This window comes from Eurytemora carolleeae, unplaced genomic scaffold, assembly GCF_000591075.1.
Source record: "Eurytemora carolleeae unplaced genomic scaffold, Eaff_2.0 scaffold898, whole genome shotgun sequence".
Classification (NCBI taxonomy): domain Eukaryota; kingdom Metazoa; phylum Arthropoda; class Copepoda; order Calanoida; family Temoridae; genus Eurytemora; species Eurytemora carolleeae.
The window spans coordinates 1-144,179 of NW_019396904.1; the positions used below are offsets into that span (position 1 = coordinate 1).

The 144,179-nt window shown below is 33.0% G+C and overlaps 7 protein-coding genes across 8 annotated transcripts; 1 reads left to right on the forward strand and 6 right to left on the reverse strand.

Moving 5' to 3' along the window:
• Positions 1-854: 854 nt before the first annotated feature.
• LOC111709944 (lysine-specific demethylase 5A) lies at positions 855-15,186 on the reverse strand (the record flags this gene model as incomplete). The annotated part of the gene is given in 20 exon segments (XM_023483925.1): positions 855-962; positions 1,231-1,344; positions 1,761-1,911; positions 2,308-2,375; positions 2,697-2,876; positions 3,498-3,588; positions 4,197-4,355; positions 4,899-4,991; positions 5,723-5,835; positions 6,315-6,376; positions 7,550-7,647; positions 8,431-8,518; positions 9,018-9,225; positions 10,252-10,356; positions 10,703-10,823; positions 11,118-11,482; positions 11,616-11,679; positions 11,895-12,029; positions 12,461-13,875; positions 15,096-15,186. Coding segments are annotated over 19 exon segments (2,439 nt in total), but the record flags the coding sequence as incomplete, so codon positions are not given.
• An 11-nt stretch (positions 15,187-15,197) lies between these two features.
• On the reverse strand, positions 15,198-18,505 carry LOC111709946 (zinc finger protein 766). The gene is made up of 3 exons (XM_023483927.1): positions 18,048-18,505; positions 17,506-17,662; positions 15,198-16,096 (listed from the first exon to the last, which is right to left on the reverse strand). The coding sequence occupies exons 2-3, from the start codon at positions 17,654-17,656 to the stop codon at positions 15,234-15,236; spliced, it is 1,014 nt and encodes a 337-aa protein (XP_023339695.1). The 5' UTR covers positions 17,657-17,662; positions 18,048-18,505; the 3' UTR covers positions 15,198-15,233.
• A 2,426-nt stretch (positions 18,506-20,931) lies between these two features.
• Positions 20,932-29,247, reverse strand: LOC111709945 (uncharacterized). The gene is made up of 4 exons (XM_023483926.1): positions 28,906-29,247; positions 24,212-24,391; positions 22,912-23,938; positions 20,932-22,151 (listed from the first exon to the last, which is right to left on the reverse strand). The coding sequence occupies exons 3-4, from the start codon at positions 23,465-23,467 to the stop codon at positions 21,307-21,309; spliced, it is 1,401 nt and encodes a 466-aa protein (XP_023339694.1). The 5' UTR covers positions 23,468-23,938; positions 24,212-24,391; positions 28,906-29,247; the 3' UTR covers positions 20,932-21,306.
• A 1,130-nt stretch (positions 29,248-30,377) lies between these two features.
• LOC111709943 (serine-rich adhesin for platelets) lies at positions 30,378-44,599 on the reverse strand. The gene is made up of 7 exons (XM_023483924.1): positions 44,492-44,599; positions 42,578-42,712; positions 39,530-39,687; positions 36,534-38,292; positions 32,730-35,217; positions 32,047-32,270; positions 30,378-31,496 (listed from the first exon to the last, which is right to left on the reverse strand). The coding sequence occupies exons 2-7, from the start codon at positions 42,708-42,710 to the stop codon at positions 31,456-31,458; spliced, it is 4,803 nt and encodes a 1,600-aa protein (XP_023339692.1). The 5' UTR covers positions 42,711-42,712; positions 44,492-44,599; the 3' UTR covers positions 30,378-31,455.
• A 1,922-nt stretch (positions 44,600-46,521) lies between these two features.
• Positions 46,522-53,425, reverse strand: LOC111709948 (procollagen-lysine,2-oxoglutarate 5-dioxygenase 3). The gene is made up of 9 exons (XM_023483928.1): positions 53,211-53,425; positions 52,685-52,800; positions 51,081-52,352; positions 50,919-51,019; positions 50,280-50,364; positions 49,852-49,907; positions 48,645-48,759; positions 48,068-48,164; positions 46,522-47,349 (listed from the first exon to the last, which is right to left on the reverse strand). Exons 1-9 carry the CDS (start codon positions 53,391-53,393, stop codon positions 47,194-47,196), a joined length of 2,181 nt encoding a protein of 726 aa, XP_023339696.1. The 5' UTR covers positions 53,394-53,425; the 3' UTR covers positions 46,522-47,193.
• A 6,440-nt stretch (positions 53,426-59,865) lies between these two features.
• On the forward strand, positions 59,866-63,600 carry LOC111709949 (zinc finger protein 883). The gene is made up of 2 exons (XM_023483929.1): positions 59,866-59,940; positions 61,521-63,600. Exon 2 carries the CDS (start codon positions 61,534-61,536, stop codon positions 63,472-63,474), a length of 1,941 nt encoding a protein of 646 aa, XP_023339697.1. The 5' UTR covers positions 59,866-59,940; positions 61,521-61,533; the 3' UTR covers positions 63,475-63,600.
• Positions 63,601-78,865: 15,265 nt separating this feature from the next.
• On the reverse strand, positions 78,866-92,084 carry LOC111709950 (uncharacterized). Of its 2 annotated transcripts, none has more exons than XM_023483930.1 (11): positions 92,001-92,084; positions 89,975-90,045; positions 88,771-88,846; positions 87,768-87,848; positions 87,209-87,302; positions 86,201-86,287; positions 85,639-85,746; positions 81,743-81,807; positions 80,007-80,077; positions 79,685-79,769; positions 78,866-78,946 (listed from the first exon to the last, which is right to left on the reverse strand). In XM_023483930.1, coding segments are annotated over exons 1-11 (807 nt in total). In that variant the 5' UTR covers positions 92,003-92,084; the 3' UTR covers positions 78,866-78,879. The 2 variants fall into 2 exon arrangements, with proteins under 2 accessions (XP_023339698.1, XP_023339699.1); XM_023483931.1 differs by having other exon boundaries at positions 79,685-79,745; positions 92,001-92,083.
• Between the last annotated feature and the right edge of the window lie 52,095 nt (positions 92,085-144,179).

The window sequence follows — 144,179 nt, forward strand, 5'->3', positions numbered from 1 at the left end:
AACTCGTTAATAAACTTTTGTGATAAATTCATATGTTCAACAATCTTGTAAACGATAAATGATACGTAAATAAATATCTAGATTTCAAAAAAGAATTTATAATTTATGCGGTACTGAAAAATTTAAAAAAAATAAAATCAAAGTTTTAGTTCGAGATCTCAAACGTTCTTTTGGTTTGAAAAGAAAAAGCTTTCAATGAGAAACTACTTTACGGTAAAAAAATGGAGGTTAAAAGAATATATGTTATAAACCTATTTTACTATTTATTCAGACAAAAAATATTCTTTTCAATTAAAATTTTATTTGAGTAAAATTTAGATATTTAAAACTGAAAAGACCCCAATGGTCCAATATCCTTTTTTTTGGAGATACAAATGAAAAATTAAAACATGTGGATTCCTTATTCACATTAATGGATAGGGTTAAAAAACCTCTTCCTAAAGAATTTTGTTTGACGATAGCAGGCCCATTTTCACAAGAAGGAAGGAGGGGGGGGGGGGGCTGGTCACAATAAATAATAAATTATCACTTTTACAATCTAGTAAACATATTTTTGTGATAACTGATGATTAATTTTAATTGTGAGCTTGTTAATATTTTTATTAAAGGACAACCTTGCAATACGCACTTTCAGCAGACCAAACGTATTCATGGTCAGTGGAAATAAAGGATATGGATATAAAAATGTAAAACGTGAAACCCCCTTCATAGATACAACTAGGTAACATAACCAGAAACCAAAAATGAGACTAATAAATGCACTATCTTACTATCTATCTATATATATATATATCTAGATAATCTAGTTAAAAAAAACTTTCAATCATACTTCTTAGGGACACCCTGTACCATACCTCCTGTTTAGAAACTTTGGCGGGTAATGTCTCCAACTGATTGACGAAGAGCTCCAGCTCCTCCACCGTTAACCTCCATTTAGCATCAGCTCCCAATCTTGTCCGAACCTTTAACAATAAATTAATAATAATGATAAACATCTAGATAAATAATAATCTTGGTGAACAATGAACAGTTTACAGTGTACGCCTATTACAACCGAAAAGTAAAGAGATAAAATCTGCCTCTAATAGCATCTTATTCCATATAGAAAAATCGACATCGGCTGGCAGGTTAACCTTTTTTAAATTAATTTTATTCATTAATTTTTCCAAATTCAGTGAAAAAACAAATGATTATTCAAGAAAATTTAAACCCTAGCCCAATAGAACTTACCTTTCCCTGAGTACTGCAGAGCTGTTGAGCCACCATCTGACATTTATCCGCTTCCTCCACCACAGTCTGTAGAGCCAGGAGCAGCTCACTTCCTGGATACTTCTTCTCCTGAGCCTAAGCAATTCATCAATCAATCAATCAATCAATATTTTCTCCCAAGTGGTATACAGGATCATTATTATCAACCAAAGTTAAGGAATTGCTCCTAATTGAATAGAATAAAGCTTTTTTTAAATTAAATGTAATGATGAGACAAGTAAGAAAGCGGGTAGGACTGTGAGAAGAGAAAGGAGATTTGATGAGGAGTTGGGGTATTGAGCTGAGTAACGTCAATTCTGAAAAAAAACCGAAGCCGAATTTAAAGAATATGAAGTCGCGGTTCAAACATGGTTGGTAGAAGGTATTTCAATACAGGTTTCGAGATTTGTGCCAGGGCTCAATTGGAACCGGCTATTGGCAATTCAGCAACGCGGTTCAAATTCTTTAAACTCGGCCTCTGGTTATATTTTACAGCTTACATCTCTACTAACCTTTGAATAGAACTCCTTGAGAACTGAAAACTCTAGTCTCTCCTCTCCTCTAGCATCTAGAGCTGATCTAACTTCTCCGGTCCAGGTATCATACGACTCAGCGTGGTTCTTTAATCCACGGAGTAATACAGCCAGTTCATCCATAGTGTACCTAGAGTTCATACAGTACAATAGTATTTCAGCCAGTTCATCCATAGTGTACCTAGAGTTCATAAGTACAATAATATTTCAGCCATTTCATCCATAGTGTACCTAGAGTTCATAACAGTACATTATTATTACAGCCATTTTATCTATAGTGTACCTAATGTTCATGCAGTACATTAGTAATAAAGCTAGTTCATCGGTAGTGTACCTAGAGTTCATACAGTACATTAGGATTAACAGGTAGTTCCTCCATAGTGTACCTAGAGTTCATAAAGTACAATAGTATTTCAGCCAATTCAAAGTACTGTAGTGTACCTAGAGTTCATACAGTACATTAGTAATACAGCTAGTTTCTCCATAGTGTACCTAGAGTTCATACAGTACATCAATCAGTACATACCTGTATCTGAGTATAAGCTGTGACGGATTTACGTCCATACTCTTGAAATGCCGGAGACAAACGATCTCCTGAACAAATTTCATAGTTTAGAAAGAGCATATTTAAACAGAATCCCTAAAAGCATGAGGATATATTATTTAGATGGCTGTCAATGGTAGATGGGGCTATTGCACACGTTACCTCTACTCGCACATAAAACTATTCAATGCACATGTCATGCTAAGTCATTAATCCAGAATTTATTAAAAATGTAAAAGATGGATTGGTGGAAGGAGTAGATAACTGGGAAACATTCGTGTTAACAGGCAGTCAAAATAAATAAATCTTGAAACCCTTTCTCGAGATCTTTCTTAATTTGTAAAATATTGTTTTCTAAACATTCATTCTACCTGATCATCCCGACCGTTCACTACAGTGAGCGCGGACATAAATATGGTTGTTTTACAGAGCGCGCACTGGCGCTCGTCTTCAGGAAGAAGCTCAAAAGCTTCTCTCTCTGCCGCGCGAACTCCTCCCTCAACCAGTTCTCCTCTCTGGGCTCTCTCCGTCTCTACCATCTTCAACATGTCCTGGAATAAATTTTCTAAAGATTTTGTTTATATATTAAATATAGATTTATCATACAGACGTAGTCAGTTGTCAGTCTAGTACCACCTTACCTTGTTTACAGATATTTATGAACATGATATTTTGTAAATGGTTTATCGGCTGTTCTGTGACAATCTTAACTTGCAACATGCTGATTTAGACAGTATTTAGCTGTTCTGTAATAATCTTACCTTATTACATACAGCTAGAACCACATGTCAGTTGTTCTGTCACCAAATTACCTTTTAATATAAAGCTGTAACCAGTAGTCAGCTATTCAGTAACCATCTTACCATGTAACAAACAGCAGGATAGTCAGCTGTCCTTTAACCATTCTACCATATAAGAAACTGCTGCAATATGAAGATGCAGCTGTTCTGTAACCTTCTTACCTTGTGACAAATAGCAGCAACCTGTAGTCAACTGTTTTGTAACCTTCTTACCTTGTAACAAACAGCTGAAACCTGGAGTCAGCTCTTCTGTAACCATTTTACCTTGTAACACACAGCTGCAAACATTTGTTTTCAGCTGTTTAAGTAACCATCTTACCTTGTAACATAAAGTTGCAACCTGGAGAGTCAGCTGTTCTGTAACCATCTTACCTTGTAACAAACAGCAGCAACCTGGAGAGTCAGCTGTTCTGGGCGTGATGCCATCTTGCAGATCAACTCATCATGGCAAAACACACAGAACCTAAAAATTCATAATAAATTTAACAAGGAATAATATTTTTTTTATTTTTTACCTCCCATTTTTTTATCATTTTGTTTTATTAGCCGCAACTATAATCACTACGATTGTACAATATACATTGTGTTGAAAATTAAACCATCTTGCTTACAACTTTCCCCCATGTACGCGTATGCTGATCATGTTATTTACGTTCAAATGTCCTTTTCTGTTTTTTTTTGCTTTAACCCGAATTTAACAAGATTTTTTCTTTTAAAAATGTGTCTTTATCACCAACTACATACACATTTTGCGATATATAAATAACTTATTCTATGCGAAACCCTATTTATTTTGTTTTACTGTTAATTTTGATGTTGTGTCGTATAGAACCAATAAAGATTTATATAATAATAACATTGTGTTGAATTATTCAAAAAATATTATAGTTCATCTTTTTATTGATAAATTTGCTGAATTTCACATTTTTAATCTTAAAAAATATTTTTCATTTCAAGCATGACAAAAACCATTTCTAAACATATTCAAACCCTAACAAAATAAGTCCCACTTTGTTCCGCCATATTAAAACCTTTTGATCCACAAAAAGTACATTAAGAATAAATAAGAACCTTCTCATTAGGCTGTAGTGCTCAACACATTTACGCCCGATCTCGAGCCAGTCCGGCGGAGCAAAATTAACCGCCTCCGCCATATTGTATCCGTGGTTGAACCCGGCGTGATACGCCCTGGGAAATGTGATGATAAATTCTCCCGCGTACTGGTCCATCCTAAAATGAGCAGTTTATTATATATTTGAAAAAAGTTTTTATAACTAGATAAGTTTTGGACAATAGTTGATTTCTTATTCTTGACTTTTTGAGATCCACTGTGGCATCTATTAGACGTTATACATTTTTAAGAATTAATGCTTGATTTTCCCAGCGCACAGAAAGATAGCGCCGTAGTATCTCCTGTTAATGGGACTGTTCGGCGTAATTTCAAGTGGCCCTCGACATGGCAATACACAGAAAGCAATGAGCATTGGTAAACGGTACCCTTAAAATCTTGATCTGATCAATAATAAGGAAGATATTGCCGTTTTGCTAGTTGTAACAGTGTCCAATTCCGATAATTCCTGTATGTTTTCCTACAGTAGAAATGTGCAACTCACTTTTGTAGTGAAGCCACAATTGAAAATAATCAGTTTACAAAATTGTAAACATTGATATTTAATTCATACTGGATCAGACCAATCCGACATAGCTTTAAATGTTACCGTTGTGAATCGGGCATTGCTTTCTATGAATGGAGTCTCTTTAATGATGACTGACCTGTATACGGGTATACCGTGTGCAGAGAGTACATTAGGGTTCATGGTCGTCACAATATGATGAAGAAGGTCAGGTTGGGTTTCAAACAGTTCTCTACAAACATTTTATGTTATTTATTCCATTGATTTCATTGAGCAGGCATATTTTCCCCCCATATAGACAAGAGGAGAAGGGGAAAGGGGGTTATAAAAGCTCACGTTTCCCACTCTCCCAGTCTGAAAAGGGTTAACACGTGGTATAAATATGTTCTTTTCTACCAAACCACTTCATTCACATATTCTTTTTGATTAGAAAAATATTAATGGAGGGAAATGAAAAGTGTTTTTGCATAACATTAAACTTGAAAGGGTCACATCTTCCCACCCATAAGAACCTAAAAAAAAATTTAACGCCTTATAAAAAAAACAATTTCATTCCCTTCTTTTTCATTAGAAAAAAATTGTCTGAACCCGGCAACTAATTCACACGCACTACTAGGCATAAATATTACTAGTTTAGACGTATCCGTCGTTGTTCGTTCCCGATTTTTTTTTGTGTGCGATTGCCCAATGTTCATATACCCCAGTCCTTGTTTTCAGACCAAAAATATATTCAGATTTCGCCAATCTGATTTCAGATCTTCTATTATTTCTTATTTCTTATATATGTACTAGCTTGGGAACCCAATTTTCCTTATAAAATTAAACCCACTTAGCTAAATTTGTTAATCCAGACTGAGAAAATTCCCAGGGGTTCCTGTGTTATGATCTAACATCCAAACAAACACCCAGACAAACATTGATTATTGTTTTATATGAATATATTTTTTAAGTTCAAGAACGTACTTAGCACTGCTACGCATAACCTCCTCGGCCTTCTCTGCGTACTTAGCAGGAATCCCGTACCAGGTCTTCGGTTCACCCCAATGCAGGTAGTTTATACTCGGGGTCCAATGGTCCTAAATATTTTATACGTTATTTATTTATTTAATTTGCTGGTTTTATTCCTGGCCCCAGACAATCCCACTTCACAGAACTTCCCCTGTAATATTCATGTTTATAATCTAGATGTATGTATGAGGGGCGTATACAGGGTGTGGGGGAGAGGTAAGGGGGCTGAGTCCCACCACCTAGGGAAGTGAAAATATGGTTTACGAGAGTGAAAGGGGGGGGGTCTAAGATGCCACTGGGGCATTCACATTTTTTATTGCTATTAGAAAGCATATGTAACGAGGAGTGCCGCAGGTGAAAACTTTTGAGGAATGAAAACTTAGAATTTTAAATCTTTCCCTAGGCAAACCAGGACAATCTCAAAATTTGAGAGCTGAAAATTTCGCCTTTTTAATCTCTTTTGAAATCTAAAAAAGTTAGTGAAGCCCCCCAAATAGTAGATTATGTATGTATATTGTTTATTGTAGCGTAATTGCGTAGTCCGTACCTCGACATGCCAGCAGAATGTAGAGAAGCACATACCGACATACAACCATGGAACTTTCATTCCTATACAAGCTTTGCTATAAGAACAAGTCTTATATTTAAAATAAGTTCTATTCCATATAAAACAAGTTTGCTATTTAAAACAAGTTTTCCATTTAAACCAAGTTTTCCATTTAAAACAAGTTTTCGCTTAAAACAAGTTAACCATATAAAACAAGTTAACAATTTTAAACAAGTTTTCCATTTAAAACTAGTTTTCCCTTTAAACAAATGTTCCATTTAAAACAAGTTTTCTATTTTAAACAAGTTTTCTATTAAAACAAGTTTACCATTTAAAACAAGTTTTCCATTTTAAACAAGTTTCAATTTTAAAAAGTTTTCCATTTAAACAAATTTCAATTAAAAGCTAGTTTTCTATTTAAATCAAGTTTTCTATTTTCTTTTTGTATATCAGTCTTTCTCAGTGAGTCAAGATATCATTGTAATTGAAACATAGAATCCGGACCCGGCTTCAAAATATAAGTCCCCGGTTACGGATCCTGATTTTCATAAAAAGAATTATAAATACAAATGACAAATCGTTAAATCTGAGTTCCCACAACCCTGTTTAGGAATCTGATCTAGAAACCTTTTGATCTAAAGGGAATTTGATCTAAGGGTAATCTGATCTAATGAGAATTTAGTTTAAAAAACATGGAAATTAATCTTAATTCTTTTTAGATCCAAGTCCGTACTTTTCGAAATTTTTTGGAATTTGATTTAAAAATGTGGAATCTGATCTAAAATATTCTTTTTCGAATGACATTTTTCATGAACATTAAGTGGGGAATTTCATCTGAATTTTTCTCCAATAATTAGGAATTTGCTCTAAAATATGTAGAATTGGACCTGAAGTATGTAGAATCTGATCTAAAGATGCTATTTTGTTCATTACAGACTCTTAATTCTTCACATTTTAAATATAATTCTACACATTATAGATCAAATTTAGCACATTTTAGACTTAATTCTACATGTTTTAGATCTAATTCAACACTTTTTGGAAACATTTTCATTATTATTCAGTGAGAACAAATTCCACATTTTCCGGAAAAAGTGGGAATTTGATAAAAAAAAAATGTTTTAGATCAAAGTCCAATATAGGTCTGATTCTTTTAGGTCAGATTCCCTTTTTATCAAAAGGGTTATAGATCAAATCCCAGTGCACCCCAACAACCAACAAAAAAGTTCTAATACCTGAGATATCAATATCTATCTGTTTAAGTATCGAGTTTGCAACAACAGGGAGATTATTAAGATTCCATTCGGCCTTAGCATAATCTACATCATCCTCACTGCAGATATTTCAGTTCAATACTTCAGTTAATTTATATTTTATTTAAATATATTTTTCAAGCGACCCTTTATACCTAGATGACAATGCCATATTTACACGGCCAGAGAGCACGGGTTTCAAAAGTTCAAATGTGAATATTTATTTTCTGCGACTTCTAGAAAGTAAATATTAATATTTCTTATATCTAAAACACCTTCCAAAGCAAGTGTTTCACAATTTTAAGTGTTCCTGTAGATTAATAAGAATAAGTCTTGATCAGTCAAAGGTTTAAAGGGTAAATTTGTTGATCAAACATAAACTTTACATTGGAGAGTTACTTTAAATTACGCCTACAGTCCCTTTAATAACAATATTCATATTGGCAATTACCCTTTATTAAAACTATTCTTGTTGGCAATTACCCTTTATTAAAACTATTCTTGTTGGCAATTACCCTTTATTAAAACTATTCTTGTTGGTAATTACCCCTTATTAAAACTATTCTTGTTGGCAATTACCCTTTCTTCAAACTATTCTTGTTGGCAATTATTATTATATTATAACAATCTAAACTATTAAATTACATTATTTCATTCAATCATTAAGATTTAAGATATTTTCCAATCCATTAATTCTATTTGTGCAATTTCCACCCATTTTAAATACCTATAAGATTAATGAAAAAGTTTAGATTTTTTGTTAAAAACATGTTAATTGATTGACCCTAATTAATATTGTCCGGCGTTAGAATTGTTTAACAAGAAAACAATGTTTAACAATTGGATTGAACGGGATTATCTGCCTAAGATGTTTGGATCCCAAGGTTGGGAATCCTGATCCATGATCCATAGTATGCAGATCTGCTCCATATTCAACCATAACATCCTCATCTTCATAATAAACATACTTTTAATGTCAACGTACTTTTAGTGTCTGATGACAACATTTTGAATCACTAACTGTCGTGCAAACTTAAAAGATTTCCATAATGTGGTTTGCCCCCATTGTTGTTTTAAAAATGACAAATAAATATTGGACGTAAAGAGAATTTTAGTTTTATCTGATACAGTGAAATCTGAACAAATTCTAATTATCTCTTGACAATTTTAGAAGCACAAAAAAAGGCAGACCATATTTTAGAATTGCCAGGACTAGGGATTTTTATTAATTGCTGAAATTTTTTTTCAAAGATCAATGACGACTTTCAAAATGTCTCTCAACGTATATAAAAAATTCAGAAAAAAGCAACAACAAAAAAAACATTCTTTAAGGAACTTCTAAGGGGAAAATTTAAAAAAATCCGGTTCTGACCTTTCTTTTAATGTCCTGTCCTGTCCTGTCCTGTCCTGTCCTGTCCTGTCCTGTCCTGTCCTGTCCTGTCCTTTGTACCTATATTTTCTAATATTCTCCAGTATTCCCGTTCCACCAGACTCATAGGTATAAGATGCAGGGGCATATTGAAGTAGTCTGACTTGAACTGGTCCGCCATCTCCCCGAAGCTCTGGAGGGTGTACTCCTTCTGTGCCTGCTCGAACCCGAAGGCCTCCATGGGTTTACTCACCTCGGCTAGTATACACTTGGGACATCTCCAGTCCCCCTAAACATTAGTTTGCTTGTATTTTAATGTTAACAGGGTAAAGAGACTGTACGTGTAATTTTTAGTGAACTTCCATTTATAAGGAAGAATGTCCGATTCACAACAGTACCCTCGGAACCTTTGACTAATCAAGGATGACAAAGATATCCTTCTTAATCTTCTGAACCGCTTGGTTATAGGCTGTTGTTTATTTAAGAAATAGTTTGCAAAAATTAACTTTCGAATGTTTAAAAACCGCTTTAAATGTAAATAGTCTATATTTTCAAGGGACGCAAGTAAGTAACGGATAAGATGTGCTAAGTTCACACTGTACTCAAGCGCAGCGTACACCGGTTTAACACACAGAGCTCTATAAACCTCATTTAACAAATAAACAAAATCTGCGGAGGTGTGTACAGCTTTCCGTAAGTGCTTTATAAGCATCTCCTTAATTTATCCCCTAGTATCCATGCTTTTCTGGCATACACACTGAATCCTAAAATTCAGGCCAGAACTGAACCACTAGATCCCATATAGACCAGGTCAAGTGAAGGAGCTCAAACCTGTTTTTATTGTATTTCAACCTGTCGTTGTACTTCGTCTGTAGGTTGATTGTTAATGATAATCTACTCGATAGACAGTCAAAGGTTTATAGGGTACCGTTGTAAATCGGGCATTGCTATCTTTGCATGGAGGGTCAATAAAAATTACGATTACAGTCCCTTTAATCTTGACTTTTGTTGGCTAAACTTCATCTGAAAGCCTATGGTTTAGTACAATTAAAATAATAGCAAAAAAATGTTGCGGATTTTCATGTCTACTTGTTCCGGTAACCCCGGCCCATGTTTAAAATCATTTTAATTGTTTTAAAAAAAGTTCTAGTGCTGCCCTTCTTGAACAAACCATTCCATACAGGGAATCTGATCTGTAAGAGAGGGATGGGTGCCGGAAGAGGGGGGGTGAATATACCTGCGGTATCTCTGCTAGGGGTGGCATAAGACAGATGGTATGATCTGCAAGAGGGGGAGGGGGTGGGGTGTAATGTACCTGCGGTATCTCTGCTAAGGGTGGCATAAGACAGAAGGTATGATATGAATCGTCACAACCATCACAGAGCAACATTTTCTCTTCAACATCGCCTTTTCCACAGTTCTTAACAGTTAATTCACTTTTTTATCTTTCTATATAATAAAGCTCTTCGCTCATATATATTTATATGTTAGCTATAGCTGCCCAAACAGCTTGACCGAATAGGCTGAACTTTTATGTTGGAACTCATGGGTTCCCGGGGAGTAAAAAAGGCTAAAAATCGATATTATTTTTTATCAAATTTTTTAAAATTAAAAATTTTATTTTCATGTAAATTCAAAAATAAAAATTCCACAGGCACTTCAGCTAGTAATTTATAAAAATGGCGGGTAACAAAATATATATAATAATGATATCTATCTATCTTGTTTCAACTTCAAGATCAAATAATATTTAATAATAAAGTTACCTGACACATATACTTAGCGAGTGGATCATATTCAAAGTTTAGTTTAACTCCTCTTGTTTTCTCCATTTTATCCTGGGTTGGCATTCCTGGCAGCTTAGGACCAGCACCATAGAACTGTAACCTAAAATAAAATACATTAATTAACTAACAGGATGATTGTTGATGTACTTATAAATAATAAATCAATGTTCTTCTATCCGAAACTGTGAGTTGTGAATTTTAATAATAAACCATTTTGGTGATTCCGCTACAAAACCTGAATTAAAAATTCAAGATGCTCTTTTGTTTATTTCTCGAATTTTTTACTATTTACGAAGTCTTCCTTATTGTTCATTTTAATACTAAAAAAAAATTAAATATCGTTTATTTATGTCTGGTATTTTTCTCTTTTTTTTAGGGATGCAATTTCTACTACCTGGCTAGCTCCTTGGAGAACATCTTGGAATCGTCTTCCGCCTTCTCCGTCTTGGACATTTTCGCATTCATCCGCCCCTTCTTCTCCTCCTTCAACTGCTTCTCCAGCTCCTGCCGCTGCCTTTCCGACTCATCCTTGGCTTTAGCCGCCTCCTCTTTCTCGAATATATCCAGGGGGTTGAGGATCCTCTCATAGTGAGACTTCAGTAGTGCTCCTATCTTAGCAGCGTTGAGAGGACTGTATCCCATTGTGGTGGCAACTGCTCCCCATTTCTTCTCGGAGGTTACCTTCGCCATCCCACCGGCCTTGAGGACATACTTCTTCAAGGTGAACAGGTCGAGGGCTCTCTTCTCAACAATAGGAATCTAAATATTTCAGGGTTTAAAAATTTACATCCTTCAAGAAACAAAACGAGAATAAAACCAATTTAAAACTGTTATTTATTTTATTTTATCTTCTATTATTCGACATAAAAACTCCTTAACATTTTATTTTTACCTTTAATGAAGATCCTTGCAGCTCCCAAAACTTTGCAACTTGATCAAGAAAATTCAGCTTTATCCTATAATATTTTAACTACAAAAACTAAGAATAATTTGCAGAGGGGCGAAAATGTTTGAATGGATAATCCAGTTAAAAAAAAAAGAAATAAGATTTTAATGTTCAGGAACGTATCTACTATAAAGTGTTTTTACTCAGGGTGGGTCACGCTAATGTTAATACTATGGACGGATCCAAGGTTCTTAAAAACAATACTTTGTAATAAAAATACTGGACCTTGTGTGAGCTTCCAATTCGTTTAATCGTTGAATCCTGGGGGTGAACTTGAGTTTATCAATATCCACAGCAAACTGGGGTTTCCAATCCTCAGGAGGAACAATCTTACAGATACCATAGTTCTCTGCTATCTTCCTAAATATAGAACAAACTTGGTCAATAATAAATCAAGAGATATCTGCAACTCCTCACCAAAAAGAAGAATAACTCCACTTAAATTAAACAAAGACTATCAAGGACAAAATTGTGTCCTACATATAACTAATTTAAGCATTTCTGTGTGTTTTTATCCAACATATAGACAAATCTGCTAAACCATTATTGACTCTAGAGAAACAGACTAATCAAAAAAAATGTATTCCTAATTTTTTTACGAGAAATTTTACTTGCTAAAACATAAAAACAGTGAAATCTAATAATAAATGTAATTCTTTTTAAAGTGTACACAAGAAATAGTTTTAAAGACGGGAAAAATTAAAACTATTTCAAGAAAGAGATATGCGAAGCGTCCAGGAAGCCTACTACGACAATAAACTCCCTTAAAGTTCGCCTTAAAGTTCACAAACCTTATCTTATCGAAGTATGCCAGGGCATCCTTGAACTCCTCTGGTTTAGGCGAGAACACTGGGGCCTCAGAGGGAGGGATAAAATCATAATCATATTCATGATGAGATGTCGTCATTCTTAATCTTTACAACTTTAAGATCAAACCATTTTACAATTATCTGAAATAGAGTTTTATGTACAATAATATTAGGAATTAACTAGTCAGTTCATGGGGATCCGGATTCGATGGATTTCCTTTTTGTTTTAACTGGAAAAATCCGAAATCATTGGATTGATTTTGAACAGAGCGGAGCAAGAATACGGATCCATTGGATTAATTTTCTTACAAAACTAAACGATCCGGATCGGCATTAAAAAAATATATCATCACCATAGTAATAATTTTAGTCATGTACAAAATTGATAGGAGGGGGAGGGGTCCAAAAATCGTTCTCTAGGACAGACTCTAGATTTAGAATTAAGAGTAAAACTTAACTCATTACGTCATGCCTCCATAAGCTTTTACAAATCATTAGAGATGCCTGCAGTCAGACAGTGCAGTCTACAATACCGGCTGGAGAATAATTTAAAAATTTAATTATACAAGAACTAATCGACAAATAATGACGTACTATTGCTAACAAAGTAATACATTATTCAAGCTAATAAATACTTAAGTGTTTCCAATAACATGACTTAACCTTTTAACAATTTGTTTCACATCTTTTCTTAGAAACTTTATTGATTGATTTAAGTTTCATATTTACGAAATTATTTGGTTTGGTTTGAAATCTTTGAATCAACACCGCAGTAACTTTCTCAAAAGGGGCGCTTAATCTAATAAGTGAGTGCAGACGATTGTGTCGTTCATCAGTTTATCCCGCGTAATTTTCAACATAGAAAAAAATATCAAATTGTATAGGTAGATGCGCTTTCAATTCAAAATTGTATTTTCATTGGGTAATCCACAAAAAAGTAATTTACTCTCCAATGTCGTCTTCCTTTCCGATTATTAAACTGAACATTTCTTCAAATCATAACATTTGATACTTAACATTAAAACATATCAATCGTGTTTTTCCATTCAAACACTTTTCTAAACAACGGCAAGTGTTATACAATTATGGGGGGATGAACTGATGCATGTCAGGGATTTCCCAAAATGAAGGTTAAAGTCTCTAAAGTTAAGAAGAAAGGAGTCGTGATGCTACAGTACTACCCTGAGGATGAGGCTGTAAAGAAGACTTAAAATAAGTTAATAACGATCAATCCTGAATATAGTCTTTTAATGGCTATTCAGTGATTTGACAAAGAAAGAAACAAGTTGAAGGTTGCAGGAAATAATATGAGTATAAGGAAAGCGTCATCCTTTGTGGGAAATGCCAATACTAACTGGGTCCGGTAAATGTGCATTTTTCCTCACAGCAGAATTCATCTAAATAAATTAATATCATATTTACTGCAACGTACCCTAAGGTTAGGAGTTTGTACGGAGAAACTATACCCAGAAATAAAGTACAAATCAAACCATATAGCCAAAATATATAACCATTTTTATCAAAAAAATTACCATCTTTTGATTGAAAATACAACGAACTTTTTTAACTAAAATTAAAACAAACCATTTTTCAACCAAAAATATAAACATTTTCTTAATCAAAAATATTTTCACGTAAAAATTATTAAGATTGAACAAACATTCAAACCATTATTTTCATTCTAAAGGCTTTGAGCGTTTACATATAGATATTTTATTTTATGGATGTTTGATCCGAATCTGGTATTTTATGCTTTTTCTTATATAATACTTTTGAACAATCTACATTTTTCATAAATAATTTGTGTTTAACTATCTAACTTTAACAAAAATGGTTTTAATGCTTACATTTTTGCGAACAATAGGTGTCAAAAATACTTTTAGTCCTTATAAAAAATGGTTATATTTTTGGTTAAAATATGGTTTTATTTTTGGTTTAAAAAACGGTTATATTTTAGGTTTGTTATATTTTTGATTAAAATATGGTTGAAAATGGTATACTTTTGATTTAATACAGTTATATTTTTGTTAACAATGGTTACAAGTTTGCAAAAAAATATTGGAACGGTTATATTTTTGGTCGAAAATGGTTTTAATTTTAGTCGAAAATGATAAGATTTTTTTAAGTCAAAAATGTTTTATATTTTTAGTCAAAAAAGATGATATATTTACTACTTAATTGAAAATGGTTATATTTTTGGTCAAAAAATTGTTAATTTTGAGTCGAACATAATTAGATTTTAAATGAAAATTAGTTCTTTTTTTGGTCGAAAATGTTATTGTTTTGTCAAAAATCGTTGTTTTAGTCAAAAATTGGCTATATTTTTGGTCGAAAAAGTTTATATTTTTAAGTCACAAATGGTTTTATTTTTAGTTGAAAATTGTTATATTTTTGGTTAAAAAAAAGTCAAAAAAGGTTATTAATAATTAAAAACATTGGTAATATTTTAATTTGAAAAGGGTGAAAAAATGTGAAAATTCAGAGGTGACCCCGGAATCTTTTAATTCTTTGCTAGCATAAATGGTTAATTTATTCCTTTCTGTTCAAATCCTTTAAATTTTCCTTAAAAAGGACAAAATTTTCTTCGTGGGTAACTCTGTATTATGAATTCACATACCTGTAGTCGGAAAGGCCAAGATTTCTTATATCTCAGAAAAGACTGGAAACTTTGTAAACCATCCTCAAATAAATTGTTTCTGTTCTCTGATTTAACATTATCTCTAAAACATAAAAAACATCTTTATTTTTTACCTCCTTAGATGTCAGGTTCAGATTTTACATAAACTTCTTGTTTAATAAATCCTTCTTGTTTCTCTAGTTTCACAATATTCTCTACATCCTCCTTTATCCTCTTAGCATGGACTCCAGTCTGATCCATATCCTTCCTCTTGTTCTCGAACTTGTGTGCACTCTTATAATGACCAAGAAGTTGAAACTTAGAGCCAACATATCCACATTGATTGCATTGATGCCCACCAATACCATGTTTGTCCAGCTGGTGTTGTTTTAGATCTTGTAACTCAGCCCCAATGTAATTGCATTGATTACACTCATGCCCTCTGTATATCTTCAGCATTTTCTGAATAGCGCCCAAAAGATTACGTAAACGATAAGGATACCAGCCAATGCTATAGTTTGGTTTATATAACTCAGCTCCAACATAATTATATTCATCGCAAGGATCCACTCCAGTACCATGTTTGTCCCGCTTGTGTTGTTCCAGATGTTTCAACTCGGCACCAACGTATCCACATTGATCACAAGGATGCCCTCCAATACCATGTTTGTCCAGCTTGTGTTGTTCCAGATGTTTTAACTCAGCACCAACGTATTCACATTGATCACAAGGATGCCCTCCAATACCATGTTGGTCCCACTTGTGTTGTTCTAGATGTTGTATCCTAGAGCCAACGTATTCACATTGATCACAAGGATGCCCTCCAATACCATGTTGGTCCAGCTTGAAATCTTCTACAATCTGTTGTTCTCCTTCTTTACATTTAGATGTATCTGGATACTCTGATTCCATCTTTATCTCCTTACACTCCTCCAGGTTCTCTTCTCTAGGATTCTGGTGATTTGCACTTTCATCTTCTTCAGTTTTAGCTCCAGGTTCTTCTAAAAATATAACCATATAATAATCTACCCTCTACCCACATGTGTCCTTAACTATGATTAAAAAAAAAAGTTCCAGCATAAGTTACTAAATATTTTTTGTTCATATACATCCAAAGATGAAATCCTGCAAGTTTCAAAATCCTAGCCGTACGTCCTGAGATTTTAAGCCAATTTTTATAATTTTTGCTTAAACTGTTAGACGCCGTCATATGTATTTTTTTAAACGATCATATCAAATGCTTTAAAAATTGTTCCAGTCATTTTCTGGACCCTTAAAACATATATCTAGACCTTCGAAAAGTCAAAATCGGTTTAAAACTAAGACATTTAAACCCCTAAATGGTGAATCTTTGCTCTCCTCACAATTTAAAACATAATTAACAAAAATATGTTTATTTGTGCCTGGAATTGTAAAAAACAACACACTTAAGGAGATTGTTAGAATACTCCTTATTGATCATCTCCCTCTTGTAACCTGCTCCAGTCCAAGGCTTGGTAAAGTCTTTGTGTACGGCCTCTGAGGCCTGTTCAGAGTGACGGCCTAATCCTAGTCCATCATTTTGACGCACAAAAAAGTCTTCTATGTGGTCGAGGACAGCATGGACTTTGGGGGTGACACTGATTCCCAATAGTTTGTAGGATGCCTCAAACTCTTTGATTGCCACTCTGTAGTCAGACTTTACTTCCTTTCCAAAGCACATGTCTTTGATGGTCTTGAAGTCTTTGAGAACTTTGACAACCTGTTAAACTTCATTGTTTTCTTTTGGTAACTATCTTCTCCAACTTGCAAGCTTTGGACTGGAGCAGGTTACAAGAGGGAGATGATCAATAAGAAGTATTCTAACAATCTCCTTAAGTGTGTTGTTGTTTACAATTCCAGGCACAAATAAACATATTTTTGTTAATTATGTTTTAAATTGTGAGGAGAGCAAAGATTTACCATTTAGGGGTTTAAATGTCTTAATTTTAAACCGATTTTGACTTTTCGAAGGTCTAGATATATGTTTTAAGGAACCAGAAAATGACTAGAACAATTTTTAAAGCATTTGATATGATCGTTTAAAAAAATACATATGACGGCGTCTAACAGTTTAAGCAAAAATTATAAAAATTGGCTTAAAATCTCAGGACGTACGGCTAGGATTTTGAAACTTGCAGGATTTAATCTTTGGATGTATATGAACAAAAAATATTTAGTAACTTATGCTGGAACTTTTTTTTTTTAAATCATAGTTAAGGACACATGTGTACCCTCTACCCTCTACCCTCTACCATCTACCATCTACCATCTACCATCTACCATCTACCATCTACCATCTACCATCTACCATCTATCTACAATCTACAATCTACAATCTACAATCTACATATTAACGGGAAAAAGAAATCTATAAAATATAAAATTTCACCTTTGATATAACTAATCATCATGTCAGTTTTGACAGTTTGATCTTTAAGCATGTTATTGGAGTCCATACTAAATTGAACAGCATTGAGCTCATTAACAATAACCTTCTGCTCCTCTCCTTCCTTTTGTTTCATCAGGTTGATTTCAGACATTCTCTTCTAAATAAACATTAAATAACAACAAATAAAAAATAAATATTTTTAAGTAAAATGGAGAATTAAAGTATAAAAAAACATATATCTAAAGTTTGAATTAAAAAATATTTCTAGGCTAAAATTTGACTTAGAGTCCTGTTGTGACCAATGCATACATGTAGATTAATTAATACCGGTCCTTGAAGTTCAGTGTTTGGATCAATAGTATTTGATCTTATTTGTATACACAATAACTAACATAAAATAACATCTATAGTTCAGATTATGAAAGATATTCTCAAAAATTGTTTCAACTGTTAATTTTACAAATTCAGAATAATTTTTTTTACCGTCTAATTGTCTAATATCTAAAACTCCTTATGCATAATAAATATTGGAATTCACATACCTGTAATTGTAGAGCTACTTCATGGAACTGATACAAGAAATCTAGAAAACCTTCCTCAAATTCATTGCGTACTTATCATTGTCTCTAAAAATAAATAAAATCTTTTTTAATAAACGAGGCAGTAGGCACACTCTCTGTAGATGCCAGGTTCAGATTTAATTCAAATGAACTTCTTGCTTAATGAATTCCTCTTTTACTACTTTCACAAAATTCACATTATTCGTTTAGTCTTCCTCTAATTGCTCTTACACTTGTATAAACTCTTGTGTTGTTTTAGATGTTGTAATTCAGGGCCAACATATTCACATTGATCACAAGCATGGCTTCCAATACCATGTTTGTACATTTGGTATTGTTTTAGCATCAAAGTAATTGTATTGATTACAACTATGGAGGAATTTCCCAAATGCCTGGGTAGTGGGTATCTAGGAAGTTTCCCAAATACCTACAGATATTTGAGGGTGGTATATTTTTAAGATTTTGGAAATTTCTCAAATGACTGGAAATTTCCAAGATACCCAGGCATTTGGGGAATTCCCCAAATACCCAGAAATTTGAGGAATTTCCCAAATACCTAGGTTTTTGGAAAACTCCCCAAATATCCAGTTATTCGGTAAGGGGGTTACTTTATATACATAGATTAATCACTAATATAGTCTCTTTATTAGTCCGCCAATTTAGACACCATTTAATTTCCTTGTTAGACAAACATTAGGCATACCAGGGACGTATACAAATAGAAATAACATTTACCTCTTATAACCTAATAACCCGCATTGCGCACATATTTAACAAGATTGCCCCCCCCCCTTGAATTAAATTAAAAAATATTTATTTGTAGAAAGTCGAAAAAAAAAACTCCCACTTATTAGCAATCTAAAATGACGAATTGATTAAGTAAGGAAGGATCGAGGTACGAATAATACTGATAAATAACAAACTTCAAACATTTTCATATGTTTCCAATAGTGATTGATTTAAATGTTTGCAATATTTACGAGGTAGATTTGATTTCTATCATTGTTCGAGTTAGTTGTGTAGTTAGTTATGTTTCAAAGTACAGGGTTACCCACAAAGGATGAGACTGTAAAGAAACCGAAAACTCTTAAAATATGACGATCCCAAGGTTAGATTATATATTCTGCCTTAGATATAGTAATATAATGGCTTATGTAATGATTTGGGAAATAAACAAAAAAGTTTACAGTTGCAGGGAATCGTGAATATAAGAAAACAGACAGAATAAATTCTATTCAATCGTCTCTGAATTCTCATCCTTTGTGGGTAACCCTGTAGATAATTTTAAATGGTTTTCTTAATATCGTCTTCAATTTTAGTCCAGGCGTCTCCATGCATACTTCTCTGAGTTTCAGATTCCTTAAAAATTAACATTTAAATTATTAAATTAATATACACGCTGTAGTGCATGAGGACACACCTCCCTTGCATGTAAACACCTCCCCTAAAGTTTTAACCATTTCAACACAATGTTAGACATAAAAAGCCATGTTAAAACATTAAAACTTATAAGTTGACATATATAAAATGTATTTAAAGGGGGTAAAGGCAAAAAAGTTATTTACTCTCGAATGTCGTCTTCCCTTTAAATTATCAAAGTTAATATTTTATCAAGACAAAGATAATTTTTAATGTTTTTTTCGATCAAAATAAATATCGAAAAATGTTATAACATTGCCTTTTAAAACTTTAGGGGGAGTTCGCTCCATGCAAGACACCGGGATTAACTTACAATTTTCATGCATCAATCTAATTTTACTAATACTGAATAACATGTCAGATTTGTCAGATAGATCCTTCAGCATGGATTCTTCCAGTGAATGAAGCATGTTCATGTAATCGATAATTTGCTGTGCAGCCTGCAGAGTTCAAACTAGGAATTTTGTCAGACCAAATAATCTAAAGTTGAAACATCAATTCAGGTTGCAAAGATATCGAAACTAGAAATTGTGAGTTTGTGGCATAATCTTTATCAATTATTTCAAATTACTAAAAATAAAAAATTAAATATCTAAAACTAGCTAAAATGTATTTGTAATATTATTTGTGTTAATATTAAAAAAATTTAAATAATATCTAATTCAGGAGAACTTTAAAAAAAAATGAAATTCTAAAAATATTAAATCAACTTTAATCAAAATTGTTCAGCATTCTATTTGATAAATGCAGAATAATTTTTTGTTAAAGTTCTTAATTCTAAAAAAATATTAATGTACCTGTAGTTGTAGAGCTCCCCATATATTGGAACTAAAACGAGATCTAGAAAAACATCCTCAAAACAACTGTGTCTATTCTCTGCTGTAACATTTTTTCTGAAAAATAAAAAACATTTATCACAACAAACTTCATTTAGATGCCAGGTTGTGTTGGTTAGATGTTGTAAGTTAAGCGAAAACATGTTAACTAATATGGACTCCATGCATGATTAACTGGTGCTTCTTCAGTTGTTTAATACTACTGCCCTTAAAAGCACATTGATCACAAGGATGCCCTCCAATATCATGTATACTCAGCTCGTGATGTTTAAGTTCTTCTACTTTTGCGCAAACATAGTCACATTGATTGCAAGGATGCATTACAATATGTTTTCTCAATTTGTGTTTTTGTAGATGTAGTATTTCAATGCCAACATAATCACATTGATCACAAGGATGCCCTCCATTACAGTGTTTGCTTAGCTTGTGTTGTTTTAGATCTTGAATCTCAGTGCCAATGTAATTACATTGATCACAAGGATATTTTCCAATACCATGTTTCTCCAGCTGGTGATTTCTTAGATCTTGTAACTTGGCGCCAACGTACTTACATTGATCGCAAGTATGTCCATGTGCGCGCAACTGGTGTCGTTTTATATCATTTAACATGGCACCAACGTAATCACACTGATCACAAAGATGGCCTCCAATATTATGTATGCTCAGCGTACTATACTACCAATACCATGAATTCTAAGCAAGTGTTGCCTTAAATGATTCTCACAGGCTCCCTCGAAATCACAATAAGGACAAGGATGCCACTCAATACCAAGATTTCTCAACCTCTCCTTCTTTGCTCGTTTCTCACTGGCGCTCTTAAAATCACAATCTCTGATAGAACGCCCGCTGATAATCAATGCCTTCCTCTTGTCACTCCGTAATATTCTTGTACTGGCTTTTTTAGGTTTCTGAGTGCTACCCTGATAAAAGTGACCAAAAGAATTCCCACCAGTACAAATTTCCCTACTCCTGTGATGCTGGGATAGTTAATGACTGGTGCCGTGAGAAAAGTGGCCAAAAGGATACCCCCCAGTACCATTTCCTCTACTATTAAGATGTACTATTGGTTTCTGGCTGGCGCCCTGATAATAATAATCACCACAGTACCCCTCAATACCATGTTCTCTACTCATGTGGTTCTGGGAAAGTTTCTGACTGGCGCCCTGATAATAATTATCACCACGATACCCCTCAATACCATGTTTTCTACTCCTATGATTCTGGGAAAATTTCTGACTGGTGGCCTGATACAAATAATCACCACGGTACCCCTCAATACCATGTTCTCTACTCATGTGGTTCTGGGAAAGTTTCTGACTGGCGCCCTGATAATAATTATCACCACGATACCCCTCAATACCATGTTCTCTACTCCTTTGATTCTGGGAAAGTTTCTGACTAGTGGCCTGATACAAATAATCACCACGGTACCCCTCAATACCATGTTCTCTACTCATGTGGTTCTGGGAAAGTTTCTGACTGGCGCCCTGATAATAATGATCACCATGGTACCCCTCAATACCATGTTCTCTAAAAGTGGGATTTACTAATGGTTTCTGGCTGGTGCCCTGATTATAATGATCCCCATTGTACCCCGCCATAACATGTTCTCTACTCATGTGGTTTTGTAAAAGTTTCTGGCTGGGGCCCTGATAATAACATTGATCACAAGGGTAGTCCACAATACCATGAATCCATATCTTGTGCTGGTTTAATAATGATTCGTAAGTACTCTCATAAGAACATAGATCACACGAATATCTCATTCCTTGAGACTTGCTTGCATCATGATTGGAGTCAGTCCCTACAGCCACACTCTCACTGGTTAATTCTAAAACAAGTAAACGAATTAATTAATTAACTAATTATCAAGTACATTGATATGACCAGGCTAAAGTAGGTCCAAGTATAATTATCAGGCCTATACGGCGAAGAAAATGTTGGACTGGAATTGGTATGTGCATAATTTAGATTAATGTGATGTGAAGACCTTTTATTACAGTGAGTGTTCGCGAAAAATGAATATATAGGGTATAGGCTTACTGCGATAAATAATCGCTTTTGATCGCTTCTAATCTTACCTCTATCTGTTGCATTTATAAGGAGAAAATTGTATAAAGTTAATATTTCATAATATTTGTTATTTGTTTTATATACAATGCACTTACAACGACGTTTTTTCCTGCTAGGTGTCTCTGCCACCTATATTCATTAAAAGCATCAAGAGCAGACACCTAGCGGCCTACTATTTTGGCGTTTTAAGTGCATTGTATACAACAAATAAAACATATTGTGATATATTAACAAAATACGAATGAGTCGAAAAAAATCGATGACTGTAGGTTGTAATGTCTGAATGATTTGTTTGAAATTAAATTGATTTTTTACGATCCGAGTCGTATGTTGCAACTTTCTCAATTTGTATGGACGTTACGTTCTCCAGTATAAGTCGTTATTAACTATTTTCTCCTTATAGACGCAAGAGATAGAAATAAGATTAGTAGCGATTAAAAGCGCTTATTTTTCGCCGTAAGCCTATACCTCCTTTCATTTTAGGCGAAAACTTCCTTTAAAGGAAAAAATTATCTCACCTGTTATTTCTTCCTCTGGTTCTTTTTTAACAATGTTCTTCAGATCATCTACTATCAGGTCTTCGACTTCTTCTTTAAAATCAGTTGCCTCTGTATACTCTGATTTAATTTTACATTCATCTGCAATCTGTTCTTTGACATCTTCTTTGATATAAGATACCTCCGTATACTCCTTCCAGTTCCATTCCCCCCCAATCTGTTCTTTGACATCTTCTTTGATATAAGATACCTCTGTATACTCCTTCCAGTTCCATTTCTCCCCAATCTGTTCTTTGACATCTTCTTTGAAATCAGATACCTCCGTATACTCCTTCCAGTTCCATTCCTCCCCAATCTGTTCTTTGACATCTTCTTTGAAATCAGATACCTCTGTATACTCCTTCCAGTTCCATTTCTCCCCAATCTGTTCTTTGACATCTTCTTTGAAATCAGATACCTCCGTATACTCCTTCCAGTTCCATTCCTCCCCAATCTGTTCTTTGACATCTTCTTTGAAATCAGATACCTCTGTATATTCCTTCCAGTTCCATTCCCCTCCCAATCTGTTCTTTGACATCTTCTTTGAATTCAGATACCTCCGTATATTCCTTCCAGTTCAATTCCTCTCCAATCTGTTCTTTGACTTTTTCTTTGAAATCAGATACCTCCGTATACTCCTTCCAGTTCCATTCCTCCCCAATCTGGTCTTTGACTTTTTCTTTGAAATCAGATACCTCCGTATATTCCTTCCAGTTCCATTCCCCCCCAATCTGTTCTTTGACATCTTCTTTGAAATCAGATACCTCCGTATACTCCTTCCAGTTCAATTCCTCCCCAATCTGTTCTTTGACTTTTTCTTTGAAATCAGATACCTCCGTATACTCTGATTTAATCTCCCATTTCTCCACAATCTGGTCTTTGACATCTTCTTTATAATCAGATTCCTCAATATACTCTGAATCTATATTTATATTCTTCCAGTCCTCCAGGAATTTTTCTTCAGGATTCTTAAGTTTCGTACTTTCATTACTTCGAACTCTGGGATATTCTAAATATACAAGTATACAATTAAAAGAATGTTCATTCAAAAACAAACCAAATAAAGGTCTCCAATTATAAACCAAAGTTATAAGCTTGTCGATATAGTGGTCTTACTTTAAAATCAAAATTTGCCAGAGAGTTTAAAATTTTGTAGACTAACATATGTTCGATGTTCATGGAACCTCACAAATATTGTATGAAAGAAAAGTGAACGAGATAAAATAATCTGTATACATCTTTTACCTTATAATAAGCCATACGAAATACAATACTAGTTCACCTTTAATAATACTGAGTAACATGTCAGATTTGTCAGATAGATCCTTAAGCATGGATTCATCCAGTGAATGAAGCATGTTCACGTAATCGATGCTTTGCTGTGCAGCCTGGGGCTCATCATCAACCCCATTCTTCTCCTCTCCTTCCTTCTGTTTTATCAGGTTAATTTCAGACATTCTAACTGAAAATATACATTAAATAGATAAATATTAGACTTTAAAATTCAAATGTATCAAATGCAGAAGATTAAAGTTTAACATACAAGAATCAAAGTGGAGTATACAAACGACCAAAGTTTTGCACAAAAGAAATAAGAAACCACAGTGGAGTTTAAAAAGAATCAAAGCATCAAGTGTAAAAGAAATTGTACGGTGGTAGGCGATTATATCAATATAATAAAGACGACTTTTGATTTCAATTTTGATTTATATCCAGCTTTAAACAGCATGAATAAACAAAACATGGAAACAAAGAGAAGCTGTAAATTAAAAAATCTTCTCTTTAATTACTTGTCGACTTGTAATTCGAAGAAAGCTTGTTAACAATTAAAACTTAAATAAAAAAGTAGTCTTCATTATATTGATATTATCGCCTACCACGTAGTTCAGTTTAAAAGGAATCAATGTGTAGAATAAAAGGAATCGAAATGGAACAAAAAAGTCAAAGCGAAGTATAAAAGAAATTGAAGTAGAGTAAAAAAGAAGTCAAAGTGAAGTATAGAAGAAACTGTATGTTAGTGTAAAAGGAATCAAAGTAGAGTATAAAAGGAATCAAAGTGCAGTATAAAAGGAATCAAAGAGGAGTATAAAAGGAATCAAAGTGGAGTATAACAGGAATCAAAATGGAGTATAAAAGAAATAAAAGGAATCAAAGTGGTGTATAAAAGATATTAAGGTTAGTATAAATAATATTCGTCGAATCTGAACCTGATCCTAGCCTTGAACCTAAACCTTTTCATGAACCTGAACCTAGCTTCGAACCTGAACCTGTTCATGAACCTGAACCGGAACCCAGCCTTGAACCTGAGCCTGATCATGAACCTGAACCTAGCCCTGAATCTAAACTAGAACCTAGCCTTGAACCTGAACCTGACCCCGAGCATGAGACAGAATCTGAGAGATATTTTCGAATCTTAAAATCTTTAAAATATCATTGCGATTTTGTAGAAAATCTTAGAACTTAAAAACATGTAATGTGCTATAATTTTCTGCGATAATTAAAACCCGATATATTATATATTTAAATGTATTCATAGAAAATAACAAATATTTAGATCTTAAAAGGTTAGTATTAAGAAATAAAACTAACTTGAAAACAATCAAAACTCAATTAAATTTAATAATGTATCAGATATATTATATATTTTTATATATATATATATATATGAACTGATATGATGAACTGATATGAACTGATGATTGCATAAAAGCATGAAACAATTTGTTTATGAATAAAATATATATGTGTATATATATACATATTCTTTGCTTGTCTGTCTGTTTGCAAGGTTTCTGGATTATCAGAATTTCAAAAATTTGCCTCCAATAATTTTGATTTTTATAAAATTTTGAAAACCCACGAAAAAATAATTTTAAACCAACGAATTTTTTTATTGTTTTATAATGTATACAAAACGAAAATGTTTACAGATAGAGAAACTGAAATTGAAGATGGGGCTAGTATCTATATATATACTTTGCTTGTTTGTTTGCTTGTAACCGATAAACGTCAAAATGGCAAAACTGATCGGGCCCAACTTTGATGTGGAGCCTCAAATGACCCCAGGGAAGATTTAAGGATACTCAGAATTAGAAAAAATTGTCTCCAAAGCTTTTCGATTTCCGTAAAATTTTGAAAATGCATGAACAAATATTTGTAAATTCGCTTTTTTTATGGTTTTATTACGACTTTGTGGTTCCATTGCTCCATTAATTTTGATTTTACGCACAAGTTTAAGAAAAAAAAATTATTTGGTTAAATAATATGAATTCAAAACATTTTTGTTCTTTTCAATAGCTCTTCAATAAAAGAAGTTATGACAAAAACAAACAAGATATTACGTGCATTTTACTTTAGTTTGACGTGAAAGAAAAGATGCTCACAGATGGAACAACATTAAAAGTTGAATTAGTAGATGGACTCGATGGACGCAACTTAAAATTGAAAGAAATTTTAAAATGTTCATTAAATTCAACTCAAATGCAAAATGTCTGTATAATTTGGAGAGAAATAGTGTATTCTAATTTCTTATCAAAACAAACATTCAATTTAAAAAGTTCATTGACTATTGTTATAAAAGAGGTTTTGTTCTACTAATAAGAAAAAAGTTTTTAATTATTTCCATGCTTAATAATACTGACAGAAAGATATAAAATACTGTTTCAAAATCTTTTACATGATCCTGCAATGTATGGATTTTTTGAACACTAAGTTATTTTTATCATAAAATTGATCACAATGAAAACGAGTTTCGATGAGAATTCCGCTAAATTTTAATTTACAGGCATTAAAAAACTCAAATCAGTAAAAAGAACATTTTCAAACTAGATGTTATGCAGAAGTAACTATCACATTTCTAAAATGTAGTCTGCCTTCATTGTTCTTTTAATATTACCGGAGATATGAAGAATTTTCTGAAGAGTTTGACGATTTTGGTTTTATTTAATACAATTGAAATCTGTAGAATAGTAAACACAATTGTTTTTCAATTAATTGGAATATTTTATTTAAATTCACTGTTTTTTTATATAAAAACTTCTCAGAGATGTGCTAGAGGTGTATTTTCAAAACACTAGACAACACAAATAAAAGTTTGACACGGGTGTATTAAAACACTAGACAACACAAATAAAACTAGTGTATTTATTTCAGATATGTTTTGCAGATTCATTTTTAGGAAACGTATTAACATTAATGATTAAAATAATAAATATTTGCATTGGCCGAAAAAAATAAATGTGAACATAAATTGTTCACTTTTTAGAATAGGCTTTCAAGACGCTTTGCGCCCATCAATTCTATTTCAATTGTAAAACAACTCGGATTTTATGATAAATTTCGAGGATTTTCAAAATTTCATGAAAATCAAAATTTGTTGGAGCTATTTTTTAATTTTGTTTATCCATAAACCTTTCCTGGGATCATTTGACGTCCCACACAAAATTTGACGCAGGCGCGCAACTAGACATTCAGCTAGAACAGGCGTGAAAATGCACAAAAAACGTGATATGAACACAAAGAAGTACACAATTTTACCATTAAAACAACACAATTACAGTAAAGTTGATTAAACTGGGTCAATTCCAACAAGTGTCTTTAATAAACATTTTTAAAACAGTTCTGTGAGGGGGGCCGGAGGAGGGGTCTTGGGCCGAGGTGGGTTAGTCAGATCACAACATATAACTCAGCAATAACGCTCATTTATTGAATAAAGTTTTAAATTGAACTAAATTTTGATAAACAATACTGTACTCAAGGGTTTGTTGTAAACATCAATGGTGGCTTAAAAGTATTCTATACTTCCTACCAAGACACATATTTACACTATAAACAGGAACGCCCAGTCGCCCAAGGAGAATTGATTAAGGAGGGGGCAATAGGGTTTCCGTACACTTTGCTTTGACGTTTTTGAACTGCTGGAGAACTAGTTTTTGCGTAACAACAATAATAAAGATTGTAAACAATAACACAAATGATAAACAGACATTTGGTGCATCTCTGGCGTTAGATGAAGATTCACCGTATACTAACTCATTTTTGTTTACATTAGATCGGCTGCCTTTATAATTGTTGTTACGCAAAAACTAGTTCTCCAGCAGTAAAAAAACGTCACAGCAAAGTGTACGGAAACCCTATTGCCCCCTCCTTGTATTCAATTCTCCTTGGGAACGCCCAACTCTGATATACGCAATACGCATATTATGTACTGTACTGTGGGAGGAATGTAAACAAACCCAGTGCCCTCACAGAAGTTGAAGGGAAAGGACTAAATCAAGCTAGAGCAAATACATATGATTTTTGGCTTTCTGATCAATATGGAAAATACAATATACATATATTCTTATTCCACCCCCTGGGCCCCTTTCCATCAAAAATATTGCGTTGCCCATGAATTCTTGTTTTGATCTCCTCCCACTACAGTACACAGATTTGACGCATCAAATATGGCAGTCTATATATTTCTTGCTTCCTTTGTACCATCCCATACCTATGAGACTCATAAGACCCGATTTCTCAAATGTTACCGTACATTACCACCCCCTGAGAAATAATTTAAACTAAATATTAAAGAGATAAATGTTGAGCAAAAAGGAATCAAATTGAAGTAAAAAAAGAAATCAAAATAACTTTTTAATCCGTAATCAAAGGTTCATTGAAAAACAAAAACTTTCATCTTAAAATGTTTTCCTTTATTTCAGACACAATTTTTTATGGGCCTTAAACGCTCCTAAACATCAACAATTTTAGTTATATTAGAAGACATTTTAAAAAAGCTTCGCGCCGCAAAACTTCTGGAATTTTGTTAGCTCAAGAAAATTGACAAGTGTAATTCCATGATTGAGATAATTACTGAGAAGGGAGGTCGTGACTAATCAAAACATATTTTCCTTGGCAACACATTTGATTCTTTTGGGCAGAAAGAAAAACAATTTACTTGAGCATCTAATCTAATTCTGAATCAAAGAAATGAATTACCTAAACCAGGAAGATCATTTTACTGGAAGAGTATTCTGATACATCCATATTTTTCTGATCATTAACCCAGGGGAAAATCAATTTACTGAAGAGTATTCTGATACATCCATCTTCTTCTGATCATTAACCCAGGGGAAGATCAATTTACTGAAGAGTATTCTGATTCATCCATCTTCATCTGATCATTAACCCAGAGGAAGATCAATTTACTGAAGAGTATTCTGATACATCCATCTTCTTCTGATCATTAACCCAGGGGAAGATCAATTTACTGAAGAGTATTCTGATTTATCCATCTTCTTCTGATCATTAACCCAGGGGAAGATCAATTTACTGAAGAGTATTCTGATACATCCATCTTCTTCTGATCAACACATAAACTAGGTTAAGATCATTTTACAGAAAATATTCTATCCATCTTCTTCTGATCATTAACCCAGGGGAAGATCAATTTACTGAAGAGTATTCTGATACATCCATCTTCTTCTGATCAACACATAAACTAGGTTAAGATCATTTTACAGAAAATATTCTGATACATCTTCTTCTGATCAATACCTAAACCAGGGGAAGATCATTTTACAGAATAAATATTCTGATAAATCCATCTTCATCTGATTATTGCAAACATCAGGGGAAGATAATTTTACTCAAGATGAATATTCTGATACATACATCTTCTGATCTATACATACACCAGGGGAAGATCTGTTTATTAGAGAAAAGTATGCTGATGCACCCATTTTCTTCTGATCATTATATACACCAGGGGAAGATCATTTTACACAAAAATATTCTGATAAATCCATCTTCTTCTGATCATTGCGTAAACCAGAGGAAGATCATTTTATTGGATTGGTATTCTGATACACACATCTTCTTCTGATCATTACATAAACCAGGAGAAGATCATTTTACAGAAAATTATTCTGATACATCTTCTGATCATTGCTTAAACCTGAGGAAGATCTTTTTTTAGATTAGTATTCTGATACACACATCTTCTTCTGATCATTATATACACCACGGGAAGATCATTTTATTGGATTGGTATTCTGATACACACATTATCTTCTGATCATTATATACACCACGGAAAGATCATTTTATTGGATTGGTATTCAGATACACACAGCTTCTTCTGATCATTATATACACCACGGGAAGATCATTTTATTGGATTGGTATTCAGATACACACATCTTCTTCTGATCATTATATAATCCACGGGAAGATCATTTTATTGGATTGGTATTATGATACATATATCGTCTACCGACATAATTCAAATCAGGGAGAACTGCTGCGGAAATCATTTTAGCATTTTTATCCAAAAATATTTTTAAAAACATTTATCACTTCGATATCTGAAAACAGGCGTGAAAATGCACAAAAAACGTGATATGAACACAAAGAAGTACACAATTTTACCATTAAAACAACACAATTACAGTAAAGTTGATTAAACAGTGTTATAATTTGTATTTATTGAAAGATTTTAAGAATGTTAATTGTAACAGTGTACATAACATGTCAACAATCTGATATATTATATACATATTCAATAAATCTCGGTACAGGCGTTTATAATTAACCCGCCGGCGGTGGGTGCACGGCGTGAAATAACAGAAATATTTACACTACTCCTAGCTTCGGCGACGACGGCCGATTATTGAGGATTTATCACGATTCCTCAAGGACTTAATCTCAGCCCCAATTCTAACATTTAAATAAAAACGTGTAAAGTGTTCATTGTAATATATGTGGAAATTGCACGGATATCTTTGAAAATTTAAGAATGCCTTTCTCTGTGAAAGACTGCAACATAAATGTGGAGTTTCTGGTTCTGGTTGATGTTAAACTGGTTTATCTTCTCCTCGAGCTATCTCGAGCCTAGAACACTAGTAAATGCTAATTCTCAGGTTCCAGATTAATCTTAGAGGGATCCTTTTTCTCATCTTACACTCTACTCTGTCCTGTCCTTATATTTGATCCTCATGGACTTGGAATTCATCTTTGCTCTTTTCAAACCATTGATTTTACTAATTCTAAATTCTCTTTGAACAGAATCCTTTCTTGATCTTGCTTCTCCTGATCTTATATTCATTTAATTCAATATTGAACTTAATATTTTCATAAACTTTAACATTCTTTTAGTATTAGGACTGAACCTTTCTCTTTGTCTTTATCCTGCCGTTCTTTAAAATCATCCTCTTGTTTTCAAACATCATTCTTGTCCTGTTCTTGTCCTCCTGTCGGAGAATTGCCCTGCTCTAGTTCTTCGGCTTCCCTCTTGTCCTGCTTTTGTCTTCCTGTCGGATAGTTGTCCTCCTCTAGTTCTTCGGCTTTCTTCTTGTCCTGTTCTTGTCCTCCTGTTGGATAATTGTCCTGCTCTAGTTCTTCGGCTTTCTTCTTGTCCTGTTCTTCTCCTCCTCTTTTATTCTTTTCATGTTCTTGTCCTCTTGATGTTTCCATGTCCTGTTCTAGTCCTTCTGCTGTATCCTTGTCCTGTTCTAGACCTCCTCCAGGATCCCCCTGGTTTAGCAAATCTCATCTTTTCTTTTTCTTATCATTCACAGGTGTCGCCTCATCTGAACAGCAAAATTTTAAAATTAAAATTTAACAAATAAAAGTGTTCATAACAAAATATAAAAAGCAACCCACTTCTTAATCGCTGAAGTGTTTTCAGAAAAATTAGAAAAATGTGGTTGGGACATTTTATCATAAAGTTCAGCGTCAAGTATATATTTGAAATTCACTTTTATCAGTTCAGAACAAAAAGTTCTAATGATGAAATTAGGAACTTATATAACATGATGTATCAAATGAACTAATGTATTATTATTTAGTGTCCTTTTAACAAGTACGAAAATACTTTTTTAGCTAACCCCCCCCCCCCAGGCCCCTCATAATTCGTTACAACTTCGCATGATTATACTTTTCCAAGTCAAGTTAGGTTTAAATAAATATATCACTTGAGGTTGCTAAGAAATATGAGAAGGTTGGAGTCCAAAAAACCCAATTCACCAACTATTTTAATAGAGGAACAATTTGACAAAGCTTTGTTAAAAGAAGGGTTTGATATTTAAAAGATAAAAATCCTAGAAAAAGTGTAGTGTATTTATCATTGTGAGTGTTTACCTGGTTTCTTAACTCGTGCACTGACCCTTCTGCCCAGGTCAGGAACCAAGTTTGTTCCTGAAGGTTTAGCTCCTCCAACCTTGGCATCAGTCTTACTGGAGACCTTCTCCTTGACCCCAGTAGGCCGGCCAACCTTCTTTAACTCAGGTTTAGGTTTCAAGCTCTTGGATCCGTTGGATAATATTTCCTTCTTATTCTCTAGTGAATTGTTCTTCTTCACATTCCTAGAAATACAAAATGGTAAAAATATAAAATCATGATTTTTTTGTTCTTATGCATTAATTTTTTTTTTACTTAGCAAAAAACTATAAGATTATTCCATTCTCTATTTACTCTCCAATAAATACAGAACTACCTTTTAATTTTCGTAAAATCTAACAAATAAATAATTTTCTACGAAAATCTCATGTTTTTAAAAATCTAGGTCTTGCATGAAAACTTTTTTATTTCTAAATTCCAATTTTAAGTTAATCTAACGAATTCTTACGAATGAAAAATAAAACAAAATTATTAAAATCTTAAATAATCTTATCAACTTATTAACTCCTAAAATAAAGCTTTGGAATAAAAAAAAACTTTGAAATTTACTTGTGCAGTGTGCACCCATTAACCTTTGGGGAATAAAATAACTTTTGCGGACAGGTTCGGAGGGTTAATTTCTAGTAAGACTCCTGTAAACTTACCCTGTATCCATCTTATTCTCAGTCTGTCCTTCAATCCCCTTGTCCTCTACCTTCTTCTTGTCTAGTGTTCTATTCATCTCCCTGATTCCTGGACTAGTTGATCCTCGCCTACTCTTCACCTCCTCCTTCAACCGTTTAGCTGCAGGTTCAAGGGATTGACTGGAGAGAATACTAAGATCTGATTTATCTGATTGAACCGAGGATCCTGTATCCCTCCTTGATCTTTTACCCGAGGCGGGGGATTCCGGAGCTAGGAGAGGAGAACTACATTCAACATCATCCTTGGCTATCAGAGGACGGAGTAAGGATCCTTCGCTTTCCTCCTCACTGCTCCTCTTACCATTTCTAGATCTTTTGGACTTAAGATCAGAACCCTCGCTAATCTCACCGTTGGTGAGGTCGACCTGAGTTTTAGATTTAGGTTGAGGACTCGGCATAGGTTGAGTTTCTTCAGGGGTAGCAAGTACACCAGAGTTAACTGAAACCTTGTCAGTTGGAGATTCATCTTTGTCACTTGGTTGAGGGGAAGAGCTGGTGGAACCGTTGGTTTGTTTAACTGGGTCCCCAGCTGCTGATACTGTTTCGGAATTTATAGGCGTGTCTGAACTTGATGTTGGTGTATCTGAACTCGTTGTAGGCGTTTCCAACCCAGCTGAAGGCGTACTAGAAGACTTAGCGGGCGTTGAAGAAGCATTCAATGATGTTTCTGAAACCACCGTACTGTCTATAGGTTCTAAAGGCGTCTCCGTAGAAGGAGGAAGAGGTGAACTACTTGATGAAGAATGTTGAGAAGATGAAGAATGACCTGATGGGTTGACTGAGGGCTGACTAGGTTCCCCGGACAAGGTATTATCACAGATACTGGAAGGAGGAAGGGCAGGATAGCTTACAAGGCTAGTAGTGGAGGCAGGGGCGGGCCCGGCCAGCCGGACCAAGCAGGTAGTCAAAGCTCCGTCAGAACTCTGCTCCGAGAAGGATTTAAGAAGGCTGGATTTGATGACAACAGTTCTAGCAGGAAGTCCTGATGTTCCAACTGTAGTTCCGACGATCTCTCCTCCTTTGACTGGAGAAACTCGGACCATCCGACCACCGGCTCCAGATACACTGACTAATTTCACGGGAACCATCTTAGCTCCGGGTCGAAGGGGAAGCTGGGTTCTTACACTCATCCCGGCGGGTCCTAGTGTTGTTATACTCACGGAGCTCACTGGGAGAGGATAAGATGGACGGTTCACTGGATCTAGAACCTTACTCGGATTAATAAGACCCGGAGCCTGTTCTGAAACCTGATCTAAGCTCCGTTCTACTGTTTTAATCTCAACCGAACTTGAAGAAGGAAGGGAGGATGGAGGTGGACTCCGGTCTCCATTTCTTACAGTTATTATGTTACAGTCTGAATTACTATTATTGCTAAAGGATTTAGAAACATGGTTTACAGTTTTCACATTTGCATAATCATGCATACTGCGCGGGTGTTCACTTTTAGAATTATCTGGACGAGGAATTTCTACCAAATCTCCAGGACATTTATCATCAGCACCGTCACAGGATCTGATTAGATCAGAATCCTTCTCCTCCATCTCCGTATCTCCGTTCTGAATCGGTAGGTCTAGGGAGACATTGTCTGATTGTGAATTTGATATGTTTTCCACAGAAGAAGTTAAACTACTTCTCCTGGGAGTTAAAGCACTACTTTGGGAAGAGTGTTCTTGGTCTAAAGGGTGATTTGTGACTTTGGAATTTTCCGTGTTAGTTTCTACAGGTTTGGAATCACAGATATCCGAGGGTTTCGGAGAATTTGGAAATGTTTCCGAGGATGGATTTGGACTGCCAGGTTTCTCTGTTTGAGTATCAGAGGAAGGGATGAACTCAGATCTTTGCAACGAGATAGAGTCTGGTGAGGTTTGAGAATCTGTCCTTGTGTCGGGTTTAGTCTCACTGTTCTCCTGCTGTGTATGAAGGTTGGCAGGGGGAGGAGGAGCAGGAGATTTATCCGGAGGTGTTGAGGTCACCAGAGAATCTGTACTCCCACTATCTGAGACTGGTGGGCTAACCTTCCCCGACACAGATCCCATACTACTGGAGTAGGTTGGAACCCTGGATCCCTCGATACAAGGATCATTCACAGCATGAAACGGACTCTCTCCTTGGTTCGGACTCTTCTCCGACAGTGTATCCATAGACTCTATACCACTGTCCTCACCCTGTTGTCCTCCGTGATCCTGTCCTCCTCGAGACCCAAGGGGGGAAACTGGATCTCCGAGAGGACGTCGTCCCTCTAGTATATCCAAGACACTAGTTAAACCTGGATCCTTCCTCTCCTCCGACTTATTCTCCGCCTCCTTACCCTCGTCCGGAGGTTTAGGAGGATTCCCAGGGTGTGGCGATAAAGGGAGGGTTTGGCCAGGGCCAGGCTCCGCTCCCTCCAGCCCTGGCCCCGCCCAGTTTAAATCATGATCCTCGCTCTCATCCGCAACTTTATCCTCGTCTGAAAATATTCAGAGTATTAACAATAATGTCAAGATTACATCCAGGTTTCAGAAAAAAAACTATTAGTAGTAGAAAATCTCTGTAATTAAACACAGGGGTGTATCTTTTCTAGTATAATAATAATCCGCCCTCCATCTCTTTGAAAATCATTTTACCCCAGATGTTGAGCTTTTTTCGCCGAGCCCCAAAATTTTTATTGGGGTTTTGTTCGCTGAATTTAATAAATCTGAGGGAAAAGGATGGAAAAACTGGCCTTGACCATTTTTTTATTTTCCCCCCAGAACATTAAAAACGATTTCCCTCGAACTCTTGTAATTATTTAGTATATACCTCTGATTATATCTAATTAGAAAATATTTCTTTTGAATATTTAGTGGAGAGCTCATTAAGGGAACCGAGATCAAAAAATGAAAATGTTCGTGTCCGTGTCCAAATTTTACTGTCAAATTATGTTTTTTAAAAATCGTGAATCTATCAAACCCGAGGTTAAAGAGGAAAACAATTTTAAGGAAACAACAAAATTTTCAGCAGTGCTGAAGATTCGGATCCGTTGTTTCCGCAAGATTTTGGCTTCCTGGATCCGGATATATCCGGATGTATCCTAAAAATATGCGGATCCACAAAAAGATGAAAAAAAAACTGTTTTACTCTCTAAACCCAAAACAGAACTATTACAAAAGGGAAGATTATAAAAATTTCCTGATTTCTGAATGATTCATCAAGTTAAAGCATAACAATGTGCGAAAAAAAATAAGAAAAAAATTGTAAAATTTTGCTTTGTTAAAAAAAATAGAAAATCTTAAAGAAATGGCCTGGATCCGGATCCATTTTTTCCAGTGCGGATCCGAATCAAAATTAGCACCGATTTTCAGGAAATTTTTGTTTAAAACTTAAAACAGAAACAGAGAAAATATTTTTCTTCTAAACATTTTTCCTCTGTAAAATATGAATGTAATTTTTACTGAAGTGTGAAAAATTAACTGATTTTTTGAAGTAATAAGTATTGAATGGGGAAGAAACTTGCCATTTTTATTTCATTCATCAAAATATGCGCCCTGTGATTTTTAAGAAAAATATATAATTTTTAGGGAAATCGAATGAATCTAGAGGGGAATTAAAAACGGTTTTAAGTCTGCAAAATACATACTCCTTGCCATTGCAAATAAGGCAAATCGAGCAAACTTGCACAAAAATCAAAGATAACGAATGTCAACTTTAAATGAAAATAAAGCTTTTCAAAAAATAACTGGATTCTCAAAACTGAATTAATAATCAAAAACAGTTTATATAAAATCTCAATAACTATTAACTAACCTTTCTCCGTCGTATTTTTAAGACTATCAGTTTTACTGAAGGATAGGGTAGAGGCAAGGGTGGAATGAGGAGAATTATTAAGTAACCGGTTTTCTAGTAGTTCAGGCCAAGATTTCGTCTCTTTCGTCCCGGAATCCTCTCTCTGGCTGTGCTTCGCTAAACTCTCTGTCCACACTGCCAGTCTATCCTTCTCCCCTTTCTCTCCTTTCTTCCCCTTCGTGCTCATCTTCTTCTTCTTATCCGGGGTTGTATCTATAGAGATGTGGTTTATTTGATTCAGGTTTGGAAAAGATCCGTCCGCCTTTCCTCCTTCCAGGATTCGAACCTTCTCCGGCAACGGTTTAATCCTGACTCTGGTCTTGAGATCGAGTTGAAGGTGTGCCTGGGGTAGCTCCCCCGGCTCCGAGAAGTTTAAGGCGCTAGATTCTAAATTCTGTTCATTCTCCAGTTCTACGCTGTTCTCTTTCAATTTTATCTTAAGTTTTGGTAGTTTGGGCTCCAAGGTTTCAGTTACTTTATTCTGCAGTTTGGATTGTATTAATCCGTCCTTTGAACCTTTTGAACTATTATTTGGGACTTTCAACTTGAGTTTCAAGGAATGTTCACCTGAGGTAGAGGATCCACCCGGGCTACAGCTCGGGGAATCAATTTTCTGTTTAGATTTATCCGAACCTTCGGAGATACAGGACGGATCCGGGGACGGTTTCGCCGCCGCCCCTTGATCTCTTTTAGAGTCGGAGGAATCACTAAGAGGTTCGACCGGCCCAACCTCGAATTGTCCTGTCACGGGGTTTATGAGAAGGGTTTGTTTGTTCCCGACCTTCGAACTATGCAACGAGAGTTTTGCACTTTCAAGAGTAACCGGGGTAATAATAGTAGGCTTTTTATCACCAGTTTCACTCAAACCGTCCGACAGGACTTGTGTCGTCCGATCATTCGAACTATTCACATTGTTAGTCCTAGGCACTGGGCTGAGAGTAACGGAGGAGGGTGGGGGCATGAGCGTCCCTTTTCGGGAAGAAAGGCTGTTAAACTGCTGATTTGACCGGGGATTGACAGATGTTAAACTAACCCCGGGTAGGTTCGCTAGGTTGACAGATGAGCCACTGACTGGGCTCAGACTGGCGCTGTCTTGGCTAGAAATTTGAGATCCTGAAGGTAAACTTCGCGACGACATACTCGAGACTGGGAGTATTGTAAACCCACTACCACTACCCCCTAGGCTACTGTAGGGGAACCCAGCACTTCCTAAACTATTATTATCACTAGATCTGATTGTTTCCTGCTTTCGAGCTTTCTTGGGTGCAGGTTCCTCACTGTCTTTTAATAGTTCACTTTTACCAAAATTAAGAGTTCTAGAGGAGAGGAGAGCGGAGAAACGTCCTTCCTTTCCTCCCAGCAACTGCGGAGAATTGCTCAACCCTGGTAAACTTGACTCCGATGATTTACCTGAGGCCCCTGATGACAAAGGAAGAGTTTTGATGAGCATTGCAGCCGGGGGAGGTGTACTAGGTAACCTAGAGGTTCCTGGTCGGGGCGGAGTAGAGCTCAGCAGGGCGGCGGAGAACTGGTTTCTCGACGCGGCGGAGCTTTTCAAGGACGGTTGATCCGGAGCGGCGAGCAACGGCTCCTCTTTCACTTTTACTTTCTCCTCTATGGGTAGGACAGGCGTAGGCTTGACTGGCGAGGAATTGGGCGTGGATGTCGAGGATTCGGCCTCGCTGTCGGAATCTTCTTCGATCATTGTCATAGAAATAACCTGAAAAATAAAATAAGATTAAAATTTTAACACATAAAAACTAGAAGAAAATATTATAAAGATCAAAATGTTAACACGAGAAAACTAGAAAAACGTCTCAAAAATTCTTTAAAGACGTCTCAACTAATAAAACCAAATGAAGAAGAAAATCTTTTCAAAAATTAAAATGTTGAAACGTGAAAACTAGAAGAAAATCTTTAAAAGATCAAAATGTTGACACGTGAAAACTAGAAGAAAATCTGTAAAAGATCAAAATGTTGACACGTGAAAACTAGAAGAAAATCTATAAAAGATCAAAATGTTGACATGTGAAAACTAGAAGAAAATCTGTAAAAGATCAAAATGTTGACACGTGAAAACCAGAAGAAATTCTTTTCAAAGATTAAAATGTTGACACGTGAAAACTAGAAGAAAATCTTTATAAGATCAAAATGTTGACACGTGAAAACTAGAAGAAAATCTTTATAAGATCGAAATGTTGACATGTGAAAACTAGAAGAAAATCTATAAAAGAACAACATGTTGACACGTGAAAACTAGAAGAAAATCTATAAAAGAACAACATGTTGACACGTGAAAACTAGAAGAAAATCTATAAAAGATCAAAATGTTGACACGTGAAAACTAGAAGAAAATCTTTATAAGATCGAAATGTTGACATGTGAAAACTAGAAGAAAATCTATAAAAGAACAACATGTTGACACGTGAAAACCAGAAGAAAATCTATAAAAGATCAAAATGTTGACATGTAAAAACTATAAGAAAATCTATAAAAGATCAAAATGTTGACATGTGAAAACTAGAAGAAAATCTATAAAAGATGTGAAAACTAGAAGAAAATCTATAAAAGAACAACATGTTGACACGTGAAAACTAGAAGAAAATATATAAAAGATCAAAATGTTGACATGTGAAAACTAAAAGAAAATGTTTAAAAAGAACAAAATTATATCACGTGAAAAAGAAGAAACTCTTTAAAAAAAGATTAAAACTAAAACAATGACTCTTTTAAAACAGCATGTTAAAACGTGAAAACTAGAAGACTTTTTTAAATTAAAATGTTCAGACGTGAAAACTAGAAAACCATTTTTAAAGAAGGAAACTTTTTAAATATCAAACTAATCAGAAAATGTTAAGCTGAGGTTTGTTTTATCGAAATTTGACTAAATAAGTTTTACAAATTGACTAAATTAGCTGAAATATAATTTGTTAAAATTGAAGAAAAATAAAACTGACCTGTCCCCCCTCGACCTGTATGGAGAGTATGCCGAGGTCCCGAAGGACCTGGTCCCCGGCCTCCGCCAGTCTCGCCAGCTTCTCTGCGGCCTCTACAGGGATGTTGAAGGTTACCTTGACAGAGTTCCATGGCTCGCACTTGGTAACATCCAACTCTTCTAAAACAAAAATAAAAAATTAGATTTTTGTTAAGTTTAAATGTTTTTCATAAAATAATACAACTAGATTCATTTTTTAACTTTTATTTATTTTTTATAAGTTTTAAAATGTAATCCCTGACTTCTGATCATTAAGAGCTAAAAGTTCAATATTCTAATGTAAAATATTCGGTAATTAATTTATTCCAATTAGTAAAGGTATTATAACCTTAATTTTTAAGTTGTTAAATGAACAAAAATATTAAGAATTTCAAATCATAACAATTAATTTAATTAGAATTAAAATATTGTTGGTTCAATCAAGGATTAGTGCTGGTTCAAAGGTCGTTAAATTTACCGGCTTTAATTAAACAACAAACATCTCACATATTTCTGATAGATGTTTACTTACATTTATAAGTGTGATATGACGAATACGTATGCTAAATAGGTTAAGGTTTGTTTGTTTAGCTTGTTCATAGAGGGTTGCATAAGGAAGGTGGGGCTGGGGGAGAGAGGGGAGAGGGGGGTATCAAGTATTAAGATTTAACTTTTTTTACTTCTAACTATTACTTTTCCCCATAAAATTACTATATTTCCCCAAAAGTTGACACAAATAAAAAACTTGAATATAATTACATAGCACAAGGGGGTATTGTTTATGGAGGGGGAGGGAGGATTGACCAGAGGTTCATCTAGAGATATTGTGACAGGTGAAAAACTTCATTTTTTCGCAGCTTTATTAACTAAGACACTATTTAAAACAGCTTTTATGGACTAAGACACTATTTGAGACGGATTTCATGGACTGTAGAACTATTTGAGACAAATTTTATGCACTAACACACTATTTAAGACAGATTTTATGGACTGAGACACCATTATTTTGAATAATCTTTTTTGGTTGTTTATTTTCTTGTGGTTTTTAACAATTATTTTCTTCTTTTTCTTGATTTTGATGGTTATTATATCGTTAGAACTGAGGAGGGTCAACCCAGACCGAAGCATATTTTCAATAAATGTGGAACTAACATCTACTTTTATATACTCTACAAAGGTTTGGTCCATCACCACCACCGGATTTTAGGACTAAGACATTATTTGAGACAGATTTTATGGACTGACTCTATTTGAGACAGATTTCATGGACTTTCATGGATTTGAGATAGATTTTATAAACTATGATAATTGTGGACGAACATATTGGCCAAGATACTTTTTGTGTTGTAAAGTGGTAATTTTCGGGTTAAAAAGGTGTACTGCATATTGTATAATGTTAATTATAGACTTAATTCTTAACTTATTCATTACTACTTGTTTTCTAAATAGGGTTTTAGCTTTTAGTTTTTAACTTTTAATAAAACTTCATTATTCAACTCCACACTTTAGGATTTAAAAGCATGATTTAAAACTATACAATCATTTCACGATTTCATATCAATATCATTTAATTGATCATGTAAAGTATTAAGTTTATTTCAATCAGTTATTGTGCTATATGGAAGTAAGAAATATAAAACGTTCCATAAAAATCGTTTGCATTAATAGTTTGAAATACTCGAAATAGATAGAATCATATCTGCTAATTTGATTAATGGTCAATTAAGATTTAATTTTAGATGCATCAATTTTTCAATTATTCCATTTAAAAGTATAAATACCTGAACAACAACAACATAAATAACAACCTTAGAATAAGGTGCCATTCTAGTTTTGTCTAATATATTTTTGCTTTCATCGAAATGTTGGAATCAAGGTATCGAAAGCTTGGCGAATTTGATATCTAAGTTTAGTTTCTACCTCATGTGACCATAGATTTCATTTTTCTCTGAACATTTATAAAACTCTTTAAATACTCATTAAGTGGAACTGAAAAAGGATTATAGGATAAGATATTCAGTTGAGTTGAATAATCATGAAAATTACACTCATTGCAAAAAAACATCTTTTGTTTAATATAATCATTGTTAAACGGTTTAAAAGTTTAAAATTCGGTGATGGTGATGGACCAAACCTCTGTAGAGTAAATAAAAGTAGATGTTAGTTCCACATTTATTGAAAATATATTTCGGTCTGGGTTGACCCTCGTCAGTTCTAACGATATAATAACCATCAAAATCGATAAAAAAATATAAAAAAATGTTTGTTAAAAATCACAAGAAAAAAACAAACAAAAAAGATTAGTCAAAATAAAAATTTGGGCTGTCAAATGGACACGAACATGGAAACGAACTCAGATTATCAGGTGGAAAAAAAATAATTTGAAAGTATTCACTTTTAAAAAAAATGTTTTAAGACAATTATTATTCCTTGAGATTGTTTCTGTCACAAAGGTTAAAAACAAACTGTTAAGATGTACGTGTATAAAGTGATCTTAACATGGTTAAACCAAAATAAATCGCCACGTTTTAAGTCATCTTTGTGAATAAATTAAGGTCAACTTACGGTAGTCTAAAGACTAAAACTAGCTAATTTAACCAAAAGCCAATGGTCATTGAAAGTTATCTTAAGTGATTAAATAGTTAAAACTTCAATCGGGCATAAATATAAGTTGACTTACAGTTTACTAAAACTTCAGCTAGTTTAAAAAAGCCAATAGTCATTGAAAGTTATCTTGGGTGATTAAATAGTTAAAAACTTAAATATAAATAAAAATAATTTAACTTACGGTTCTCTAAAACTTTAGCTAGTTTTTTAACCAAAATTTTACTTTAAAACCGCCTTTACTTGTTATATTGAGAGGGTTAATGGTTAAATTAAAAAGTTATCTTAAATGGATCAATATTAAATAGGAAAAACTTAAATCAGAGCATGAAAAGGTTGATTTACGGTTGTATAACAATTTAGTTGGTTTAACCAAAATTAATTAAAAAAGTAATATCAGGGCAAAAAAAAATAAAAGTTAACTTACGGTTGTCTAAAACTTTAGCTAGTTTGTCAAAGATGGTCTGGCATCTGGTCGGGAAATCTGGGTCGTCGATATCTCCTTGGCAGGTCAACACTGCCTGGATATGCTCCGAGTCACACTTCCCACCCGTACCCATCACTGAACATAATGTATTTTATAATAAATAAAATAATCAAGAATGGAAATAAATCTTAATGCGGACTGAGATTAGAATTAATGAAATAGAGGTAGAAAGTTAAGCTAGCTCTCCCTAGTTCAACTACTTCTCTAGTGACGCCGGGATCAACTAGAACCAGAAGTTAAAACTTCTGTACTGAGAATATCGGGATCTATTTTATTTCCCATAAATATCCCGCGTTATAGCTTAAATCGGAACTTTACTGTGGATATTCTTAGTTTTAAACACTTGATCTCGATATCTAATGTGGGCACTTCTAAATTTGAAGAACTATGCTTACCCCCTCACTAAAACATCATTAAAGGGTGTGACCATCAGGGGAAATTAATCCGTAATTCTGCATAAGAAGGAGATTCATGCTTTATCCTGATATACATAACACAATAAGTTCCCACGACGTAGTTCAACTAACCATATCTACTTCTACTATGTCATTAATTCCAATCTCTGAATTCGTATCCGTCCTGCAAAAAGGCGGATCCGGGTTAAGTTTGATAAGTACTAAACCACAGATTTAATAAATCTTCCCTAAATTATTTTAATAAATTTTCTTCCAATTATTCAAATTTGCAAAAACGCAGTTAGTCCTGTGCCATATGGCTTCGCATTATAGTCTTCTGATCTTTTTAACCTTTGCATATTTATCGAATTTGTTAAAACTATCTTAGTTATGTTACCTTGCTATAGCTACAACATTTTGTTTGTTTTTTATTTCAGTTTTAGGTTGATTCTGTAACTTTTGTTATATGAACATTAATACAAATTTATCATTTAGCTGAAAAAACTACCAATGTGCATTGTTTAAAAAGACGAATTAATGCAGATATTCTTAGGTTTTCGGAGAAAAAAATTTGCTTTTATTGGTAATTTGTTTACATGTTAAAAATATTGGATTTTAGCTGTGTTTTGATGATATCTGTATCATCCAACATGATAGGGTAAAATTACGAGTTAAATGTAAAACATTAAATTTTTGCGTTTCTAGTAATTCTTTATTTAAAACGGTGTCCATATTAAGAATTTAATGTCGACAATGAATCACTTTCTGAAAGGTATTTGTAGACAAATTATCGCTTGAATTTCTTTTAAATAAAATTACAAGTAATAAATGTAAAAAATAAGAATAGAATTTATTCTTTTTTATGACGGCGGCGTCCATATTTAGAATATAATCCGCAGCAATGAATCAATTTAAAAATTACGATAAGTTATCTTTTTAAGTTGTCGAATAAGAATTCTCAATTATGCAGCTTCATCTCCCACTTGTTGAAAAAAGAACACGTTTCACAATTTTAAAGATGTAAACATTAGAAATTACCATTCCCGTACGCAAACAATGCGCCTATGAAAACGTAAAATCCGGGAAAAAATATTTTTGACAGTTTGAAAAAATGCTAGATTGATGCGTATCTGGAAAGTAGACAGTAGTGGTGAAATTACAATTCACAGATATTAAATTGAAACCATTTGAAAACTTGCAGAATTTGGAGTTGGTTCGTTTTGTCCAAGCCTAAATTACTTGGAAGCAACAACTCAATCGAGAAAAAAAATCATAAAAATACGCTTGACGTCCATTACGTTTGTCTCGGCTTCTCCCCTCTGGCGTTACTTTTCCCTAGTCTAACATTTTCAAATGGAAAATTTCACCGTTTGAACCCAACAGATATTAACTAGGTTCGGTTCATTAGAACAATAAGATTCTTTAGTTTCACTTTGATCGTCCATATTTATACACTTACCGCTTATTCAGCCAGGATTCATCGATTAGAACTCATGTTGAACCTTGGTATACATAAACAATGGCGGCCATTTAGTCGCTATACTAACTACCTCTGTATGAGGAAGGCTAGAGCGCATGCGCAGTTTGAACTCTAGGACACAACTTTGTTCCACGGAACAGAGTGAACGCCATGATATGTACACTCACGTTCCGTTTCATACCCGCGCATTTACAAATTTAAAAATCCAGTTCTACGTTCTACGTTCCGTTTATATTGTAAACAAGATATCTTCTTATTTATTTAAACAATACAGTTCAACTAGGGACCAGAGGGATCCGGGCCAGCGCTTTAATTGAAATAATGTCGTATTCAGGGGGATGGAGATGAATATAAATTGTCTTTTTAACAATTATATTTAAAAATCATATTTGCATAAATTGAAATGGTTAGGTATACTTTCGTAGTTGGTTACAAAAAATTGTCGGATAAATATGATAAAACAAATTATAAGAGGTACATAACCGACTTTATACTTGTAACCATTTTACCCAGTTTTTATAAATTTTGGATTTTTCGCAGTTTTTCTTTTCAATTCTTCCTGAAGTATGAAAAAATTGACCCATTTTTGTTATCTTAAAAAAAACGAATTTATAGATATGTTATGTATAATATAGACTTTTTGGGATCAATCATGATTATTGCATTATGCTAGAGCAACTTAAAAATTAAAATAAGTATTTATAACAATATAAAGCTTTAAATGACACCTCAGCACACAGTTCCAATGTTTTGTTCTTGGTAAACCCTGTACGTATATAACCTATAATCTTATCCTACAATACGTTTAAGTTTACGTTTAAACATTTAAACAAATTTCAGAACCAACCTTTGAAATACAGGGTGTCCCAAAAAACATGGGAATTCAGTGACGAATTCAATATCGTCTTTGTTATGAATTAGCATTGCAATACCTAATTTCAAAAGCAATAATATTATTATGTCTGCTAGAGTTTATTTTATGAAAACGGTAAAAGACTGTAAAGATGTGTCTATAATGTCTCCGCAAGATGAACAGTGAAGACGGACAAGTTTACTCTGTTTGTATACTGCAATTTTCTTGTTTTACTAAGTACAACCGTATGCAGTCAAAACATAAACAAACAAATTGTAAACATAGCAGACGAAACTCTTACAGATTACAGCTTTCTCATTAGGTATCACTATACTAAATCAAAGAATTTTTAAAAAAGACGATATCGAATTCGTCACTGAATTCCCATGTTTTTTGGGACACCCTGTAGTATATTTTCTTCGATTTTAGTATAAGTGACTTTTTCTTTTAGACACAATTTTCTTTACAAATTCGAAGTTATATCTTTTAAACATCAAAATAACCTCTACAGCATTTGTATATATGTATTTTAGACTAAAATATTTAGATGTTTTCAGAATTTTCTATCTTTATTATCTACGTATTTTCTGAACAAAATTACAAATTAAAAATTTTGTATTATATTCAATTTCTAGACATTGATTTTTATTTGTGCAAATACAAATTGACAATTCTTAAGTAAAAACATCTTTCTAATTTTTAATTGTTACAACATGTGCAATTTTTTTCAAGCATTGATAAAGGAATTGAGTTTTCTGTCACAAACTCTGATTTTCTAAGTTCTAGTCACATCTTTGCAAACTATGAATTCTGTTAGATTTAAGTTTGAAATATCAAAGGTTAATCAGGTTGCAAATATATAAGAATTATAAGATTTCAGTTTGCGGCTGCAATTGACTTACTTCCTTTACAGATTTTTACATAGTAAATGAAATATTAATTATTTTAAGTACAATTTTCCGAATTAAGAAAGAAAATGAGAATTGTTGAATTCGGAAGTAGACATATTTAGATAAATGTTTAAATTTTATGTAAATGTGAATTTTCTTAGTTTTAAATAATATAAAATATTTATCTATATATTTTTTTAATTGATAATATCAAACTGTACATAAAAATTAATGTAACAATAAAGAAAATTCTAAAAAATGCTAAATTGTATATGTAAATATAAAAATTCAAAAATAGCTGCAAATATAATAAAAGTTTACTAATTGTCCTAACGAGAAGTTAGGGAAAGGCAGTATAAATAAAAAACATAAATTTTTTAACATCGGCTCAGCCGGTAATAAGCTCGATATATGAATTGGATAATCTACAACTTTCACAAAACAGAATTTGGTCAGAAATTAACATTTTAGAAATGTATTGATTTGGTGTTGGAAAATTCGAAAAACGAATTTAGATAGATTGAGTATTTAGTTATTCAATGAGATTTTATAAATAATTTAACTTTAAAAGAGAATTTTTTTCTAGTCATTTTCAGATTGACTAGAGCTGTACAATTAGTGCACTTAACAAGTACAAAACTTTTATATTACATGTTCTGTTATTGCATGTAAATACATAAATTATGGTATTAATATCTTCTTAATTTAAAGAAAACATTTCCTTATTGCTTGAAACAGAAGAGAATAAGAAGAATAATTTTGCAATACATTGCTTATTGCTTGAAGTGGGGTTGTAAGTATGTATAACATCTGAATAAAATTGGCACATTAATCTGAAATCTAGCAACAAACTAAGAATTGTAGATTTGTAAAGGATCTTACAAGGGACAGAACTTAAGAAAACTTCTGAAAAGATTTCAAATCTAAGATTTGAATATTTACGGGTCAACAAATGAGATCATGATGTATCTAGTTCCCTTAGTAGTGGTGAGACCCTCGTGATAATGAGTTAACCGGCCTGGATGCATCAACATGTGACCTTTCTTCGTCGCTTCAACACTGCAGTTGTAGCGTAGAAATCTACATCCTCCACCCTAAATATAAATTCAGATAAATGTACGGAAAGAAATTGAGTTTTTGTAACATTTTCAGCAATAACTCTTTTCAGAAAAAAGTTAACCCTGAAAATTATGATGATCGTGTTCTTACAAGGGTTATTTGTTTAAAACTATTCTGCATAATTTCAAAGTAAAACTAGTGCACCTCAGTTTCCTAAAGAAAATTGTTACAAAGACTATTCCTCTGGGGAATACATAATTTAGATTTTTATTGTGTTGTAGTAATAGTAAAAGTTCTGCTTATTAGCATATAAATATATTTTATATATATTGAAGTAAAATAGAGATATATTTAATATATATTTAAGTAAATTTTAAAGGGGTTGTAAAGTGTACACGTAAGACAATGCCCGATTCATAAGAGTAGCTTCGAAGCAGCTTTATCTAATCAATAATTTGGAAGAAATTATCGTTTTGGAAGGTTAAAAAGTGTTTAATTCGAATAATTCCTAAATTTTTTCTTGCAGTTTACTTTTGTAGAGAAACTACAATCGAAAATAGTCAGTTGATAAAATTGTAAACATAGATATCCAAGACATGCTTGATCAAACAAGTTTTTAAGGTTACGTTGTAAATCAGGCATTACCATCTTTATATGGAGGGTCACTTAAAATTACCATTACAGTCCCTTTAATAACAGTGTAAAATTCCATTGTTTATTCTTTGTGGAAAATTTGAACTAATGAGTTTTTACCTCATAATCCTTCCCAACATGGTTGAGAGCCACGTTGATGGTGTAAGTTGAACTATCATGGTGGGGGCGCAGGTTTGGCTGTTCATCTGGCCTGTATCTGAAAATAATATTTTTTTTTCAAATTTTTTTGAAAAATAAATTAAGTCTTTGACATAAACTCAAATTTTCTAATCCCTCATTGTGTAAATCTTTGATAGTTGAAAACTGAGATTATTTGATTTTGATCTAAGAGAATTCATAGTTTGAAATGTCTACGACATTGGGTTGCAAACATTTATAGATTTGAAAATTAGAGTTTGTGGCCAAGATTCAATTCCTTTTTTTAGGAATAATATCAACATCAATTTCATGATTCCTAAAACATGAAATAAAGAAAGTTATGAAAAATGTTTGCAGTATAGTCGGATTAAAGTTCCAAAAGTTCGTTAAAATAGGTAAAAAATTCAAAGTGTATGCACACAAAAGTTAAAAAATTTCCGAAACAATTCTGGATACAGAATTTTGAGGTTGATGGTTTAAACACATTTTGGTTAACTTAAGAATTGTTTGTATCAGCTTATGAGAAAACCAAACTGACCTGACAATGAAGTTCATAATTGATCTGGGAGGTTGGTGGAAGTATCCAAGGAAAACTGACTCCTGGAGGGGACGGATATATGTATCAAGAATATATAACCACTCATTGTCATATCCTGAAAACAAATTTTTATCAATTTATGAAAAAAATTTGATTATCCAAATTATCAATGTTAAAAAAACTAATTAGATGGATAAACCAAAATTTAAATTAGATTAAAATTTTAAAAATAAAAAAAATTTAAGCCACCGGAATAAACCATTTTATTTTAAAAATAAAAATAAAGTTTGCTTAAATGATCAGCATTGTTTTTCAATTATTTCTTATGATCCAATTAAGTTGAAACATCATCCCTTATCATATTGTATTTAGTGGTTGAAAATAAATACTATGACTATATATATTTATAAAATAGATTAAGATTGACAAAAAAATTTAAACTTTTCAAATAAATGATCTATTGACGATCATAAACACAAAAAAAAACCGATCTTTTTCGGAACTCAAGATAAAAATGTGGCTCAGCTACATTTTGCCTAGCCACATTTTGTCTAAGTAACATTTTGTCTTGGTAACTATTTGCCTAGTAACATTTTGCCTGGGGTAACACTTTGCCTGGATAACGTAAGAGCATGATTTTGCCTATTGCTTTTTTTAAAACGTGCAGATTTTGTAAAAATTAAACATTTATTTTTTTCACAAAGCTGAACCAGTTAAATTTAAATAAATTAAATTATTAAATGTTATAGGGCAATTGAATTGTATCTTGTCTAGCACTTTAAACATTCCAAATACCATGACTCAAAATCTATAATATGATGAAGAGTTTTAATTCTTCTCTATACGGCAATATTAGCGTGTATTTATACTTTACAAAAGATAAAACATGGTTATGTATCAGATATATATATTTTAAAAATACAGTTTACATCATGGAGCAAGGGTTTGAATATAATCATCTTTCGACATGGTATATGGTATGTTAGGAAACTGAATCATTTTCAAGAAGTTGCAAAGGTTTTTATGCCAAATTCGCGGATTTTTGAAAAAAAAATTGTGAAAAGATTATTGACTAGGCCTTTATTTATGTTACCTAGGCAAAATGTTAATAAGCAAAATGTGATTAGGCAGAATGTGATTGGGCAAAATGTGATTAGGCAAAATGTGGCTGAGCCAAAAATTTTAATAAAAAATAGTGAAGTTTTACCTATTTGATTCATATGAATATCTCTGGTTGGTACTGCCTCATACCCACCAGCCAATCTTAAAAAGGAGATTTTTAGTTATTTAAGGAGATGAGACAATGAGAACCAGATAACTATGGAATAGGATGAAAATATTAAATCAATACTTAAAGTTTATTTGATGCTATTACAAAGCAGAAAGTTTTATTAGTGGTAAGTTATGTAAAATGGGCCTGTTTACACTGCACAATTGCTGTGTTTCATGTTTACTGGAAAATGTAAAGGCGGGTGACTTGAGTCTAAAAATCATCTTACTTTTCAAGAGTTTTTTTTTAGGGTTGAAAGGAGATGAGATTATTGAATTTCAAGGTAGCTCAGATAAGAAAATGAAAATGTGGCTCAGATGTAGAAATTATGTTGATCGCCTTCCTCCCGTCTTGGTTTAGTTTACCTCTCATCTGTGTTAGTTCCTGAACTCCATTTACCAAAATGTTCAGCTTCAGCAACAAACTCGTCACAAAACCTCTCCGTAAACACTAAACAAAACCTCTCAGTTAATACTAAACACCTCTCAGTAAATACTAAATAAAACCTCTCCGTAAACACTAAACAAAACCTCTCTGTAAACACTAAACAAAACATCTCTGTAAACACAGAACAAAACCCCTCCGTAAAAACTAAAAAGCTCTCTTGAAACACTAAACAAACAATCTCTTAAACACTGAGCAAAGCATCTCCGTAAACACTAAAATCCTTCTCCGTTAACATTAAAACCCTCTTCGTAAACACTAAGCAAACCTCACCGTAAAAACTAATAAACTGGAATCGATCTGTACTTTACAAAAGATCTATGAATATAAAGTTGTCATCCACGTTAAATCATTATAAAAGGAAGGAATAAAAAAGCTTTTTCTAAAAAATAATTCCAGAATTCTCCAGAGAAGTGTTTTAGAATTAAAACAAAACCCCAAAAAATTAAACCAATCTTATGGTAAACTACTTTTCTGTTTAAATTAACCTACTCTAAGACACTTCTCTTACTAAGCCTTCGAATCAATAAATACATGTATTCGGCTGTAAAGAAGTATACCTGGGAACCAGAATACGTCTGGACATGGCGACACTTGTTTATACTCTGGTTCCAGGCTCAGACTGTAGTTCACGTGAAGATATCTCTGCTCCCAATCATACCTTGAGAAAAAAAAAACGATATGGAACACACATAAAGTTATGTTAGAATTTTGTTACTCACCGATTTCTCTCCATCTCCCAAAGCTCATTGTTTAAAAACCCGGTCGCAAACTTTTCATTGTTGACAAGATGCCCGAAATTGAGTCGGTTTGAAACATAAAGAAACACGTTGTTATCTCGTAAACTCTTAGAGAACGCCATATCCGGGTCCAGAGTAGAACTGGAGTAGGACGGTCTTGTTTTCTCCTCCTGGATCAAGGTTCCGGAGATAAGATAGCAGGAGCTGATGTAAGGAACGTTCCAGAGTCCACGGCGGGTATTTCTAACAATATCCATATAGTCGATGGAACGGCTGTAAAAACCGTCGGAAGAAAGTGTTCCCCAGAAGTTGCTCCAGGCAGAGTATGGGCGGATCATGACGGGCGCCACCACGCCCCTGTTCTGCTCTATCAACAAGGTGAGAGTGTTGGGGTTGTCCAGATGACTGACGGAGTCAACCACGAACAAATAATCACACTTAATCTCAAGACACTTCTCCAGTCCCTGGTTTCTAGCTGATCCCTCGTCCACTCCCTCCAGGTGTGAGATTACTTGGATACTGTTGAAGGTCTCAACCTCGTTCCCCTGACTCCAGTACTTAACAAACTCCGACACCTGCTTCTCGTGGTGCTCAACGTTGTTGTGGATTAACAAATCAATGGCGGACTTGTCATACTCCAGGTTGATTAGCTTCTCCCAGAACTCGTCCATGAACGGGGTTGGGAGCTCGATATACACCGCGAGGAGAACACGAGGGGTTTCTATACTCTTTATACTCTGTGTATCCTTCCAGCATTCTACACATCCGTCCTTAGTGTTCCAGGACCCGGGGATATAGTTCCCCAGAGTGTTCAGGAACAACTTGCTCGGACCGTTTCCGTGGAACACCATAGGGAGGGTGTCAAAGACTATGTTGTAGAAATAAGGATCGTTTCCTGCAAACCTGAGCTCAACGTTGTCTGTTTCTCCGTTAAGGTTCTGAAATATCTCAGCTTTATGATCTAGTTTCATTCCCAGGTTCTGTCTCAGATCATTATCCAGGTAGATCTTTGTATAGAAGAGTTGGTCGTCTTCTGTATCTCCTAGATCTCCTCCTGCTGCCAGCAGCTCCCTCACGTCCTTGATGGCGCCGATGAATCCCCCGGAGTTGAGGAACCTTCTCCCCTTCTCCACAATAGGATAGCGGGACTTCAAGCTGATATCAGGCCAGCAGAACCCCTCAGCTCCAAATATTATTCCTCCTCCCATCTTATCATACTGTCCTAGAATTATATACAATGTTTTATAAAATTTATCATTTAAGATATATCATATATATGTTTAATCAATTTCGTTATTTCAAATCATTTTAATTATCATTAAAATCATTGTTATTACTTTAGTTATTATTATTATCTGTTATTGTGAAACCTGCGCCTGCGCTCTCTACAAAGTCGGATACAGTGTTTATATATTTAGTAAGGAAATTAAATAATAATTGTCGAGAAAGTCGGATACAGTGTTTATATATTTAGGAAGGAAATTAAATAACTTAATTGTCGAGAAAGTCGGATACAGTGTTTATATATTTAGTAAGGAAATTAAATAATAATTGTCGAGAAAGTCGGATACAGTGTTTATATATTTACGTCATAACTGTCGGTAAACATCATGAATCCTTCCTCCTTCTCCTTCCTTCTCTCCAACTCCTTCTTAAGGAGGTTCACCTTCCACCCCCCTGCAGGATAGTTCATGTCTCCTCCCTAATCAGAATATTTACCATTTTTTCAACACAAAGCAAAAAAATATTTTAGCCCAAAAAATCCACTTGTTCTCGTACATTATTTTGATGGTCTGCTTAATACAAAGAATAAAAGAGTCTTGGTTTATATGAAATACTTGGAAAAACATTATCTTTTTAAGAATTTCGTAAAAAAATTTAAGTTAATAACACTTCTGTCTTAATAAATCCTTTTTCTCCGAAGAAACATCTTGAATTCCTGAAACTTGTCAAAAAAAAACATTCTTTATTTTGTGGAAAAATATCTTTTCTATAAAAATTGACTGGAATCAATTGTTCATATGTTTAAACTTTAAAGCTGGTGAACGAAATAGACTTTTTGCACTATTTTGATAAATAAATCTGGAGCTTTGCTAAGACAAATATTCTTCCCTGCCAGTCTTGTCCTAGACCCAGAGTAACCAGCTCGAACCCGAACACGTCCAATGATCTGACAAACCGGAGATATCCGTCCGTCCTTTCCGTGGCAACGGTGAACACGGTTAGCTTCCGCTCCTTAGCTCCGGTATAGGAAACCAGTGTTAGGAGCAGACATGATATTAGTTTCAAACTCATCTTCTCCTTTTAAACCCCCTCCAGTCTAATATCTGAAAGTGAATTTTATTGAAGGGAAAATGTAACATTTTATTCCTATAACATTTTTCAATACTTGTCATCTCCGAGCATTTTGAAAAATACAATCACAAAAGTTATTCGAGTGTCTTTTTCAATGATATGTTTAAAAACTGATGATTTTAGTAAAAAATCGTACTTCGTGTATTTTGAAGGTAGTTGTTTCGAAAAGGTGTCCGAAGGAAATTAAATAATAATTGTCGAGAAAGTCGGATACAGTTTTTATATATTTAGTAAGGAAATTAAATAATAATTGTCGAGAAAGTCGGATACAGTGTTTATATATTTAGGAAGGAAATTAAATAACTTAATTGTCGAAAAAGTCTAATACAGTTTTTATATATTTAGTAAGGAAATTAAATAATAATTGTCGAGAAAGTCGGAAACAGTGTTTATATATTTAGTAAGGAAATTAAATAATAATTGTCGAGAAAGTCGGATACAGTGTTTATATATTTAGTAAGGAAATTAAATAATAATTGTCGAGAAAGTCGGATACAGTGTTTATATATTTAGTAAGGAAATCAAATAATAATTGTATTTATATATTTAGTAAGGAAATTAAATAATAATTGTCGAGAAAGTCGGATACAACTCAACACTTTCAGAATTTAGATTACATAAAGTGATTTAAGATCGTTAATACAGTTAATGTAAGAAGTATGTTTTGCATAAAAACTGTTAAATCCGGTTTAAAAATTGAACTAAATCATCCTCGGTTTAAAAAATAGAAACTCATTACTTTAACCCAGTTCCTTTCTAATGCATTACCAAAACATAGTACCTCGATAAAAAAAACCAGGACTTCTATATATAAATTTGGCTTGTCTGTCTGTTTGTTTGTTTGTCTTTCTGTTTGTTTGTATCCAATAAACGTCAAAACGGCTGAACCGATCGGGCCCAAATTTTTTGTGGGACATCTAGGGACCCCAGGGAAGGTTTATGAATGATCAAAATTCAAATATTTGTCTCCATCAAAATTCGATCTCCATTAAATTTTTTAAAATTTTGAAAATCCACAAATTTTTTTGTGAAAATCCGCGAATTATTTTTGTTTTGTTTTACGATGACAAAGAGAACATGTTCACAATTAATTTAGAAGATGGGCGCTTCGCTAGTGATATTAAATCGCACTAGCCCAAACACTAAGCAAATACCATGAGAAGAACCTTAACTACATAAAAACTGTATACCCATGAGAAGCAATTACTCAATGGTCAAAATTACAATTATTCCAAATACCAGGTGAAACTGTGTACCCTAAGAAAAAACTCAATATTAAGCCCAGAATCGGCGAAAAACTTTGTACCTTGAGAAAAAACTCATTACTAATCCTTGAACCCTGAGAAGAAACTCACTACTAATCCCAGTACCCTGAGAGGACACTGCAGTTTACCCTGAGTTGAGAAAAAACTCAGTTCTAAGCCCAGTATTCTAAGAGGAAACTCTCTCTACTAAACCCAGTACCCTGAGAAGATACTCATACTCACTACTTACTACTAAGCCTAGTACCCTGTGAGTAAACTGTATACCCTGAGAGTAAACTGTATACCCTGAGAAGAAACTCACTACTAAGTACTAACTAGTAACTACTTAACTAGCCCAGTTCAGTACCCTGAGAGGAGAGGGATCTATTCTATACACTGCTGTCTGCTCCGCTCTGTTATTGTGAAACCTGCGCCTGCGCTCTCTACAAGCTATAGCAGTTCTCCAGACGCAGAACATTAATATCTATTATTTCATAGAATTGATATACATATTTTATAATAAATAATGATATCAAATATATATTTACACTGAATGCAGTATTGATTAAGCCTTTTTTAATGAGACTTTTTTAGTTAAGGGCAAAAGTGAGATATTAAAGTAATTTTTCTATACACTATACTTAAATGGAATACATGCGTAGTTTCAAGTGACCCTCCATTTATAGAGTGGCATATGTCTGATGTACCTTTGAAACCTTCATTTCTCCATCGTTTCTTATAAGCAAGAAATGCGCGAGTCAGTTTTGTAGAGAAACCACGAATAAAAATATTCAGTTTTCAAAATGGGAAACATGGATGTTTAATGCAATACTTGATCAGACAAAGCTTTGAAGGGTATTGTTGTGAATCAGAATATATTTTATTTCTTTTCTTAATCTTATAGTTTGGGTGATCGAGTGCATGCAGTGCAATGACGAATGTAGATTGCTAGACGAAGTACCTGTATTCCTCAATTAAGTATTAAACCTGTATTTCCAAGTTCTGTATGAAACCCCCCTGGCTTAGTATGGAACCTGTACTTCTTGGTTAAGTATTAAACCTGTATTCCCTGGCTTAGTATGGAACCTATATTTCTTGGTTAAGTATTAAACCTGTATTCCAAAGTTTAGTATTAAAGCTGTATTCCCTGGCTTAGTATTGAACCTGTATTTCCTGATTTAGTATTTTATCTGTATTTCCAGGTTTTGTATTACACTGCATTCTATGGTTTAGCATTGAACCTATATTCTTTGGTTATTCCAGGTGTATTGAACCTATGTTCCCTGGTTTCTCCAGGTGTATTGAACCTATGCCCTCTGGTTTCTCCAGTTAAATTGAACCTGTGTTCTCTGGGTTTTTCTAGATGTATTGAACCTATGTTCTCTGGTTTCTCCTAGTGTAATGAACCTATGTTCCCTGGTTCTCCAGGTTTATTGAACCTATGTTCCTTGGTTTCTCCAGGTACATTGAATCTGTGTTCTCTGGTTTCTCCAGTTACATTGAACCTATGTTCTCTGGTTTCTCCAGGTACATTGAATCTGTTTACTCTGGTTTCTCCAGGTGTATTTAACCTATGTTCTCTGGTTTCTCCAGGTATACATTGAACCTATGTTCTCTGGTTTCTTCAGGTGTTTTGAACCTATTTTCTCTGGTTTGTCCAGATTCATTGAACCTATATTCTCTGGTTTCTCCAGGTGTATTGAACCTATGTTCTCTAGTTTCTCCAGGTACATTGAACCCATGTTCTCTGGTTTCTCCAGGTGCATAGAACCTGCGTTCCCTTTCTCTAGAAATATTGAACATATGTTCTCTGGTATCTCCAGGTATATTGAACCTAAGAAATATGTTCTCCTGGTTTTTCCAAGTATATTAAACCTATGTTCCCTGGTTTCTCCAGGTATTGAATCTATGTTATTTGGTTTCTCAATTTATATTGAACCTATGTTTTTGGATTTCTCCAGGTATATTGAACCTGTGTTCTCTGGCTTCTCCATTTATATTGAACCTATGTTCCCTGGTTTCTCCCGGTGTATTGAACCTTTGTTCCCTTGTTTCTCCAGGTACATTGAACCTGTTTTTCTCTGGTTTCTCCAGGTTTATTGAACTTATGTTCTTTGGTTTCTTCAGGTGTATTAAACCTATTTTCTTTGGTTTCTCCAGGTACATTGAAGCTATGTTCTCTGGTTTCTCCAGGTGTATTGAACCTATGTTCTCTGGTTTCTCCGGGTATATTGAACCTATGTTCCCGGGTTTCTCTAGGTTTAAATTCAACCCATGTTACCTAGTTTCTCTGCGTAAATTAAACTTGTAATCTCTAATTTCCCTACTTGTCTGAACTGTGCGTAAGGTAAATTGAACCTATGTTCCCTATTTTCTTAAGGTGTATTGAACCTTTGTTCGTTGGTTTCTCCAGGTGTATTGAACCTGTGTTCTCTGGTTTCCCCAGGTTTATTGAACTTATGTTCTCTGGTTTCTTCAGGTATATTAAACCTATGTTCTTTGGTTTCTCCAGGTACATTGAAGCTATGTTCTCTGGTTTCTCCAGGTGTATTGAACCTATGTTCTCTGGTTTCTCCAGGTGTATTGAACCTATGTTCTCTGGTTTCTCCAGGTGTATTGAACCTATGTTCCCTGGTTTCTCCGGGTGTATTGAACCTATGTTCCCTGGTTTCTCCAGGTGTATTGAACAGCTATGTTCCCTGGTTTCTCCAGGTGTATTGAACAGCTATGTTCCCTGGTTTCTCCAGGTGTATTGAACCTATGTTCTCTGGTTTCTCCAGGTGTATTGAACCTATGTTCCCTGGTTTCTCCGGGAATATTGAACCTATGTTCCCTGGTTTCTCCAGGTGTATTGAACAGCTATGTTCTCTGGTTTCTCCAGGTTTATTGAACTTATGTTCTCTGGTTTCTCCAGGTGTATGAACCTATATTTCTTGGTTTCTCCAGGTATTTTGAACCTGTGTTCTCTGGTTTCTAAGGTGTATTGAACCTATGTTCCCTGGTTTCTCCAGGTGTATTGAACCTTTCCCTGGATTCTCCAGGAACTTTGAACCTATGTTCTCTGGTTTCTCCGGGTATATTTGAACCTATGTTCCCGGGTTTCTCTAGGTATAAATTCAACCCATGTTCGCTAATTTCTCTGCGTATATTAAACTTTTAATCTCTGATTTCCCTACTTGTCTGAACCGTGCATAGTTTCTCTTGTTTTTCAGAATGAATCCTGAAATATCCTTAATTAAACGTTTAAATGTGTCTCACGGTCACTGGTTTATAGAGGTTCAGTCATCATCCTTTCTCTCTTGCAGTAGTTCCAATTCATCTCCTGATTTGCATCTTTTAGATTTCTCAACCTTGCACTTACTTTCTAACTTCTTACTTTCTATAGTTACTTAGTTAGAATTACCACATTATTATTTGAGTAAGTAATTAATGGTTCCTTGTTTCGAAGAAAAAGAATTTAGTATTTATTCTAGTTATTGGATGTTACCAACTCACTACTCACTTAATTAACCGCCCTTAGTTACCCACCTCATACTTATTTAATAACTTTCCTCATAAAAAATTATAAGTAATCTGCACTTGTTTATTGTGAATGTATCTTATAAATTCACCTGCTTAAACTTCTTAAATTATCAATTTTTTTAAATTTCACTAAACACGGGTTTTAACAAAAATGGTGTAAAAATAAAACCTCATCAATTTTAAAAGTAATTCAAAAAGTGTAAAAAAATAGAGGCACTTACTCATTGCATAATTTTACATTTACATTTACATTTACATTTTAAGAATTTATGATTGATCATTCTAACCAACATTCATAATCTTATTTCATTTTTGATTTTATAGAAGTTCTTTCAAAGAAGATACACAGGTTACAGTTATCAAATATGAAAATTAGTTAGAAGTTGTCCAGGTTCAGTCTCAGCATGTTCACTAGATTTGGAACTGAGTTTTTGCCACAAACTCAAATATTCTAATCCCTAAATCTTTGCACCGAGTGGTGTAAACCTTTAATATCTCAACACAAATACAAAACAGTTCAGAATTTTTTTACATTAAATGTTTACAGATGTTTGAGAATTCAGAAAAATAACAATATATTTTACAACTAACCATAGTAGAATACAATTTCTACAATAACTCTTATTCCTGACTTCTGTGATACTGATATTCGCCAATCTTTCTTTTCATTTTGCAGGGAGGGTGCCCCCTTTCAGGTGCTAGGGGGCGCGCGCCCGGCCGCCCCCCCCCAGAATTGCACCTCTGGGATAAAGTAATTTCGGATTTTTGTTTTTTATGATTTCAATTTATGAAATATTAAGATATAATTTTTAAGTGACAATTTTTTCAAGGGTTCCTTTTATATGTTCAAAGTATGCATAATCATTTTCTTAAAAATCAGAATTAAATTTTTTCCAAAAGTTACTCAAACGCTGAATCCGCTGAAACATGATTATACAGGGTGTCCCACATCATATTAGACCGTCAAAGGGTCTAAATTGCGATTTTCGGGACTAATAAGAAAATTTAATTAGAATGAATCAATTTGAAAAATAACATAAGGCTTATATAAGAATTTTCTTGCGGAAAATGATAAGTTTTTCGAGTATTGAGGGTTTATTTTTTTCGTTATAAGATTAGAGATAATCTAATATGATATGGGACGCTCTGTATATAAACTCACTCTAGACAAATATGACGAAAATAGAGTTCAAGAATTGTTAAACCGTTTTTTTCAGCAATAGGTGTCTCTGCACTCAATTTTTTTTCTCTCATCTAGAGAAAAATCCTATACATTTTTTTGTGTTTGGATAAATATTAAACATCTACAATTCATCATTATAAAGCAAGTATTTCAAGCAAAATTATCTCGTTTCATAATAATTCGTGTTTAAAAGTCAGAAGCATTAATTAAAGGTTTATTAAGTAAATATTGCCACTTTACTACAATGCATGTTAATAACGTGACATGACTTGACGTGACCCCTTAATCTTAAAGTACCCCGATGCCCGCTTCAACCAAATTGATTAGATGCAAAAATAGCTAGTTCTTAACGTAATTATCATTTTTGGAAAGGAAAAGTTTTGAGTAAAAATTGATCTTTTAAAATGTCGTCTTGAACTATTTCAATTTTCTCAGGTAGAACTCGTAGAACTCGTAGTAAACAATAAACAGTACACTTTTAGTTTCATCAACTAAAGAAATTTTAAAAACTTTGAAAAAGCAAAGAGGGGGTTATCAGGTGGGTTAATATAAATAAATATAAAAGATAATCGGTGGGTATCATGTATTAAGATGAATTTTTAAATGTCTCGACACAAATTAATGAAATTAACATATTGCTGCAGTGCAGCAGTGCAGGGGTCTGTCCTAGTGAACGATTTTTGCCCCCCCCCCCCCTCCTATCAATTTTGTACATGACCATTTATTTTTCAGCAAATTTATTATTATTTTTTTTTATTTAGGGTTAGGTTAGGTTAAGACACTTTCTGGGCCGAGCGCTGCGGCTAGGATGTGCTAGGGGGCCGAGCGCTCCGGCCACGGGTTAGGTTAGTTAAGACACTTCCGGGCCGAGCGCTGCGGCTAGGACAGGCTAGGGGGCCGAGCGCTGCGGCCACAGGTTAGGTTAAGTTAAGAAACTTCGTGTCAGACCCATGTACAAAATTGATAGGAGGGGGAGGGGGGGGGGGGTCCAAAAATCGTTCTCTAGGAATATACCCAGTGCAGAAATTAGACAAAAATGATGAAAAAGAAATTGAAATTTTCTGAAAATCGATTAAATGGCAAGAAGTGTTATTGTTAAGTTAGATTTTTCATTTAATCTTTTTACTTATCTTTTGATTTATGAATACAACATAATTCTGAACAGAAAAAATAATATGCATAAATATTATCAAATTTTAGGGCCCCGCCCCGTCCTTGTATCCTATCCGCTTTTTAGATTCCCTGGGGCCCCTCCTGCGAAAAATAATATTATTTTGTTTCCGCATGACCAAAAGCCATATAACTCTATATGCGTTTTATATAAACTAAAAAAAATAGTTTTTATTAACCTGTAAACTTACGGATAAATATAATATTTACAAACAAGTAATAAAGTTAGTAATATATTTATCCTAATTGACTGGAAAACTATTATTATAACACGATCCTAAATGTATCTTTGTAACACGAACCTACAACTATCGTTATAACACAAACCTAAAAACTAGATCGTTATAACACTTCCATAAAACTATCGTTATAACACAATCCTAAAACTATCTTTATAACACTATCCTAAAACTTTCGTTATAACACGATCCTAAAACTATCGTTATAACACGATCCAAAAACTTTTGTTATAACACGATCCTAAAACTATCGTTATAACAAGAACCTAAAAACTAGATCGTTTTAACATGATCCTAAAACTAGCGTTATAACACGTCCTAAAACTATTGTTATAACACGAACCTAAAACTATCGTTATAACATGATCTGTTTTGATTCGTTTTTGTTTATATTTTCAGGGTCAAATTTCGGCATAGTGTAATTTTACCCTAAAAAAAAATAATAGAAATTTAAAGTTTGGGGGGGGGAGTCAAAAAGTGTATACTGAAAAATTACTGAACTTTTTCTGTCCTTAGTGGAATGGATTTGTTAGGGCTTGCACAAATTTTGAAGTGCTTTTACGGAGGTTAATGTTTGCAACGATTGCAACTGTATACTCTTTGTTTATTAATGAAAAATGAAGAAAAAAATGATTATTTTTTGAAAGACTTGTAATCAATAAATTTTTTAATATTTCTCTAAAATGAAATTAATATTATGTTATTTCAGGGATTTGAACACTATGGAACGACATCAGTGTCCTGTGTGTGAGAAATGGCTTTCAAAATCTGATCGTTTGTCTAATCACATGAGAATCCATACTGGAGAAAAGCCGTATACCTGTTCTGTCTGCGGAAAATCGTTCAGACAGTCATCAAACTTGAGCCAACACATGAGAAATCATACTAAAGAAAGACCATTTAGTTGTGAGGTTTGTCACAAAACATTTACACAGTCTGGGACATTAACTGATCATATGAGAGTGCATACCGGAGAAAAACCATTCTCCTGCTCTATATGCTCAAAATCTTTTGCTCAATCCTCTGTGTTGAGAACACACATGAGAAGTCACACCGGAGAAAAACCATATCATTGTTCGGTTTGTACCAAATCTTGCGCGACCGTCAGTGATATAAGGAAGCACATGAGAACCCATACTGGGGAAAGACCTTTCACCTGCTCTATTTGTGAAAAATCCTTTGCAGATTCTGGAAACTTGTCAAAGCACATGAAAATTCATAATATTGAGAAGCCTCCAAGACAATTATGTGAGAAAGCAATAGCTGACGCAAAAAAGCTTGAAACGAAAGAGCTTAAGGAAGGACAGAACCTTCTTTATGAATCAAAAGGAAAACTTACCGGACAAATTTATGTAGAAAAACGAGAATTAAAAACTGACCAGGATGACAGTTTAGACGTGTCTCTTGATTCCCCTGAATCCCTTGAAGTCCTGGTTGACCTGGATACTGGGATCCGTGTGTTTAAAACCGAGGAAGTTATCTACAAGGAAGAGATCTACAAGGAAGAGATCTACAAAGAAGAGTTCTACAAGGAAGAGATCTACAAGGAAGAGCCTGATCCTAATCAGCCTATGAAGTTGGAGGATCAAGAAAAGCTTGAAGTTATTATTAAGGAAGAAGAAGGTTCGACTTCACCCTATACTTGTACAGTGTGCAATGAATCTTTTTCCCTGAACTTCTTTTTGAATAAACATATGAGAACTCACAAAACAAACAAAGAGTATCCGTGTTCATTTTGTGAAAAAGTATTTAAAGAATCTGCTACGTTAACGTCGCACATGAGACTTCATACTGGAGAAAGACCGTTTTCTTGTTCATTCTGTGAGAAAACGTTTTCACAAGCTGGGAACTTGGCAACACATATTAGAATTCATACGGGTGAGAAACCATACACCTGTGCAGTTTGCAACAAGGATTTTGTTCAATCAAATCAGTTGAAAAGCCACATGAGAGTCCACACTGGTGAGAAACCATACAGTTGTCCCTTCTGTTTGAGGACTTTCAGTAATTCTACTACTTTGAGGAAACACAAGAAAACACAAATACACAGAGGTGAAACACCCTACTTGTGCACAACATGCCAAGCATCTTTCCCAGATTCGATAACTTTTACTGAGCATACAGAATCCCACAATAAGGTTAAGACATATCCCTGTCCTATATGCCAGAAACAATTTAAAAAGTCTCATCTTCTGGCAAAGCACAAGAAAATCCATCTAGGTTTAAAGCCCCACTCCTGTTCTATCTGTGGAGTTTCCTATGCAGAATCTTCGAATCTTGTAATACACATGAGAAACCATACTGGAGAAAGACCATACAGTTGCAAACTCTGTGATCATACCTTTATACGCTCCAGTACTTTGTCAGAACACATGAGAACACATACTGGAGAGAAACCATTCCAATGTTCTCAATGTGATAAAGCGTTTACTCAATCTTCTCAATTAAATGTTCATATGAGAATTCATACAGGAGAGAAACCATTCAGCTGCAGTATTTGTGAGAAAACTTTCGCAATAAACAGTGGTTTAACAAGACACATGATGATACATACTGGAGAACGGCCTTATACTTGTACTATCTGTGAAAAATCCTATGCGGATAGTAGTAACTTTTCAAAACATAAGAAAACTCATTTGAAAGAGAACAAATACCAAGTCTAATTAAATTTTTCCCTCTCTATACTTTTTTTAATTTGTTGAAGTAGCTTAACTTTTTTTTGTAGGTGCAACGTTTTTCCGCCAATCGTTATAAATGATGTATGCGAATAAAATAGAAAATCTAAGAAACAAATATATTATTTTTCTGTTAGTTCTGGGTCGATGCAAGTTTCAAACCTGATACTTAATGTAGGGTTTGGGCCAAATCATTGTATTCATTTGATTTCCTATAGCGTTATTTCTCCCTTTAGCTATACGTATTTTCTAGTAACTTTTAGTTTAGTTTACGGTATGTAAAACATCTTTGTTGGATTATAAATGCTTAAAACATTTTCAATCTAGGAAAACGCCGCGGTATTGACCAGAAAAAGGTTTTTGGGTAATATCGTGAAGATAGTGAAGTGTGATAAGCAATAACTTTTAATGTTCTTGGATTTCAAAGGTTCAACCAAAATCTAAGAAGATTTTAAAATTTCTTTCTCAAAATTGGTTTTTCTCAACATTTGCTTTCCTTACCCTATGCCAAATTTTGATCCTGACAGAAGACATGTGCTAAGAACAGACCAAAGATTTACTAAAAACAATTATTTCAAACAGATAGTTTTTGGTTAGTCCTACTGATATGACACCTATCTTTTAGTTTAGAAATGTTTTATATCGATACAGTATTGAAATGTTGGCAGCAGTTCACAGTATTTGTTTGCTGCTTATTACGTGTCCCAAAACCATAAAAGTTCGGGAAAAAAGCGAACCAAGTTATTGCGAATCAGGTAAACGGAGTATACCCATACTGAAATGAAAAGTCACTTTAAATTATGACAAAACAACATCCTGTAATAATAAAGATTGTATGTTAAAAAATCTTCAAAGTTACTGCAAGTTTTACGATGAATTATGGTCGAAACTCCATCCTTTAATTTTCCTTATCTCTCAATTCTCCTCAACTTCATATTTTAAAACTTAATTCATAGTAAATAGTACGTTGCATTGAATTTCCAAAATATAGATTTTTAATCTGAACTTTATGTTCTTGTTGAACGAAAATCAAATAATTTATAACTATTAAAAAAAATTTTATTTCATTTATCGTTGGACTCTTTATTCCCAAGGGTTTCAGGGGTACTTTATTAACGAAAAGGGATATTTAGATATTTCAGAAAAAAAAATTTTTGCTGTTCCTCTTCTTTTAAAATAAGTTTTCATTTCTGGACACTTAACAATGGGACCCATAAAACTATGGAATAGGAAGACGACAATCGAGCTAATATTTTTACCAGAAACGTAGTAAGTGAGATGTGTTTGTGTACTTTGTACACCGCACAATTGTTGTCTTTTATTATCTAAAATCGTAATTTTTGTCGATCAGTATTTAGCTGTCTTCCTATTCCATGGTTCTATGAGTAGACTAAAAAAATATTGAAATCCTTCTTCATAAAATATTTATAACTTTTGAATATTCGGTAACTATGCAGGGTCTGCAGGAAAGTAGAAAATAGTTTGATTGAATCGGCAAACCTCTTACAAACTAATTCAAACATTCAGAAAATTTAGTGAAAATTGTATATAATAGATAATACTAGAGGAATTTAAAGATTTTTAAAATTGTTGAAATATTTTAAGTTACGTATAAAATAACAATATTTCAATCATTTTTTACTTAGAAAAAAATATGTCCTCAACAAGAAGTTTGAAATAGAATATTTCAAAAAGTTATATATATAGATGCTAATCCATGGAACAAAATAATAAGTAATCTGTCCTTTTATTTGTGAGTCATGAAGCCTTACTTTCTCCTATGTAAAGAAAATTATTATCAACTATAGTGAGACCAAGAAACAATCTGATTTTGCAATTTTATGTTTCCAAGCTGTACCACACAAATTTTATATATCCTAATTCTAAAATTGTTGAAAATTTAATTCCATTCCTAAATCTTGAGTTGCGCCTCCGAATTTGAAAATTCTAGTTCACAATTAAGAAAAGTATCTTGATTTTAAATAACAATATTTCCTTTCCTCATACTTCTTTCCTTTACTCATACTCTTTCCTTTCCTCATACTTCTTTCATTTCCTCATACTTCTTTCCTTTCCTCATACTTCTTTCCTTTCATCATACTTCTTTCCTTTCCTCATATACTTCTTTCCTTTCATCATACTTCTTTCCTTTCCTCATACTTCTTTCCTTTCCTCATACTTCTTACCTTTCATCATACTTCTTTCCTTTCCTCATACTTCTTTCTTTTCCTCATACTTTGATGTAAAATCAAAATCAAAAAAGATCGAGGCCACAAAGTCATATTAGCAAAATTGCATAAAGGAATTGAGGTTTTGCCACCAACTCTGGTTTTCTTATCCCAATATCTAGCAACCCAAAATCTGTTAGATCAAATAAGTTTGAAAAATCAAAGGTTTACGCCATCAGGTTGCAAAAACTTGGAAATTGGAAAAATTAATTTTGTGACAAAGACTCAATTCTTTTGACCACTTCCCTTATGTCTAAAATTTGAAGTTATATTCCGTAATATCAGACCCGTCTCTGAACAAGAGATTGGAGAAAATTATGTTGGATCCTGAAACGGATCTTTAAAGGGGCTGTAGGAGTAATTTCAAGTGACCTTTCATTTAAAGGGGGCCACGTCCGATTAATAAAAGTACTCTTTAAACCTCTATCTGATTAACAAAGAGCAAGATAACGTCTTTTTTCTATCTTAAAACTGTTCTTGCTGATATCCTCGATGAATATCTTCGATATATGAGCAAGTGACTTTTACAGAGAAACCGCAATTGAAAATAATCAACTTTTAATTCAAAAAAATCTTGTTCATCCTTGTTTAAAGGTTTAAAGGTTAAAGGTTTAAAGGTTACCGTTGTGAATCGGACATCAAATCAAATCAAATCTTTTATTAGGCCACAAATTATACAATGTACATACATATAAATGCTAATTGAAAATAACAAACAATTAAAAGTATATTGTGGCCGGGGAGCTACAAGATAGCTCAGGCTGTTTACACATGAGCTCCCCTGGTTCAGCATAATATAGATAAGATTTAAACAATTTTCTATGTGCATGAATGGAGCGGAGTTTAGCAGCGGTGGCGGTTGGAGAGCAGGAGGCGGAGAAATGGCATCAAACTAATCAGTCAGGATCATGGATCACTTGCAATGTCGTTTACAGTCCCTTTAATTAGAAGTATAACCAAGTTTGCCAAATATAATCAGAGCGGTGCGTTAAAGTATTTGCTTAGGATAATAAAATCTAGATTGAAACACATGGCGGTGGTGGACCGGCGGTGGTGGAAGCTTTTACTAAGAAAATATCTAACGAATGCATTTCAAATATTTTCTGAGAGCATGCTAGCTTTGATTCTTTTCTATTTTTATAGAAAGATGTGCCGGAGTGTTTGTATCATTTTTTTGAACTTTGATATTTATTCTTACAGCATTTTACAAATATGGTCGATCAACCCCCCCTCTCCCTCCAATCATCTTCTTAACCTCCTTAACCCGAATTTTTAATTAATTCAAGCGTCCAACATAATCAATTCTTAACTTGTTTTTTATGTTCTTTAATTCATGTCCAACATGATACTTTCCTTTTACTTTGTTTCCTCTCGATCATAATCCTTAAAGATAATAATCCTTACAGATCAATGTGAAACAAGTGTTTCTCCTTGATCTTGAATTCATGTCCAACATGATCCTTTCCTTTTACTTTGTTTCCTGCAGTATTTTTTTATTTCTATTAAAATTTATCAATTACTTTCTATCACTGACCAGAGTGCGGTCACCGATTTCTCCTCTTCTCTCCCTATACGTTTTAAGTATTTATTCCTCATGAGTACACACCCCCAATCTTATACCCCTCCCCATAAACCCCCTGGTAAAGAATTAATTTGACTGGATTTCTCTCACACGATTTACATCTTTTAAACTGCCGAATAGGACCACACAGAAGCCTGACCTGGAATCTTTATATGTGATGTGCATGTTTGCAAAACCCAGTTTTGAAAACCCATTTGGTATCCGGGTTTAAAGACTTTTAATGATTTCCCAGAGTTGCCAATTCATTTCAAAAAGTGATCTAAATTGAAAATTAACTTAGAAAAGACAATAAGCTATAATCCCAAAAACTCAGTTTTGATTATTCCAAAGTTTCTACCTTTGAAACTCTAACACAAAGCAATCTTCTTTGGTCTCATATAGTACAGCATATATAGCGCCACAATCCATGTTTTTATTTTCTTTATCAAAGAAAACTTTGTACCATAAGTATATTGTACAATTTACATGAAACATACATTTTACATATATGTACTGCACATGAGTTTACGAAAGTCTTGTCTTGGTTTATATAAAAGCGTAATGTAAAATACATAAAAAGTCATCTGTTTTAAATGTTACCTATATGTTACCTATATAGATTTAAAGGGTGGGGGTTTTATCTAGTTCTTAACGATCTCATCATCTTTACTCATTTATATAGATTTCCAGTTAATCATATATTCAGAATTGATACATTGAAAGGAATTGAGTTTTTGCCACAAACTTAGATTTTCTAATTCTTATAACTTAGCAAACCGTTTTCCCAGACCTTTGATATTTAAAACTATTAATTCTGGTAGATCAAATAGTCTAAGTTTGAAATATTAAAGTTTTACAACATCAGGTTGCAAAGATATAGGGGTTAGAAAATTTAAGTTTGTTGCAAAAACTCAATTCCTTTGTAAGGTTATGTATTCATTGGAGTCCAGATTGTCCTGATTAATTAATATTTACAAATCATTGTTAAAGCTAAGAGGTCTCTGTTCTCCTCTATCCAGTCCTCCTGCCCTACCTAAACCATCCACCACCACACCGTCAATACCGTATCTATAATTTTTCCTTCTTTTATTATCGAGCAACTGGGGAGCTGATATGAAAACAGCTACAGCTATAGCAGTTCTCCAGACGCAGAACATTAATCAGTTGACAATTAATCTACCACTTGAAATAATGATTTATCAATGTTCTGCGTAAATAAATAATATTTGATTTGATTATGCAATTCAGAATATTATTGATCTACATTTACATATCCATGGATCACACTAAACCTCAATCCTAATNAAACCTCTTATATATATATAATTTACATATCCATGGTTCACACTAAGCCTCATATACATACAAGGAAACGTAAAAATCAAAACATGTAAAAATTGTTTCTAAAAACACGTTTGATTTAAGTATTACATTATATTGGCAAAACAAAATTATCTTTGTGACAGGAGAAAAAACCTCAAGAACTGACGAGGGTCAACCCAGGCCGAAATATATTTTCAATAAATGTGGAAGTAATATCTACTTTTTTACTCTACAGAGGTTTGGTCCGGCACCATCGCCGAATTTTAAATATTAAAATAATGTCATGACGCAACTCATTTTCTTGAAAAGTTTATGCTGAATTAAAGAAAAATTCGTAAAAACATTAAGAAATCATTTTTTTACCAAAATGTTTCATTATAATATGAAAATGTGAAAAAAGGGTTTGCGTTACCATAGATATATAGTACGTGGTAATAAATGAAGGGCCAATATAGCATTAGGGAGACATTTTTTATAGTAGAATTCTTTTATTATAGATTCCTTCAAGACTAATATGGAAATCTCATAGAGAGGGATGGGGAAATGATTGTTGGAGAGGGCTTTGGAGAATCATGCAGAGCTACTGACCTATCCTGACAGCCATGACAGTATATAATACTGTACCATAGTAAATTCTATACAGCGTGCCTCAAATACAAAACCCAGAGTTGAGAAATTTTTAATGAGATGGGTTTTAAGCTTCAAGCTTAACTTTTTAACCTGAACCGAAACTTTTGAGCTAAAAAGCTGAAATCATTATTCACTCATATTCATCAGCTATTTAAACCCAACAAATAGTAACAAACGTCTTCTTTACCAACCTTCGTTTTTAAGAAACACCCTGGATTCCTTTCGAGGTGAAATATTCCTGGTTACCCTGTAATGTATATACATATTTATGTTCTAGTGGTAGAATGCCCCCTCCTGTGCTAATTGAAACCCTAGGTCAGACAACTCAATCAGACGCAGCTAGAGACTCAATTTGACCATACTAGACCTGATTAGACAGTTGACTAGACTCGAATATATACCAGACTTGACTAGACTCGATTATATACCAGACTTGACTAGACTCGAATATATACCAGACAGTTGACTTGACTCAAATATTTACCAGACATGACTAGACTCGAATATATACCAGAAACTTGACTAGGCTCGAATATATACCGCAGACTTGACAAGGTTCGAATATTTACAAGACATGACCAGACTCGAATATATACCAGACTTGACTAGATTCGTATATATACCAGAAACTTGACTAGACTCGAATATTTACAAGACATGACTAGACTCGAATATATACCAGACTTGACTAGACTCGAATATATACCAGACTTGACTAGACTCGAATATATACCAGACCTGATTAGACTCGAATATATACCAGACTTGACTAGACTCGATTATATACCAGACTTGACCAGACTCGAATATATACCAGACTTGACTAAACTCAAACATTTACCAGACATGAATAGACTCGAATATATACCAGACACTTGACTAGGCTCGAATACATACCGCAGACTTGACTAGATTCGAATATTTACAAGACATGACCAGACTCGAATATATACCAGACTTGACTAGACTCGATTATATACCAGACTTGACCAGACTCGAATATATACCAGACTTGACTAAACTCAAACATTTACCAGACATGAATAGACTCGAATATATACCAGAAACTTGACTAGACTCGAATATATACCAGACTTGACTAAACTCAAATATTTACCAGACATGAATAGACTCGAATATATACCAGACACTTGACTAGGCTCGAATACATACCGCAGACTTGACTAGATTCGAATATTTACAAGACATGACCAGACTCGAATATATACAAGACACTTGACTAGGCTCGAATATATACCAAAGACTTGACTAGATTTGAATATATACCAGACTTTCACTCGAATATATACCAAAGACATGGCTAGACTCGAATATATACCAGACTTGGCCATACTTGAATATATACCAGACTTGACTTGACTCGAATACATAGCAGAGACATGACTAGACTCTATTTGAAGGTTTGAATTGTAAAGCAAGTGACTGTGTGTTGGCTACAGAATTAAATTTGTTAGTAATCCGTCCACATTTAACATTGAGATAAAAAACCTTTTATTCCTCCCCAGATCTATTAGCTATCCTTGAGCGAGGGGGGGGAGGGGGGTTGTATGATCTTGAAACAACACATTAAATCCATCCATGTTCTTCTTTAAAACAAAATACTTTTTTATTAAGGTCAGACTTCTAAGGAACAAGTGGAACAGTAAAATTAAGAATTGGACGAACTTTATAAATTATTGTTGTTTTACTTTAATACTTGGTATTTGAAGAGAATTTATAACAAATCACGGTGGCATGAACTGCTTACGTCATTTCAAGTGACTGTAGACTCGATTCACGGCAGTACCATTAACTCTTCAAGACTTTACCCTTTATCTGAACAATACTTATCGTCCTTTTGATATCAGTTCGTCCTTGTCTCCACAAGTTAATTTTATAAATTTTTAGATAAACAAGGATATTTTCCTCATTAAAGCTCAGACGAAAGCCGGTTTAAAGGGTACCGTTGTGCATCAGACTTTCCTCTCTAGAAATGAATTGTCACTTGAAACTACGTCGACAGACCCTTTAACTAATATGACAAAATGGAGAGAAAGTCCGGGGATTACTTTCTCGTGTTTCTCTATAACCACGGTGGACTAAGCCAGTGGGGTAAGTCAAATAAGCCTAGGATTAGGCCGGGTACTGTAAAAAGTCTAAACGCGCCATGGGAGTTGTCATAATTAGCCCTCCGACGGGACTATGCCAAGAAAATTGACCCCTGTCGTATGTTAGTCTGGTTAGGGCGACGTACTGTACAGAATATGTTCATAGGATCGGGTCAGTACACGCTGTTATCTGGCAGGCCAGTACAAACTGGGCAGGTCCTGTTCGAATTAAAATTTACTAGGGCCCAGAGTGAAACTGCCTTTACAATTTAGTAGCACTCTTGAAAAAATTAATGTGTTTCATATTAAGATGAACATGGTTGAACATAAGTACAAATACCTACTGACATATTTTAAAACTTGTTAAATACCCCCCCCCATCCTCNATCCTCCCTTTCATACTCTTCCTTTCTTGGCTTACACATACAAGTTGAAAGAGCTTATTGAAAATCCTCTTAAGATTTAAGAAGGAAAGTTTTCTTTTCAAAAATATAAATATTTCAGGTTTATAAATACAGGTGGATCCATTAAACATTAAATTCCTTTCTTCTGTGCAGTTAATGTTTTGGAAAATCTTACTTAATGAAGAACAATAGACAGAGACTGTAGACTCGATACAATTCTAAAATCATGGTATTTTGATATTGTGGTCTGTCTTAATTAGGTTCACTCATAATTGACCAAATCTTTATAATGACTAAATTATTTGATACAAAGACGCAAGATTACAATTTGGACTTGTAGTTTAAACTTGTAGTTTGAGGCAAAATTAGTTCCAAACAAGTAACTTGAAACTTTAACACTATAATATGTTGTGTAAAAAATTGTATTTTGTCCGCTAATTAGAGGCGAGTATCTTATTTTTTTTTAAATTGTTTACTTGATTAAATACAGGATGAAGGATGAAGGGGGGGGGGGAAGGGGGTGTTTTATTTCAAGGAAACAAATTTTCCAGAACGAACAGTATAAATATTAAATGTCTGCTCATAGAGGTAGAAACTTATAAACACAAACTAAGAACTTTATGCCATAGAAATTTAGTAACATCTTGACATTCATAATTGAAGAAATTTACAAATAAGATCAATCAATTAATGTTTTACTTCGATCTTTTGTTAATCTTCAGATTAATTTTACCTTTATTTGATGTCCGCAGTGTAATTGTACCCTGAAGGGATAATTGAAATCAAGAGAATATCCGGAGATTATACTTTTCATAACTTCTATCTATAAATTTGGCTTGTCTGTTTGTCTGTTTGTTTGTATCCAATAAACGTCAAAACGGCTGAATCAATCGGGCCCAATTTTTTTGTGGGACATCACGTGACCACAGGGAAGGTTTATGAATGCTAAAAAATGTGTTTTAAAGGTTTTTAATTTTGTAAAAAATTTATATTCTTAAAAATCCATAAATTTTTTTTGAAAAATCCGCAAAATTTTTTTCTTCTTTGTTTTAAAGTGTAAACAAAAAGAATATATTCACAATTTCACAAGAAGATGGGCGCAGCCTAGAATAGAATATATCTGTATAATCTGTACCCCAATATTTTAAAAATTCATAACTATTGTTAAAATTAAATAAATAAATACGTAAAAAATATATTTCATAAATTATATTAAAATTTATCATTTAAAAAAAAAGTTTTTGGTTCATTCTTTGTCATTTTCTAACATTTTTAATCTTGATTTTGAAAGTTATTATGTCGTTAGAACTTAGAACTGAACAGGGTTAACCCAGAGCGAAATATATTTTCAAAATTGAGGAACTAACGCGAACACCTATTTTTTTTACTCTGGGAGATTTAGAGCATCATTAACACCGAATTTTAAATTATAAGGTCCCACAGTGGATATGAAGATCAAGCAATCGAAATTATGAGTATCGAGCACATAAGTTCCCAGCTCTAATGGTGTTAACCTTTAATATTTAAAACTTTACAATTTGAACAAGAAGTTTGAAATATTAAAATGTTAGTTATATTACTGTTTGGCAAGTTGAAATAATTTTTATTATTTTGTCTAAAACCTAGTTTCGTATTCTCAGTCTCCAAAAAGTTTCCGGCTCAGCCCCAGGACTAGGTTGTGAATTCAGAGCAAACTTTGATAATTTGAATTCTGCTCTGGTCGGAATTTAATGAAAAACATGACTCGACATTTTCTAATTTAAAAAGGAAGTTATGAGGACTTCAAAATGGATTAAAGTTAGTAAAAAGTAAGGTTAATATTATGCTCAAAATATTTTCAAATTTCAGGGTTTTGTTTAGAAAAAAAGAATATACTTTGCATTTTTATTTCAATGAGATCATCGTAAAAAGAATTTTTTTTTAGAAAAATATACATTTAAAGTTTGAACAATATCTTGGTTCGTTGAAGGGATTGTAGACATAAGTGATCCTACACTTGAGTGACATGTTCAATACACAACAGTACCCTTTGAACCTTTGTTTAAACAATATCTTGGTTTGTTGAAGGGGTTGTAGACATCAGTGATTTTACACTTGAGTGACATTTTCAATACACAACAGTACCCTTTGAACCTTTATTTGAACAATATCTTGGTTTGTTGAAGGGATTGTAGACATAAGGGATCCTACACTTGAGTGACATGTTCAATACACAACAGTACCCTTTGAACCTTTATTTAAACAATATCTTGGTTTGTTGAAGGGGTTGTAGACATAAGGGATCCTACACTTGAGTGACATGTTCAATACACAACAGTACCCTTTGAACCTTTGTTTGAATAACGATGAGATCCTTATTATTTGGCAGTAAACTGATTGTCAGGAAACTTGAGTTAACCGAACATTGTAGGTTATTTTCATTTCAAGCTAATGATGTCACATGATTCTCGAAGGCGCACATTTTCAGGTAGAAAAATAAAAATATCTCCGTCACCCTGGATCAGATAAAGGGTTTAAAGAAACCTTTGTAAATCAGCTTAATATCCAATTATACAAACGGAAGTCAAGGTTGTAAGCACTTACGCTAAGATCAATGAGAATTTCTTCTTAAATACTAAATTATAAACAAATGCTTTAGGTTTATAGCATGCGCAAGTCTAGTTCTACAATTTAGAAGTGAGAGTGTGGAAAAATGAACGCCAGACGTTGCGACACTTCAAAGCCGCCCTAGTCTTGAACATTGATGCAACTTTTTACAGCAGTCTGGATCTTTGTGTCCAGGTCTAACTAATGGTGTTACTTTAACTTAGTAAAAGTTGAAAGTGTATTTACTTCTCTTTGTATAAATATTTAATACTGTAATCAGTAAAGTAGGAAATATAAATGTATGTATATATATCTTCTTTTTTAGTATTTTACTTTTAATATATTTGTATTTTTTTCGATGATTTTGTTTTCTCCATGCTTTATTTTCTAGGTAGTATTCTCCAGGTTGTATTCTTCAGGTTGTATTCTATAGGTTGTATTCTATAGGTTGTATTCTCTAAGATAATATTCTCCAGGTTCTATTCTTTAGGTTGTATTCTTCAGGTTGTATTCTCCAGGTTGTATTCTCCAGGTTGTTTTCTCCAGGTTGTATTCTCCAGGTTGCATTCTCTAGAATGTATTCTCCAGGTTGTATGCTCCAGGTTGTATTCTCCAGGTTGTATTCTCCAGGTTGTATTCTCCAGGTTGTATTCTCTAGGTTGTATTCTGCAGGTTGTATTCTCCAGGTTGTATTCTCCAGGTTGTATTCTGCAGGTTGTATTCTCCAAGTTGTACTCTCCAAGTTGTATGCTCCAGGTTGCATTCTTTAGGTTGTATTCTCTAGGTTGTATTCTCCAGGTTGTATTCTCCAAGTTTTATGCTCCAGGTTGTATGCTCCATGTTGCATTCTCTAGGTTGTATTCTCCAGGTTGTATTCTCTAGGTTGTATTCACAAGGTTAAGGTTTAAACCTGGAGAGAGGATTGAGAAGATCAAAGACTGGAGAAGAGGAAAACTGAACCTGAGAGACAATTAATTGAAGAGAACTTTATTCCACTTCATAGACACAAGACAGGGAGCAGAGGACGTTTCAGACCTCTTTAACGTTAGACAGCTTCTCAGTATTCAACTCAAACATTAATTAAAAGATAAAATATTCTTCTTTCTCCTTCTCCTCGCCCTTATCTCTACCTGGGTCTTCAAAAATTTTCCAAAAGGCCCAATTTGTCAAAAATCTCATTCCTTCCATCCTGCCCATTTGTGACATTAATTTCATCCTTTTCATCCAACCTTCCTTCGTGTCGTCTCTCCCATCCCTCTCATGTAAACAAGCCAAATCTAGTTTATATGAAATGTATATCAAATCAAATCAAGCCACAATTTTACAGCATACATATTAAAATATAGACCAGACATAAATTTGTATTATGGCAGGGGACCTATAAGATACCCCAGGATGTTTTCACATGAGCTCCACTCGGTTCAGCATAATAATGATGAGATATAAAATGGCGGAGTGTAGCCGAAAAAATTGCTTTAACCTTTTTTGATGTTTTTTTTCAGAGTTTTCGTAAGCTTATTAAATTTTAAATTTTTTCAAAATTCCATTTTCCCCGATATTAAATTGTTGGATTATTACCGTTTGGACAATTTTGATTTTTTTTGGATGGCATTATTTTGTAAGGTTTTAGTATGTATATAGTATAAGGTGGAAAAGGAAGATATATGAGAGGATCTAACTTTATAATTCTCAGCCTTGTTACAACTTTTACTAAGATTGATAGAACTAAACGAGTTAAAGTTACCTCGACACAAATAAAACCTCATAAATTCTTATTATTTTCGTATTCTGGGAATACTGAAAACAAGAAATTCAGGGGGCTCCGTGTCTTATATCTTTTAAAGAGACTGTAGACGTAATTTCAAGTGATGCGTCCATTTATAGAGTGGCATGCTTGATTCACGCTGATACCTTTAAACATTTTCCTTCATGTTCTCGTGAAAAAATAAGGATGTTTCATTCCTTCTTGAACAACAAATATGCAAAGGGTATCGAATTGTGAATCAGACCTATTACCACTCTTTTAATAGAGGGTCACTTGAAATGACGTAGACAGTCCCTTTAACAAACACAGGACTGGGCAATGCATAAAAACATCCTAGGAGTCCATTTCTTTTCTTTAATAATTAATTTCCGATATTGGATACCATTGAAGAACGGTATTAAAGATCTTTCTCTTGTTATAAAAGGTAATAGAAACCAACTATAAATATTAATATGACATTTCGTGTAGTTTCAAAGACTGTTTAATACATCTTGCAATGTGAATTAGATGCTCCCCAAATAAAATGCCAAAAAGATCTGTGAGAGAGAGAGAGCAACACAAAGGAATTGAGTTTTTGCCACAAACTCAAATCATCTGTTTCCTATATATTTGAAACCTGATGGTATAAACTTTTGATATTTAAAATTTAGATTATTTGATCTAACAGAATTCATAGTTTGAAATATCAAAGGTCTACGACATTGGCTTACAAAGATGTAGGGATTAGATAATTTGAGTTTGTAGCAAAAACTCAATTCCTTTATGTTATTTTTTGACACGCTTTTCTTAATCCTTAACATTTTCCCAAATATCAATCTGCAATATATACACATTTCATATCCGATGCAATATGATGATCACGTTTTATTATTTTAAAATCACACCCAAACCAAAATTTTAAAATTTTTAGGCTAAGAATTTCCAAAAGTGCCGATACGAAACGTATTTTTACGTAATTGTTTCAAATGTACATTTGTGCAATGTGAAAGCACAGTATTAATAAAACTTTGAAAAAACACGAAATGGATCAATTTAATTAACTCACCAGTCCTAGATTCAGATCGTAAGGAAATATGTTTAAAGCGACATCTAGGAAACTTTTATTTAAAGAGAGACAATCCCAATTCACAATGATACTCTTTAAACCTTTATCTGATCATTGATGTGTAATATTTTGTCGTTTGTATAATATTAATATAAGTATTCCTTCAAGAATATATCTTGTCTATTATCTCCCTAATTGAGGATTACTAATTTAGGGTTAGGACTCATTAGTCCATATCTTCTCCAGGTACTCGTTATAGTACACAGATACTATTTATATCGCAGCTTCAGCATCAATCATTAAACAGTGTAGGTAGCTGCTAGATACAGGGATAAATAATAATATTTCATGTTTTAATAAATATTGGTATTTCTTTATAGAATGAATAAAATCTTTAATGAATTCTTAAATATAAAGATTTGCGGCGCCTGGTGCAAAATTGTACCTTTTTTGTGCAACTCTCCTGTATGGAGTTTTTTTCAATATTTTTTGAAAATTTGTATTTTTTTTTTGGTACTCCAATGGCCCCAAAAAAATATAATGTCTACAAACATAAAATGGTCACATTTGAAATAGAAGATGGGCACGAAGCACCCTAAAAGCCAAGTATAATAAAGTTCTTACTATAATCTTTAATATAATATAGTTTTCTCTATAATCTTACTCAAAGTAAAGTTCTCTATAATCTTTATTAAAGTAAAGTTCTCTATAATCTTTAATATAATCTTGAGAGAAGTTTGAATGATTAAAAAAAGAAATGAATTGTCTGTTGGATTATATAATCAATCTTCTAGTAGACTTTACTTCCTACTTTCATTTATCATACTCCAAATATATTCTTCAGATTTACAAGCTGACCCACAAATATATTCCATAAATATACAGGCTGACTCACAAATATATTCCATTGATATACAGGCTGACTCACAATATATTCCATAGATATACAGGCTGACCCACAAATATACTCCATAGATATAGAGGCTGACCCATAAATATATTCCATAGATATACAGGCTGACCCATAAATATATTTCATAGATATACAGGCTGACCCATAAATATATTCCATAGATATACAGGCTGACCCATAAATATATTCCATAGATATACAGACTGACCCACAAATGTATTCCATAGATTTACAGGCTGACCCACAAATATATTCCATGGATATACAGGCTCTCCCACAAATATACTCCATAGATATACAGACTGAGCCACAAATATATTCTGTAGATATACAGGCTGACCCACAAATATATTCCATAGATTATATATTTTCAATCATAACTCATAATATTAGAAAGCTATTAAGACAAAGAACGAACACGTTTTGGATTTATAATAAATAGCCGGATTGCTAATCTCACAGTTAAAATCAAAATTAGGGGAGCTAAGAGGTCAAACAATCGTACCAGTAAAGTCGTATAAATTTGACCTTCTCATTCTGTATTGTTCACAGTGGGCATAACGAATTTTGAGATGAAAATTATGTTAAATTTTGATAGAAATATTTTTCTTCACGGGAAGAAGACAATAAAAATCTTTTTTCATCTTCTTGTACAAATAAGCATTATACAAATATTTTTACTTTCATATTTATATTTTAAATTTATTCTGCAAACATATCACAGTTTTTAAGTAAATAAATTCTTTAATAATTTTAAAAAATGTTATTTTTCCAAAAAAATTCTTTCTTTTTTATCAGTGAAATTCAGAAATTTTGTTTTAAATCTTCTTCTAGAAAGACAGAAAATTGTCGACATGCATCATCCAGTTATTTCTAGCTATAGCCTCTAGCAGGTTTCTAAATATAAACAATTAAATCAAAATAATAATGACAATAAATACATAATTACTTAATTATAACAATAGTGTAACAGCAGCCCAAAAAATATTAGAAAAAAGAAAGATTTCCAGATTAATATTATGAATAAAAATATGAATAAATAAAATTCGCAATTTGCTTTCTGTATAATTTTATGTACTGTAGAATTTATATTCTTGTGATATACAGTACTGTACCTCTCTTCATTGTACTTTAATTACCTGTAATGAAATGAAATACCCACCTGTAATATACTTGTACTACCTGTAATGTACTGTAACTACCTGTATAGTACTGTACCTACCTGTACTGTATTGTACCTACCTGTACTGTAATGTACCTACCTGTACTCTACTGTACCTACCTGTACTGTACTGTACCTACCTGTACTGTACTGTACTGAGTCCGAAAATTAAAAAAGTATCGTTGAACGTAACTACCGAGTTCATTTTTGGGGTCTTAACACTTGTGTAGATTTTGATCTAAGAGAATCGGAAAAATGGAGAATATGAAGAAACTAAATAAAATAACAAAAATGTTGATATCCACAAAACTGCTAAAACCCCTTCGTGAAACCCGAGTTTCAAAACTGGTTTTCATAACGATACACTGTCTTAAGTTTTGTCTCTGTACCTACCTGTACTGTACTGTACCTACCTGTACTGTACTGTAACTACCTGTACTGTACTGTACCTACCTGTACTGTACTGTAACTACCTGTTATTGAAGAGAATATCCTCTCCTACACTGGATAGAAGACTGTTAGCTACAGCTCCAACTAGATGTTTATTTTTTCCAATCCCTAGATGTCCCTTATCTACATTATCCCCCCCCCCCTCTACCTTATGGCGATCAAAAAAGATGGAATAGTTTTTTATTAAAACTCTGATTCGAAAGTTTTCCAAGTGAACACTAATTTAATTCATCAAAATCAAAAGGAGCTGAGATTTTGCAACAAACTCAAATTTTTCAAATCCTAAATCTTTACAACATGACGGTGCAAAACTTTGATATTAATGTAAGGAAAGAAGGAACATCCCTAAACCGTTTCCCATGAGGTTCTCCAGGTTCACTTGGAGATCGTTATCCGTCATCAGGAGCTGGAACTCTCTAGAATACAGGATATAGGATACAGGATACCACGGGATACCAGGATACCAGAATACCAGGATACAGGCTTTCCAGGATACCAGGATTCTAAGATAGTAGGTTACCAGGAAACCAGGATTCTAAGATACCAGGATACCAGGATACCAAGATAAAAGGATTCTAGGATACCAGGATAAAAGGATACCAGGATACCAGGATACCATAATACCAGGATACTAGGATACCAGGATACTAGGATACCAGGATACTAGGATACCAGGATACTAGGATACTACAATACCAGGATGCTAGGATACCATGGTACAAGGATACCACGATACCATAATATAAGGATACTAGGATACCAGGATACCAGGATACCAGGATACCATGATACCAGTTTACCAGGCCAAGGATAAACCCCGTACTTTAAGAATCCTTTGGTTCCAATAATCCTAGAATCTGATTTCATATTTCCAATTTCAGATCCAAATTTTCCTCTCTCTCAAGAAATATTCAGAAATTCCTTTCAAATCTAACCTTTCAGTCAATTTGAAGCCTTCAGGGGCATTTCAGCATAAACGAAGAATCAGAACAAAATAAGAAACAGCACAATGAAGAAACAGCACAAGATCAAGATATAAAACAGAACAAAATAAGAAGCAGAGGAAAAGAAGAAATAGCACAAAACATGAAACAGAACAAAATAAGAAACAGAACAAAGAAGAAATAGCACAAAATACAAAACAGAACAAAATAAAAACAGAACAAAAGAAGAAACAGAACAAAATAAGGAACAGAACAAAATAAGAAACAGAACAAAATAAGAAACAGAACAAAATAAGAAACAGAACAAAATAAGAAACAGAACAAAAGAAGAAACAGAAAAAAATAAGAAACAGAACAGAATAAGAAACAGCACAGGAAAAGACAGAAACAAAGGAAGAAAAATGATAGAATATGAAACAGAACAAAAGAAGATACTGAACAAAATGAAGAAAAACCACACTATTATCTAATATTCAACAAAAATACAACGAAAAATGAAATCAAAATATAAAAATGTCTGTTACCCTGGCCTGCCTCCCCCCCCTCCACTTCAAACTTCAAATTGAAACAAATTTTAAAATCTAACTTGACTGATGATTAATTCTCTTCCCCTTCTACTTTATGAAATATTATAGAGAACTTTTCATCTTGTAAAAGGGTAATTGATGAAACAGAACAAAATTCAAATAAAATACGAAAATCAAATCATAAGGCAGTTTAAAAAAATTGTTTATAATTACCCTTGTCTTAGTATTCCTTATGTAACTTGTCTTAACGTGCTTTAAGCTAAAAACTCCACAAATCACAAATCAAAATGCATAGAATCCTACAAACCTTAATTTGAGTATTTCTCAAATAAAATATCAATATTTTTGCATTTTTGGTGTTATAGAAATTAGCGAATGATAAATAAAAATTTATATATGATATTTTTGAAATTTTTAATCTGTTAAAAACGAGCTCAGTTCATGTTGTGTATATTAAGTTAAATTGATATGGCTAAACGCTCTCCGAACCAAAAGTTTTAGCCTCTTGGAATTATTTTTAGGGAGGATATAAACCTAAGTAATGTAACGAGAATAAAGTTTTTTTTTATTTTAAAAAGGTTAAGCTACTGTGTTGAAAAGAAGTATTTACCTAATATATAAAGTGTCGTCTTTTAACACGATATAACTCTCACCAGTCAACAGAAAATCAGAAATCTAAATATTTTACATTTTTCATTTTTCAAAAGATTTACGTTTGGTCTTGATATTGCATATTGATAGAGACCATATTTGGTGTTGATATTGCATATTGATACAGAGCACATTTGGTGTTGACATGTATATTGGTGCAGACCATATTTGGTGTTGATATTGCATATTGGTACAGACCATATTTGGTGTTGATATTGCATATTAATACAGACCATATTTGGTGTTGATATTGTATATTGGTACAGACCATATTTGGTGCTGATATTGTATATTGGTACAGACCATATTTGGTGTTGATATTGCATATTGGTACAGACCATATTTGGTGTTGATATTGGATATTGGTACAGACCAAACTTGGTGTTGATATTGGATATTGGTACAGACCATACTTGGTGTTGATATTGTATATTGGTACAGACCATATTTGGTGTTGATATTGTATATTGGTACAGACCACATTTGGTGTTGATATTGCATATTGGTACAGACCATATTTGGTGTTGATATTGGATATTGGTACAGACCATATTTGGTGTTGATATTGCATATTGGTACAGACCACATTTGGTGTTGATATTGCATATTGGTACAGACCATATTTGGTGTTGATATTGTATATTGGTACAGACCATATTTGGTGTTGATATTGCATATTGGTACAAACCATATTTGGTGTTGATACATAAAAAAATATTTCTGTTTGAGTGGACCCTCAGTTCTAACGATATAAATAATATAAACCTTCAGTTCTAAGGATTTTAATTAGATAAACCATCAGTTCTAAGGATATCAATTATATAAACCTTCAGTTCTTAGGATTTCAATTAGATAAACCATCAGTTCTAAGGATTTTAATTAGATAAACCTTCAGTTCTAAGGATATCAATTAGATAAACCATCAGTTCTAAGGATATCAATTAGATAAACCATCAGTTCTAAGGATATCAATTAGATAAACCATCAGTTCTAAGGATATCAATCAGATAAACCATCAGTTCTAATGATATCAATTAGATAAACCATCAGTTCTAAGGATATTAATTAGATAAACCATCAGTTCTAAGGATTTCAATTAGATAAACCTTCAGTTCTAAGGATTTCAATTAGATAAACCTTCAGTTCTAAGGATTTCAATTAGATAAACCTTCAGTTCTTAGGATTTCAATTAGATAAACCTTCAATTCTAAGGATTTCAATTAGATAAACCCTCAGTTCTTAGGATTTCAATTAGATAAACCTTCAGTTCTAAGGATATCAATAAGATAAACCTTCAGTTCTAAGGATATCAATTAGATAAATCTTCAGTTATAAAGATTTCAATTAGATAAACCATCAGTTCTAAGGATATCAATTAGATAAACCTTCAGTTTTAAGGATATCAATTAGATAAATCTTCAGTTCTAAGGATTTCAATTAGATAAACCATCAGTTCTAAGGATATCAATTAGATAAACCTTCAGTTCTAAGGATATCAATTAGATAAACCATCAGTTCTAAGGATTTCAATTAGATAAACCATCAGTTCCAAGGATGTCAATTAGATAAACCATCAGTTCTAAGGATATCAATTAGATAAACCTTCAATTCAAAGGATTTCAATTAGATAAACCTTCAGTTCTAAGGATTTCAATTAGATAAACCTTCAGTTCGAAGGATATCAATTAGATAAATCTTCAGTTCTAAGGATATCAATTAGATAAAAAAGTCAAACTTCAATTATGATATGTAAAAAATGTTTATTTGAAAATATTCTCTATGTTAGATAATGTTGAAGACAATTCTTATCCTTTCAGCTTTGTTTTGCTACATTGACAGCCAATTATATAAATACAATGAAGACGACATTTTTATTTTAGTTTAGACTCTTACAAGTTTTTTTAGAATTTCAAGTTTACAAGAGAAGCTTTTTTAATTGGCAGCTTCTCTTGGCTTCTATGTTTACTATGCTTAACAGCTTGACATAAATCCAAATTTAAATAGAAAGCTGTCTTCAGTGTCTTCACCTACCAATGAATGCAGATTAAAAAAAAACTGTTTAAATGTGTAGAGTAAAGATTGAATTGATGCTTCTCGTCTTTAAATGCACTGTTAACGAAATTCATGTAGATTATTTTCCATTAAGGTCTCTCTTTTAAAACGGATTTATGCTGCAAAGACGGTATCTTCCTCATTGGTTGAAAAGGGCTTAAAAGGTACTGTTGTGAATAGGACATGCTCCACTTTTTTTAATGAAACTTCACTTAAAATATCGTGTACAGTCTATTTTAGAACAATGATTAAAAATTGATTGTCAGTAAAGCCTCCATGTAACATTTAATTTGAAAAAAAAATTTCAATGAATTTTTTTTTGACTCTGACAGTTTTAAATATTGAGGAAAAATATCAAAATCTTTGAAGATTATAAAGTATAAATTTGAGATATTTATGTAGTTTTTGTGTTGTCGATAAAATATACGTTCTGAAAGTTTTTGTTATAAGTTCTATTTATGAGATAAAAGGGTGGAATGTGAGCTTATGAATCCCTGGTTTTCAGAATATTGTAGAAACAAACTTCAAAGAGTTGGAAGGGAAGCCCAACAAAGAAACCTTTGATTCCATTTAAGGAATTTATCTCTGGAGATTAGGTTTTCATATCTCTCTCTATTCAGTACAGAGAACATCAAACTAGAATTCAATTATTATCAAAGTATTATGTCTTTTTTACATTTTTTGGATAAAATTTGATAAAATTGAAATAAGATGCATAGACATTTAAATTATAAACATACGTATCACCACAAACCAAGATGTACACAATCTCACGCAAAACTCAAGCGGTGTTTTTTTTTTGCCAATTTCAGTCATACTCATATATATATATATATATATATATTGTTATATATATATGAAAATATATGCTCCCTGAGACTTGAGCGTCTACATTGAGATATGAATTGGGTCTCCAATGAGATATGGAGACTGGAGAGTCTCCATTGAGATATTGAGGGACTCTAAGAAGATATGTAGGGCCAGGTCTTCAATAAGATATGAAGGGTCTCCGAGTAGAAGTGAAGGGTCTCCGATGAGACGTGAAGGGTCTCCAATGAGACGTGAAGGGTCTCCGATGAGACGTGAAGGGTCACCAATGAGACGTGAAGGGTCTCCAAAGAGACGTGAAGGGTCTCCGATGAGAAGTAAAGGGTCTCCGATGAGAAGTGAAGGGTCTCCAATGAGACGTGAGGGGTCTCCGATGAGAAGTGAAGGGTCTCTTATGAGAAGTGAAGGGTCTCCAATGAGACGTGAAGGGTCTCCGATGAGAAGTGAAGGGTCTCTTATGAGAAGTGAAGGGTCTCCAATGAGACGTGAAGGGTCTCCGATGAGACGTGAAGGGTCTCCGATGAGAAGTGAAGGGTCTCCAATGAAAAGTGAAGAGTCTGCAATGAGACGTGAAGGGTCTCCAATGAGACGTGAAGGGTATCCGATGAGAAGTGAAGGGTCTCCGAAGAGAAGTGAAGGGTCTCCAATGAGACGGGAAGGGTCTCCAATGAGAAGTGAAGGGTCTCCAATGAGAAGTGGAGGGTCTCCAATGAGACGTGAAAGTTCACTAATGAGAAGTGAAGGGTCTCCGATGAGAAGTGAAGGGTCTCCGATGAGAAGTGAAGGGTCTCCAATGAGACGTGAAGGGTATCCAATGAGACGTGAAGGGTATCCAATGAGATATTGAAAGTCTCAATCGAACTATGGCGGGGTCTCCAATTAAATATGTTATCATTATGATTATCAAACTTTAAACCCATTTTAAATAATACACTGCATTTAATTTGCCTTTTTAAAAAGCAAATGTTTTTTTACCTTAACATTTAAAGCTCCGCTTCCGTAGAGAGGAAGGAGAGAGAGTCCTGTGCCGGTCAGGTTGTAAATACCTTCAATATTCAGGTCAGTTACCAGCTGTACAACTGCCTAAATATACAAAATATTATGTACAACTTTCTGATTACACAGAATGCTATGTACAGCTTCCTGAATATACAAAATGTTATGTACAACTTCCTGCATAAACAAATTATTATGTACAACTTCCTAAATATACAAAATATTATGTACAGCTTCCTGAATATAGTGTACTATTACATGAATATACAAATAATTATGTACACATACTTTAATATATTACATATTATGTACAAAGCATGAAACAGAGTTGGCATCCCCNCCCCCCCCCCCCCCCAATATCATCACCGTACATATGCAGGATTTCTCACAGTAATTCGTTGCATGTACTTTACACAGCTTTCCATTTAATTTTCCCTTTTATCCTTTTTTTGGCGCATTACAGGATTTAAAAAGATCTGAGGTAGAACACCTAACAGATGATATTGCTTCAGACAAAAATTTCTTTAAAAGTCGTCTTTACCCTGATATCCTGAAGACCAAGATGTCTGACCACATGTAGATTTTTTATTTTTGTTGTGTGAAGTCCTGTAATTTTTAGATTCCAACCCTAAACATATATATTAATTATTATAATAAATTGATTTCAACATATTATTTTTGAACTACATATTATATATATTGTATTTATGATTTAGTTTTTGTGCCATTTGCTACGGCTAAGAAACCCAATAAGTGAGCAAAATGTTAAGGAACTGTAGACGTAATGCCAAGTAATGAGTAGTCGCACTCGCACGTCATTTCTGCTCAAGAATGAGAATGAGATATCCTTTTTTTCTTTCGGAAAATTGATTATTTCAGATTTCAGATTATTTTTTGTGAAAGTGACTTTCTGATTTATGCTACAAAGAATGTATTAATACTAAGAGAGAGATTTGAAGGCCGGCACCATTGTGAATCGGACATGCTAGTTTATTAATTGAAAGTCTCTTGAAATTAAGCCTACAGTCTCTACAGTCTCTACAGTCTTTACAGTCTCTACAGTCTCTACAGTCTTTACAGTCTCTACAGTCTTTACGGTCTCTTCAGTCTCTACAGTCTCTACAGTCTCTACAGTCTCTACAGTCTCTTCAGTCTCTACGGTCTCTATAGTCTCTTTAAATGCGTTATGATATATGCAATTCACATCCAAAATACAGCAAGGCCAGATGGCTGGGCTGGTCTACAAACCTCACCAATCAAAATAACAACTTTTAATGTTTGTATTTGTTCCATCATTGTACATAATGTACAATGTCTAATGTACATAGACTGATATTGAAATGAATTACGGTGAGACCCATAACATTGTAGAATATGAAAACAACTGTCAGACTCAAGTAATGATTCTAAATAGTCAAATAAACAAAAACACAGCAATTGTCAAGTGTACACACACCCATTTCAAAAAATAAATTGAATTCTTCATGCTTAAATGTCGTCCTGCTATTCCACAGTTTTATGGGTTTCACTGTATCCCTGTAACTCCTACCTGAAAATTGATATCGAACACTCCAGATTTTGCTTTCTGTAAGTTAATGTTTGGAATACACAAAGGATCAGGAATGAGGAGGGCAGATGGCATACTATACTTCAAACAGATTTAATTCAATGAATTTAGACGCAAACTTGATCAAGAAACAGATTAATTTAGAGAAAGACCAATGTACGTTGTAAACAGAATACAAGATAAGTAGAGGAAAAACATGATCAAAAATGTCTTTAACGATTTTTTGCTCAAAAAGGAATAATCTAATCAAGGCTATTTAGTACAAAGATATCCAGGCTGGTTCAAAGTACATAAATGCACGGTCACACTGATAGATGGCTTAATATCTGTGGAAAACAGGTAAAATTATAATGGTCCGTGTAAAGCTCATGTTTTCGTAGATTTTTCCTCTGAAATTGGTGCATTTTCAGAAAAAAATTAATGTCGACAATTCCTTTAGGATAAACAGACAGACTAGCAAAGTATTTGTCTGACTAGCTATATATGGCTTACGTCAGATGGTTGTTTTAAAACTTTTTTATTTGTTTCTTTTTGAGTTTTCCTTGAGAATTCTGGTCCTCTTCTAGAGTTCTCTAGAAGGCTATTTATTAATCTGGTCAACAGCTTTTCTAGTACAACATCCCTAGATACAGTACAGTACAGTACACTAGTTTATCTAGTACAACATCCCTAATATAGTACAGGACAGTACAGTAGTTTATCTAGTACAACATCCCTTATATAGTACAAGGTGTCCCAATAAACATGGGAATTAAGAGACGACTTGAAAATCGTCTTTGATTTGAAATGAATGACAAAGAGTTTGTCATAATAAAGAGTGGGCGTTTTATAGGCTTCTGAAAATGTGGTCTGCCGTCTTTGTATCTTCAAAATTGACAGAGACTTTTAAGATTTAGTTTTAGTTTAATTAATAAGAATCTTGAACAGATTTCTTTATTTCTGTCAATTTTGAAGATGCAAAAATGTTAAACCAAACTTTGGAATTTTAATCACTATTAATGTTTTAACTAGATGTTCTGGAATACTACTAAAATTTAGTTTTTTTAATATGGCACACGAAACAGAGACAAAACAGAAGTCGTCACTTACCTCCCTTGTTTATTTGGCCACCCTGTATGATAAAAGAGCAAAGTAATATTTAAAATCTAAAATTATATATAAGCTAAATAAGAGTAGAAAGTTTTAGGAAAAATCGAGTTTTCAATAAGTCTTTAATTTTTAATCTATATAATATATTTATATGTTCGCTATTGCTGGCCAAATTGCTCGACCAAAATGGCTGAAATTTTTTTGAGGGAACCAATGGGCATCCTGGGGGTAACATTGGCTAATTTTTTTTCAAAATGGAAAAGTTTTTGATGCTGTTTTATGGGAAATGATATTATGAGCAGTTGAAAAATCAGCTAATTTCTTGAAGTAGGTCTGTGCACACTGCATAGTTGCAGTGCTTACTGTTCATATAGGATTGTTTAAAATCATTAATCAAGTCTAGCAGTCGTCTTACTCGTCCACAGTTGTATGGGTCCTACTGTATGTTTAATGACCTGAAGGCCACCTTGTGTAAACTTTCGTCCAGTAAAGTTGATTCCTCCACGTCAGTCCAGATTACATGTTTTACATCTACAACATAATAAAATATATTATTCTTCAGTCGTCCTTGTAAATATCAATACAGTAAAGTTGATTCCTCCACGTCAGTCCAGATCACAAATTTTACATCTACAACAAAATAAAATATATTATTCTTCAGTCGTCTTTGTATATATCAATACAGTAAAGACGACTTTCTATCTCAATTTTGATTTCTACCAATCTTTTGAATAATAGAGGCACATAAACATGTAAACAAAGAGAACCTACCTTTAACAGATTCTCTTCGTTTACTTGTAAACTAGTTATTTGCAAAATGCTTGTTAGGAATCAAAGCATTATTAATAAGAAGCCGCCTTCGTTGTATTGATATAATTACCCACCACTGTACTATTTCCCAAAGGGGATTGTCCACGAAATTCTAGGCAATCCTTCAATTAAAGGGACAGACCGGCTATGTAAGGTAGTTGAACTGAGTATGCAGTAATGTGTAAAGCTTCTTAAAGATTCATTTGAGACATATTAAACTTTTCAGAGATCTGTAAATCCTGAGTTTGAGCGAAAATTCGACGTTCAAAAATCCTACTTTGGGGGTGGATACTGGATACGTTTTCAGAATCGGATTTTTTAAAATTATTAAAGAACGACGACAAAAAAATGTAAACAAAACTCTACAGTAAACTAATCTAAACATATTTACTTCATGCGTAATTACTGGAACGAATTCACAACTGCATTAACTACATAAGTATGTATTTTATACTCAAGAGCCAAAAAATCTAACTTTCTAAACATTTTTTTTTTTCAATAATTCTAAAGAAAAAGAAGCTGTGCACAGAAACTTTTCTTGAAATTAGATAAAAAAGTGTATTTCTTTTTCTTATATTTACTTGTCACTTAACAAAAAATGTGTGTTATACAGTGGTAGGCGATTATATTAATACAATGAAGACAACTTTTTAAATTAAGTTTTGATTGTTAAAACGCTTTTTTCGAATTCCAAGTTTACAAGTAATCAAAGAGACGGCTTTACAGCTTCTTTTGATTTCTATGTGCTATCAAGCTGTTTAACAGCTTGATCAAAATTGAAATCGAAAGCTGTCTTCATTGAATTGATATAATCGTCTACCTCTCTGAGTAAAAAAAAGATCCAATTACCTTCTGATTGTGCTTGAACATAAAGATTAGTTAGTGCAAGACTTATTAAACATTTCAGCATTTTACTCAACCTAGGTATTAGGAGTAAACAATTATCAAAAGTAAATTTCCTGAATCAATAATCAGCTTTTCTTCCAGTCGATGCCCTCGTTTTGTTCGTTATGTTATATAATTTGCCACCAAAGGAATTTATTCTTTGCCACAAATTCAAATTAGCGAATCCATATATCTTTGGAACCTCATGGTTTAAACATTGGATACTTTAAACTAAGAAGTTTATTTGATCAAACATAATTATTAGTTTAAAATATTTAAGGTCTACGACTTCAGGTGGCAAAGAAAATCAGAGTTCGGGACAAAAAATCAATTCCTTTCAAATTTTTTTTAAATTCCGGAAATTCAAATTTTTAGATCCTGGACAAAAAAACACAAGCATTGAGCAGTGCTTAAACCTGTAAAACACAGACACACGATCAAACAAACAACTTATAAGTGCATTTTTAAAATTTTCAATTTGCGTATTTAATTTTTTCTTTTTATTCGAACTCCTTCAGGAAAATTTATGAATATAAAACGTTAAAACTTAATTTTTCAGAAATTAAATATGAGAAAAATACTTTTGATCTTTTTACTGTTTAGAAATGGTACTTTATCTATCAACAGCACTAAAGGGTTTTTTATTGAAAATTAATGAAATACACTTAAAGACAATACATTTTAAAGAAAAGATAATAACAATAAGTAATTTGAAGCCTTTTCACTTTTGTCTAATCAAATTCAATATGGAGTACGTTTTAATAACAATGAAAAAGTTATTATCATGTTTTCGAAACTTTCTTATCTCAAAGTTTTTTAGACTATTAAAAATAACGAAGATGATATATGTGTCGACATGTGAAGATAATATAATTTTGACAGATGTCACATATTGAGTTCATATTATATATATGAAGTGTCAACAAAAAGTCCAATATTAAAGAAAATACAAGAAATATTAAGTTTCTCTTGTCGAATTTGTTTTGATAAAACATTTTATCACAAAAATACAAAGTTATTTATTTAATTTGTAAAGTAATAATATAAAGTAAAGTGTAAACTTTTGCACATTTAGAGTACAGTACAAAACCACTGAGCAATGTAACATGTGTGTATTGTGAAGTTTACACTACTGTACATGTGTGCGTTGAACTGTGCATTGAACTACTGTACATGTGTATCTGAAGTGTGAACTAATGTACATGTGTATAGGGAAGAGTACACTACTGTACATATATTTTATGAAGAGTAAACTCTATATGAATATAGTAAAGAGTAAATTACTGTATATGTATATTGTGAAGTGTACATACAGGGTGAGTATAAAAAAGTGAATAGCGAGATATCCCAAATAATAAAGCATTTTTTGGTAATCTCATTTTTTATAAAATTTTTTTTTATAAAGATTGAATGACAGAATCACAGAAAAGGAATTAAGTCTTTGCCACAAACTCTTTCTTAACAACCCAATGTTGAAGACCGTAGATATTTGAAACTATGACTTCTGTTAAAAATAAGACCAGAACTGAAAATTGCGAATTTTCTTATCAAAAGTTTTCAAACTTTCTGTGATTCTGTCATTCAATCTTTATAAAATTTTAGAATTTGATAGAAGTAATTTATATACACAATTTTGCTTTTCTAAGCCTATTTTTTGACCATAGGAGTAGCAAAAAAAATAAAAAATTTCCAAAAACACTTATTAGAGAGTTGCATAAAAAAGGTTGCATCAGGCACCGCTAATCACACTTTTTTTTGACTCACCCTGTACATAGTAAAGAATAAACTATTGTACATGTATATAGTAAAGAATAAACTACTGTACATGTATATAGTAAAGAATAAACTACTGTACATGTATATAGTAAAGAATAAACTACTGTACATGTATATAGTGTCGTGAAGGATAAATTACTGTACATGTATATAGTGTCGTGAAGGATAAACTACTGTACATGTATATAGTGTAGTAAAGGATAAACTACTGTACATGTATATAGTGTAGTGAAGAGCAAACTACTGAAAATTCTTCTTAAAAGAAACACAAAAGAAGCATTGTTCGCGTTATTTGATACAACTTCAACAGTCAGCTTACCGTGTGAACAATATTTTCAGAAGAAAGGAACGTTTACAAGGTGATCATTTAAAAGGATGAATGATTTGTTGAATATCTGTAAACGTGTTAAAAAACTTAAATTTAGAGCACATTTATTTTTTTGATCGAAATATCAAAACTGTTTTTGTTCCAAGTAATTTGATTCAATAATAAAATAATCAAAATCAAAAATATTTTTATAGATTAGATAGATAGTTTGAAAAGGAATATTTTTAATAAAACCTAGACAAAATACTGTTATCCTGGTATCCTGGTATCCTGGTATCCTGGTATCCTGGTATCCTGGTATCCTGGTATCCTGGTATCCTGGTATCCTGGTATCCTGGTATCCTGGTATCCCTGTATCCTGGTATCCCTGTATCCTGACCAAGTACTATTATCTTGAAGATATGGTATGATGCTATGAGCCTATTGGTTTTGATTACCCATATTTCATAAGGCACAGGATTTTATATCACTAGGCTTGAATCGATTTTTTCAAATAATACGAAATACTTCTTAAAAATTTACCTTCAAACTGTCACAATAATTTGAATTTAATATTTATAGATCTTTATTCGGTTAGAGAACATTTAAAGTTTTGTTCGATGTACGCGCATGTTTCTGACCAGTGCACCACAGTAGACCAATATGTAATAATGGACATATAAATAGTAAATTCTTTATAATATGTTTAAATTCAGCATACTTCTTTATATATTTAAAGTATACAACATTGAGTTTAGCTTACAGATATACAATATCTTAGTTTAGTTGGACTACTAATCCAAACTTTTGATTTTCAATATTCATGAAACATAAAAGTTGTGCACTGTTACATATAATCTTCCTATTCCACAGTTTTATGGTTTTCATTGAAGTATACATAGTAGTGCAGTTTATAATTAAGTTTTTTAACACTTCAGTTTTCTTTTTTTCCTAAAATTCTTATTCTTTGCTTCTAACATTAAAGGGAGTGACAGCGTAGACTTCGTAGTTGAACTGAGAGTGCATGATTGAAGATACTGTTTAAAGGATTATTTCTTTACACAACTACACTGTCAGCTCAACTAACATGTTTACGTGGTCTTTAATCTTATTTATAAATAAGGGTTTTAACACAACTCTATTAATCTAGAATTTTATTTTTTTGACACTTTTTTAGTTTGATGTTTAAAGCTCTAGCTTTCCTAGCTTGATTCTAGGTTCTTTAAATTGTATAAGGTTGCCTAATTTCATAATATTTTATTTTTCTAGCTTGATTCTAGGTTCTTCAAATTGTATAAGGTTGCCTAATTTCATATTTTATTTTCCTAGCTTGATTCTAGGTTCTTTAAATTGTATAAGGTTGCCTAATTTCATAATATTTTATTTTCCTAGCTTGAATCTAGGTTCTTTAAATTGTATAAGGTTGCCTAATTTCATATTTTATTTTCCTAGCTTGATTCTAGGTTCTTTAAATTGTATAAGGTTGCCTAATTTCATAATATTTTATTTTCCTAGCTTGAATCTAGGTTCTTTAAATTGTATAAGGTTGCCTAATTTCATAATATTTAATTTTTCTAGCTTCATGTCTATTACTCCAGTTTTCTTGTTTCTGGCTTCTATAATTATTCTAGTTTTTAGCTTCCTAATATTATCTAAAGTTACCAAATTTTACAACGTTAAAGTATCTAGTTCCAAACTTCCTAATATTATCTAAAGTTACCTAACTTTACAACATTATAGTTTCTAGTTTCAAACTTCCTAATATTATCTAAAGTTACCTAATTTTACAACATTATAGTTTCTAGTTCCAAATTTCTTAATATTATCTAAAGTTACCTAATTTTACAACGTTAAAGTATCTAGTTCCAAACTTCCTAATATTATCTAAAGTTATCTAATTTTACAACATTAAAGTATCTAGTTCCAAATTTCCTAATATTATCTAAAGTTATCTAATTTTACAACATTAAAGTATCTAGTTTCAAACTTCCTAATATTATCTAAAGTTACCTAATTTTGCAACATTATAGTTTCTAGTTCTAAACTTCCTAATATTATCTAAAGTTATCTAATTTTATAACATTATAGTTTCTAGTTCCAATTTCCTAATATTAATTTGATTTTCTTATTTCACGTTTAAAGGGACTGTTGTTGTAATTTCAAGTGGCTTTCCATTTAGAGAAAGGACCCAATTCACGACGGTACCCTTTAAACCTTAAAATATCTTAAGCAGAAGTGCAAAAGTCACTTTCATATAGAAACCACATTGGAAAATAATCAATTTTTAAAGAAAAGATCAAGATATTTCATGCCTTCTTGATCAGACTAAAATGTTCTGGGTACCATTGTGAACTGGACATGCCAATACATAAATGGGGATCAACTTGAAATTACGTTTCCTAGTTTCCTCTCGATCACATTTAAAATTTGTTTCTTCATTTTATAAACAATGAGTTACACTGAAAAGATGTTAAATCTTTTAACCTGCACATGGGGATTAGAATTCCTCACTGAAATTCCATGTTTATTGTATTTCCCTGGATATAAGAGATGGATACCGCTGGTTTTATTATTTATAATTTCCTTATACAGGTTTCATTGGTATAGGTAGAGAGGCGTAAAATTAGTCAACCCTTTCACAGATTCATGGTTACTTAACATTCAGCCAGGGGGCCCTTTGAGAATTTTACTCGGGGGGTTCCTTTAGGAATTTTACTTGCGAGCCCTTTAAGTATTCTACTGTAGGTTCCTACAATAATTCTCCCGGGACCCTTAATTATTCCACCTGTAGGTTCCTTCAATAATTCTCCCCGGGGGCCCTTTAATAATTCTAAATGTAGGTTCCTCTCCCTGGGTGCCCTTTAATAATTCTACCTATAGGTTCCTACAATAGTTCTCCCGGGGCACTTTAATAATTCTACCTGTAGGTTCCTGCAATAATTCTCCCCGGGGGCCCTTTAATAATTCTTCCAATATCTTCTTACAACAATTCTCCTCGGGGGCCTTATAATAATTCTACCTGAAGGTTCCTACAATAATTCTCCCTAAGGGCCCTATAATAATTCTACCTCAAGGTTCCTACAATAATTCTCCCGGGGCCTTTTAATAATTCTACCTGTAGGTTCCTGCTACAATTCTCCCTGAGGGCCTTTTAATAATTCTACCTGAAGGTTCCTACACTAATTCTCCCTGAGGGCCTTTAATAATTCTACCTGTAGGTTCCTACAATAATTCTCCCCGGGGGCCCTTTAATAATTCTAAATGTAGGTTCCTCTCCCTGGGTGCCCTTTAATAATTCTACCTATAGGTTCCTACAATAGTTCTCCCGGGGCACTTTAATAATTCTACCTGTAGGTTCCTACTACAATTCTCCCTGGGGGCCCTGATACAATTACATCCCGGGATCCTTCGATCAGTTTTTACCCCCGGGATTCTTTAAACATTTGTTAAACTGAGATGAAACATAAATATTGTAAATATCATTACTCTTTCTCTCCCTCCCTCCCCCTGCTTCTCTACCGTATCATCCCCCTCCTTCTCTCCCTCCTCCCCCCTCCTCCCCTGGTATTTCAAATCTAAATATATCCAACCATATATAAACATACAACATTCTACACTCAGTCAAAATAGTCATTCCACCTCATTTTTCATCCAGATAGAGGTAAAGATGGTGGGAGGGGGGGGGGGGGAGGAGGCAGTTGGGTACCTTTTGAGATAGACAGCATCTCTGTTTAATTTTGATGTAAACATTTAAAGTCTGAAATTTACAGGGCGAAAACAGAAACAAAAAGTAAGATTTTTTTATCAATAATTTGCAATCCAGATGGTCTTGCGATGGTTAGTTATTTTCGAATTATTTTATTCATAAGTTATAATATCATCAAGATTTAAAATACACTTGTAGATCTTCTCATCACAGGAAATAGAGACTCGAGTTAAAGTGGTTTAACTTCACTTTTACATCCCAGAAGTGGAGTTTTAGTCGAGTTTCAAAGTGAGTTAAAATTATCAGTTCCACAGTTTTGACGTTAAATTGATACAGACAGACAAGCCAAATTTATAAAGCTATGCTTTTAGGGCGCTTTGAGCTTATCTTCTTTTTAACTTTCATGAAACTGTACTTTATCATTCTTTTCTCAAAAAAAATTAGCATATTTCCAAAATATGTTTTCCCATTAAAATAAAAATAAATGGAATCAACTTTATACTTTGACTTCTGCTTTGTTTAAAAGCTTATTTGATCTAGAAATAGAAATTGAAATAAGACAAGTACACGAACGTTTCATAAAATTACCTATAACACTATTATTTTGGCACGACGTGCTATAAAGTTGTTGGACTTAAATTTTCTATATATCTTGAAGGTTATATTGTGTACCTCGCTAAAGCGGCAAAATTAAATCTAAAAAGACTTAAACCTTCTCGATAAAGAGAAAATTTCTGTCCTTTATAAAACTTTATAACACTGCGAACCAAAACAACAGTGTTATAAAAAGTTATTAATTGTGAACATCTGTAAATATCTTCTCTTTGTACAAAATAAAATAATAGCAAAAATAGTTCGTGGATTTTCAAACTTTTACAAAATTAAAAAAAATTAGAAGAGACAAATTTTTGTAATTCTAAGCATTCATAAACCTGACCTGGGGTCACGTGAATTGCCTCAAAAGGTTTTGTATTTGGAAACAGACAAACAGACAGACAAACAAAGTATAATATATACATAGAAGAAGGGTTTCCTTATTTTTCTAATTATTGTTTGTCAACAATAGGACCAGTTTCTAGGCTGTCCTAATACGTCACAGTTAAATATAGTAAAACCTCTCCCTATCATTACTTCAACTCTCATTGGTTTAACCAATAGATTAAAGCTAGCGTGGGAATCCAGCTTTGCCTGACATATTAACGAAACCCAGCTTTGCAAGGAGTTTTCCCTATAAATGACTCAATTACTTATAATTCTTAATCCAGACAAAGAGCATTCCAATATGGCTCCACCGAAATCCCCAATCATAAGTTAAGGCAAATCGGTCTAGGGGTTCGTGAGTTATGATCGGACAAACAAACAAAGATGACTACTCTAAATGTTTTGAATACATTGAACCTGTAGTACTGGGTGAAATATAACAATTTACATATCTATCCCAGATAAAGGAAGAAATATTGGTTCAGAAATATTGGTTCAGAAATATTGGTTCAGAAATATTGGTTCAGAAATATTGGTTCAGAAATATTGGTTTAGAAATATTGGTTTAGAAAATATTGGTTCAGAAATAACCAGAAAGTTATTTGTTTTTCTTACGGTCCAACTTAACAAAAATATCTATCTATCTATCTATCTATCTACTCTCTTTCCCTCTTACTCTCTTTCTCTCTATCTCTCTTTCTCTCTTTCTCTCTTTCTCTCTTTCCCTCTTTCTCTCTTTCTCTCTATCTATCTATCTCTCTTTCTCTCTTTCTCTCTTTCTCTCTGTCTTTTTAAAGTCTTAAATGAAATTGAAGACATAATTTTAACTGACCTCCAGCTATAGAGTGGCATGTCCGATTCAAAGCAGTATCTTTTAAAGCTTGTCTGATAAAGAATGAATGGTTAAATTTAACACTTTTTAAACTGAAAAATTATGATATTTTCTAAATAATTGATCAGACAAATGCTTAAAGGGTACCGTTATGAATCATGGCAGTGCCCTTATTCAAATGGATGGTCACTTGAGATTACAAAAACAATACTTTAAATTTAGATTTAACTTATTTAAGAAAATAGAAAAATATCATCCGATCTAATCACGCAACCTCATTTCTATTCAGAATGAGAAATGTGGATACTTTGTAGTTGTCTTAACAATAAGGTATAGTATAGGGCATACAAATATTTTCCGGAATTTTGGTGAGAAGTCCGCAAAGAAAGTTTAAAATAAGCGTGGAAAGTTCATTTATAGCTACTGGTATTACGGCATTTTTGTTATTTACCAATGTCACACTTTTCGACATTAAATACAATCAATTAAGTGATTCTTAGAAAAAAACAAAACATTTTGTTTATCATAAAAATATTTACATTTTATGTCGCTGTTATTTAATAATTTAAAAAAAACTAATTCTGAAAACGTATCCACCCCCAAAGTAGGAGTTTTGAACGTCGAATTTGCGCTCAAACTCAGGATTTACATACCTTTAAAAAGTTTTATATGTCTCAAATGAATCCGAAAGAAGTTTTCCACAACACTGCATACTCTACCTTACATAGCCGGTCATTCCCTTTAAATTGGAAAATCAACAATAAAATATTATGCATCTACTAAATTTTACTTTTTTAGAATCTCATGTTGAATTTAGATTTTATGTCACATGTACATTCCATTTTATTCTGGCGACCACCGCATCAAGCATATTTGAGTCTGTAACATTACACAATTTGAATTTATTTCCAGACATTTTTGAAAAGAACCTGTTCTGAAATTGTAATTGTAGATCTGTATCCCCCCCCGCCCTGTAATGATCTCAAGGTATTTGTCCAAACACTTAGCAAGTGTTAAACAGGGCTAAGTTATCTTTACAAAATAATAAATGAAATCATGAAATTATAAAAGAATGGTATTTTCTTTGTTTTCTAATTTTGGCCCGGTCCCTTGAGTTTAAGAGTATATATAGTTTAGTTTCTGTAATTTATCTTCTCTTCTCAAGATTGAAAACCAGTGGCGGAGCAATAAGTAAACCTGGACCTGTAGAAATACTTAAACCTGGAGCTGTAAAAATATCCAAACCTAGAGAAATGTCTAAACCTGAAAAAATATTTGTATCTGAACCTGGACATAGATAATTATCTGAACCTAAACCTTGAAAAACATCCTAACTGGGACTTAGAGAAATATCCAAACCTGGGCCTGGAGAAATATCTGTATTTGAACCTAGACCTGGAGTTTTGTACAAACCTGGACATAGCATTATCTGAACCTAGACCAAGCAAATTATCTGATCCTAAACCTAATAAATCATCTGGACCAGAACCCTGGAGAAATATCCTAGCCTGAAACTGGAGAAATGTCTGAACCTACATAAACCCTGGATAAAAAACCAAACCTGGGCCGAGTAAATATAAACCTAACCCTGGAGAAATATTCTAGCCTGAAACCGGAGAAATATCTGAACCTACATAGACCCTGAATAAAAAACCAAACCTTGGCCGAGTTAATCTAAACCTAACCCTGGAGAAATATTCTAGCCTGAAACCGGAGAAATATCTGAACCTACATAGACCCTGGATAAAAATCTAAACCTGGGCCGAGTAAATCTAAACCTGACCCTGGAGAAAAAACTTAAACCTGCAGAGGGATATATGAACCTAGACCTAAGGAAATAGAAATCCGTCCTTACAAAAAGTAAGTTTTTCTCCCCAGGTCAATAAAACAGGAATTTGGACAAAAAACATAGAATTTTAATCTGGGTTTTAACAGTTGGCTTGTTTTTTGTTTTACATTTTAATTAGATTTAAATTTGATTTGGAGATCTTGGAATCCTGAAAAAGACATGGACAAAAGACAATTATACAATGACATTCAATAAAACGACCAGACGAAAAAAATGTTTTTTTTTATTAAATAATTTTATTCTTTTAAGATGTATACTTACAGGGTTAACCCTAAAGTATAAGGCTTCGAAGAGACGACTGTACGGAATTAACACTGGGAAGTTTGTCTTAAGTAAAGAGTTTCGTGTCGTCATTACAGTCTCATAATTTTTGGGTAACAACCCATACATGAGTTGTACATTCAATGTCTCAAAGACAAATAGTAAGTGAACCGTTTTACGTTAAATTCTTATTTTTGAACTAAATTGAATGGAGAAAACATTTCGTTGTAAGAAAAGATTTCTTGAAGATTAAAACTTCTGTAAAAGGTTAAACTGATATCTTTTGATTGATTTCTCACCCCGGGTATTCGATTTTATGGGGTTTAAATCAACATTAGATTTCAATAAAGAACCCCCCCCCCCACTCCATCTTTCCTATACCCTCGATCCCTCCTCTCACCTTACACCCCTCCACCCCTTCATCCCTTCTCCTCCCTACTCCACTCTCTCTAGTGTTTGAGTTACATAGTTTTAAATTACATTAATTCACAAGTTAAATTTATTACAGGGTTCGGTTAACCAGCAGAGGAGATTTCAATGCCGTGCACCGGGTTCTTGTGACAATTTGACCGTCTGACCAAAAGCTCGGTGTAAAAAAGTGAGATAAGTCGTAGTACGTTTCGTGTTATCAAAGGGTCATTGTGCAATGTGCATGCATTAAACGGAGTGGGGGGGGGGGGCTTATAATGTACGCCCTTTTTGTTTTACAATATGAATTGTGTATTTGTTAAAATGATAATTTTATTTCCTGCGCGCGTGAAAATCCCAGTTTGCCGCGTCCAGTTGTGTGAGGGAAACCAATTGATTTTATCAATAACGATAGCTGGGAAGATTCATTTCCAGGTTTCCATTTATGGTTCGTGGTTGGATTGGTTTCCATCTTCCTTTATCTTTCCAAAGAAATCATTTAAAAAGAAGTCCGCTAAGTTGTTCACAAGGGTTGTTTCTATCCCAATTCAAAATTTTAAAAAAACATAGCAAAACACTTAAATTTAATAGATTACACATTATTGTGAAAATTAGAAACAATTACAATACAAATAAGTATATATTATACACAGACGGCATTACATTTGGGCGTCTTGTAATACAGTCTTTTTCTAAAACAAAACCAAGCTCTCTCTAGGTTTATTCAAAGATATGTGGATATCCAGATTTCTATTTGTTTTACTGCTTCTCACACTATATCCCAAGCAGCGTGGGTGTCTTGAGAAATTAAGTATCTTTCTCTGTGGGTTTAGCAATCTCTCAGTCTGTTTGTTTGTGTTTTTGCTCGCGCCAAATTAGCCGTCAATTTGTTGGTTTTTGTAGATCTGCATTCAGTAACTTAATATGTATTCCGTCTTCTACATCTGTCAGAAGAAGATATTTTATACAGCTTAATATATACAGGAATCCTTAATTGATGTTAATCTTGTTAGACTTTATTTACATCTGTAGGGTGCTAGGGTGTCTTTTAGTGTGTTTCTAGCTATTGTCTAGTAAAGTAGCTGTATGTCTAGTAAAGTAGTTGTATGTCAAGTGATATATCTGTATGTCTAGATGAGTAGTTGCATGTGTCCATAGGTTTATATGTGAATGTCTTATTAACTGTTTGTATTGGTGTTCTTCCATGTCTAGTTGATTGTCTTTATGTCTTTAGGTCTAATGTTTGTATGTCTAGTTGATTATCTCTTTACCTGCAGGTCTGTATGTCTAATTAATTATCTGTATGTCAATCCATGTCTGTCTGTCTGTCTGCCTGTTTACCAATATGTCAAGCCCAGACTACTGAAGACGTATTCTAAAGATATCAGTGCCAACATTTCTCATCCTTACCTTCTTCAAAGCTAGCTAATCATCCTACCCCCCTTCCCCAGCCCACTCCCCCCCACTCCATCATCTCCCCTTTCCTCATTTCCCTCCCTTCTCCAACCTATCCTTTTTTATTTACCACTTATTAACTTTTTCCCTGCACTTTGCTAAATCTATTCTCATCTCACCCTTTCCCTTCATGCTCCATTCCCTTCCCTTCCCCTCCTATTCTCCTCTTTCACTTCCCCCCATGCTTGATTCTTTCCCTTCCCCTACTAATCCCCTCTTTCCTTTCCCTTCATACTCCATCTCTTCCCTTCTCCTTATATTTTTCTCTTTCTTTTCCTTTCATGCTCTACCCCTTTCCTTCCCTTGCTTTTTTCCTCTTTTCTTTCCCTTAATACTCCATCCCTTCCCTTCCTTTACAATTCTCCTATTTCCTTTCCCTTCATACTCCATCTCTTCCCTTCCCCTACAATTCTTCTCTTTCCTTTCCCTTCTTACTCCATCTCTTCCCTTCCCCTACAATTCTTCTCTTTCCTTTCCCATCTTACTCCATCTTTTCCCTTCCCCAAAATTCTCCTCTATCCTTTCCCTTCATACTCCATCTCTTCCCTTCCCCTACAATTCTCCTCTTTTCTTTCTTCTCATTTTAACATTCTTTACTTAAATCCCTTATTTTTTATCTCTCAAATTGTTTTTAATGTTATTTTTTTACTTTCCCCTCCCCCCTCCCAAAAAAAATTAAATCTGAGAAATATGTATTTTGATCCCAACATGCATGGTATAAATTGTAAAAGTTGTGAAACTAAACTGATTTAATATTCTAATCCTCAAAATATTTGTGTGTTCAATCCTTACTAATCGTTTTATAATTCAATTTAATCTTCCAAAATTTAGTAAAATTATTCCATTTATATAAAATTTTTCTTTTTGGGTAAATACTCCTTCTCCTGGATTTATTTACTTTATTTTCTCGACTTTATTCCATATTCTTTTTAAAAATCTACCCTTTTCTTTCTTTTCAATTTCGTTTTTTAAGAATTTCTCAAAGTCATTAACAACGTTGTTTTTTGTATATACTTAAAAAACCACATCAACATTTCAACAAGGAACCCTTTAAACTTTAGATTAATTCACTAAGGAACCCTTTAAAGTTTGATTAATTTACTGAGGAACCTTTAAAATTTTGATTAATTCACTAAGGAACCCTTTAAATTTTGATTAATTTACTGAGGAACCTTTTAACATCTAGATAAATTCACTAAGAAACCCTTTAAATTCTAGATAAATTCAATAAGGAACTCTTTAAATTTGAGATTAATTCAAGAAAAGAAACCAGTTTACAGGTGCAGGAAACCAGTTTACAGGTGCAGGAAACCAGTTTACAGGTTTAGGAGACCAGTTTACAGGTGCAGGAAATCATGATTCTAGTTAATAAAACTGAACAAATTCTCATATCTTTCCTATCCTTATAGACTGTGAAGAAGACGACATTAGAGAAGAATTAAAGTCGTTAGTTGAAAACCTATGTATTAATTGAATTATAGTTCTAATCTAATATCTGAACCAATTTTATGTGTTCGACAAATAAATCATTATAATAAAAATAACCATGTATATAGAGGAAAACGAAGAAGATCATCACTGAGCATCAAATCTATGTAAGAAAAATATAGAATAAAAAGCCCGGCAGTAAAACACATTTTACTCAAGTGGCAAGAAAAATACCACTGGAAATAGTGTTCTGTGTTTTCGATTCCTGGAACTTTATTTCAGAGATCTTTCTTGACGGTTACACTAAAGTCCAGGGGGCATAGCAAGGATGAGTGTATGAATAGTTTCAATTTAGCGCGGAGTATAAAATTATACATGCAACCATATCAGGTTTAACCCCTCCCCTCCCCCCACACCTCCAACTCTTATTACATTTGTATATTCTTACGAGAATTCAATATTTAATGTTTATCATGGATTTCCCTAATTATGTTTTTTTTTTATCTATAAAATTAATTATCTTTTTTCGTAATTTTCTCGAATACTGACGATCACATTCTCATTAGAGTGTCCAGAAATAATAGTTTAAAAACATAAATTCATGTTTATTTATATTTCATTGACAACAAACTTTAAACGAAGTTTTTCCGTTACTACGGTACACTACGGTACACTACGGTACAATACGGTTTTAATCCTCTAAATTAGAAACATGAATCAATAATGAATAAGGGAATTGAATTTTGCCACAAACTCAAATTTTCTAATCCCTATACCTTTTCAATCGGAATACCTTTGGTATTTCAAACATAAAATTTATTTGATCCAACATGGTTTGAAATATCTCAGGCCTTCGATATTGGGTTTAAAGATTTAGCGAATAAAAATCACAGTTTGTGGCAAAAACACAATTCTTATGCAGAGTTAACGATTTTTTTGACTGATTTGTACAAGAATGTAATGCAAGGAAAGTTTATTGCAGTTGCGTATACTCTGCTTACATCTCTGGGCGGAATTTGTAAACAAGAATAGATGCCTCAGTGTTCGTTTAGTATCCGAGGAGGATAAAAGCATTGCATTTTGATAATTTTGATAATTCACATAATAGTTTCCTATGACCAGAATATTTTATTGATTAATTGATATGTGAAAGATGGATCCCATGTCATGCTTTGACATCCGTCTCGTGTTTACATTACCGCCCAGTGACAGTACACTGCAGTACAAAAGATGCGTACACCTCTAAAATAACTTTCCTTGCATTAAATCCTTGGATTTGTACATATTTCAGAGTCCAGCTGGTTAAGACAAAATCGAGCTTTATTTAAAGGGACTGTGAGCGTAATTTCAATTGCAAAGATGGCGATGTTTGATTTACAACAGTACCCTTAAAAGAGTTATCTAATCAAGTATGAACTATAGATATTCATGTTTATATTTCTTTAAACTGTTTATTTTCATTTGCGGTTTCCTTACAAAAGTGACCTGTAATGGAGAAATTATGAAAATTAAAACACTCTTCGGAGTCAGGAAAACGACAGTATCAACCAACCACATTTTTAATAATATTTTTCAAGGGTAAAGTTGTAAAACGGGCTTTGCTATTTTTTCTTGAATTATGTTTACAGTTCCCTACAGACATTCTAAACCTTTAATTTTTAAAATAGTGGTTATTCAAAATTCTAAAGAATTCTAAATCCCGAGATTTTGCATAATTATGAGCTAGAGAAATATACAATTTTATTTGTTGTACTGATACTAAATACAAACTTGTGTATATTATAACACATCCTGTACCTAATCTTAAACATTCTCTTCCCCTCCTTCAATCCCCCCCTCCTTCACCCCTCATTCACTCCTTTACAATTCCCCCTCTCACCCTTCTTCTGCAATCTTGATCAAAGATTAGTTATATTTGGTTAATCCTTCAGTTTAGGATATATCAGATATATTAGAAATATTAGATATATTAGATGTATTAGATATATTATATATGTCAGATATATCAGAAATGTTAGATATATTTGATATATTAGATATATTAGAAATGTTAGATATATCTTATTTATTGGATACATATATATGTATTCATGATAATAAATCCTAACTGTTTGGATATATGATGATATGCCCCAACTGTTTAGGTATATGATAATATACCCCAACTGTATGTTATAATATACCCCAACTGTATATGATAATATACCCTAACTGTATATGATAATATACCCCAACTGTATCCTATTACCCGGGTTCTGATTGAGGGATGAAAGAGTTAAATTTAACCAAGTATGAAAGTAATGTTGACATCAAGGGGAGAAACATAAATATTTATAAAGGGAATGTTCCCAAACTTTAGTATATAATCTTGAAAAATAAATTAAAATGATTTTTTTAGCTTTCATCATCAAATTTTCCAAATACCTATAATTTTCTTGACTTGAGGGATAATTTTTTTTGTTTTTTAAATTTTCAAATTCTGATTACCTCTTTATTCATGGCAAAGAGGGGTGTGGCATTCGTGACAAGCAATATATGGTGGTGGGGCGAGGGGAAAGGGGAGGGGGGTAAAAATTGGTATTTGATGTAGATGAATATACCATATAAGCTAGTAATACAGCAAGCTGGAAGCATAAACTATTCTATCATCAAAGAGGAAACTATCTGAACAAAAATTGGAAATTCGAAATTGCATTTTCTGGAGGATAAAACCTGCATTTAATATTCACCATGGTGTATCAAGGGGGTTGGTGGAGGGGGGTAAATGGTTTTGGTAGACAGATGGGGGGGGGGGACCTCCACCTATTGAAAAATGTAAATAAATGTTGAAAGATAATATTTTAACAATTTATGACAAAACTTAAAAGAGAAAGAAAGATCTTTTATGCTGGAAGAATTTATTTTATAAAAAAATACCATGCACAAATTGGGGAATTGGGGGGAGGGATTTTATTCCATCCTGATAACAAAAAAACAGTTGACCTATAAATGGACTTTCCCCCTGTATACGCCCCATCCTACTGTACAGTGTGTACTGGCCGGGAGTTAATTAGGATTGAAGTATTGTGAGAGGATTAAGAGGATCATTTAAAGGATTCAATCCAACCAAATATAAACTTTTCCTTTTAACAATAGGATAGGAAATAGTTGGATAGCTGAACAGTAAGCTGGGAAAGAGCATAAACAGTAAAATAACAAACTTGGAACATGGCATAAAATTGGAGCGCTTCGTGCATTAAATAATAAAATTAAAAGAATTGTAAGATTTTACATATTTTATCATGAATTATCAACATTTAGAAAAATTGTTAATTTCTAAATTGATTCTTCAGTCCTTTTAATATTTATTGGATACATGCAGCGTAAATATATAGATACAGGGTGATTTTTAAAAGTAATTTTTTTTCAAATGTTTACCAAAGCAACACAAGGTACAACACAAAGATATTTATTAACTCGTGATTACATGGCATTTGAGAAAGAAATTGATTATTCTTAGCATTGTTAATCTTTCTCTGCTTAAGGAGGCTCTCAAACAACTTCCAAACTTCGAACCCGATATTTTGACTATTTGACTTGAATTGAAATCACATGGAGTAAATGTATTACATTTAGCTAATTTGAAATATGCATATTGGAAAAAATAGGTTTCAAAATCCTTTTACAAAATCAAACAAATGTTCTCATACTTTGGAGTAAAATGAAAAATAGACGAGCTACGAGGTTGCAAAGTTGTACGAGTAGTTCAGCATAAAACGAACATCGACTTGTTTTCAGATTTGAGTGCATATTTAAAGCAACCAACCTAACTGCATGATTATTGAATAAGATGGCCTGCATACCTAAATTATCTTGAAATCTGACAAGAAATGAAAGTGTTATATTAGGGGTAATACCTATATAAGTTTTTACCCCCCTCCCCCTGACCTGCCAACAGCTCAGGGAGAAACTCTTAAAGGGACATATGACGTTATTTCAACTGACCCTCCATTTATAAATCACATGTCTGATTCAAACTGTACCCTTGAAACCTTTGTCTGATAATGAATGGATGAGAGAGAAATCCTAGTTTTTCTCATTGAAATTTAAAGTTTTCAAATTGTGGTTTCCTGTAAAAGTGACATGCACAATTATATTGGTATATTTTATTAAGATGTCTAGTCATAAATTGACAGTAGCTATTTTTCAACAAATGTCCCCCCCCCCCCCAACTGGAATGAAAAATACTTTTGGATCCAACAGAATTCCGAGTTTGAAATATCAAAGGTCTCCGACATTGTATTGCAAAGGTATAGGGATTATAAAATCAGAGTTTGTGGCAAAGACTCAATTTTTTTGTTTTTTATAACAAACTTAATGAAGATCAAAATATCCAAATATCCAAATATCAAAATATCAAAATATCAAAATATCAAATTATCAAAATATCAAAATATTAAATTATCAAAATATCAAAATATCAAAATATTAAAATATTAAAATATCAAAATTTAAAAACATCAAAATATCAAAATATCAAAATATCAAAATATCAAAATATCAAAATATCAAAATATCAAAATATCAAAATATCAAAATATCAAAATATCAAAATATCGGACTAGTAAAGGTTGTGAGCCAATATTCTATCATTAACTATATATTTGTGTTCGTTTTCTCAAGTATTTATCTGTTTATCTAACCCCGGACATGTTAATTATTTTCTTTCAACATTTCCCGACAATTTTCAGATTTATGATTTGGTTAAATCTGCATAAAATGTTCATTATACCCCCTACTTATCTACCATACCCTGTATAGTTATCTATTAACCTGTCTAACTCTCTACCCTTACATCTCATATCTATCTATCTATCTATCTATCTATCTATCTATCTATCTATCTATCTATCTATCTATCTATTTATCTATCTATGTATGTATGTATGTATGTATGTATGTATGTATGTATGTATATATCTATCTATCTATCTATCTATCTATCTATCAGCATGTTTGATTAATGAATTGGATGGCAATTATTTTGTCGGCGGAGCCAAACTATCTAATGAAACTATACTTTCTATCTATTCATGTATACATGTCTATATAACTATCTACTCATCGATACACGTCTATCTATTCATCTAAATATGCCTATCTATTCATCTCTACATGTCTATCTATTCATATATTGTAATGAATATCGTGTAAACCTGAACTACGTTGGACATAATAATAACCTAACTAAGCTTTCTATTTAATTATCGACATTGTTAATAACTACGTAAAACTTATATTATAGTTATCTGAACTACGCTGTGAATAACTATGTGAACCCTACATCAGGACTTAGCTTTATTACGTTTGTAAATAAATATGTGAACCTTGTAATTACATTCATTAGCTTAACCTGGATCATAGTATTCAAAATTATATTGAGTTGTATCTTGTAAGACAGATACCTGAGAATACATATTGAGTCATATCTGGATTGATATTGACTTTGGTATTCATGGAACCTTGAGTTCCTGATTGAGTTGTATATTACAAGACAGATACCTGAGATACAGACTGAGTCATATCCGGATTGATATTGACTTTGGTATTCATGGAACCTTGAGTTCCTGATTGAGTTGTATCTTATAAGACAGATACCTGATAATACAGACTGAGCCATATCCGGATTGATACTGACCAAAGTATTATTGGAGAACCTGGAGTTTGAGATTGAGCTGTACCTTGGGTTGTACTGATTTAAAAGTATTTATTGGTGTAGGACATTTACTACAATATGTCTATATATCTAATCATCTCTGAGTCTATCCATTCTTTTCATTTCCCAGCCTATATATATCTATTCATCTATTTATGTCTATATATATATTCCTATTCTGATATATATATATGTCGCTCTTTTAATCTATTTATGTTTATCTATCTATCTATCACATTCAATATCAATCATTCATTCCGGTTTTAATTATTTTTTTTCATGTTCTTACTTTTCTTGATTGGTAATTTCTTTTTAATATCGTAAAAGAACAAAGACACGCAATATGTTTATTATACATTTACACTTCTGATATGAAGCAGTAATTTTTGTGCATTCTCATTATATATAACTTTTACCACGGTAAATAAAGGGTTCTGATTAAAAGTCAGCAAATCTTAACTTTGGAAACAACCCATTGTCGCTCATGAACTAAAGATTTTCGTATTTGCTATTTTATAATTCGTTGTTGGATCCAGAGGGGTAATTAAGAATTGTCTAGGGGGAGGGGGGGGGTAAATTTTGCCGATTTCCCCCCCCCCCACCATGTACAATCCCATTCATACAACACAAAATTTCAGCCCAATCAGCCCAACCGTTTGATCGCTATAGACACCATATATATATATATATATACGAATGTCCTGTTTTATTATGACATATAGTGCAAGTACGCTACTGCATTAAAAAATCGTTTTTTTGTAAAATTTATCTGTGTTACTTTGTTTAAGTTAATTGAGTCAAATTATATGCGAGAAGCGCCAAAAAATATGTTTATATTTTTCCTCTTAATGGTAGTCATGGACATTGAGAATGAAGATCAAGTTTCTAAACGGGAATATTATGTCTCCAAGATTTTGTTGGGGGGTAATTACCCCCCTAGAATCTTGTGGATTCTAGGGGGTGGGGTACTTAACCCCAATAACCCCCCCTATTTACGCCCCTGTACTGGTTGGATCATATTTCTAAATACATAGCATCAGTGGCGTACACAGGGGGGGCAGTAGTCCTCTTGCCCCCCCTGGAAAATACAAAATTAAAAGAAAATAAATTTAAAAAGTAATACCTGACAATGACAAAGACTAAGGAATTGTCTAAATTCACTGTTAACACAAAATTTTAGGATACTTTAAACTAAAACTTTTGCTAAACGAGACCTCGACATATTAGATGCTTATAACATGATGGAAGATGTAATAAAGGAGCATATAAAAAAATGTTAACGCTAATTTTGACTGATTTAAAATCAGAGATAAAAATGACAGAATGCAAGTTAATTTTATATGTTACACATTCAATGTCCTGGCAGAGGCATATCATATTATATATTTATTCATATAAACTCTGTTGAATAAAATATGATTTCTAACACTTTGACATATCTACCTAATGACGTGTTAAGTATAGATAGTCTGAATACTTATATAGATGTGCGTGAAATCTGAGATTAGGGTCGCCACTTTGCTTTAGTCATACTAACCTTAAATAGAGAAGGAAAGGGGAGAAGGAGGGATGGAAAGGATGAAAGGATGGTAAGTAGAAAACTTTGCAGCAAACCAGAACTCAGGGATGAACAATTCTCAAACCTAAGGGATTTTCTTCTCAGCAGGGATTACAATTCATCAATTGTGGACTCTGCTTTAGTCCAAGCTAAAGCTATACCTAGAAAAGGGAGAAACCAGACCGATTGGGTAGAGGGGTATTATTAGCTAACGTTTGTAAACCTCTACGTAAAACCCATTATTCATTTGAACTGCGCTTCAAAGAGTCATGTAACATGATTTGCTAAATCATGTGATATAAAATGAAGTACGTCTTAATTGCGTCTAGTTTAACTGTGCTATAAATGTCCCCCCGCCACCCCCCTGTGTCCGCCCCTGGCGCCCATTGGTTTGGCATTGATCGATTAAGTGCTTGTGTCTGTGGAGAGACATTGATAGCTGATCGCGCCCATTGGTTTGGCATTGATCGATTATGTGGAGAGACATTGATAGCTGATCGTGCCCATTGGTTTGGTGTTGATCGATTAAGTGCTTGTGTCTGTGGAGAGACATTGATAGCTGATCGTGCCCATTGGTTTGGTGTTGATCGATTAAGTGCTTGTGTCCATGGAGAGACATTGATAGCTGATCGTGCCAATTCGTTTGACATTGATATATTACTTGTTTGTATCCGTGGAGAGACATTGATAGCTGATCGCGCCCATGGGTTTGGCATTGGTCGATTACGTGCTTGTGTCTGTGTAGACATTGATAGCTGACGAGATTGTGTCCGGGTTTAGTATTGATGGCTAAGTAAAACTGAATTGTACTGGATAGATACAGGTTCGAGAGCAGTTTATGGAGTAGGGTATTTACTACAAGAAAAGCAAAAGAAATTCTCCCCCCCCCCCCACTCCGTCCTTACAGACACTAAATTTAAATGTGTGGTTTGATGTTGAAGAAAATGAGAAATTTGCTGGTTGGATTCCTCTGGTTCCAGATAAACGGGGACTATTTTTCATCTTAAACTAAATAAAAAATACAATATTTATTTCTGGAAGAATCCTGTATATATACAAGAAAAAATTTAAGAATAATTTTAATATCAAATTATTAAGCCATCATTATTTCTTTTAAAAGTTTAAATTTTGACCCGGCCAACCTTAACCAATCTAGATCGAGAACACTAACCTTTATTTCACGCCTTGTCCGATTCACAATGGTACCCTTTAAACCGTTATTCGATCCACCATGTGGAAGATATTATCCGTTTTTGAAGCTCACTTTTTAATTATGTCTTGTACAGCTAGTTTCCTTTAATCTATAAGTAAAACGGATGTAATTGGAATCAGAGAGGTTTAGGTTTGGTTTTGGTACTAAAAGTACTCAGGATTTTACAAGAGAAACTCACATTGTTAATCCAATGATTAATAGTTTTTGATAAAGGATAAAAAACATGGATCCCAATTTTGCTTTTAGGAAAAATTACATTAGAAAGTTTTAAAAATCAGTTAGCTTTTAAATTTTTAAAAAATTTTAAAAAATTTAAATTGTAAAGAATATACATCTCTGTTCTAAGAAAGATATCTGGTTAACTACCAATATTTTAGTATCATATGACATCACAGTGTGTGGTATAGGACTATAGGGGGCCCAGGATGTCGGGGGGGGNATTCTTTTGATTAAATATGTACATTTAATCAAGCCGACAGATCAAGATGAGATTAAGGAGAAGGTTAATAAACTAAATGTTTAAATTAAGATTTTGTTCCTGACAGAAACAAATCTTATGAATTGATGAGGGTCCACCCAGACCGAAATATATAAATGTGGAGTCAACATTATTGGATTTTAGACCGTGACAATATGGAAGATGGAAATTTATGAATAGACAGAGGTAGCCATCGCAAATAATTGCTACTTAGAAAAAAATGAAGAAAGAAATTGAGTCTTTGCCACAAACTCTGACTTTCTAATCCCAACTTCGACCCACAGACAGACAGACACCCAAACAAAAAAACAGACAAGCAAAACATATATATATATATATATATATATATATATAGAAGAATGAAAGAATGAAAGGATGAAAGGATGAAATGATGACAGGATGAAAGGTTGTATGAAAGGATGAATGAATGAATGAATGAATAAATGAATGAAAGAGTTCTAAGAAAGGTTGAATGTGTAAAGAGGAGAAAACCTGACTTGAAAGCAGATTCCAGATAAAACAATGGAGTTGAAATTGTGTAAATTAAACAGTGACAAATACAAAATTTCTAATTTAAGTTTAATGCTTTTTACCCTTTTAAGACAAATCAAAGTTTTAAGTAAAGATAATGGATGAATTGAAAAAAGGAAAGAAGGAAAAGGAAGAAAGGCTTAAGGAATGGTTTTCAAAAGAGAAAGATAGCAGATTTAGGGTTTGTTGGATAGTTTAAGGTTTAAAGAGAAGATCAGAGAAGAAAATATTATGGTTAGGGGAGAGTCCGGGGTTGGGCAGGGAAAAAGGATGATATTTGAGTAAAATTAAGGTGAAAGGTTGACAGGATATTTGAGCAAAAATAAGGTGAAAGGTTGAAAGGATATTTGAGCAAAAATAAGGTGAAAGGTTGAAAGGATATTTGTGCAAAAATAAGGTAAAAGGTTAAAAGGTTATTTGAGCGAAAATAACGTGAAAGGTTGAAAGGATATTTGAGCAAAAATAAGGTGAAAGGTTGAAAGGATATTTGTGCAAAAATAAGGTAAAAGGTTAAAAGGTTATTTGAGCGAAAATAACGTGAAAGGTTGAAAGGATATTTGAACAAAAATAAGGTGAAAGGTTGAGAGGATATTTGAACAAAAATAAGGTGAAAGGTTGAAAGGTTATTTGAGTAAAAATAAGGCGAAAGGTTGAAAGGTTATTTGAGCAAAAATAAGGTGAAAAGTTGAAAGGATATTTGAGCAAAAATAAGGTGAAAGGTTAAAAGGATATTAGAGCATAAATAAGGTGAAAGGTTAAAAGGATATTTGAGCAAAAATAAGGTGAAAGGTTGAAAGGTTATTTGAGCAAAAATAAGGTGAAAGGTTGAAAGGATATTTGTGCAAAAATAAGGTAAAAGGTTAAAAGGTTATTTGAGCGAAAATAAGGTGAAAGGTTGAAAGGTTATTTGATTAAAAATAAGGTGAAAGGTTTAAAGGATATTTGAGCAAAAATAAGGTGAAAGGTTAAAAGGATATTAGAGCAAAAATAAGGTGAAAGGTTGAAAGGATATTTGAGCAAAAATAAGGTGAAAGGTTGAAAGGATATTTGTGCAAAAATAAGGTGAAAGGTTAAAAGGATATTAGAGCAAAAAAAGGTGAAAGGTTAAAAGGATATTTGAGCAAAAATAAGGTGAAAGGTTGAAAGGATATTTGAGCAAAAATAAGGTGAAAGGTTAAAAGGATATTAGAGCAAAAATAAGGTGAAAGGTTAAAAGGCAATTTGAGCAAAAAGAAGGTGAAAGGTTGAAAGTTTTTTTGAGCAAAAAAAGATAAAAGGATGAAATTTTTTGAGCAAAAAAGATGAAAGGATGAAAGTTTTTTTGGGCAAAAAAGATAAAAGGATGAAAGTTTTTTTGAGCAAAAAAGAGAAAGGGATGAAAGTTTTTTGAGCAAAAAAGATAAAGGGATGAAAGTTTTTTTGGGCAAAAAAGATAAAAGGATGAAAGTTTTTTTGTTCAAAAAAAGATAAAAGGATGAAAGTTTTTTTGTTCAAAAAAGATAAAAGGATGAAAGTTTTTTGAGCAAAAAAAGATAAAAGGATGAACGGATATTTGAGTGAAAATAAAGTGAAAGGTAGAATGATTAAATGTATCTATATGAAACTGTATCAGGAAAAGGGAGTAAAAAAGGTGGGGTGTGGGGGGGGGAGTACAGATTTTTCTTTTATGAAAAATGATATATTTTCCCGAAATGATTAATTGATTATGACCATGACCAGGTGTAGATATTTACAACATATAAGTATCAAACCCTCCTGGATATCTTCAGTATAGGATTGATAAATAACCTCTTGGTTATCATCAGTATAGGAAATATCCAAACATCTTGGATATTCACAACATAGAAGTATCTCCTTTATCTGGATATCTCTAGTATAGGAAGTATCCAAACATCTTGGATATTCACAACATAGAAGTATCTCCTTTATCTAGATATCTCCAGTGTAGGAAATATCAAAACATCTTGGATATCCACAACATTAAAGTATCTCATTTATTTGGATATCTCCAGTATAGGAAGTATCAAAACATCTCGGATATTCACAACATAGAAGTATCTCAATTATTTGGATATCTCCAGTATAGGAAACATCAAAACATCTTGGATATTCACAACATAGAAGTATCTCAATTTTCTGGATATCTCCAGTATAGGAAACATCAAAACATCTTGGATATTCACAACATAGAAGTATCTCAATTTTCTGGATATCTCTATAAGTGTTAGAAGTATTCAAACATCTTGGATATTCACAACATAGAAGTATCTCAATTTTCTGGATATCTCTATAAGTGTAAGAAGTATTCAAACATCTTGGATATTCTTGATATAAAAGTATCTCATATATCTGGAAATCTACAGTATGTATTCAAACATCTAGGATATCCACAAAATCAAAGTATCTTCTTGTTCTGTATATAGCCTGCATGTATAGAAGTTTCATAACATCTTGGATATTTCTAACATAAGATATCCAAAGTTTCCAAACACCATAAATATCCCTTGCATAAAAGTATCGAAATATTCTGGATATATGTATTAGTAGCAAAAGAAATGATGTACATCTGTCTATCTATCTATCTATCTATCTGTCTTTTCTATCTATCTTTCTATCTTTCTATCTATCTTTCTATCTATCTATCTATCTATCTATCTATCTATCTATCTATCTATCTATCTATCTATCTATCTATCTATCTATCTATCTTTCTATCTATCTATCTATCTATCTATCTATCTATCTATCTATCTATCTATCTATCTATCTATCTATCTATCTATCTATCTATCTATCTATCTATATATCTATCTATATATTTATCTATCTATCTATATATCTATCTATCTATCTATCTATTGAATAAATCCATTAATAATAAAATATCAGAGGTTAGATATTCTACATCGTTACTTGCAGATTCAAAAGATCTCTCTCTCTAGTCAAACCTGCAAATAATATTATAAAAATGTTTGTAATGAGAAACTAAGATCCTCCTAGAACACTGCATCAAGATAGGGTTTCTTCAATTATAAACTTAGATCCGCCTAGAACACTGCATCAAGATAGGGTTTCTTCAATTATAAACTTAGATCCGCCTAGAACACTGCATCAAGACGGGGTTTCTTCAATTATAAACTTAGATCCTCCTAGAACACTGCATCAAGANCTTTGATATCTCCAATTTATGTTTGATATCTCCAATTTATCTTTGATATCTCCAATTTATGTTTGATATCTCCAATTTATCTTTGATATCTCCAATTTATGTTTGATATCTCCAATTTATCTTTGATATCTCCAATTTATGTTTGATATCTCCAATTTATCTTTGATATCTCCAATTTATGTTTGATATCTCCAATTTATCTTTGATATCTCCAATTTATGTTTGATATCTCCAATTTATCTTTGATATCTCCAATTTATGTTTGATATCTCCAATTTATCTTTGATATCTCCAATTTATGTTTGATATCTCCAATTGTGATTGAAAGTCACAACTTGCTGTAATAATAAAAAAAAATTGGCAATTATTTTACACTTTTTTTAGAACACATCAATATTTCTAAGCTTCATTAAAAAATATTTCACACTTAACGAATTTGACCGCCGCCAGCTTTTCTGTTGTTCCAATACCAGTATTTAAACTTGTTTTCTCCTTTCCCTTGGTTTTATATATATTTTATATATAAATTTTACCATGGTAAATATCCCCTATACCTTGGTAAACACTAAACTTTAGACTAGCTTATAATATTTAAACTGTAGAATATATTTTATATAGATATTTTACCATGGTAAATATCCCCTATACCTTGGTAAACATTAAACTTTAGACAATAAAGTAGTAGTATTTAAACTGTAGAATATGGGTATATTTAATAAATATATTTTACCATGGTGAATACCCCCTATACCTTGGTAAACACTAAACTTTAGACTATATAGTAGTAATATTTAAACTGTAGGACTTGAATATATTTTATATATATATTTTATCATGGTAAATATCCCCTATACCTTGGTAAACACTAAACTTTAGACTATATAGTAGTAATATTTAAACTGTAGAACTTGAATATATTTTACCATGGTAAATATCCCTTATATCTTGGTAAACACTAAACTTTAGACTATATAGTAGTAATATTTAAATTGTAGAACTTGAATATATTTTATATATATATTTTACCATGGTAAATATCCTCTATACCTTGGTAAACACTAAATTTTAGACTATATATAGTAGTAATATTTAAACTGTAGAACTTGAATATATTTTATATATTTATTTAACCATGGTAAATATTCTTTATATCTTGGTTAACACTAAACTTTAGACTATATAGTAGTAATATTTAAATTGTAAAACTTGAACATATTTTATATATATATTTTACCATGATAAATATCCCCTATATCTTGGTAAACACTAAACTTTAGACTATATAGTAGTAATATTTAAACTGTAGAACTTGAATATATTTTATATATATATTTTACCATGGTAAATATTCCTTATACCTTGGTTAACACTAAACTTTAGACTATATAGTAGTAATATTTAAACTGTAGAACTTGGTTGTATTTTATATATATATTTTACCATGGTAAATATCCCTTATATCTTGGTAAGCACTAAACTTTAGACTATATAGTAGTAATATTTAAACTGTAGAATATATTTTATATATATATTTAACCTTGGTAAATATCCCTTATACCTTGGTAAACACTATACTTTAGATAATATAGTAGTATAATATTTAAATTGTAGAACTTGAATATATTTTACTATGGTAAAGATGTCAGGTTTAAACAGTGCGGAATGTCTAGACCCAATAAATAGTTCACAACAGCCAATATATTCTTGTCTTTCCAAAACTAGGAGATTAGGACTGTACCTTTCTATACTCAATGTTTAACCCCCCCCCCCCCCCCTTTGGGTGCACTGGGGTAACATGTTAAAGTATCATTTTTTATTGAAATTAGCAAACATATTACCGAAATAAAGGAATTGAGTCTTTGCCACAAACTCTGCTTTTCTAAATCCTATATCTTTGGATTTCAATGTTGTATACCTTAGATATTTCAAACTATGAATTCTGAATATCAAAGATTTACGACATTGGATTCCAAGGATATAGGGATTATAAAATCAGAGTTTGTGGCAAAGACTCAATTCCTTTTCATTTGTTTACGATCAAATACACATTTCATGAAAAAAATGTATGTTTCTAATAAGACTTCTTCAATAAACAAACTTTTTTCATGCGGATCATTACAGGGTTACCCACAAAGGCTAAGACTTCATAGACGACTGGACGAAGTTTATAATGTTTCCTTCATTCATGATTTTAATAAGTACATTCAGTTTAATTAAATCTTGGGATCGTTAAAGAGTAAGTCGTCTTTACAGTCTCATCCTTTGTGGGTAACCCTGCACTCACTCATAGTATTTAGCCTGGTCATACTGCAAGATTCACGACAAATGTTGTTTTTAAAACAACCCTTTGATGCAATTGTAATATATTGTTTATTTAGATCAAGATTATGAATCAAGCTGGGATGCTGGATACTGGAGAGGGCTGGAAAAGGTCCTAGATCACCATTAACTAGATGATATCGTGTTTATGTATAAAATATACAGCTCAGGCATGCCCAAATGAAGATATCATCCCTAACTATCAGAAACTAAATGCAAATGATGACATTGAAATTGGCAGGTTGCGCGCAGTACTGCCGCGCCGAAATCACGATATTTCTCATGTTGGAAGACACTCCCATCGTCTTCGCTATTATCGAGTTCTATCTCACGACTTTGGTAATTTTGTTTCCCGAGATTTAAAGTTTTGTTTAGCAGGCTCCGGCTGCATATCGGTCTGCAGTATTCAATCAAAACGGATATGCATGGGGCAGAACTTAAGAAGGTTTAAATGCAATTCAAAGAATTCTCGCCTGGGGAAAATAAAACCTGCATTCAGTTCTTTACAAGTTTATTCAGTCTCGGCATTTTCTAAATCTGTTTTACAGTTCTCAGGCTATTTATAGAAAGCTGTAAAACGAGACAATTTTCAAATAAAACTGTTTTCTTTCATATAAATATGACTGGTTATTGACAATGAATGCATGAATAATATTCAATGAATAAATCGAAATTTGACTGCAAATTGTTAAAAATATCTAGAGAGAGGTGCCTAGAATTAGAGTTGTTCATATATTTCGTAGATATCCCTAGAATACAAGTTCCAAAAAACGCAAATGTCGATTAGAAATTTTTAAGAGATAGCTGTGGTTGAGCTTGACAATGCTGGTTTCACTACTACATATTTTCTGACCTTTTATTTGGTTCTTTAACTGCCTCAAAACATTTTTGAGCACGTGGGCCAGTTATAATTGAATCAATTTGAATCAAACCGCATTCAAAACTTTCCAACTCTCACTTTCCATCAGTTTTTATGAGGTAAAAGTATCCCCAAATGAGTTTCATGAAATTGCTGGGTAAAATTATCGAGTAAAAATTATTGATTTAATCTATTTTTTAACAGAATTTATCTGTAATCAAGGCAATATGACGAAAAATGACGATATCTTCCTCATTGTTACTCAAAAAAGAAGAGTATACCTATGTAAATTGTGCATGTATCTCTTTAAATGTAGGATCACTTGATATTATGTCGACATTTTCTTTCAGTTTAAACTTCTGGTTTAGTTACAGGTCTACCCAAGAGGATAATACACGACTGCACAGATTTTTTTCTTCTTTCACTTACATTGATGATTTTCTTGTAGCTGTAAACTTGTTTCTTTCTTTCCTAATTTGTCTTTTTAAATTTTAGATTTTAAACGTTTTTAAAGCACACTTCTGACTTGGCCAAATTCAACCTTTAGATTTCAAAAGTTTTTAAAGCACACTTCTGAAGTGGCCAAATTCAACCTTTAGATTTCAAAATTTTTAACACCCACTTCTGACTTGGCCAAATTCAACCTTTAGATTTCAAAATTTTTAGCGCCCACTTCTGACTTGGCTAATTTCAACCTTTAGATTTCAAAAGTTTTTAAAGCACACTTCTGACTTGGACAGTTTCAACCTTTAGATTTCAAGAATTTAGGCCTAATTTTTGTGGATAACCCTGCATGCTGTAGTTGTCCAGTATTCTCTGATCTATAAGTATTGATCTTGTTCCCTGAATATTCCACTAATGTATGAGGGTATTCCTGGTCTAATTGCTATTCTATTAGATATATTTAGACTAGTATAGACAGATAGGACGGGTGGGGTAGTATAGACAGATAGGACGGGTGGTGGGGTGGATCCGTTAAACCAGGGGTTGTAGATACTGATGGGCAACGTTTGAAAACATTCAAAGTTTTTAGACTTTAAAGAGGCTCAACAAGAACCTGAGATGTGAATCCTTTTTCAAAATTGTATTCTAAACAAGTTTGCTTTTATTACAATTCTGCTAAATTTTTACTCTGACCAAAGATTTTAACCAAAACGATTTTTCAAAACAATTAGAAAATCGTTTTTCGTTTTTCGTCTTGAAAAATCGTTTTATTTAGATTAGTTGACAAGTTACATTTTTTAGAAACACTTTTAACGTCAAAAAACCTAAATGTCACAAAACGGCCCAGAAAACAATGGCCATCCCTAGTTGTAGAGGCGAGGGGTGTAGGTCTGGAAATCTCTAGTATAGAATGGTGTGCTGGGATATCTAATATATTCTGTGTAATCCTGTTATATTTGATTGTAGAACCACCTATCCTTGATTGGTTTCAGTTCAGGATTATCCTATATTAGTTTCAAGACAGAAATAGAACAAGAACACAGGGAAAGGAGGAAAGGGGAAGAATTTTAATTAATTACAACTATACTATACAGGCGAGGTTAGAGAATTTACTGAAAGTAAAAATTTCAATATCCCCCGAAAGGTTGTTTGACACCAATTGTTCGTCTATTTGGGATAAAAAAATGCGCAAATTTTTATTAACTCAATTGTCCCAAGGTACAGTAAAGTGTCTAATTATGCCGCTGTTGAGGATATCAAAGGTTGTAAGAATGGAAATTAAATGAGCTTTAAGAATATCTTTCCTTTATTTTGAATATTTCAACTCCTGGTATACTCGGATACACACAAAGGATGACTCTTTCTTTACATTCATGGATCTCCGCAACTGAGAACGTTTTTCTTTCCTTAAAAAAACGTTGAGAATTCTTTAAGCAAAGCTGGGAACTTTTGAATGGTGGATATCGGGATTAATGCTTTATCCACTCTTTTTCTTAATCTCACGATTAATCAACCAATCGGAATTAAAGTTTTCAGCTCAGATGACCAAATTTAATCTTCATGTTGCTATATTTAAAGCGTTTTAGGTCGTCATTACAGTCTCATTGTTTGTGGGTAACCCTGTACAACATCTTCTTTCCAAATATTATTCAGATCTTCTTTATGTTTAGCCACAACACTACACAGTAGAAAAATATGTAAAGGCTTGTGGATTTTTCCCCCCAAGATTATAAGGAATGTGAAGGAAAAATAGGATGAAATGGGGGTGTAGGATGAAACCTGAAAATCTCAGGCGGTGAATGATACCTATCTGATGTTCCTGTCTTGAGAAATTGATATGAAACTGTAAAATTTATACGAAAATTCATATATATGCAATTTTGTATAAAAGTTGTAGTATTAAACAGATCATATTCAACAAATACGCAACCAATCTGAAAACGACGATATCCCACGGGAGCCTGAAAATCTTAGGTTTGCTCCTATTATAATTTTTTAATTTTAATTTTGCATTTTTAATAGATATAATTGATAATATAATTACAAATAGTCCGTATAACGTCACCAGAACTAAAGCCAATGGCAGTGCTGTATTGTTGCCACGTGATACAGACGGAAATAACGTCCCTCTTTAAATCCTTTTCATTTTTTAAACTTGCAAAAATGTAAAAGGTAGAAAGAGAAAAATTATCTTACGGGAAGGTTGGAGAAAATAAAGATTATTTAATTTTCTTGAACTAAATTATTTGATAAATTTTAGTTAAACATGAAGAGGAGTTTGTTAGAAAACCAAATGAAATGGTGGTGGAAACCATAAATATGTTGAACCAACTTATTTATCGTGTAAAATGTAATTGTTAGGTGTTCTACCCTAGTATATGATTCCCTTGCGATATCCTAGTCTCTGCTAGCTATTGGATACAGTGTCAACATATAAATTCATGTATAGGCTTTACAGATACATTTCAGTAGAGTTTATCGAAACCAATTATTAGGCTTTAAAGATACATTTTAGTACACGTTGATTTAACGGTTTTGTCAATATTCCAGAAAGCTGTGAATTTCGATCACAATTTTGCTATAAAACATAATTTTTTAGCCTTTTTCATAAAATACTTTTTTGCCGACAAATACATTTTGAATGAAAAGTCTAAAACAAACAAAACCGTAAGTTTAAAGATTGTTTGATTATAGACCAAAGCGCGTAAGATTTAAAATAGAAGATACCGAATGCTTCTAACTCTGGTTAGTCCAGGGTGAGTAGAGTTTATCGAAACCAGTTATTAGGCTGCACCGATACATTTAAGTAAAGTTTATCGAAACCAGTTTTTAGACCTCACCGATACATTTAAGTAAAGTTTATCGAAACCAGTTATTAGGCTTCACTGATACATTGTTTTTTTTTCGGGAGACTTTAACGCGTCGAAACTTTCTACGAGAATTGTATATTTTGTAAATCTAACTTAACTAAACTAAATGTTAACGAACGGATTAAAAAGCACTAACAAGCCAAATTTTATTCATAATTCCTCATTGAACACTTCCATTCACAGAGGTTCAGGAACCCAGGTAGCTTTGAAAATTGTCTATCAATTTTTAAGACTGGACCGAATTATAAGAGTCGCAACGCCTTGCCTGTTTGGGTTGCCTTCTTGACTTACTTTAACGTTTTTTAGCCCTTTAGACATGTATATATTTTGAAACTGCCATGAGATTGTTTATAGCTTTAGCCAAAAAGAATTAAATTAAATTTTAATTGTAAACTCGTTCTGTACACAGATACATGTATTTTAGCAATAAACTTTATCTTATCTTCTCTTAAGCAATCGGCTAAATTCTCATAATATTGATTGTTTGTGAGAGCTAGCACCGTATAGATCACTCTGCACTTTCCATTAAAATAAAGGCTTTATTGAAACATGAATAAATGATGAATATATTTAAACAGATGCAAAACTTTGAAATTTTGTAAAAAATTAAAGTGAATCCTTGTCAGAAAATAATAAAAATAAAAATATTGAAAAAATTATTTTGATATCTTAAATTGTCAATTTATATCAAATATGTTACGTGAATGAATATTTTGCTCATATCCATTTTTATAATCCAAAAGCAGTGCAGAATGGGGGGGGGCGAGGAGGAGAGGGATGAAGAAGGGGGGGGGTGAGGAGGCGAGGGATGAAGAGGGGGAGGGGGATGTAAATCAAATTTATTATTAGGTTTAAAGAGCAGTAAACCTTGTTTAACAAATTGAATATGCAAACATTAACAATATAATCCAACAGGTACCAGAACATAGTCGATTATTAACAAACATTAAACAAGGAGGGTGGGGGGGGGGCTTTTCAGCCACGCCCCCTCCCTCTCATGATTTCATCCTTTCAAAACCTTCAACTTTTTACTATATCTTAGAAGCTTCTTTAAATGAACATGAAATGAACATGAAATGAACATGAAATGAACATGAAATGAACATGAAATGAACATGAAATGAACATGAAATGTCTCCTATGCATAAAAAATATTAAAGAACTCCTGAAGGTGAAGGTTATGGGTCAGGATTATGTTCGGATAAATCAAGATTATAATCCTTGAATAGATTTAAACCAAGAATGCTCTAGCTTAGGATTGAAAGTTAAAACATTGCACAAAACTTGTACACTGTACATAAATATGTGATCTTGCCAGGCTACATTTGTTGCATAAAACGTGATGTACGTGCTGTACCGGCGCGGATCATGTAATTTTAAGACAGGGGAGATGTATTATTAATAGTAAATTCTTTTCTAAAGATATTAAAAATCGGAAGCAAACAAATTTCGGCCTATGATAGATCGCATAAATACGATCAGCTGTTAGATTGCGAAAAATACTAAATCCTATCAATACAAGATTTGGTTGTGAATATCGAGTTTAAATATTACGATCTCTGTAGGATTAATATCAACTACATATCAACATGAATATCTCCGAATAAAGGAAGTAAATATTATGCGTAATTTGTCAATCTATTATTTTTATCTTGAATTTCGATTCAAATATTAACATAGAAATTTTCTAAACTTTCTATTTCTGTCTTTCTTATCCTCTTTCTTATCCTCTTTCTTTTCCTTATTTTTTCATATTTCCTTTCCTTCTTTTATAATTTTCTTTTTTCTTCTTCTTCTTTTCTTTTCTCTTTTACTTTACATTTTTCCTGATTTTTTTTCCTTTGAATTTAGGTAAAAACAAAACTTCTACTCAAATTAACCATTATTTAAAGTTTAGTGAGAAATATTTGATCCTCCCTAATTATACCCATCTTTAAACCTTTAAGCCCTGCCATCTCACCTCCCTTTTCTCTGTATGAACCCCCCCCCCCCTTCTTCTCTTTCTGAATCCCCCCTCCTTTTCTGTATGAACCTCCCCCCTCCCCCTCCTCAAAGTGAATAAATACTAAAGTGGAACAGACTAAGGAAACGACGACAGGTTGGGCCATAAGGTTTTATTTGGTTTGGAAATAATTTAATGAAAAGATTTCGTTTGGAAAGTAAAGACTAGAAAAAATAGACTAAAGACCCATGTAAATGTCGTCTTCAGATAGAACTTCGAAATTTTCACGATTTAAAATCTAAATTTTTTGTAAGTTTCTATGTAGTTTCTATGTAAATACTATTTAGTCGCTTAATCAATTCATTGATTTTGCCTGGCACTTCTAATTCTAAAGGAATTTATCTTTAAAACTGCTTAGTTTTGTTCTTTCAAATCTCGTTCCATTTTAAAATATGTTTGTAAATTTCTTAAAACAGATCTATGTTATCATCCAGAGGCGTATTCAGGGGGGCTATGGGGGCTCTCCCCCTCCTGGATCAGTGGGGGGGGGTCGGCCTCCCCCCTCCCAAAAAGAAAAAGATATAAGCCATTAATATCTTTAAAACTATGTCTAGTTCTCAACCACTCTTAAATCTGTCAAAATACAAAAGTGAAGACCAACAGATATATTTCGAAGATCTTCATTTTTCGGACTAGTGAAATATATTCTTTTCGGGGGAGTTTTGGCCTCCCCCCCCCCTAAAAAGACGAAGAATTGTAAGCCCTTCCTGGGAAAAAAAACCTGAATACGCCTCTCTTAATATCTTTAAAACTATGTCTATTTCTCAACGACTGCTCTCTTATATCTTTAAAACTATGCCTTATAGTTCTTAACCACTCTTAAATCTGTCAAAATACAAAAGTGGAGACCAAGAGATATATTTCGAAGATCTTCATTTTTCGGTATCACAAATTGTGCATTCCTTGTTTTACAGATTATGCATGCAGGCATTATTGTGCTGTCTGAAATCATTTATTGTGCAGTAAAATGGCTGAAATTCACTTCTGAAATCTTAATTTACGTTAATCTATATTTAAGTTAAATACAAATTCTAAGTCTGTGTTTGTAAACAAAGGGAGTCCAGTTTCTGTTGTACTGTACACTCCGTATACAGACCAATTTATATATATATATATACATATTTCTAAATACTTGGGACATAAAATGTCGTCATCCAACTATGAGTTTGGTCCACTTTAGTATTTAATCACTTTGCCCCCTCCTCCCCTACTTCTCTTTATGAAACCTAAGCCAATGTCCACTACGCCGGTAATATGCATCTAACATGAATATCGTGCTACTACTTAGATCATATCTACAGATAGTTCTCGCAATCAAGGATTAGAAAATGCAGGATGAAGTAAAAAATGAAAAGATTTGACTGTTTAACTAAGGGATTAGCCAAATTTACAGTATACTGATCGAGCTTAACTCTAAAATATCAACAGATGCAGAATATTTTTTTTGATGTAAAATATATTATTCATCATTGTTTTTTTCAACGTATGCGTTTTTTAAAGAAAAAGTAGAAAAACAACTGTATATATTTGTTAACCTATAAACAAAAACGCGATTTTATTCTAATTTAAAATAATATCTACAACTGGTAAGTCAGGTGGGCCGCTTTAGATTATGAAAACAATAATCTAAATAATTATTTTAGTGACAAATTGTATTTTTCTACCAAACAAGCTGCAGTTTGTTTTAACACTTTACACACTTTCCAGAGATCCTTTACACCCAAACCAGTTTGTTTTCACACTTTACACAATTTCCAGCGATCCTATACACCCGAACCAGTTTGTTTTCATACTTTACTGCACACTGTCCAGAGATCCTATACACCCAAACCAGTTTGTTTTCACACTTTACACAATTTCCAGCGATCCTATACACCCGAACCAGTTTGTTTTCACACTTTACACACTTTCCAGAGATCCTATACAACCAAACCAGTTTGCACTTTACACAATTTCCAGCGATCCTATACACCCGAACCAGTTTGTTTTCACACTTTACACACTTTCCAGAGATCCTATACAACCAAACCAGTTTGGTTTCACACTTTCCAGAGATCCTATACACCCAAACCAGTTTGTTTTCACACTTTACACACTTTCCAGAGATCCTATACAACCAAACCAGTTTGTTTTCACACTTTACACACTGTCCAGTGATCCTATACAACCAAACGAGTTTGTTTTCACACTTTGCACACTTTCCAGAGATCCTATACAACCAAACCAGTTTATTTTCACACTTTCGTAAGAACAAACAGATCCCTACGGAACCAAACAGTTTTAATTTCACGCTTTTTAAAGAACAAACAGATTCTTTTGAACCAAACCAATTTGTTTTCCCACTCTCGGCTGTATATTAAAATTGGAGGAGTTACAATGTTGCAAAGTAGTAAAGGTTATTATTCTTAAGATGAGTTTCTTTCTTTTGTTTAGATTAAAGGGATGGTTGTCTATATATTTCAGATCTTTGTCGTGATTTTAAACTGTTGAGGTTAAATTTTACGAGTTATTAACTGAAAATTAATAGCTATTGTTTATTTCATAGAGAATACACACAGATGGTACAGATGGTACAGATGGTACGGATGGTACAGATGGTAAAGATGGTACAGATGGTACAGCAAATATAAACTTTATTTTTCCCTAGAAGATTTATATATACAAATGATGAAACTTAAGTATTCAGAAATACAATGTAAAAACACTACGTATACCTCTCATATTCGATCTGTAAAATCTGTGAGAGAATATTAAAATTACCGCCTACTAATGATCAACGCAGAGTGAGTGTTTCATCAAATAATGATTTCGCAAATTCTACTTTTGCTGAACTTTTAAACTTATTTTTGAAATGTTTGACTTATTTTTTTTCTGTGAGCTAGGACAGGAGGGAGGGGGGCGGGGTGCGTGGGTGACAATAATGTAAGGATGGGAGGGGGGGTAGGTCTACAGACGACATTAAACTATTTTCTTCTGAATATTATAGGAAGATGTAAAGATGAATAATAATGTTTCAATAAATGAATTTAAAATATTTTACAAATATAATCCCAGCAATGGTTTTCAGTATTTGCTCAAATAGAGTAAAATAAAGTAAAGCATTCTTAAATTTTCTCCACTCTGCACGGACACTGTCCGGATACAGCAACACAGTAATCCAATAGTACTTTGTCCACTCTGCACGGACACTGTCCGGATACAGCAACACAGTAATCCAATGGTACTTTGTCCACTCTGCACGGACACTGTACGGATACAGCACACAGTAATCCAATGGTACTTTGTCCACTCTGCACGGACACTGTACAGATACAGAAACACAGTAATCCAATGGTACTTTGTCCACTCTGCACGGACACTGTACGAATACAGCAACACAGTAATCCAATGGTACTTTGTCCACTCTGCACGGACACTGTACGGATACAGCACACAGTAATCCAATGGTACTTTGTCCACTCTGCACGGACACTGTACGAATACAGCAACACAGTAATCCAATGGTACTTTGTCCACTCTGCACGGACACTGTCCGGATACAGCAACACAGTAATCCAATGGTACTTTGTCCACTCTGTACGGACACTGTACGGATACAGCACACAGTAATCCAATGGTACTTTGTCCACTCTGCACGGACACTGTACAGATACAGCAACACAGTAATCCAAAGGTACGTTCTCACGAACTAATCGATGAGAATTTTTTGTCCATTAAGCTAATGCAAGAAACAAGGGCTTTGCAATTGACACGTATACAAGTCTAGGCTTCACGATACCTTAAAGTCTTGAAAATTGAAGCAACTTTTCAAAACTGATTCAGTACATCACGGATACAGTACCTATTTAGTACATTTATAATACGGATACAACACCTGTTTAGTACATTTATAGTTATACGGATACAACACCTTTTTAGTACAATTATAGTTATACGGATACAACACTGCACGATACAGTCATATACTGTACAGATAAAGTCCAAAAGAGTACGAGTAAAGATACAGGACGGAAAAGGTACGTTTACTAGTAGAAAACATTGAAAATACAGAAATAGTATCCAAGTCTGAAATACAAATAACAAAGTTCAGATAAAATTGAAAATTGGCCGTGCGTTAAATCAAATTAAATCACGCAACCTCTCCTTTTAATATTTGAAGTCGAGCATAATTGAGACTTATTTACTTATGTATGGCTTATGCATGATGTAGGGTTGTTCATTGTTTTTAAAAGCGATCGAAAAAATATCGCTTTTCGTTTTCGTTTTTAAACTCGTTTTGAACTTTTAAGAAAAGAAAAACGATCGTTTTTTAAAACAGTTTCGTCGTCGTTAACAATCGTTATGGTCGTCAACAAAGGGTCGTCGTTAACGATCGTCAAAAATTAAAAACGACCTACCTTCGTTAATGTAACGACGAATTAAAACTAAGAAAAGACTTTTTTATCCTTTTTATTTTTGTAAACGACCGCTTCGTATTTTGCTTTTTCTTCGTTGTTTTAAAAACGAAACGATCATTTTTCAAAAAAGTGAAAAATCTCAGATGAATCTAGCTAAGTTTGTAGTTCTTGAAAATCGGGAAAATCTGTTAATATTCCATTTTTAACAGTTTCATCAGTTCATAAATCAGTTCATAAATCAGTTTATAAATCTGTTCATAAATCAGTTCATAAATCAGTTTATGAATTTGTTCATAAATAAGTTCATAAATCAGATCATAAATTAGTTCATGAATCAGTTCATAAATCAGTTCATAAACCAGTTCATAAATCAGTTCATAAATCAGTTCATAAACCAGTTCATAAATTAGTTCATAAATCAGTTCATAAACCAGTTTATAAATAAGTTCATAAATCAGTTCATAAACCAGTTCATAAATTAGTTCATAAATCAGTTCATAAACCAGTTTATAAATAAGTTCATAAATCAGTTCATAAATCTGATCATAAATCAGTTCATAAATCAGTTCATAAATCAGTTCATAAATCAGTTCATAAATCAGTTCATAAATCAAATTTATAAATCAGTTAATAAACCAGTTCATAAATTAAGTTTATAAATGTGTTTATATAAATCCTATTATATAAACCTCCTCTATAAATCAATGTTTAAAGTTTGATAAAAACAAAGTCAGGTTTCAAGCCACTACTGCATAATTCTTTATGCTAATCTATAGTCAAGGCAATAGGCACTATGGTAGACACTGCAGACCTTGAGGCCGAATTTATAAACTAGGCCTGAATATAATTTAAATCATTGTCAAGCCAATCCAACAAACAACTCCTTTATCAAAAGATAGAGATTAGTTACCAATTGAAAAGTTTTTAGTAACAATTTTGAGTTAAAAGAAACAACAACGACGGCAATAAGTCATCTTGTTACCACTGTACAAATATAAAATGTGATATATATATTTACATATATATTTAGAAGTGTGTATAGAATGCTGTATAAGAAATGTAAGTATATAAGAAGAAGGTAGAAGGTGGATACACTAATGTTAATGATAATCTAGACTCAAACCATTCAAGATAAAAACAGGAGATCCTGGGCTGTAAAATCGGCAGGAAATGGATGGAATGATGAAAGAGGTGGATTTGATGGATGATAGGATGGATGTGTTAATGAAGGAAGGGAAGGAGGGAGGGAAGAAGGATTGAAGATGAGTATAAAGGATTGAATGCCTGGTAGTTTATTATTGATGAATAGGATTCGATATGAAAACCCACTCAAAATTCCAAACAATAGAATGTGCAAAAAGAAATAGATTGCACACGAGGGCGTGCACAACGGGGTGCAAAATTAGGCTTGCATCCCCCTTCAATTAATTGCACATCTTTTTGCAATGTTTGATAAACTTCAGGAGAGCATTAAATACAAACAAATAGAGATATGCATATTTAAATTCTTTCCTTGCTGACTTTAAAGTCCAACTAAAGATAACAATTGTGCATACTTTTGCAGTTAAACTTGGAATGCAAAAACAACTTCTAAATTTTTTATATTTATTTGTTTTGTGTGGTTTTGTCCTAAAAAACCAAAAAACGTGTGTACCGATGGGGTAAAAAATCTGTTTGAACTTAAATGACGGGGTGGTCGTTCAGGGTTTTAAATATTCCTCTAAATTAATTTTATCACAAGTGACCCTTCATGCAAATATGACAATGCCCGATTCACAATGATACCCTTGAAACCTATATCTGGTCTATAATTTGGCATTTGGCATTTTAGGTTTTTCCAGCAGATATTGATATCTAATTCATTTTTGATCAGAAGAGGCTTTAAATGGTAAATTTTAAAATCCACCAATGAAAACAAGGAAATCCGCAAAATTATGTTAAACCTCTTATTTTGCTAAATAATTAGAAAAAATGGTCAATAGTGAACCAATATTTATGAATATTAAAAAGCTATAACTATACAGACCTATAAAACTCTATAGAAAGAGGGGTGCGAAGCTCCCTTGAAGTTCAGTTACAATAAAGTCAATTATCTGAAATGGAAATTTTTATTTCCGAAGTATTAACACAGTTAACATGGATCTAGGATACAAGGAAGGAATTTAAATAGATTAAAACAGGAAACTCATTAATGTTTATATAGTGTTTAATCTCACCTAGTTTATGTATATAATGTCTAGCATACAAAGTGATTCACAATACATGGGATACTGGGTGCTTCAGTATGCAAGGTCTTCCATAAAATTATTGATGTATATAACAAAGCTGTTCGCTCATATATAAATATTAATTAGCTATTGCTGAAACGTTTTCAAATTCAAAATTTTAAAGTTTTTTTTCCAAAGAGTTTTCAAAATTTTTACGGGCAACGCCGGGCACATCGACTAGTTTTTAATAATTGTAGGGGAATCATGATAAACTTTGACAGTGATAAAGAATTATAAATAGATAGTGTCAAGTATTAAAAAAGGAACAAAATACTTCTACAACTATATATCAAGTTACCTCCTGATATATCGTTCCTTCAAATAAATATTTTGAGGAAGCTGGGTATATATAAAAGCTTTTATTGTAGAAATACCAAAAGAGAGAATTTGTCAAATTATTAAATCTGTATTTTTGGAGAGGTAAAATATTGCTTATATTATAAAATTCTAATGATAATTGTTGCCCATAAAATTATCCAATCTACTTATTTATTTTGAATTTTTAATGTTTGGTTCTATATCTATAGCAATCTAATTTTAGTACCCACAATCAATCTATCTAAATCCAATTTGAAAAATATCTATTTGTCTCATCATATCATAGCTATCTATCTAACTGATTTGTCTACTAGCTATTTATCTATCTAATTATTTTGTCTTCATTTATCTATCCAACTAATCAATGATATCAATCCATCTATCTGTTAATCTATCTAAAAGTATTGTCTATTATCTAACTTTCTATCTATCTATCTAATTGTATTGTCTTCATTTATCTATCCAATATGTCAATCCATCTATCTATTTATCTAACTAACAGTATTGTCTATTAACTAAGTTTCTATTTATCTATCTAATAGTATTGTCTATTATCTAAGTTTTTATCTATCTATCTAATGTATTGTCTGCTATCTAAGATTCTATTTATCTATCTAATTGTATTGTCTATTTTCTAAGTTTCTATTTATCTATCTAATTGTATTGTCTATTAACTAAGTTTCTATTTATCTATCTAATAGTATTGTCTATTAACTAAGTTTCTATTTATCTATCTAATAGTATTGTCTATTAACTAACTTTCTATTTATCTAACTAATAGTATTGTCTATTATCTAAGTTTTTATCAATCTATCTAATTGTATTGCCTATAATCTAAGTTTTTATCTATCTATCTAATTGTATTGTCTATTATCTAAGTTTCTATTTATCTATCTAATAGTATTGTCTATTAACTAAGTTTCTATTTATATATCTAATATTATTGTCTATTATCTAAGTTTCTATTTATCTATCTAATTGTATTGTCTATTATCTAAGTTTCTATTTATCTATCTAATAGTATAGTCTATTATCTAAGTTTCTATTTATCTATCTAATTGTATTGTCTGCTATCTATGACATTGAATATATGAATGTGAAACAAAGCTTAAACTGGGAAACCTAGAGACTTAATCTTAATATATTTAAATTGAAATTTATTCTCTCTACTTAGATGGAGGTTCAATTTCAGAGGTTCAAGAAAATTTTTCTTTATCTTCTTCTTCTTCTTCTTCTTCTTCTTCTTCTTCTTCTTCTTCTTCTTCTTCTTCTTCCTACTCCTCCTTTTTCTTCTTCTTCCTACTCCTCCTGCTTCCTCCCAGGTCAGTATATTTAGTATTCTGTGTGTGTATTTCAGTATGACTAAACTTGAAATAGAAACTAAGCTAAACTCGAAATAGAAATTAAACCAAACTTAAAATAGATATTAAACTAAATCTAAAATAAACTAAAGTTAATAAAGAAACTAAACTAAATTTGAAATAGAAACTAAACTAGATATGAAACAGAAAATGAACTAAACTGGAAATATAAGATTTTTTTAAATATCATTCCTGAAATCTCAAAAATTAGGACTCGTTCAGCGTTAAAACTTTAAAATAATCTCAAAATTTATCAAACTAAACTAAAAATAGAATAAAAATAAAAATAATCAATAAATCAAACTAAAAACACAATGAAATGAAACCAAACCAAACATCTAGAAATGTTTGAATATTTACATTACTTAGCTGCTCAGAAAAATTAGTTTTGTTTGAAAACATTTAAAATAAAAAAGGCACCTCACCCCCCCCCCCCTACAACTGAACAGATTGATAAATGAAACCAAACCAAACATCTATACATGTTTAAATTGACGAATTCCCCTGACACAGAAGATGATTGATCAAATACAAGATGAAACTCTAAAAGATTTCCCCGCAGAATAAATATGAAGAAACTTCACGATGTATTCGTCCAATTTTCTCAAGTAAAACGCAAATATTGAAAATATCAAGATTGATTTAGTTTTGCATAATCGGGGCAAAGAGAAAGAGAAAGGGGGGGTTTGATCATAAATTTTCAAAAACTAAACATGTCTTGAAAAAATTTATTGGGTTATTTCGGTCGTCTTTCTAATTCTAGACAGCGGCTGCTGTTTTTGGGGAGACTGCATAGAACATGATTGTGATTGTCTCAAACGTAGCAGCACCACCTTTATAAGCAGTGCCCTCTGTTATTGCTGTTAGCAGCTGCTTCTTCATATGTAAACACTAGTGGCCCCATAACAGTTGAGGAATGCAGAAACTTTATTGTCAGAAGGAACTTATGTCAGCGGTGTTAGAAGCTGCTTCTGGCCAGACCGCAACACCATTACGGAAAGTAGCAGCTCTTCCCAACTGCGGCAGTTTGTTACAAAGGCGTTAATGGCTGTTTTTCTTTTCCCAGCGGCGGTCTTTAGCAGCTTATTTCGTTTAAAGGCCTCTGTCCCTCGTCGGTAGCAGCTGCAAACCTAAAAGTCAAGCAGCTGCTCTTAATTCTGTCATCTCTAAACTGTTCTGAAATTCATGTCCACCATATGTGTGTCTCTCCTCTCTACTCTTTCATTAATATCGATTTATCTGAAACTTCTTTCATCAAGGATGACTCAGGACATTTCAATGCCATCATACTTCATTTAATTCTGGTGATTTTTCATTTATTTTTTAGTTAAATTTTCAATAAACATGATGGGATCGTAATTTTAAAAGATGACGATAGAAATAGGGGAATTTTAAGCAATTGCGTTGCGGCATATGGGAATAACGTCAGGAAAAGCTATAAGCTAATGACATTTTTTGTTGAAACTACAAATTTGATCAATTTTGATAAATGAAACTACATATTTATAAATTTATATAAATCTATGAAAAAACTTAGCTAAAAATCATTTTTTCTTGTTGTAAATGTGAAATATATTTAAGCTAATGAATATACATACATCACTATAAAATCTGTAACAATCAGCTGACTCAGCAAATATTTGGTTTGGAAAATTTATTCTGCTCGATCATTTTATTTAACAATCAATAAATCATCAGGGATACCCAGACGAAGGATTCCTCCGTCCGACCTAAAGGAAACGGATCTATGGGGTTTCCAACCCAAACATTTCTTAGACCTTAGAATAGGTTAGGAACGTTTGAGAGGGGTTTGGGGTATTAATAATTGGGAGGCAAAGCCAAAAATTCATGTGATGAGTAAAAACTACGTAATATTAAAAAGACTCGGTTATCATAGTACCATGGACAATGAACACCCTAACATTACATGTATGATATATTATATACATTTACAAATTCTCTACTCATGCCTCTTCAATAATCTTTGAGAAACTCTCAATTTACTGAGGAGCTACCGTACATATGAGGGGGGGGGGAAACTACGCCCCCCTCCCCATGATCAATGATTTTTAGGAAGATGTTAAAATGTAAGAAAAACAAAATTTATAAAAATATTTTTGTTGTTTTGAGGATTGCAGCTCGGTCTGGAAATATATGATTCAGCAGAAAAATGTTGCAATGAAAAGTATAATGGAATAATAAACAACAAATCTCGAATATAACGCCAGAATAGTCAGAATAGAAGAAGAAGAAGGGTCAGAATAGTCAGAATAGAAGGAGAAGAGTCAGAATAGTCAGAATAGAAGAAGAAGAGTCAGAATATATAAGTGTGTGCAGTGTATGTTACCTACATCCAGCTAAACCGTAACACTCCTAGAGAAATGTCACCAAAATAGAAATTATTTAATTTGCACACATTTGTAACACATACTAACTAGGTATAGGTGGATTAGATAAATCATACTAACTAGGTATAGGCGGATTAGATAAATCATACTAACTAGGTATAGGTGGATTAGATAAATCATACTAACTAGGTATAGGTGGATTAGATAAATCATACTAACTAGGTATAGGTGGATTAGATAAATCATACTNTATATATATATATATATCATAATATGTTCAAAAATTAATAAAATATTCAAGTGTGGGTACAAGGTAATCCTAAACAATATCATACTGTACAATCCTATATACTGTGTAATAGGAAGACGACAGATAGACCCTAGAATTATGATTTGTCCAATGAACACAGGATTGTTTAAAAGTTGTCTTCCAATTCCACTGTTGTATATTTACAAAATGTATTATAGCTTGTCAATATAAAAATGTTTCTTCTTTTTTCTGTTAAATTTTTTCTTTTTTCTTACAGTAAAACTAAAAACAAAATGTGATTTTTATCCTATTTCAAAAATGTATGCTTGATAAGCTTGCTATTTTTATGAAAGAAATTAAACAAAATCATTGTTAAAATTGTTTTAATATTTCGTTTAGATGAATTTTTTTGCATAATGTAATGAAGCTAACCTTTAGAGAATAAGATTTCAATATTGGTTTGCCATCTCAGATTCTATCAAAAGCCCAAAAAAAGTTTAAAATCGGAACTCATAATAATGCACATGAGTATAATAAAAGTAAATTGCAATATCTAATATACAAATATTAAAATATTTTCTTATTTATCAAATTATTCTGAATTCTGAAAACCACTTTATGATAAAAAGATTTTTTTCGTTCGTGCACAAAAATATCATTCATAATCCGACATTAATTGTTTGCTAAATAATAAAATTTTGCAAGCATAAAAGTTTTGCAAATTTGAATTTTGGATTTGGCAAAATCCCTGAAGATATTAATATAATAACCTGAAGAAATAAAAGTAATTCTCATTAAGCATAATATTAATATTTTGTATGAAGGAAATAGCAGTATTTTTAAATAGCGTGTGGCAGCTAAATGAACTAATTTTAAAATGTTTGATTGAACTTTCTTAAAACAGTTTGAAAACTAACAAATGAAAAAAACAAATTAGAAAAATCCTCAGATAAGAGAGTTACAGAGATCGATTGAAACCTACGATATGTGATATTTTCCACAGCATATTCTATTGTGTACAAGTACTGTACACGACCAATCAGCAAACATCTGAATTCAGGGATATTTAAGGATCTTTTGGATACGAAACACAAAATCTTCAAAAATAGACTGAATTCATAAATGTTATGTTTCATATTTAAAATTGGATATTTCTTTAAAAGTTGTAAAACTTAACCCCTGCATGGGTATCATATTCAACAAGTGGCCGTGAGATGGAACTCTGAAAACCTCGTAAAAACTATATCCCTACGTAGCCCACCCTGTGAAAGGAGATGAGCAGTCTGTGTAGTCTGTGGAAAAATCCAAGGTATAATGTGCAGTACTGCAGTACACATTATTAAAGGCACAATACATGATGGGGGGTTTGGGAAAGGGGAGAGTGGGAAAGCGGGGAGGGGTAAAGAGGGGGGTTGATTTTCTTTAAAAAATACAACCCCGAGTAATGTTTGTGGAATAAAAGTGTAAAACTAGGGCGGTCTGGAGAGGAAAAGTTGAAGTGTTAAGTTTAGAATTAAAATGGCGGCCACACACCAGTTTAATAGCCGCTAATAGTGGACTATATACTCTCAACATTCAAAACCGGGTAGTTTGGAGAGTTTAGAGATTCATGTCAAGGATGCATAGAAGAGAGAGGGGGGGGGGGTTGACCCCATCCCAAATTTACTGGTAATACTTTGTGAATGATCTTTTATTTGTTACTTTACTTCAAAAAAAATAAAAAAAAACAAGAATCGAGCTAGACAATCTTTTATTCTGAATCTATATCATGGATGTTGTTGATATTTTTTGATAAATGAGCGAACATCAAATTTAACACATTCTGTAGTAATTGACTACACTAATCAGTGTTTTTTGTTAAATATAAGCAGTTGGAGAAATCTAAAATATATTCCTTATATCATACAGCCGACTGTACAGTAATTAAACAATGCAAAATGTTACAGATAAAAATGGCCTTATGCCTCTAGTTACCTTACCAACCCAATTGTTTTTTTTTCTCGCCCTGTATATGACGGTTTTAGAAGTATTTTTCAAACCCTTGTTAAACCCGAGGTTATAATGCAAGGAAAGTTATTTCAGAGGTATACACATCTTTTGCACTGTACTGTACTGTCTCTGGTTGGTAATGTAAACACAAGACGGATGTCGAAGCCTGATATGGGATCCATTTTTCACATAAAAAATCAATGAAATATTCTGGTCATATGAATCTTTTATGTGAATTATCAAAATTATTAAAATTTAATGCTTTTAACCTTCTCTGATACTAAACAAACACTGATGCATCTATTCTTGTTTACAAATTCCGCCCAGAGAGAACTGGTTTCAATATGTACGCAGAGGTTACGCAACTGCAATTAACTTTCCTTGCATTAGAACCTTGGTTCAACCTCCTTCCCCATCATCCATTAACCCATCCTACCATCTCTCATCCTTTCATCCATTAACCCATCCTTCCATCTCTCTATTCTTTCGTCCATTAACCCATCCTTCCATCTCTCTATTCTTTCATCCGTTAACCCATCCTTTCATCTCTCATCCTTTCATCCATTAACCCATCCTTCCATCTCTCTATTCTTTCGTCCATTAACCCATCCTTCCATCTCTCTATTTTTTTCATCCATTAACCCATTCTTCCATTCTTCCATCTTTTCATCCATTAACCCATCCTTCCATTCTTCTATCTTTTCATCAATTAAACCATCCTTCAATTCTCCTCCTATACTTCGATCTTTTCATCCATTAACCCATCCTTCCATCTCTCTATCCTTTCATCCATTAACCCATCCTTCCCTCCTTCTTTATTTTCATCCATTAACCCATTCTTCCATCCACCTATCCTCTCATCCATTAACCCATCCTTATATCCTTCTATCTTTTTTATCCATTAACCCATCCTTACATCCTCCCATTCTTCCATTCTTCTATTCTTACATTAACTCACTCTTTCATCCCATTCTCGCTCCCTGGCACCTGTTTATAAATCTAAACAATTAAACCTAAATTATTAAACCCCTGAAGCAGTCTGCACACACACACTTTTCCCGCGAGTTTTAAACCGGGGAATTTGATAAAATACTGTTGAACAAATTTTCAATCTTTTCATTGTCGAATTTTGATAAATAATGATGAAATTTGAAGAAAGTGTCAGCAAAATTCAAAGGGAAGAGATGAATCATGGGTTCAGGATTCGATACAAAATATCAAACTCTATATACTCTACAATTTATCAGTGAACACACACTCTACACTTTACACTCTACACTCTACATAATTACATGAAATAAATTGAGCAACACAAAATGAAGGAAAACAAAATAAAGAACACNCACTCTACACTCTATACTCTATACTCTACACTCTACACTCTACACTCTACACTCTACACTCTACACTCTACACTCTACACTCTACACTCTACACTCTACACCTTTACACTCTATACTGTGGCAGGCGATTATATCAATATAATGATTTTTGTTTAAGTTTTAATTGTTTACAAGTAAAAAAAGAGAAGCTTTTTTAGTGGACAGCTTCTTTTTGTTTTTGTGTATATGCTGTTTAATAGCTTGATATAAATCAAAAGTGAAATCGAAAGTCGGCTTCAATATACTGATATAATCGCCTACCACCGTACACTCTGCAGTATTTATCCTTCTATTCATTCTTATGTCTATCTATCTGTTATTTATCTAACTTTCTACTTGTTATCTTGTATAATGTTACGAATAAAACTCTATTGAACAATGTACCCTTCCTCAATGTGAAGGGTGGGGTTTTAAATTTCACACATAACCAACACTACAATTGTCACTCTTTTAGCCCACACCCCTACATATCCTCCTGACAGCTAACTTACACACCTCTGTACGGACACAAACACACAGAACATCAAACGCACGCTTCTTTGCGCGCATAATGTGATGACTATATCCCGAATTTGCATCCTAATGGCTTCCTGATGGGTAAAAAGCGACATCTTTTGCTTCTAAAAACTTGACACAACACCGCCATTTTGGTTTGGTATGGGTGTGCCGCCATTTTTTTCAGCACAGTAGTAATAAACAGGAGTGTCCATTATAAAACATCTTATAAAAGCTTACTTCTTAATCATGATCTTGTATACCCNCTCCCCTCCAAACATGATGAATATGTAATTTTATGCCCCTTGGTGGTTTAACGAGCTAGCATAAAAAGTTTGAGTGATAATGTTGTTGATCTTCAGGGCTACTTAGTATTTATATAATAAAGCTCTTCGCTCATATATATTTATATGTCATATAGCTGGCCAAACGGCCGGATCAAAGAGCTTTGACTGGACCGAATGGGCTGACATTTTTTTAGGGAACCCTTAAGTATCCCGGGCCGGTGTAACGAAATTTTTTTCAAATTAATTGAAATATTTGAATACAAACTAGTCAAAAGATACATTTATTTCTGAAATATCTACATATATTAGACATTTGGAAAAAAAGTGATGAGGTTAAGCTTGAGTTCTAACTTACAAGTATCAGGGTTTTATTTCTATAATCTTAGATTTAATATTTATGTTTTTAAAACAATATTTTAAAGAGGTTGATAACGAACTTAATCTGCTTAAAGTTCAATAATCCATTTCTTGATTTTTATTTTTTAAATTGTTGAATATTTGGATAAAAAAGATTTATTAATGATCTAAAAAAGTAAAATGGTGAAACACAAAATAACAAAATTTTTATGTATGAAAAAATCAAGGAAAATTTCTTTCGGCCTTCAGGTTAATGTTTATAATTCAAGATGCACACTATAATGTTAGGCGAGAACCCTTTATTGATGAAATATGCTCCATTCGTGCTCAAACCCATATGTACAGAGTGTAGGTGAATGGATATTAGGATGTATGGATAATTTGATAGTTGTATATAAAAATGTGTAAGGTTTGATAGATTGAGCTGGAGATATCTCTGCTGAATATGAATTGATGAATAAATTGAATAAATGAAACGATGAATTATTATATTTGTGGGCCGAGGAATAAAACATACGCATATTTTAACCACATGATTCAGTGATTGATTGATTTACTCAATCTTAGACCGATCCAGGGATTAAGGTAACCCATCCTTCCATCTCTCTATTTTTTTCATCCATTAACCCATTCTTCCATTCTTCCATCTTTTCATCCATTAACCCATCCTTTCATCTCTCTATCCTAATGCAATAATGCAGTTTTCTAAGTTATGCGACAACAACATCAGTTTTTACAATGCCAATAAATTAAATATTATTGCAAAATGGATTTTTGCAACAGTTGCTGGACACAAGTGTGCTTCAGTATTTTCTTTTCCTTTCTATTGTTGTCTATAAAGCTTTTTTCTGAAAGGAACAGTAGAGGTCATTTCATGTACCTTTCCAGTTATAGGATGGCATGTCCTATACACGCTCTGTCTGTCTGATAAATCTATAATCTTCTCTTTAAAAAAAAGTTATTTCTTATTGTATTTTCTCTATAGAGTGACGTACTTTGCGCATTTCTACATTAGAAACAATTTTTCAAATTTACTACAAATTGAAGCATGAGTTTGAATGTTACTTAGATATTTTGGTTTAAGTGACGAGTAACCTTGATACCATAATCTAGATTACCCACTGGAGTAATTGTGAAGATGTCTAGATATAATGATTATCTTTCAACATAATATTAGAGGCGACGGTTCAATTTTCAAATTCTTAATTCTCGTGCCTAAGTAACCCCCCCCCCCCCCCCCCCATAACTAGATCAGGTTTGTTGAAGAGTGTTTAGGACTAACATTAAGAACAATCTTTAAGTCTATAAAGTACAGAGTAACATGGTGGAAAAATAATTTTACATTTTTAGAAAAATACAAATAATCAAATTTTGAAATAAAATAAAATGTATTGAAAGGGACGGTACCCTGTAAACTAATCATTAATCAAGAATGAATGAGATATCCATATTTTCTTTGATGAAAATGATTCTTTTTCATTGCGGTTTCTCTGGAAAACTGACTAGCGGATTTATTATGCAGTCTGCAGATGCAATGAAGGAAATTATCAGAATTCTACAATAATTTAGGATGGAAACACGACGAGATAAAGATTTAAAGGGTACACCGTTGCAAACCGGAAATGTCACTCTTTAAATGGGGGTCACTTAAAATTCCCAACCTTCGAAGTGATGTGTAAACTTTTTTTCTTGAAAACCTGAATATTTTAGGACTCCCTGTACTGTACCTAGTGTACAGTGTAAACTACTGTTTAGTAAATATTTCTATGCTAATGAGTGAGGCCGACTGTACGGTTCAAAACTTCAAAATGGCCACTTTAAAATGTTTCTTCTCGAGAAAATGGCTAATTTATGTTTATCACCTTTTCCCACATTAAAAGTAAAGTGTAAAAACAGTTCATGGTTTTCTCTAAATACTAGAAACGTTCACCAAGGAAAAAGAGTCACACATCTTGCCCTGTTGCCATGCAAAAATTTCTAAATCTTAATCTTAAACTACTGACTGGACCCCCCCGGAATTATCGCCCCAAATGACTGTATTCCCCTTGATATTGTTGCCCTTACTGACTAGACCCCCCTTGATATTGGGGCCCTACTGACTGGGCCCCCTTGATATTGTTGCCCCTACAGACTGGACTCCCCTTGATATTGTTGACCCTTCTGACTAGATTCCCTTTGATATTGTTGCCCCTACTGACTGGATTTCCTTGATATTGTTCCCCCTACTGACTGGACCCTCTTTATATTGTTGCTCTGACTGGACTCCCTTAATATTGTTATCCCTGAGGACTGTATCCCTAAGGATTTTCTTGATATAGTAGCCCCGACTGAAAGGACGCCCTTGATATTGTTGCCCCTGCTGACTGCACCCCTTTGGTATGGTAGCCCCTACTGACTGGACTTCCCTTGTATTGTTGGCCCTAATGACTGGACTCCCCTTGATATTGTTGCCCCTACTGACTGAACTCCCCTTGATATTGTTGCCCCTACTGACTGGAGTCTGGACTCCCCTTGATAATGTTGCCCCTAATGGGTCTGAACCCCCAAGGGACTAGAAATGAAAGGTTGCAGCACCAGCTGGTAGCGGAAAGTGTGAATCCATGTAAAATGTCACAAAATATATCAGGAAGGTTAAATAATTCAAAACTTTTCCATCCAACTTGGTTGAAACTAATGTATATATAAATATACATATAATAGATATAAATGTTTATGGCGGCCATAAATAAAATCAATTTACCAACCATACAGTGTTTAGAAATTAGCTAGAAATTTATGCTGACAAATAAATAAAAATAAAAAATGAAACAAACCAGTTGAAGATTTAGGTTAAACCTCTTATAGGGTTGACTTTAACCTTTCAAAAGTTTCAGTCTTCGTTCGTTCAAAAGTTACCAGCTCCGGTTCTCTGTATCTTCTTCCTTCACTGAGGTTAAAAAAACAATATTTTGAAATTGTCCATAAATGCCCAAAGAAAATATGTAAACAAATACCAAGTTAAACCTGAAAACACTTATATTTACAATTTGTCAACATTAAATATTTGTAAACAAACAAATACATGAATAAGCGAGAACTTTAGTAAAGCTGAGAAACAAATGAGTATTATTAAAGAGGATGTTTGCAAATTCAACCCCTATAATACACAGAAATAAAGGGACTGTATGCGATGTTTCACCTAAAAACTGAAATAAACCCAGCACTCTTTCAAAATAATTTTGAGGGTTTCGGAAAGATTTGAAAACCAGAGATGAATTTTAAAAAAATCCTCTAAAAGTAAAAGAAAACGTTAGAAGAAGGGTTCCGGGTTTCAAGAAGAGTGTCCGCAACTAATTATGATCATACAATGAGACCCATACGATTGTGAAGTTAGGAAGACGACTGTTAGACTTAAGTTATGATTTTAAATATTCAAATAATAACGACACAAAGCAATTTTTAGTTTACATATAGACCCATTTCACTTAATAGGTTGATTTCTATGGTACCAGTAAAGCAATTTGCTTTATATTAACATCAAAATTACATAAGAGCTGAAAACTTTAGAATGGTGGATATCGGGATTAAGGCTTAATCCACTCTTTTTCTTAATCTGCAGATTAAATATGGCTTTGTTCTCCACTCATTTTTAATCTCCAGATTAATTATCCGATCAGGATTAAGGATATCCCATTCAAAAGTTCGCATCTCTGATTGCATTAATATCGTCTTCCTAATCCCTTGACTTCAATTTAACCAACCTTAATCGTCATTAACTCTCTTTTAAAAACGCAGTCCCTCCCTTTAACTGTTAAGGATGAGATATTTATAAAGAGCTAAAACTAGTTTAATAAAACAATAGAACTTAATCTGAAGATTGAAATAGGGTTTCTGTTTGTCTCTGAAGTCTCATCCTTTGTGGATAACCCTGCATCAGTTAGATGTAAATCAAAAATGATTGAAACGGATTTAACATTTATAAATCTTGGTTATGGAAATATTCTAGAGTTTATTTATCTTTCTAGAATAAACATCAGGTTTCATGTCAGGCTTTTATTTCATGTTTTTACATTTTCATTTTTCCTGAAACATTATCATTCTTCATTCTTTTCTTTATAACTGCTTTTTTATTTATTATGAAACATCTTCATGTGATGTTTTAAGTTTTGCTTTATTTTTATTTTTTTTCCCCTAAAACTTATTTATTTTTGCCTTTATTATTTTCATAAAATAAATTCATTTTTACATTTTTTTTGTGCTTTCCATTTTCTAATCATTAATTTTTGCATTTAAAATTGGTAAATTTTTACATTCCCTCTTTTGTAATAATTATTATTGATATTGGTAAAATAATCTTTATAAATATAGAAACTTTGCATTTGCTTTTTTAAAAAGTAAATTATACTTTTCATTACAATAATCGCGTTCCAATTATTTATATTACACTCCGTACTGACTCCAATCTAAAGAAAAATTTGTAATTTTTTCTTCTCTTTAATTCTGTAATGAAAAATATTTCTATTGAATTCTTCTGAAATCTTGCTTTTTCAATGTAAATTCTACTTTTTTATTGAAATTATCGCATTCTAAATATTTCT

Coding starts and splice junctions, on each gene's coding strand:
- LOC111709946 (XM_023483927.1), bottom strand. CDS start 17,656: ATGTCTGAAATCAACCTGATGAAACAAAAGGAAGGAGAGGAGCAGAAG. Junction 16,097..17,505: donor GATGATTAGTTATATCAAAG/GTGAAATTTTAT, acceptor TTATATTTTTAG/AAGAACCTGGAGCTAAAACT.
- LOC111709945 (XM_023483926.1), bottom strand. CDS start 23,467: ATGTCAAAGAACAGATTGGGAGGGGAATGGAACTGGAAGGAATATACA. Junction 22,152..22,911: donor ACCAGAGGAAGAAATAACAG/GTGAGATAATTT, acceptor TACTTGTTTTAG/AATTAACCAGTGAGAGTGTG.
- LOC111709943 (XM_023483924.1), bottom strand. CDS start 42,710: ATGGGTACGGGTGGGAAGTGTGACTCGGAGCATATCCAGGCAGTGTTG. Junction 39,688..42,577: donor AGCTAAAGTTTTAGACAACC/GTAAGTTAACTT, acceptor TTTTTGTTTTAG/AAGAGTTGGATGTTACCAAG. Junction 35,218..36,533: donor TAAAAATACGACGGAGAAAG/GTTAGTTAATAG, acceptor GAATATTTTCAG/ACGAGGATAAAGTTGCGGAT.
- LOC111709948 (XM_023483928.1), bottom strand. CDS start 53,393: ATGAGTTTGAAACTAATATCATGTCTGCTCCTAACACTGGTTTCCTAT. Junction 51,020..51,080: donor TGGGAGATGGAGAGAAATCG/GTGAGTAACAAA, acceptor TTTTTTCTCAAG/GTATGATTGGGAGCAGAGAT. Junction 49,908..50,279: donor GGAACTAACACAGATGAGAG/GTAAACTAAACC, acceptor CTCCTTTTTAAG/ATTGGCTGGTGGGTATGAGG.
- LOC111709949 (XM_023483929.1), top strand. CDS start 61,534: ATGGAACGACATCAGTGTCCTGTGTGTGAGAAATGGCTTTCAAAATCT.
- LOC111709950 (XM_023483930.1), bottom strand. Junction 87,849..88,770: donor TTACACAAGGTGGCCTTCAG/GTCATTAAACAT, acceptor TACTGTATCTAG/GGATGTTGTACTAGAAAAGC. Junction 87,303..87,767: donor AGAGGACCAGAATTCTCAAG/GAAAACTCAAAA, acceptor TTTGAAGTATAG/TATGCCATCTGCCCTCCTCA.